At 42.6% G+C, this 142,729-nt stretch overlaps 7 protein-coding genes and 1 long non-coding RNA gene across 17 annotated transcripts; 2 read left to right on the plus strand and 6 right to left on the minus strand.

The window, feature by feature from the left end:
- Positions 1-6,646: 6,646 nt before the first annotated feature.
- On the minus strand, positions 6,647-18,887 carry zfand4 (zinc finger, AN1-type domain 4). Its single transcript, XM_015944366.3, has 10 exons — positions 18,680-18,887; positions 17,060-17,365; positions 13,982-14,057; positions 13,367-13,434; positions 13,101-13,287; positions 12,838-12,979; positions 11,471-12,670; positions 11,232-11,286; positions 8,383-8,500; positions 6,647-6,932 (listed from the first exon to the last, which is right to left on the minus strand). The coding sequence occupies exons 2-10, from the start codon at positions 17,241-17,243 to the stop codon at positions 6,797-6,799; spliced, it is 2,166 nt and encodes a 721-aa protein (XP_015799852.3). The 5' UTR covers positions 17,244-17,365; positions 18,680-18,887; the 3' UTR covers positions 6,647-6,796.
- Positions 18,888-19,925: 1,038 nt separating this feature from the next.
- washc2c (WASH complex subunit 2C) lies at positions 19,926-34,127 on the minus strand. 9 transcript variants are annotated; one of them, XM_015944358.3, is made up of 31 exons: positions 33,962-34,127; positions 32,944-33,087; positions 32,673-32,837; positions 32,513-32,581; positions 32,256-32,432; positions 32,074-32,167; positions 31,925-31,986; positions 31,788-31,844; positions 31,607-31,711; positions 31,449-31,533; positions 29,455-29,514; positions 29,202-29,326; positions 29,035-29,122; positions 28,908-28,961; positions 27,610-27,702; positions 27,385-27,542; positions 27,199-27,309; positions 26,097-26,192; positions 25,731-25,832; positions 25,553-25,648; positions 25,297-25,463; positions 25,097-25,208; positions 24,558-24,980; positions 24,350-24,478; positions 24,128-24,229; positions 23,963-24,037; positions 23,757-23,816; positions 21,673-21,876; positions 20,905-21,588; positions 20,655-20,820; positions 19,926-20,550 (listed from the first exon to the last, which is right to left on the minus strand). In XM_015944358.3, exons 2-31 carry the CDS (start codon positions 33,085-33,087, stop codon positions 20,405-20,407), a joined length of 4,209 nt encoding a protein of 1,402 aa, XP_015799844.3. In that variant the 5' UTR covers positions 33,962-34,127; the 3' UTR covers positions 19,926-20,404. The 9 variants fall into 9 exon arrangements, with proteins under 9 accessions (XP_015799844.3, XP_054606085.2, XP_015799843.3 ...); XM_054750110.2 differs by having other exon boundaries at positions 25,297-25,460; positions 29,202-29,323; positions 32,256-32,435; XM_015944357.3 differs by having other exon boundaries at positions 29,202-29,323; positions 32,256-32,435.
- A 184-nt stretch (positions 34,128-34,311) lies between these two features.
- Positions 34,312-70,773, minus strand: slf2 (SMC5-SMC6 complex localization factor 2). 2 transcript variants are annotated; one of them, XM_015944364.3, is made up of 20 exons: positions 70,618-70,773; positions 69,880-69,911; positions 65,901-66,496; positions 64,533-64,578; positions 50,577-51,943; positions 50,414-50,493; positions 50,228-50,335; positions 49,962-50,129; positions 49,754-49,859; positions 42,941-43,028; positions 42,710-42,851; positions 42,518-42,605; positions 40,167-40,343; positions 39,984-40,078; positions 37,207-37,294; positions 36,998-37,102; positions 36,834-36,911; positions 36,670-36,756; positions 35,046-35,114; positions 34,312-34,947 (listed from the first exon to the last, which is right to left on the minus strand). In XM_015944364.3, the coding sequence occupies exons 1-20, from the start codon at positions 70,650-70,652 to the stop codon at positions 34,648-34,650; spliced, it is 3,855 nt and encodes a 1,284-aa protein (XP_015799850.3). In that variant the 5' UTR covers positions 70,653-70,773; the 3' UTR covers positions 34,312-34,647. The 2 variants fall into 2 exon arrangements, with proteins under 2 accessions (XP_015799850.3, XP_070398501.1); XM_070542400.1 differs by lacking the exons at positions 34,312-34,947; positions 35,046-35,114; positions 36,670-36,756; positions 36,834-36,911; positions 36,998-37,102 and having other exon boundaries at positions 39,988-40,078.
- Positions 45,648-46,605, minus strand: LOC139062087 (piggyBac transposable element-derived protein 4-like). Its single transcript, XM_070542401.1, has 2 exons — positions 46,271-46,605; positions 45,648-46,184 (listed from the first exon to the last, which is right to left on the minus strand). Exons 1-2 carry the CDS (start codon positions 46,472-46,474, stop codon positions 45,774-45,776), a joined length of 615 nt encoding a protein of 204 aa, XP_070398502.1. The 5' UTR covers positions 46,475-46,605; the 3' UTR covers positions 45,648-45,773.
- A 26,346-nt stretch (positions 70,774-97,119) lies between the features above and the next one.
- Positions 97,120-98,351, plus strand: LOC107379117 (uncharacterized). Its single transcript, XR_011515581.1, has 2 exons — positions 97,120-97,952; positions 98,028-98,351. It is a non-coding gene; the product is annotated as an uncharacterized lncRNA (long non-coding RNA).
- A 23,557-nt stretch (positions 98,352-121,908) lies between these two features.
- On the minus strand, positions 121,909-127,531 carry LOC107375692 (phosphoglycerate mutase 1). The gene is made up of 4 exons (XM_015944355.3): positions 127,236-127,531; positions 126,333-126,607; positions 122,781-122,961; positions 121,909-122,119 (listed from the first exon to the last, which is right to left on the minus strand). Exons 1-4 carry the CDS (start codon positions 127,372-127,374, stop codon positions 121,950-121,952), a joined length of 765 nt encoding a protein of 254 aa, XP_015799841.1. The 5' UTR covers positions 127,375-127,531; the 3' UTR covers positions 121,909-121,949.
- A 6,449-nt stretch (positions 127,532-133,980) lies between these two features.
- Positions 133,981-135,189, minus strand: marveld1 (MARVEL domain containing 1). Its single transcript, XM_015944354.3, has one exon. The coding sequence runs from the start codon at positions 134,956-134,958 to the stop codon at positions 134,458-134,460; it is 501 nt and encodes a 166-aa protein (XP_015799840.1). The 5' UTR covers positions 134,959-135,189; the 3' UTR covers positions 133,981-134,457.
- A 432-nt stretch (positions 135,190-135,621) lies between these two features.
- Positions 135,622-139,850, plus strand: LOC107375690 (arginine vasopressin-induced protein 1). The gene is made up of 3 exons (XM_015944353.3): positions 135,622-135,787; positions 138,935-139,295; positions 139,368-139,850. The coding sequence occupies exons 2-3, from the start codon at positions 138,973-138,975 to the stop codon at positions 139,621-139,623; spliced, it is 579 nt and encodes a 192-aa protein (XP_015799839.3). The 5' UTR covers positions 135,622-135,787; positions 138,935-138,972; the 3' UTR covers positions 139,624-139,850.
- Positions 139,851-142,729: the final 2,879 nt, after the last annotated feature.

Raw genomic sequence — 142,729 nt, forward strand, 5'->3', positions numbered from 1 at the left:
TTAACCTAACCGTCATGTTTTTGGACTGTGGGAGGAAGCCGGAGTACCCGGAGAGAACCCACGCATGCACAGGGAGAACATGCCAACTCCATGCAGAAAGATCCCAGGCCGGGAAGCGAACCCAGGACCTTCTTGCTGCAAGGCAACAGCTCTAACCACTGCGCAGCCCCAGATCTACAGCACAGAACATATTCATGCTTGTGTTATTCTAGACGATAATACATCAATGTTTCATTTTTTACCCAAGAATAGAGAGCGAATGAAGGCAGCAGAAGAGTGGAGTTGCTGTCAGCTAATCAAAGGAAGCTTGCATATCATGAATATTAATGAGTGAAGCCTTGTTCATCGAGAGGAGCCAGTTAAGGTGGCTCGGGCATCTGATTAGGATGCCTCCTGGATGCCTCTCTGGTGAGGTTTTCTGGACACGTCCAACCAGGAGAAGATCAATGGGAAGGCCCAGGACATGCTGGAGAGATTATGTTACTCTACTGGCCAGGGAATGCCTTGGGATTTTCCCAGAAGAGCTGGCCCAAGTGGCTGGGGAGAGGGAAATTTAGGCCTCTCTGCTTAAGCAACTGCTCCCGGGACCTGACTCCGGATAAGCGGACGAAAATGCATGGATGGGTGGCCTGGTTCATGTACCGCTTTCATCCCTGGACATTCCCCTATCAGACGGGAAATCTCTCAAGATACAATTAGACTTTGAAGGGAACCAACATAGCAGAGAAGGAGTGTGCTGCATGCTTTTGAAACCTCACTTTCTGATTGGTTAGACGTCACATTCAATAGGCAGGGTGTTTGTTTGTCCTCGAAAATTAGACCAAGACAATCCAACATGTTGGAAAGCCTGAATTTCTGATAAAAGTGTGTTATGGAAATTTTATATTTCATTACTTTAATTCTAGTAACTGAATGTCCTGAAAGCATTCTCTCTCTCTCTCTCTCTCTCTCTCTCTCTCTCTCTCTCTCTCTCTCTCTCTCTCTCTCTCTCTCTCTCTCTCTCTCTCTCTCTCTCTCTCTCTCTCTCTCTCTCTCTCTCTCTCTCTCTCTCTCTCTCTCTCTCTCTCTCTCTCTCTCTCTCTCTCTCTCTCTCTCTCTCTCTCTCTCTCTCTCTCTCTCTCTCTCTCTCTCTCTCTCTCTCTCTCTCTCTCTCTCTCTCTCTCTCACACACACATTCTTGTTACCTTGTAACTTCCCATACACACACACTCTCTCACACATGGACATCACTCCCATTCCTTTCTTATCTTTTGTAATAAATAAACTCTGTGAGCAGAATTCGGGGCATTTGCCTCGTGCTCTTGCCATAGATTGCAATTTGGTACTTGTCTGCTTAATTTGTCTCCTGTCTCTCTAGCTGCAGGAAATGGGTTTATTGATAACATATATTAATAAAATCCCTAACAGAGTGGTTCCGACATCTTTCCGAGCAAACCAGAATGTTCATAACACACCACAAAAGGTAAGATTATCTGATCAGATTATCTTTAGAGCCTTTACGGTCAGTAATTCTACACAGTTTTAAGATTGTCAGAAAGGGAGAAGCTTTCCAAATATCTGCATGATTATTCTGGCGTGGGAACTGAACCTTAGACTCATAATCCTGTCGTTTTCCATCCCTCCTCTCTTTTAACTTCTACCTCCTGAAATAGACATGCATTTCTACTAGAAACCATAGCAAATGTATTAAAAATGAGTCAGTGGGGTATTTTAAGAAGATCTGACACCTCCTTGGTGATATACTATAATTTGTTTGTATCTTCATGTTTTTATGACTCCATGAATCCTAACCAAACCCCCAGCCGACAACAAGCCTCCACCATATTTCACTGCTGGATGCAGACACTCATTATGTTACATCCGTTCTGGTGCAGAAAAATATCTTAAACATTGACTCATCGATTGAGAGCAGCAGCTATTTTTTGCTGTGCATCTCTTATCGTGTTTTTAGACATAGCTGAGTCATTTGGCCTAGTTTCCATGTCAAATGTTTGGTATGTGGATTAAAAATAAAGTAGCCTACGTTAATGGGCAAATTTCTGTGGGGAGTAGACGTAGCTGCATCACGGTCCTAATAGTTCCTGCCATCTTTCTGCTTGTAAGGGAAGTGATGATAACGGTGATTCTTCTTTCTCCAAAGGCCAATCACAGCACTCTATCGGTTTGGTGGACGGGATGATGTGACGGAGCGAAACAACTAAGATGGCAAGGGCTCATTTGAAACGGCTTTGGCTTCAACTTTAGACTATTTAGACATGGACTTTTCTTTGAGTCAAGAGCAGATAGAGGTACTTAAGTCCTCTTTTTAGAAAAAAGATGTATTTGCATCTCCTTGGATAGTCTATGGTGGACTGCCCCATTGACTGACACCCGTAGCGGTGAGTATGTCACATTGTTCATTGTCCAATAGCATGCAGAGACAGTTTGAAACACAACCATAGATTCCACCCCTCGACTGAACTTTTTCTATGGGTCGTGGCCAGACTATATATTCACATAAATAAGCTTGCTAGAGACTAATTGCTCTTTGAAGGGTGCCGTTCATTCGAGAGCCGATTCCCTCAAAGAGATGTTCAAAACACTGGGTCTTTGGAACGAAGCGGGGTGATCTTCGTGGGAACGAAGCATTCTCTAGAAAGACAGCTCTCATTGTTCACTTTGAAGAGCTGTTCAAAAGATTTGATTTGATCGCGCGTCCGGGTACTGGACCTCCAGGGCCACTATCTTAATTATTTTGGAGGTGTCTCTGCTTAAACACAGCAAATTTTAATAAGTGATGACAATCTGACTTCTGCATGCTGAACAGGTAATTTAACCATTAAATCAGGTGTGCTGGAGCACTAAAACATGCACTAGAGGACCAGGACTGAGCATCACTGACCTACACAAACAGCTGTTCCTATTGAATAGGAAATTATGGTGATTATCACCTATTTGGTGTAATTGGTTGATGATACACCTGACTGTAATCTCTGACTATGCACGTGCATGTATAAGAACAGATTATTGTTTTTAATATTTAGAAACAAATCTGTAAATCTAAGAAGTCAGTCATGTAAAATGGCCTGTATTTGTATAGCACCTTCTTAGGGTTCTACAACCCCCCCAAGGCACTTCACAACACAATCAGTCATCCACTCATTCACACACACATTTGCACACTGGTGATGAGCTACAATGTAGCCACAGCTGCCCTGGGACACACAAAGGTGAGGCCTGCCGAACACAGGCGCCACCGGTCCGTCAGACCACCAAGAGCAGGCAAGGCGGGTTAAGCGTCTTGCCCAAGAACACAACAGCAGCATTCACTGGTCAGAGCTGGCATTAAACACGCAACCTTCCAATTGCAGCACAACCTGCTCTACCTCCTGAGCTACTGCTGTTCCATGTGGCATATGGCTTCAAAGTTAAATTCCAGTGTAAGGAGATAACTTATTTTCTTTGCTCTGAAACAAAAATACTGAATTTTGGGATAAGTAAATGAGATACAGTCCTCAGTTCTTTTGGCCTAAGAGGTAATATCTGACAGATAATTACTGATCTTCAATTTTCTCTTAATAGAACAACCCTCCCTGAGCTTATACATCTACGTTCCCCAAACAACAACAACAAATTCACTGTACAAAATATAGACTTGCAGAAATTGGCAGAGCCGCAAAGTACAGGCTGAGCAACTCTGAGAGTAGACAGGCGTTTGACTGGTGTATTTCTGTGATACACAAACACTGGAAAACAAATCAAATGCTCAGACAAAGCTCATACATATCCTGACGGCTACACGGGGCCATGGGAATATAAAGAATCCACTCTCAAAAAAGGATGATCTACAGTGGTGCTTTAGCATTGGTGCAAAAAAATTTGCTAAAGTAAACTAGCACACAAACATTTAGATTTGTCACATATGATTAATGTTCTTTAAGATTCAATATGTAAGAAAAAAGTAAGAATGACATCTTGTGGTCAAATTTGGTTACTGCAGCTAATTTTTCTAAGCATAAAGTTACTTTCTCACTACCGCTCCGTGAGTTTCATGGTTGTTGCCAGTTACGGATCAGCGCCAGAAGATTCTAGATTACAAGCGAAGACGACCCATACATGGCAAGTGGATAAATATGCTGTCATATCTAGTTTCAGCACTCTTGGGTGCTTTAAGGTAGGGAGCATTTTCTACACTTATTACAGTGGTATGCCTCTGTCATTAGAGAAGTTTGCCATCTTGCTGTTATAATGCTGAACGAGTCATTAAAGGAAGTAAAACGCAAGATTGACTCATTATTCACTTCACACATACATTTCACAGTAATATTGAGTTGTTGGTAATTGATAACATAGTCTGAGATATTTTTAGAGCCAACTGTTTGCTAACTAGAGCAAAACTGCCCTCCTGGTTGGAGGGTAACTCTGAAGTGCCCATTTTTCCCTCCACCTGAACCAATCCTCATATAACCCCTCTTCACTCTCTATTAAGGAAATGCGACTCAGGGTTGCGAATGACCACAGTCACCAATTCTTGTCATGTGTCTTGCCCATGTATGTCTGATCTCTGAATTGTGTGTGCTGAAACTAATTTCTCTCTGGGATTAATAAAGTATCTTTGATTTGAACTGCAAATTAGAGGCATCGTTAGCTCAACGAAAGCCTCTAGCCTTCTTTACCCAATGTGGAAGTGAAACAAAGATGTCATGGCTTCTTAGGGGTTCAAGAAATAACTTCTGGGCCGCCACTGTTTACTGGCTTTGGTTATTTTAACAACTCTGATACTTTTTGGCTTGGTTTCAAATTACAAATGCCAGACTCGACAACCTCACCGGCTCACACATCGTAAACAGTGACTATGTCCCTTTCTAGCAACCACCCACATGGCTTAGAAGAACATCTGTTTCAATGTAACCTTCCTTCCAACGTGATTGAGACATTTGACAGTTTTGTGATAATTTCACTGTAGAATTCTGACATACGCTCCTTTAGTGTATTGCCATGCTAAATGCTAATTAGCATTCAGCACAGACTCTAAAGAGATGGCTTGAGTTTTGTAGGTACAAACTTCTGGGTAAACTCAAACTTTCATAGACTTCATTTGACAGAGTCTGACATCAAATCAGCCCGTTTTACTTTTAAAAACATTCATCTGATTGTGCCAAGGACTATTCTGAAATAAAAGTACCCTTCACCAAGTTGAGGTGCATTCATCAGCTAGGGAGAAAATAAGCAGTGTTTCAGTAGTCTCTGCTGCACAGCCCAATTACAGTAGATCAAAGACAGACAGCACTAAGGATACAAACGCAGAGGCGTCTCCGGTCAAAGGTTTGTCTAACGCACGGGAGCAGCATTCCAACTGAAGAGAGGGAATAATAAGTGACCGCATGGGATTTACTTCAAATCTAAATAACTATATTCAAAGTATTATTCCTTCTCACTCACTAGTGTTTTTATTTAAATGTTTGATTAAATGCATATAAAATTATTGTTTAATCTCAGTATTATAAGTATAGCTATAAATACAAGCGCCTAATTTGGGGATTCTATCATTTCAAACATTTTAACGACACTTTACATGAAACTTAATCTCTCTTAACAAGTAATTTTAGTTAACAGTCTGGAGGGAAGACCTTAAAGTTTCCCATCATAACACTGTGACCTAGTGTTAATGAAAGGAGGCGCCTGACAAGATGTTCTCTGGCAAGACTTAGAAGAGGGAGTTCCACTGTTTAACAGGTTTAATGGTATGCTCATCTTGTTGCTAAGAAACCACCAAAGGTCTGAGTCAGGGAAGGCTACAGAGCAGAAACCATTTCCCATCACAGCAGTTCGAGGAAGACTTGCAAAGAGAGAGAAGTGACAAAATCAAATATTCAAAGTGCTCATAATGAGGAAATGGCGAGCCTCGAGGACAAAATTCAAGTACTTTCTGTAAAAAAAAGGTGACATCAGCATTTCTTTTAAGTTTAATTCAAAAGGTTCCAGTTAGATTTAATTTTAGACAAGAACCCCCCCACCCCCACCCACACACCGGTAACACACAATGTGTATGGAAAGGAAGTTTATTTAATGAAACTCCTGTAGATACTCATTATTTAAAGTTTTTGCAACAGCTGAGCAATAATAAAAAAATTATTGGCAACCACCTTACTGAAAAATAAATATACCCCCCCCCCCCCAATACAGTTGAATCAATAAGGACAGATTACCGACACTCACACATACACATGTCGCATACTTACAGTTTCAAAACCAAACTTTAATTTAAATAAGTTGTGTTATTAATAAATATTATTTCATCGATAAGAGGGAGCACAGTTCTTCCTACAGAACTCATGGTCATTAGTGATGTTGAGTGTGCCCAAGTAAGAAAAGCCATTAGTGGAACGGAATATAAAAATCTGAATATTAATATCAACACTTTCATAGACGAGCACAGAAACGTATGCAGCCTTTACCATAGAGAAGAAACGTTAGCTGTATAAATATAATTCTAAAGTGCATCTGTTAAAAGACTTGTCAAGTGACGTCAACGGCGGTCCTATAAAACAAAATAACGTGCAGCAAATGGATTTAGTAAAAACTACCTAAATACATGCATTTCTTTTTTTTTCCCTGACAAAAGAAAAACAGGACTAAGTAACAAACACAAGGAACTTGTTCACACTCTAATTTACAGCATATTTATTAAAAGTCTGAGCAAACTTGGCTGATTTGTTTTCTTTAAAAGCACACAGCGGTGTAGGACACAAGTCCAAGTCCTCATTAAAATACCTATGCAGAATTGTGTTTTCCCATCCCGTAAATGGAGACAGGTCTAGATCTTAGGCAGCTTGGGAGCACTGATGAGAGGGTTGGTCTCCTGCAGAAACCGACGCCCGGCACTTTTGTAGTCGTAAGAGCAGTCGTGGGTTTCCGGGTAACGATGGGTGGCGCAAAAGTTGTGACTGCACCTACAAGATAGCATAAAAATGTAAACAGTCAGGTACAAAAATGATCTAATGCTTTAAACACTTGAGGAGCAATGTTAGCAGAAGTCATTAAAGGGGACATATTAAACAAATCTCACTTTAGTGCTGCTGTGTGTCTCTACTGCCTCTATAGACACTCCAAACGTGAATAAAAACCATCCATCTGCTGTCTGTCTGTGTTTAGTTTCAGGATTCATGTGCTTCTGACGAGCAGTTTCAAAAAGTCCTCTTATTGTGGCATCCCAATAAGGAAAATTAGCATAGAACCCCTGTTGTAATCTGGTGCGGTGAAGAGGGAGCGAAGCCAGAAAGTAAAGCTCTCAATTTACCAGGCCATCTTTGTCCCGATCCTCACCTACGGTCACGAGCTTTGGGTCATGACCAAAAGAACAAGATTATGACAAAGTGGACAAAATTATTTTCCTCCATCGGGTGGTCGAGCTCAGCCTTAGAGACAGGTAGAAGAGCTCAGACATTCAGGAGAAGCCGAGTAGAGCCACTGTTCCTCCATGTTGACAGGAACCAGCTGAGGTGGTGAGAATGTCCCCTAGATGCTCTCGAGGGCAGGCGTTTCAGACATGCCCTGCCAGCAGGAGGCCCGAGGTCGAACCAGGGCACCTTGGCCAGGAAACATCTGGGGATGTCATTGGACAAAAGAAGGTTTGGGAGGAAGGTTCTCTGCCGAAGCTGTTACCACCGGAACCCAGACAGAACAGACGGACGGAGCACAGAACCCCTCTCACCAGTTGACTCCAGAAGTGCAGCAGCTCTACTCTGAGTCCCTCCTGGATATCTGAACTCCTCACCTAATAGCAGCCAATTAGAGGGTGAGTGGCGTGGCCAGCGACAGCTCGTTTTGTTAAAGTAACAGAGTCCTGAAACGACTGGAATAAAGCCGCTAAAGAACCTTCTAAACACCTATACACCTATTAGAGGTCCCCTTTAAGGAACAACTATGGGAATAACTGTGACCTCCTCAGTCTCGTCTTGGTTTTCTACATCTAAACAGTTCAAATAAGGCAGCTGGTAACTGCAGCAACACTTGCTCAAATCTGCAACATAATCGAGACTGATGTTCAGTTAATCACAGTACTCAGTCTACTGAACACAGCAGGGAGGGCAGTAACTTTAAGAGGTCGACTCGACGTTAAAAGATTAGAGTTACGTTCTGTTGCATCGGATTCAGTCTGCGCACCCAAAGTGAAGTCCAGGGCGGAGAAGACGTTTATAGATGTTGGAAGCTTTGATGAAGCGAATAACTTGTTAGAGAACAAGTTGGGAACATCCGTTTCCCTTTGAGATGTGACAGGAGCAAAGTGAACAAAGCAGGAACCACTTTGTATTAAACGGCTGGTTTCAAGGGCAAGCGAGAGAGATTTAAAGTTTAAAGTGAGTCAGCTGGAGAACACAAAGGGAACCGACACATTTGTACCTGCATTCGTAGCTGGTGGCCAGCCCAGTCTTCTTGCCACAAAGGAAGCAGTGCTTTGAGCTCTTCTTCTTGGTGCCAACGGGGGCCTTAACTGGAGGTAGGTGGTACATTGGAGTGCCTGACAATAAAATTTTTTTAAATTATTTCAACCATTTAAATGATTCCAGGTGTCATCAGGAAAAAAAAACAATTGTTGATTTACAAACTGGAGAGGTCAGAATTGCATTATACTTGTTGTTCTATGCAGCTCAATTTCTAAAACATTTGGATGCTTGAAACATCTGTTAATTTTACAACCTGCTTCCTGTCAGGGAACTTGTACTCAGAGAATTAATGACAAGAAAAGAACCTTCCCTGAATGCAGTCTTCATATAGTTCCATATGTGTATTTCTGTGGCTTCCACTGTCATCTCAGGTGTTTCAAACCTGGTGTAAAGCTACATCTGCACAATGATGTGCAAGTTTAATCAGTTAAACTAGGTGCAGGTGTGTGCGATGTGTTTTTATTTTAAAGGTCTCATTCACTGAGAAACCGTTGTTCTTTTGGAATTACGATAAGTCACTCCGAGTTGGGTGTGCATGCTGAACATGAGAACCTTCTCCGACCCCCATTGCCAGCAATGGCCACAGAAAGAAAATAGAAAGCCACTCTCTTATCAAACATAGTGAAAATTAGCATTCATGGCTTTGACCACCTTGGCTTGCAACCAAGGAAGGCTGCTTATGATTTAGCATCCAGGAGGGAGTAGCGCTAGTGGAAGCTAACCGTTAGCATTAGCAACTCCAACACACAGCAGAACTCCTTCACGCTCGACTTATTTGCGGAGTTAAAACATCAACATTGCATTTTTAACCCAGGAAAGAAGAGCAAATGGAGGCAGTGGAAGAGTCGCGTTGCTGTTAGCCAATCAGAGATGAGATATTTGCAAATCATAAATACTAGTAAGTAAGACTCCAAATGCTGCAGTTTTCCACGCCCACTCCTATGGCTAACTCCTACACCTTGCGACAGGAGAACCTGAGTGTTTTTCTACATAAGATTTATTTATTCTCATTTAGAGACCACTGCAGGTTTGCTGAACACCGGATGAATTCAAGTTTTAAAGTACATCAATGACTAGTTTGAAACTGAATAACTGGGTTAAAAATGATGTAACTTAAGGAAACATCGCTTATCTAAAACGTTTTCCGTTAACGTCACCTTTTTTGTTATCTTCTCACTAATATCTGTGGAAGCATGCAGCTCAGCTAGTGCTGCAGGCCACAGAGACTCAGCAGCATAACGAAACTGGCAGTACCGTGAAGAAAAGTGCTGCAAGCTCTCTGTCGAGCAGGTAGGAATGTGACCGGCTGTCTGCATTTAAAAAAAATGTTTTTTTCTTTGTCTATGCCGTTTGTCTGGATAGACACGCCTGGAGTTAAGAATTTGTGTTCAACCACTGACGACAGAACACGGCTAGTATCGTTTTTAATTTCAAAGTTTGTTTATTTCTGCAATAGCGTACTTTACGGTAGTGACAAACAGATCGTGATGTAATGTCACAATGCATTCTGGGAGGTAGCTCAGAACAAACAAGCGTGCATTTTGCGTTGTACCAGCCTGTCACCATGAAGAGAGAGCTGAGAACCTAAGGTCACGAGCTTCAGGTAGTGACCGAAAGAATGAGACTGCGGATAAACAGTACAAGCGGCCAAAATGAGTTTTTTCCACAGGGAGTCTGGGCTCTCTCTTAGAGATGGGGTGAGAAGCTCGGTCATCCGGGAGGGGCTCGGAGTAAAGGAGTAAACCCAAGCCGAGAGGAACCAGTTGAGGTGGCTCGGGCATCTAGTTAAGATGCCTCCTGGACGTCTCCCTGGTGAGGTTTGCTGAGCACGTCCAACTGGCAGATGACCTAAAGGAAGACCCAGGACACGATGGAGGGACCATGTCTCTTGGCTGACCAAGGAAAGCTTTGGGATTCCCCCGGAGGAGCTGGCCCAAGTAAATGGGGAGAGGGAAGTCTGGGCCTCTCTGCTTAGGCATCTGCCCCCGTGACCCAACCCTGGATAAGTGGAGAACAATGAATGAATGGATGGATGGATGGATGGACGGATGCTTGGAAAGAAAGGTCCTACATCTGAGAAAGACGAACCAGTACCATCAACGCTCTCAGATGTGGAGTTACCCAGGAGGCAGCAGTATAAACAAAGGAGTCCAGCTGAACGTTTTGGCCAAACAACATCCAAACGTGGACAAAAAGAGCTTTTGACCAGAAGTGTGTAGTGACACAAATACTAAACTAAGAGTAAAAAAAGTAAGAAAATGTTACTGGAGCACTGTGAGTAATGAGTAACTATTAAAGCAGAAAAGTTAGAATTTTGTTTCTGTTGATTTGTTCTTAATCTACGTGAACACGCTGTTTTATTAAACTGGCAACTACGTTTTGTTCGTCTAGCATTAGCACTCAGCATGGTGAGTACGCTATTCAACTCAGACCGAGAGACCACCTAAAGGCTCAGGAATCGTTTGCAGGTGTTTTGGATGAATCAGCTGATTAGAGTGGGACACTTTTGAGTCTAGAATATTGAACTTTTTCACAATTTTCTAATTGTCTGAGGTTTTGAATGTGGGGTTTTCATCAGCTGTAAGCCACAATCATCACAGTAACAAAGCAAGGCTTGAAATATCTCACTTAGCATAGAATGAGCCTATCATATATCATTTTCTCATGTTAAGTTCAATTACTGAAATAAATGAACCTTTTCACCATATTCTATTTTTTCAAGTTTCATCTGACCCAAAAATCATAAGTTCTGTACTCTTGTGCTGTTTAGTTGCATCGTTAAAACAAGAAGGTTGCTTTGCTTACCTATCGTCCCAAATGAAGCCTCGACTGCCCCGGTGTATGTAAAACAGTTGCTGGTCTGAGAACAAAATGGTGTTTCAATCATTAAACCGCTTCAGAGTTCAACCCTTACAAGTCTGACTAAAGAGACTACATCTGTCGTGTTACTGATCTAAAACTGTACTGATGCTAATCTAAAGAGAAACAGCACAACAAAAACACATTCACCAATCCAGACATAGCTACTGACCGTCTGTCCTCACCTTATAAGAAGATGCTGCTCGACGCATCGGTGACATTTGTCTAATGGGATCATCCTGAAGAAGCTCGTCGGTAGGAATAGATGGCAGCCTGGAGCCGAGGCTGCCCTGTCCTGAGGTCGTGGCAGCAGGAGGCAGCGTCAGTGCAAATCCCAGACTCTCTCTGAGGCCGTCCCTGCTGCTGTCTGGAGTTCTTGTGGAGAGAGAAGCCAACAACTCAGAGGTGTTCACAGACCCTAGTGGCTCCTTACAGGCTTGGTTTGCCATCTTCGTTATGCTTCTTGCTTCTCTCTTAGAGATGTGTTCTGGTCGTTTGCCGGGTGACTCTACTTTAACACCGCGGCGGCGCAGAGGATGCGTTGATACGGAGGCTGGGGGGTGAGGGGATGTGCCGCCTGGCTTCACTGAGGACTGTGCTTGTAGGTTAGACAGTAAAAGTGTGGAGTCGAAAGGCTGAGGCAGCAGTCTGGTGGGGGATGGCTCGGGGGCGGGGCTCATTAGGGGGGAGGGCGGAGTGAGATGCACCGAAGTGTTGTCAGCTCTGCTGGTGAGTGCATCACTTGTGCCCAGTGACCATGGACTGATCGGGGAGGGGGGGTGTGGCAGCTGGTGCTGAGCCCCGATGTCAAGAGGCTGACGACCTCCCTCATGCTGAATGGATACATCAAGTCTTAGAGGGTCTGAAAAGTCCCCGAACGGTGCACCTGACTGTGTCGACGCCACGAGTCCTACTGGCTCCTCTAACAAACTCAGGCCCACCATCTCCGCTGAAGGCTCAGCTGGGTCGAAGGGGGCTTCTGGTGGACCTCTGCTGCACAGTGGTGAAAGCTGAGGATAAACACAGTCCCTCATCAGCTTGCTGCCTACCTCCATTCGGGACACTTTGGGAGGAGGGAGGATCTTTGTAAAAGATGGGTACGTCTCCCAGGGTTCCTCCTCCTGAAGCATGTAACAAGATGGTGACAAGAACGAAGGAGGAGACCGCCTGGGGATTGTGAAATGGGCCGGGGTTGCAGCAGGCGGTGGAGAGGGGTCTATAGATTCACTGTCTACAATCGGAGGTAGCGGGGCATTCGTCTTCCAAGGCTGGTTGATCTGTGAGAGAGAGCGAAAGAGACTGTGATGGTGTCGTACGCTGGAAGATCCAAGATGGCTGCTGGGATGAGGGCCAACAGGGGTGCAGGGTTTTACTTTAGTAGATTTCTGAAAAATAAAAAAGGCTTCAGTTATTGAACAAAATGACATTGTTTATATTTGCTGAAATTTCCCTCATCCTGTTGTGTGCATTAAAATCACATTTTAACTACTAAACAAACGATTAGTCAAAGCAGTGAGCGATCACTAACGGGGTTCCAGGAGGATTTCTGTACCTTTTTGTTAAGGTTCATACTCTCCATCTTGGCTTTGAGCAGCTTCATTTTAGTCATGGTGATGGAGTTCTCGAGGTTCTGCTGTGCAGCTGCAGGACTCGCTCCATCCTCCTCCGCATATGCATTATGCACAGAGCCACCACTGAAAAACACATTTCTCCTCAGCGATCAAACTCAAATAACAGTTTGCTATATTCACTAGTAGATGTGGTTTTATTAGATTAAAAAAACAAACAAAACAAAAGGAAACATAATTTACTAACCTCAGAGACTCTGAGAGAGGTGTTAAAGCACCATCTCCTCTGTCGAGCACTTGGAAGAAATTCAGCTGCTCTCCATCTCGATAGACCACAAACGTGACCTGCTTGTTAGTCAGACTTCTCTCCCATCCCTCGTCTTTTGAGCTCTCCATGAGGTCAGCCACTTCTTTGATGGGGTCCTCCAAGGTTACTAAGGATACGAAAGAATAGACACGTGACTCATATTTAGATAAAAAGTTAAATGTGCACATTTCTGACATGTTTCTTACCTCTCCGGGTGTTGATCGGGCCCCCCCTCATGGCTAGAACGAGTTTCAACGTGCAGCCCTCTGAAATGCTGCAAACACAAACAAAATTAACAGCTACAAACATGAATGCTTTAATAGCAGAGTGGTGTAAGTGTGAAGTAGATGCTCTGGTTTTAGGTAAACATTTCAGGGGATCAGATCCAGATGAATCAGAGTACAGGACTGGCAATTGCTTTGGAACAGCAGTTACACACGAGCAGATGCTTCCCTGTTCTCTCTTTCGATCTCCTTCTGCTCCCCAGAATCTGCAAAAGCACCATGCAGTGTGATAGAAGAGCTTCTCACAAGAGGCTGTTCATGGGACGGATTAAGTGACAATCACTCCGAACAAAATCACCATCTGCAGCTAGCCGGAGCATCGGAGCGGTGAATTCTGCAAGTCAGAAAATGACGAGAGCGGAGGAGCAACTTCTCCAAATACGACTAGGATGCCGCATGTCTCGCTGAGCCCTGTGTCCGTGCTTTATTTACAACACTTCCTCTAGGACAGCGAGGGACCTGCAAATGATTTTCAGTGTGATTCGGCCAAGGTGTTGGTGCTCTGAAGGACGAGATGTGTTGGGGAAGAATATTTACCCGTAATCATGAAGGCAATGGTCATCATCCAGCTCTACACCATTCCAGATGAGATGCTGCTGGGCCACGGGGATGCCTTTACACCGTCGGAGAGAGCGAAAACAAACAAAGCAACCTGAGTTCACGAGGACAGGGTCATACGCCATTCACCAAAGTCACTAATCTGACTCACACCATAATAAGTGAATCACGTCTGCCCCCTAAAGACTGAATTTAGCACTGGGTCAAAACGAGCCAATCTCACAGCAACAAAAAACTGTTTAAGTAAGAAGATTAACATCCTTAAAGTGGGAGAAGTTCACCAATGTTTGAAGACTTGCAGACAGAAACTAGAATCATTATGGTTGTAGGAATGTTGTGTTTAAAAGGCATAAAAAAAGAATGAATCAAAACAGAAACTGAAGAAGTAGAGAGTCTACAAAATACAGATACTCGAAATCTTCTGGTTGGACTGAGACGAGGTGTGTGTGTGTGTGTGTGTGTGTGTGTGTGTGTGTGTGTGTGTGTGTGTGTGTGTGCGTGTGCGTGCGTGCGTGTGTGTGTGAGTCAGTAAGCCCACTGACTCTGCTGGAGAGCCATGACATCATTGTGTGAGCAGCATTCCCTTCACTGCAGAGCTCTCTACCTCATCTAAATCATCTCCAACTAAACTCGTCTCACATGGAGCAAAGAGGACACGCTGACAGAAACCAGCAGAGAGACACGTAGGCACCAGGTCACCTCGGTCTACAAAAACAAAATAACCTAGAATGCTGAGACCAACAGGAAGACGAGAGGAAAATGTGCGCTGCACCATTAACCATCACATCTTGCTCGGATCTCCTTTAAGGAAAAATGTGAATTTTCATTCATTTGTTCCAGTTAATTCTAAAGGTACAATTTAAAATGTTTATCTGTCCTGCAGAATACAGCTTGTTTAAACCCACAACATCAACTTAAGAATAAACTACATCATTCTAAACAGTTTCTTGCTCAGAGCTGTCTCAGTTGTGCCCACATTTATATAAAAAGGGGTAAGGTTGTCCAGTTAGAGGCAAATAAACATTAAGCTGAACGTTAATGTCTTAGAAATTATGTTAAAAATAAAAACCAGACTTTGGTTTTTAAAGAATAAATAACCAACAATAACATTTTTAAGGTAGTGGGAATTTTGAAATAAGAAGTCTTTATAATTCTGCTTGAATCTTTGTTATAAGAACTGATGTATGATACTACATAGAGATAGATCAATAAATACATCAGTCGGCCAATAATTATCATTTCTTATTTTTCACCATCAGCAAACATCAGCAGCCCGCTGTTGCTGTCTAATTTTATTTGAATGTTTATTTACGTTCCTGCTAAATAAATGCTCTCAAACATTATTGCCAACTTACATTCCATTATTTACCCGTTTCCTAAACTTTGGTTAAGTATTTGATTTTAATACCGAGCCTTGCACAGAGTTAAGACCAAACGGTCGGTTAACTTCAGGGTCAGAATGTTGTGCGTCTACTGTTGTTAGTGTTACAATTCAGCATGCAGACACGGTGGAGTGTTTGAGGAATTGGTCTAAAAAAAAAAAAAAAAAAAACAGCAGCACATATCAGGCCATGACCTCTACATATCAGTATCAGCTAGAGGTCAACCAATATCAGATTTTCTGTTGCTGATACTGACACGGTCAGCCGATGGACGATACGTACTGTCAATTTTTAAAGGCTGATTTTAATGACCGAAATCTAGACCATTTCCACCTTATTTTCATACTAAAATGTCACCAATGACATCAGTTGTTGCACAAAATTTCAGAAGCTGAATCAATTTTCAAACTCTGATTTTAAACAGCTGTTAAATCTTCTTTATTTGTGCTCTTCTCAGTGTCAAAGTCAGCCACTTAAAGTTAATTTAGAACTTTTATCATGCAAACGTTATTAGTGAATTTAAAAATACATTCAGCAGCAGCAGCACCAGGTTGCCCGAGGATGTGCCTGACTCAGCTGTCATAACGACAAACATTGTCTGATGCAGATGTATAAAAAAGACAAACAAATATTGGCGTGACATATCAGTATCGGCAACAGAAAAACTGATATCGGCCAATCTCTAATACACCGTTATACTTTGAGGTCGTAAGATGTTTTGAATCCCAATAGATGTACAAACATATCTTCCCCCGGTACAACAAGGGCGGTTTTGGAGAAAAATGGTCCAAGAATGGACCAATCTAAAAAATATATAGCCTGACAGTAAAAATTATCCTCAGTTTGGTAAAAAGTTGAATAATTCATAATCTAATTCTGGTAGTGAAATGATGGGAGCCATCGTGTTTGTATTATTACTGTCATTCTGTTGTGGAAACTCCATGCAAGTAGTCCTAAAATGCTAAAATGACCCTTTTTCTATTGAAAACGTAAATATAAACATTATTTAGATTCTCATTAGTTTTGATAAAACCTACGAAGAGAATTGAAAATCCACATGTGGCATCAGAGCCACAGCATACAGACTGGGATTGGGTAAAGTTGGGGCTAAAGTTCCCCCCCCCCCAAGCTGTGAAAGTAGAACACTACTTGCTTTGAAAAAAAATGGCTATTTTTCTGTGTACGGCGTATGATCTGTGGGTTCTCTTCTGTTAGTAAACCACCGTTTTATAAAAAAAAAAATGAAACAGTTTATGTGATTCGTTAGAGCTGGGCGATATAGCCTCAAATCTATATTGCAATATAATCTGAAGCATGTGCGGTAACGATATATATTGCGATTTATTTTTTCCTCTGTTTATATACGTCAAAATTACATGCTTTTAAATATCCTCATGTGGCAAATATATGACACTTGAGGCATATTAGCCGCCTCCTCCACCCACTCCATGCTTGCAGTCACTGCCATTCTGTTGCCCCAATGACAGCAGGGTGCACATAGTGATGTCACGTGTTATCGCGGTATTGCGATATAGCCAAAAACTATTTTATTTCGTTTCTACCTTATATCGTTTATATTTCCCACCCCATGATACGTCACAACAAATCTGTTAATTTCACCATCTGTGCACTAACGTGACTACTAAAATAAATAAATAAATACAGAAATCTGTACCTTCCAGCCTCTGGATCTTCACTTTTACTGAAATGACAGCTTCAAGAGGCAACACACGCAGCTCAAAACAAGTCCCTGTCAGGGTCTCTATGAAAAGTTCCATAGTATCAAAAAAGGGAAGCTTATACTGAAAAGCTCCCACACTATCGTCGTTGAAGAAGGGCGGCTCCTTCCTGTTGGTCATCTTGGCCGGTTGGGAGAGAGACTTTAGGATGTCAGTGAAACGGGGAGGCTGGCCCGAGACGATGGAGAGGGGGAACGTTCACTCGCCTTATTACTGCCACACATCGTGTAGGATGGCTCCAGCTGACGGTAAATACAAAAATAAACAAACACAGATGGTATTACTGGAAATGTAATCAAACAGTGTTTTTAAAACTTGAATCATTTATAAATTACGCTTTTTGTAAATCCAAGGCCCATCTCCAGTGGTGGCAGAAAAATGCTAATTTCAAATAAAATATTCAGACTACCATTAAAGGTCCTCCTTAAAAAGTCAAGCAGCTCCAATGTGTTCAGAAGACAATCCAAGGATTAGGTGTCTGACTACAGCCTTTGACATCATCTTGAGTGTCACTTGATTAAAAGAATGTGTTACACAGCAAGGAGGACAGCTCGGGTCACACCTACATTTAATAAGAGTACAACTGGCTCAAACTATTAGGAATATATGGTGCTGCATTTTAGATGAGCAAAACGCTGATGTTTTCAAACTAATTTTGATTAATAACTGATGCATGCATGTGCGTGTGTGGGTTTGGGGGGGGGGGGGGGAGACAAGCACTAAGACATTTCTCAAATTCAGATGGCAAATGTAGCTAAACTGATGAATAACGCAAACCAGATACAGCCATTCTGTTATTGGACATATGTTTTGGACAACAGCTGATTCTTAAAATCCCATCAATTCTTAATTTTGCTAAAATAATTACAATAAATTTTCTTGGAAACTCATTATTTTTTTAATGTAAAGGTTGGAAGCAATAATAGACCATGCCATCACGTGACTAAAATGATTATGATGAGTCTTGAGAAAAAACAAATTATATTATTTTTACAATAGGGCTGTAATCACTTGTCTGTAATTTGATTTGCATAAGGAAGTCCTGCAAAAGCGACTGACCAAAACAGAATTATTCATTTTATACACAGCCTAAATAATTTAGTTTACGCGCTGTAAATACATAAGTGTTTATTTACTGATTTGATGCTCTGAAATTAGACCAATCCAATATACTAATGATGAACTTTCCGGTTGACTGGTGTCCATGATGGGATGGGACGGCCTTTCTGGATTGCAGAGATTAAAGGGTTGGGGCAGTAGGGTATCTTTTAAAATAAGCGATTTGGCTACTAAAGTTCTAAAAACCGTTTTGGACCAGCTGTTAAGTGCATTTAACCCTCTGTGGCACGGAGGTGATCCGCTGCACAGCAGCACACTAACGGAGGCTAACGTGAAGCTATCTGCCAAACAACGGAGATGAATGGAGTTCAGGTCGTGTCATCATTGAGCTTTGAAAAGCTCAATGATAGAACAATTTGGCACAAATTTAATTTTAGAAAAATAAATTATTCACTCTCCAGTTATACGCGCTTATTTATCTATTTAAACCCACTCACCGTTACGCCAGTTTAGCCGACGCTTGCGTTGCCATGATGATAGCCAGCAACTCAAACAATGGCTTCCTTTTACAGCGAAGGGCTAGCAGGATGCTAGGCTACATCCAAAGGCTTCAGTTTCCTTCGTCTCGTGCGCCCGTCGAGGGCAACGGCTCAGTGGTAAGCTACAGCACATTTAACCGTTAAAACTATACGAAAGAACTAAAAGAACCTGTGACCGTGGCGAGTCTCCGTTGTCCCTTAGTCGGGGACATCGTCCTACCTGTCAGAAACATCCGAACAACACCTTCATGACTACGATTTGATGGATAAACAAAGGAACCAATTGAGAATGCTGATGTAGGCGGGACATCAAGAAAAGTGTCACCCACGTGATTCTGCACGTGACAGCACAATTTTTTTCACGTACTTGCTCGAATATTAATATTTTTATCATCAGATTTTAACCAGTAAAAATGTACATGTCACCGGAATACGTGAAGCAGTTTATTTTTTGTGTTTAATAATACACAGTAAAAAATGATTTACTTGTTAAGAAGAAAAAAACGTTTTTTTATATAGCGCCTCTCAAGACAAAAATCACAAGGTGCTTCACTAAGAACAAAATAAAAAAAATTAATGGAACAAAATAAAATGAAAAAAAAACAAACGGATAAGAAGAATGAATCCAGTGACAGTGGATTAAGAGTCATGGTGCCCAAATCTGTAATGCATTTGGGGGTAATGATTATCATGGACCTAGTTTTGACTTTAGAGAGAGAGAGAGAGGGGGGGGGGGGGGGGTCTTTACAGTGAGTATAGAAATTATGCATAAAACTACAGCCTAGATGCTCTTTTATGCAATGTCAGGAATGAAGAGTGAAGTTCAGAGGTGGCAGTAAAACAAAATGTAATTAATACTTTCAATTCAACTTTGTTTTTTACCTCATTTGTCATTTTCATTCCCACTCGTTTTAATATAGCGTAACATTGTTTTTGGATGGTAAAAAGTGCAGAGGACAAAAATTGGCTTTGGAAAAAGTGTGTGTGTGTGGAGAGGGGGTCATGTCCCCCTGTCCCCGCCCGCCAAAATTACGCTCATGATTATAATAGAACAGGAAAATACTCAGCTAAAAAAATAAAATATTAAATTAAAAAAACACAACTCCAATAAACAGTGTTCAAAAACAGATCTGTTACGGTAGACTATAACTAAATGTTTCAGATTGTTTTTAACAGTCAATAACAAACCTGAAACGATTACACATTTGTCAGATAAAATATTCTTTTTTATTTTCTTTTTAGTTATTAAAATTGAACTTTTGCTTTCATACAGGCAAAGTTAAGAAAATGAATGAATTTCTGAATAAAAAACAGTCAAAAATGACTAAGACAAGAAGTACATTATGGCACAAAAACACGAAATCCCACAAGGCAAAGTCAAGGAACTGAAAGAGAAAAAAATATTACTGCTGAATTTCTGCAGGCCTCCAGGCTAAAGTGCTGTTATGTATATTAATGAATAATACATTTTATTAACTATGAAGCAAAGATGATTAGGAAGGCTGTTTGACCATGAAACGAATCATAAACATTTGTGTTATCAGCCAAAAATAAGCCACAGTATTGATTTGAATTTATAGCAATAAATACTCTTATCCACAGTGTATCCAATATCGCTCAGGTGAATCTCTCAATTATAAACAAATATATCCACAATTTTACATATTTGGACATTTCAAAACATCAGTTACCACCTAAAGCATTTAGTGGGTCATCAAAAATGTTGCTGGAATCGGCCGATGTACTGATTTCCTGGGATGGTGGCCTTTTCTTTGATTCATTGGGAGCCTTTGTCCCGGGTTTTACTGTGCTTGTTGAGAAAATGTCATCTTTAAAGAACAAAAGGAGTTTAAAACATTTTAGTTAGATATGGAAGATTCAAAAAGGTACAACTTAGGACATAATAATGCATCACTCTTCCATAGATACTTACCCATGGCATCGTCGAATATCGACTTTGCCTCTCCCTTCATCTTGGACTTTTGTTTTGGTTTTACAGTGTCCATCAGGTCGGCAAAAATGTCTATGTTGTCATCAAACAAGTCGACATCAGTGGATTTCTCTTTCTTCTGAACTTTAGGTATGGTGGCTGCTTCATCCTGCAACAGAAACCCAGTCAGAAGGAGACCAACTTAAGCCCAGTAGAAGAAAGCAGACAGACTGAGACCAAAAGTAAAAGCTACCTGAAAAATGTCCTGTTTGGAAAAACTGCTGCTGGTCTTGACTTCTTTGTGACTTTTGGATGTTGGTGTGGAGCTGCTGTTAAGTCCAAAAAGGTCATCGTCTTCATCTTCAAAAAAGGACGAGACCTGAGCAGGCTTCTTTGAGGCTGCTTGTGGCTTAACGGTGTGGAAAAGGTCGTCGTCGTTGTCATCAAAAATAGATGGAAGTGTGCTTAGATCTCTGTCCTCTGCTACCCCGCTACTGGCCTGGGGTGGACTGGGCTTGGTAGATTCTCTAGTAGGCTTGTTAGTGACCGATTTTACCCCAAAGAGTCCATCGGGACCAAAGAGGTCGTCGTCATTATCATCATCCGAGAGTGGCGGTGCCTTTGTAAAGCTGCCGTCCTTCCTGGACTCTTTTTTGACATTCGTTGTTGCTGGCAGTGTGAGTTCAGAGGGTCTGGGGGAGTTTTGGGAGGACTGTGCAGGTGAGGGCGTTGGCAAGGCTGAAGGCGCAGCAGAGTTAGACGACGGAATAGTTTGGCGAGACTTTTCAGGAGGAGGTAGGACTAAACTATTGAGGCTAGATGTTGGCCCAGAACCATCTTCTAGAGTCTCCCCTATATAGTCCACAGACTTTTGAGCTGCTTGCTGCCTTGCTGCTCTGGACTGGGGTCTCCGAAGTGCAGAACCTTTTACGCGGCCCTGCATTGGGTGGGATAATTGTTAACATCATGTGCTAACATTGCAATAGAATGTTGTGTCAGCCTCTGGGGATGTAAAACCCACCTTGTGCGTGCTCACCAGGGTTGTGACCTGGACTGGTGTGTCGAAGCTCACCGCTCTTTCGTTCTCCGCCGGAGTCTCGATGGGGGTGGAAACAGGGCTGGGACTCATACTGGAGCTGGACACCCCAGAGGAAGAACTCAGAGCCCCCGACATACTGGGACCGGCACCAGGGAGCAAAGCAGCTGGGTCGATCATCAGACTGGCCTGAACGTAAAAAGAGGCTCACTTTTCAGGGTAGAAGGCGCTACTCTCCGAGATCCATCAGAGCATCAAAAACATCATCTAGTTCTCACCAGGCCTTTAAATCTAGTAAGCACAACCTCCCACTCCATCACATTAAAATGATGCACTCTAGTGTTTGTAAATAGAGAAATCCTTCTCAGATTATTGTGCAGCAACAATCGCTTCTCTACGATCACTTCTGAGTGCTGCAGATCAGAAAACTGAGCTGCACAGATCGCTTATCAGCATTTTTTCAAATAAAACACCCTGCATAGTTGTTCATCTGAAGCAGTGTTTTCTTAATTTGTGACCCCAGTGAGAACCATGTTTGTTTTCTTAAAGGGACTATATCATGCAAAAAGTACTTTTTGGAGCTTTTGATCATGTTTTATTGTAATTTCCTCAGTCATTCACTGCCATTGATGACACGTCGTCATTTGCGTGTTTTTACTGTGTAGGCGTCAGAACGAGCCCCCGCACCGTGAGAACAAACACCCCAGCTCTAAAGCTGATCTTCATCTGCGCATGTCACGTGACCAGGAAGCCGAAAATCCACGTGTTAGGAGATCGTTTTGGGCCGCTGCTGTAAAAAAAGTGTGGTGCGAACCAGAAAAGTTTCTGCCGATCACAATTCAACAACGGATAATGAAAGAACGGATAACTCTCCAAATATGCGGATTCTTCCTGATGTAAGAGGTGAGTCTACTCTTTGTTTTGGTAGTTTTGGCATTGACATCATCCTAGCGCGCAACGTTCTGTGACTCTTAAAAAAAACAGTGAAAATGCTGAAAAACGCTGGCAGCGAAGGGCTTTACTGATCAGGAAACGGCTGGCAGTGAATGAGTTAATCTCCACAGTCGTGAAGAAGTGATCTAGTCTGCACTTTAAATAATACATAGAACACAAAAATGCATTTTTGTCTGCGAGCAATACTGGATCCCTCTCCGGTCTTCCTGCAGAAGAGTTTAATCAACGGAAATGGTTGCATTACATCTTCAGGAGCTCTCCAAACCCAAGGTAGAATGTGACCGTGATTTTGCAGACTGCTTGTTAAATTCCACCACTACTGGAGTGGACTTTCAGCCATTTTACTTCTTCAAACCAGCACCATTCCAACAATAAAACCACCCAACAGAGGCCTGGGCAGGGAGTGCAACCAAAACGTCAACCACCAGCTAAATAGTTATAAAGTTTAGCGAGTGAGCATCAGGAACGGACTGGGTCAATAATTCATCCCAGCCACCTTTTTCCTGTCTGATTTGTGTGTGCATCTCTGCTACAAGTGTGAATTTCCAGTCTCTGGGTCTGCAGCTGTGCACTGGGGGACTTCATGTGGGTGGAGGCAAGGTTTCATCAATCGAAGCATTTTATTTCCATTTTTAAGTAATGAGTCACAAAATAAAAAACTGACATCTCATCAGTGCCAATGGTAATATCTGATGATATGTTGTGCCTATCGTTGCTCTGGAAGATGTAAAACAGCACGGTACAGGTCTTTTAAAACTACACATTTGCACCAACTCTCTGCTCGTGAAGTTCTTCAAACACGATTCCAGAACGCTAAATGTTCAGAGAAACCAGGATGGAAGATGGAAATCGTGCAAAGGCAAAAAGAAAGTGAGTAAAAACTCCTGAAACGGCAAAAGGGAGTGAGAAATTTCTTCGAGGAGTAAAAACAAGTTGTTTTTACACAAAGTTAATCTACTAAATAGCAGCCAAAGTTTATAAAAATGGAACAAAAAAAAAAAAAAGACAGAAGGATGAAACATTTGAGAGACAATAAAACAGATTTCTTTAAAAGAAATCAGAGACATGTTAGTATTAAAGATTTGAGTCAGTAAAAAAAAAAAGATCAAAATTACTTGAAGTTTGCCAATCCTTGATGAGGAATCTTTAGGTTTTACAGGACTTGGTGCAGGCTTCTGTGTGGTCAAATTACAGCAGGATCAGAATTTCTGGTGTTAAACTGGCAAACGACAAAATCTACTGCAACATAAATAAAAACGATGCAACAAAAGCAAACAAATATTCTTCAGCCGTATGGGTTTGGGTGTGTGTGGAAACCAACCTGGATCTCTGACACCGGTTCTGGGCTTGCAAGAGGCGCTTTGTCCTGAGGTCTGCTTGGTTTCTCTGCCACTTTCTGGAAATTCAAATCAAAACCTTGTTAGGTTGTTTTCTGCAGTTGGTCAGCAGAAATCCAGCCTCCTCAAATCGTTTTCCTAACGGCTACCGGAGGTGGAGGCTTTGACTTGACGGAGCTGAAAAGGTCGTCTTCATCGTCGTCTGAAAACAGACTCTGAGCTGCTGGCTTCACCGAGCTGGCTGCGGAACTCTACAAAAGAAATGTTTTATGTGGTTCATTTTAAAAAGCATTTCGATTGCTGATAAAAAACTTAATCAATTAAAAGAGAAAACAGAAATGAAGACAAATGAAAATAGCTCTTCTACTGACTGCAGCCGTTTCTGAGGTTGCAAAGAGGTCAACGTCTGGGTCGTTGTCCTTCTGCTGCGTCTGACTGAACAGCAGCTCTTCGTCCTGGAACACTCCGGTGCTTTTCAGCTGCGGCCGCTCTTCTGCAGACTGCAGGAAAGTTTTCATCAGAAGTGAAAAAGCCGCAAAATAAAGGAATAAATAAATAAAGTTTTTCTACAAAACAAACCTTTTGCGTCTTCTTCGTCGTGGCCTGACTGGGAACGAACAGCGAGTCGCTCCAATCCACCTCTTCATCATCTTCTTCATCACCATCATCGTCAAACAGACTAACAGCATTAGCTTTTCCCTTCACTTCCTTATTTTCCTCCTCAGTTGGCGGTGGTCTTTCCTTTGAGAGGAAGACGTCATCGTGATCATCTCCATCCAGCGGAGTCTTTGTCAGCGCGTCAAGAACGTCGATGCCGCCGAAGAGGCTGACTGCTCCTGCGGGCTTCTTTCTACTTGTGGCACCCTCCTGCGATGGCGAAGTAGGAGGAGGCTCAGGGGTTTCTGCAGGCTTCTGCTGCTCATGTCGTTTATCATTTCCCAACGTCTTAGGAACAAAACCTTCTTTATGCGAGGGGGATGGCTCAGAGGTGGCATGAGGCGTCTGGGAAACACAGGTAATGAAATGACTCGTTGTCTGCCGACGTTCTCAACGTCACAGAACATTTTCTTTAATCACCAGAAGTAAGAAATATACTAGAAACATGTTCAAAAACCCACTTTGGATGGAGCTTCAGTATTAAACGCAGGTTTGATGCCAAAGAGAGAGCCTCCCTCTTCATCGTCACCTTCATCTTCAAACAGAAGAGCCACCCTCTGAGGTTTCTTCTGACTATGAGGAACAGAAAAGGGCAAATGATGATTAAAACAGTTAAGTTGTGCAAAAATATTCAGATTATTATTTCTTCATCTGTAAATACTTTGAGTCTTTTGCTGAAGCAAACAGATCCTCCTCCTCCTCTTCATCAAACAGGCTGCTCTTTTTAGGTGTTTTGGTGCTTGGGAGCCCAGATGGCACGCTGGTGCTTGTTTTTATCCCCTCTGACTTGGTGTCTGGTTTCTTTTTTGAACTCATCCACTGGTCCTGCTGACCCAAATAATAATGCACCAAAGTAAATATCCAAGTAAACAAAAACAGCGTGCAGGAAAACGTTACTTTTTTATCTACTTTTGTACCTCATCATCACTGAAAAGTGAGCTGCTGGGTTGTGGTTTGGAAGATTTCACTAAATTAGGCTTTTCTTTCGATTTAGCAGCAAATGCAAACAGATCCTGCAGATGAAGAACAAGGTTACGATTATGCACCGTCATCAAGAGCACAACGTTGTTTATTTAACTGTATAAATTCAGTCACCTCGTCTTCCTCATCGTCGAATATCGACAAGGAAGCCTTGCTGGTTTTGCCGAGGCTCGTAGGTTCAGGTTTTAACCGGCTTTTCGGGGTGGTTGGAAATAACTACGGAAGGCAAAAACATACATGATGTAATCCCAGTGGGAGCCCAGCAGGAGCATGCTCGAAAACAGTTCCACTACGCCGACAGTCCATAAACGTCATGTAATGTAGGTTGCAACTGGATCTTTTTTTCAGGCTTCCCCTGGGTGTGTCAGTTGAGGGCTTTGGGAGGAGCTCACCACCCTTTCAGGGGAGCTGAGCTCCCCCTTGTAGCCCGAGTACGCTAATATAATGATTAGATTTAGCATCAGTGTTTGCTAGCGTTACCTGCGGCTCTTCGTCGTCAGAGAAAAGGCTGCTGGTTTGATGTTTGTCAGTTTGCTCAGCAGAAGCTTTTCCAACAGCAGCAGTAACAGGAGCATTCTGCAATCCACATTATACAAACCAAAAGATCAGAAGCTTTCTCTGCTTATAATTACTAACAGAATAAGGATTTATCAAACAAAAACAGAATAATTACCAAAAAAAAAGTGTTAAAAGGACAGAATCATATTTTTAAGTAAGCTAAAGATCATTGTAACGACGTAAGACCAGTAACGTGTTACTGAAATATGTGACTGGAGCAGAATAGACAAGGACTGGACTCTTAAAGTGACTCTGTGTATTTTCCCTGGCAATAGGGACAATCATTGCAAAAAAGCATTATTTTTGTTTCAAATAAGACCTTACCAACGGATAGCCATTAGGGTCAAAAATCCCCAGGAGTGCAACCTCCAGCAAAATAACAAGCACATCAGACTCCCTCTTATCACTGGCAACGAGCGAAGAGGTAAATGTGTAAAGCGTTTATTAATGGTGAAAGTTTTGTAACCATTGGTTACAAATCAGTAAATGCATTTTGTCCTCACGAGCTCCCGTAGAAGCATCCAGCCGCTCAGACTTGGACCAACTCCCATTTTTATGGTTATATGTTATGAGACCTGCATCTTTTAATTCATTTATAACCACAGTTTGACAGCTATTTCCAGAGATTAACGGTAAAAAATACACATTGTCACTTTAATGCAGAAATGAATTTTGGAATGTTTGCATAATTGCTAATTAAGTATCATTAGATTTCTTAACGTTTCTTAATTTGTGTTCTAAAATGGAGAAAAACAAAACATTTTACTAAGCTTGTCCTTTATTTTGTTTTCCTGGTGCAAAAATAAATAAATAAATAAAAGTGTTCCTGCCATTAAATTCTAAACGAGAATAGTGGAATCACGTTCTATTATCATACCTATCTGAAGACTGTCACTCCAAAATGGCTGTTACTACTAACGCTGAAAGGAGCCTAGTTAGGTTGAAAACCAGCCCCTCTGTGTGTGAAAATACACCAAATTTGATTTAGTTGGGAGTAAATTAGTAAACTGTGGCATATTAAGACCTCGTCAGATTTGTTGGACTCCTCGCTGGTGGACAGCTGCCGTTTTTTCAGGCCCTCGCTGAGCAGGCTTTTAGTGGCGGGACCAAACATGGAGATGGCTCCAGGAGGCATCTAAAAGCAGCGATGGATGGTTTAACGAAGGAGCGCCTGGTTCAAAAGCAGCAGAACACCTAGAGTTTTATTCACCTTTCTCTCAGGAGGTTTCTCCTTCTCCTCAACGACCTCTCTCTGGGTCTGAGCGGGAGTCTGTATGCTGTGCTTGCTACTGAAGATGTCCCCATCTTCATCATCTTCATCATCAAACAGGTCAATGGGTCTTTTGGGTTTGGATTTCTCTTGTACAACTAAAGGAAACAAACGATCAAAGAAAGAAATAACCCAATAAAAATATTATTAATTTGATTCACTTACTAGAATCTGGCTTTTTCAGGCTTTTCTCACTGAAGAAGTCATCATCTTCCTCATCGTCATCAAACAGCCCACCTCCTCCAGCACCGCCAGCTCCTGTGGAAACATGTTTGGGGACAGCGATGGTCTTAAATGCTGATGTGCCATTCTCTTTCCTCTCCTCTGAATCAGACTCTTTACCCAAACTGAAGAGGTTGTTATCTGTCAGAGTATGATGAAACGGAAAAAATAAGAGAGAGACTGAGAGATCGAGAGACAGAGAGAGAGAGACAGAGAGAGAGAGAGAGAGAGAGACAGAAAGACAGAGAGAGAGAGACAGAGAAAGAGATAGAGACAGAGAGAGAAATCGAGAGACAGAGAGATCCAGAGACAGACAGAGAGACAGAGAGAGAAAGAGAATGAGAGACAGAGACAGACAGAGATCAAGAGACAGAGACACAGAGAGAGATAGAGACAGAGAGAGAGATAGAAAGAGACCGAGAGAGAGAGAGAGAGAGAGACCAAGAGACAGAGAGAGACAGAGAGAGAGATAGAGACAGAGAGAGATAGAGAGAGATCGAGAGAGAGAGAGAGAGAGAGAGACCAAGAGACAGAGAGAGACAGAGAGAGAGATAGAGAGAGATCGAGAGAGAGAGAGAGAGAGAGAGACCAAGAGACAGAGAGAGACAGAGAGAGAGATAGAGAGAGATCGAGAGAGAGAGAGAGAGAGAGAGACCAAGAGACAGAGAGAGACAGAGAGAGAGATAGAGAGAGATCGAGAGAGAGAGAGAGAGAGATAGAAAGAGACCGAGAGAGAGAGAGAGATAGAGACAGAGAGAGATAGAGAGAGATCGAGAGAGAGAGAGAGAGAGAGAGAGACCAAGAGACAGAGAGAGACAGAGAGAGAGATAGAGAGAGATCGAGAGAGAGAGAGAGAGAGAGAGACCAAGAGACAGAGAGAGACAGAGAGAGAGATAGAGAGAGATCGAGAGAGAGAGAGAGAGAGAGAGACCAAGAGACAGAGAGAGACAGAGAGAGAGATAGAGACAGAGAGAGAGATTGAGAGAGATTGAGAGATAGAGACCAAGAGACAGAGAGAGAGATAGAGAGAGATCGAGAGACAGAGAGAGAGAGAGAGACAGAAAGACAGAGAGAGAGATACAGAGAGCGAGACAGAGAAAGAGATAGAGAGACAGAGATTGAGAGACAGAGAGAGAAAGAGAGAGAGAGACACAGAGAGAGAGAGAGAGAGAGAGAGAGAGACAGAGAGAGAGAGAGAGAGAGAGAGAGAGAGAGAGAGATTCCTGTTGCTGTTTTACTACCTGGGAATATTGACACGGCACCAGCTGGAATCTTCTTAATGGTTTTGTTAGATTCTGGACATAAAAGCAAAGCTCTCAGTCCGCTGCTTAGCTCTCCAAGAGCAAATGTATTTATCTTTTATCCTACCTTGGGTTTGAGCCGCACTTTTTATGCTTTCGTTCGTGTCTTTTTTCTCCTCCAATGCGGGTTTTGGCGCCTCAGAGAAGAGGTCTCCCTGTGTGGTGGATCATAAAACAACACAAATCAAAAACCAAAGTTTCTCTGGTGTAGAGATAAACAAATGATTCTGGCACCTCGTCATCATCGTCAAAGAGTCCTTTCCCTCTGCTGAAGAGGCCGCTTGTTCCTCCAAATAGAGAGAAATCCTCGTCGTCCAGCTTGGGAGGCTTAAACATGTCATCGCTATCCTCTTCAGCTGCTGCCACATAATATTAGACACAATTCTAACTAAACGAACCACTGTTAAATAACTATTGCAGCCTTTGAAAAAGATTTTAAAAAACAATGAAGAAAAAAAAACAGAAGGATGAGAAATGAGTTCCCTACCCTGTGGATTTGTTGGCTTTGGTTCTTTTCTGCCTTTACTCTTCTTTTTAGATGCCAGTGCTTCCAGAAAAATGCATGACAATTCAGATACAACTCACTTTTACTACAATTAAAATGTGCAATAAGTAAAAATGACATCTTGTGGTCAAATTTTGGTACTGCAGTCCATGTTTTAAAACAAACAAGGGACTCTCTTCCTCCCCTTTGTGACTTTCATGGTTGTTGCCATCTACGGCTCAGCTCCAGAAGATTCAGCTTGCCTCCAGCCTTCTTTAACCGATATTAGAGGTAAATAAAAAGACGCTAAAGCTTCTTAGGGGTACAATAAATAACTTCTGGGTCGCTCCTTTTACTGGTTTCCATTCTGTCCACAACAATGCAGCTCTTTTCCGGCCGGTGTCGGATTACAAATGCCGGCACACACACGGCAACTCTGCATGCTCAAATATGATTGGCTCTGGAACCAAGAAGTATGGAGGCAGGACAAATTGTAAACATAGGTCCAATCCCAACACTTGCACCGCGCCCTGCAGCTTTCTGAGAAGTGCACTTGGAGGAAGTGGGAGGAAGACTTTGAGTGTGTGGTACAGAAGTGTAAAAATAATTACAGAATTGGGACAAGGAGCATTGAGTCATCAGCAGCAATGCATGACGTGATGCTGGTCACTGTTTTGTATTGTTTTGGCCACCTAAAAAAATAACTGACAAGATGGCGCCGGTGTGTAAAGCGGATGTCTGTCGCTGATAGTTTTAAGTGGTTTTGTGCTTTTATTTGTCCTTTTACACCAAAAAGTGGACTCTACTGGTGTACGATCGACAAACATTGTTGGATCTTCGATTTTCTGTTCCGACGAGGAATTTGCTTGCTCATAAAGAGTGGAAAACGTTTCTGCCGCCATTGCTGGAGCTTCCTATGGACCTGCATCGTGTTTCTGTGGTCCCTCTGCGAAAGAAACAACATAGTCGCCGCGGAAGACGCGGTGGGAAATTAGTTAAGTTAAAGGCCTATCTAAAGCTACGGAGTGAGAATTTGCCAAAGTCTGCATCAATGGTGCAAAAGGGGCGTGGCCAATATCGCACCAATCACTCCGCTACCATTTCTCGTCAGTTATGTCAGCGGAGAAGGTAGGGATGGGGGAGGGGGTGATGACAACACTTAGCCTAGCGGGTGATCAAACAGCTTTATAAGCCTGGTGGCCCACCAGACATGCGAAGCATCTGTCCAACAGAGAAACATTTGATTGCAATCACACATGTACATAATGATTAAATATTTAATATTATGATATTTAAACTTAAAAATGCACATTTTTGTAGAAGGCACTTTCGCTGCTTTTTTGTTAAAATTCCCAAACAGCAATGGACTGTGGGTGATACAGTTCTCTAAAGCCCACACTAAGGCTTCGGCAAAGTGCGGATCAAGGATGCAAAAGGGGCGGGGCCAAGGTCCACACTTGAGCAATCGGGACACCCTGCACACTTGCACCACTGGATGGAAACACGTGATCTGCCTGTTTTCAGACTTTTGGAAAGGAGAAAAACTGAGAACCCACCAGCTGGCTGAGACTGAAAACCGCTTCAGTATAACCTTCCTTCCATTAAATAAATAAATAATGCATTTAATTTATAGGCGCCTTTCAAAACCCAATGTCACCTCACAAAAACATGATAAACCTTACATGAAAATAAGAATAAGATCATTTAAATTATATAGGTACAAAGAATATACTATAAATTACAGAGTGGAGAGTTTGTGGACTAGAGAGTTTAAGCCAGTTTGGACAGGTGAGTTTTGAGTTTGGGTTTGAATGAGAGGAGTGAGTTTCAGAGTTGCCGAGGAGCAGAACGACTGAAAGCTCCGTTTCCAGTGGTGGTGAGACATGACTGAGACAGTTTTGGGATGTAAAATTCTCACTTATTGCACCTTTAAATTCGATGAGGTGTAGAAATGAAAAATTAAATTAGGAATGAAACACTTTTAAATGACGACTCACATGCGCGATCTCCCTCGGGTCTATTAAACGTTTCTCCTTTGATTCGAGCGGCAAGCTCATCAGCAAAGGATGAAGGCCCCGTGTTCTGTGATACGAAAAATACGTCAGGCTTATTCTGAAAAAAGACATTATTTTAACTCAAGCTACTGATTTCCTACATTTGAGTCATCGTTTTCATCCTCCTTGTCTGATCCAAATAAGTCAGAATCCTCCTCTTCCTCGTCATCCTCGTCTTCCTCATCATAACTGATCACAGATGACTTCTAGATGGAAAATGACATGTTTGCATAGAAAGTTATGCTAAATTAAGATTCTGAACCAACATGAAGACAAGATTACCTTCTTAATGTTATTGTGACCTTCCTGCTCCTCCTGGTAAGAGTCCTCGTCTGAATGCTGTTCACAAAATGCAGAAAGACATTTCTTTGGTTTTCTCAACAACAAAAAAGTGAACGAAGAGGGAAAAACACTCTTACAGCTTCTTCCTTGTCATCTTCGCTGTCGATCACACTGTCTCTGTCACTGTCAACCGACACTTCTAAAACAGAAATAAAATAAGGATGATAAACTCCACTTTGTGAATATCGTGTTCCAGGAAATGAACAAGCTTCTGTTGGATAATTACCATCACTTAACAGGTCACCAAGTCCTACATCGTCCTGTTCCATGAAGGACTGGGAACCAATCAGAGATGGAAGTGGTCTGTCCACGTAAAGATCCTAAATAAAAGACCAAAAATCACACAAAGAAATTTAACTTACAGCCTTGGGGACAATCTTATTTCATTTTTTTTCCTTTTCAGCACACCTTGGGCTCCAGGATGAGCTCCATTTCTTCTGAGATGTCCTCATCCTCTGAGTCAGAGTTTCCTGCTTTGATGTCCAGATGCTCAAAGGCGGACTCCAGAACTTTCAGACCGTAGTTCACAGCTTCCTGCATCTTAGGGATCAGCTCTGCTTCTTTTTGCTCTCGAGTCTTCTCCTTCTGCTAAAAAAAAGTAAATAACTGTTGTAATATTTATGAAAATGAGGAGTTCGAACAGACTTTTTTCAGTGTTAATGTACCGGCTCAGGCTGCTTTTCTAATGCGTCAGCTTTAGAAATCGTCTCCTCCACTTCTTCGTCATACACTCTCTGTAACGAAACGCAACGGCAGAAAAAAGGTTTCTGTTACTGGAGTCCATGGTTAATGTGGAACATGAATATTTTTGAAAACATGCATTACGTTTTCTATGAACTGTGTGTTAGACAGCATCAGGAAGTCGTTGAAGACGGTGTGCAAGCGGCTGTCGGTGGCCTTAGTGTCACAGATGAGACTGTCCAGCTGCTTCTCAATCTCATGCGTTTTTGACAACATCCTCTGGGAGAAGTCTTGCAGGAAGTGAAAGAGCTGAGGAAAAAATAAAGTCAGTTGCTACAAAGCACGTTTTGCAATCTTTCTGCAGCATTTCATCAATCCTCTGTTTGAAAGGCGTCAAGTATTAGTTCAGACTTACTCCGGAGTCAGCAGCTAAAGACCAGTTGGTGCTGTGCTGCCGGATCTCTTCAAGACTCCACGGCCTCTCCCAAATCTGAGGATATTCAGCAGAGTGTTTGCTCCTACTTGGGCCGTTTGCCACTCCATCCGGCAAAGCACTCATCTGCAATCGGATCAGTTGTTAGAAATAGAATTAATAATTCATACGGGCTTTGTAATTTGGTCAAAAACAGCAGATAGGAGCATCTCATTAGAGGAAAACTGGTCACGGCCTCCCCTTTGTAAATGATGCTGCCTAAATGATGCATGCAAAGTATTATAATTATGCTGCAATGCTTTTGTGACGTCATTATGTACAAAGGATGAATCAGAGCTGCCTTATATTTATGTCACCACACTGCAAATGCATCGATTATAAAACACAATTACTGATGCTTGTGAAAATATTGTGCACTGCTGCTCTGTTATGATTAAGTGTGGTGACTAAATAGTGGGTAGCATAAATCACGCATGCATCCTCCCCAGTTTAACGGCTAGTAAGAGCTTTAGCTCTAAGGTCAAAGGTAAAACAAACCAGAAAGAAAATCAAACCCTAAAGCTTACTCTTCCTGTGTGGTTTGCCCATGCTTTACAGAGGATTGTCGATTAGAATAAATTACAAAATAAAATGTCCTGAGAAAATCAAGAACGCGAACTTTACTCAAAGGCGCTCATAAATGAGTTGATCCTATGATCTCCTGGTGACTAGCTCCCAGGAGGGTCAATGAAATTCTCCCTGACTTAAATGTCCTTAAACGCCGCACCGCTGTTTAACTGGGTACAAGCTAGGCTTGGCGTTGCCTCTGCCTCGTTTAGAGAAACTTGCTACGTCTCTGTAAAGTTGTATAAATCACATTTTCTCAAATTCGTCGGGGATGACGATGAAAAAAAAAAAAGAAAAAGCGGGGACTGTTTGGCTAGCAGCTAGCGCTTAGCACCACCACAGTCTGCCGCGGCTCCGAGACACTGACCGTTGCAACGAGCGCTCCCACGCTTACCTTGGATGGTTCTGGATAAACGCTGCCCGCGACGGTCAACTTTAGTCTCAAAGGACGGAAAAAAATAAGATCGATTATGCAAAATTTGGCCTTTCCCTCATTGGTCTTCTGACAGGTCGGCCATATTCTGTCTGCACAGTCACCTGACTGACGTTGCCTAGCAACTGGGTGAAAGTGGGGCGGGGTAAAACAGTCAAGGGGGCGGATCCAAACTGCTGATGTGAAGTTTTGGTTCGTCTGTTGTGTCAACATGGTTTCCAAAAAGTCAAAGAAAGTTTCTTCATATTTACTGAATTCGTAATTTAATGACTACTCACTTTTCTCACTGTAGTTTTGAAATAATAAAGAAGTTGGCATTTGTAAACAGTTTATTTTTTGTACTTGGCAGATGCCTTGAAAAAACTAATTAAAACATAACTTCCCTAGAGGGAGAATTAAAAGGCAAGTCAGCAAACACACATTTTTTTTTACACAATTACAAAAGACAGAGCTGTGCAAAAACTGCGGTAAAACAAAAAAGTTGTCATTAATCAAAAGCGTACTTTTAAATTAACAAAAATATCACTCTGTGGCCTTTGGGTTACAAATAGCCAGGGCCAGTTAATAAAAGTGCAATCTTTATTAATAAGGCAGTGGGTGTGAGAACCCAGAAACAGAAATATGTGGGACACAGTTGCCATCAGAGTTCAGTACTCTCCAGCGCAGATGTCCATTGGCTCGTCCACCGCATGAGGTTGGCTCCCCGGCATCGATTGGTTGGAGTCACTATCCTCTCCCTCTGATCTGCTCATGTCCTCCTCAGTGCCCTGTCCTTCAGTCTCCATCTTCTCCATCACCCTGTCCTCTTCCTTCTCATCAACCATCAGTCCATCTCTCTCACTGGTTAGAGTGGTTTCATCCTCTTCATCTTCTATTAAAGTGCATTCTTCATCCTCTTGGGTGCTCCTTAACATATCTGCAGGCTGCCAATAATCATACAGCTTACCCTACATGAAAAAATAAAATAACACAGGTTTAAACATTACTTTCTGCTGCTGATCAGTCTTAAGAGAAGTTTTGTGTAAAAACATTTTAACTGCTGTACATCAAGAGGTCTGATTTTCTGAAGAAGCATTTGCCACTTGGTGTAGATCCGGGCTAACAGGTCCTTCACCTGAAAGAGGAAGAGAAGAAACTTCACCAGATCTACAAACGTAAACAAACTGGTCATAACAGTAGTCAGTGCATTTACAGCACCTGGTCTATTTTTAGTCAGCTAGGGCCAGAGGTGACAGAAAAACTGCTTTGCTGTTGACTTTTATCATAAAAAGCTGATATTTCAATTTAATGTTTCATCAATCTGTTCATCTGGAAGAAACATTTATTGTTAGTATTGTGATCCGTTTTAAAGTTTTATAAATGAAGCGATGTCCTCTGAGTCGATAGCTAATATCATAGTTATGGTTTTTATTTTAAATGACTGTTCAGCTGTAGTGACGGGGATCTGTAGCTAGATTCAGTTCTCTACCAATCTCTCCTTTCCCGGGTTCCACTGATTACCTCTTTATTTATTTTCTCTTTCCCCAATTTTTTTTTTAATTTTCTCATTTTTATGATTTTTAACCATTAAAAGAAAAATATTTTTCATTTTTGTGAAGTGCCTTGTGATTTTATCTGGAGAGGCGCTATATAAAAGATTGTTTCTTCATCTCGGTTACTCTCAGCAGGCACGTGCCAGTCATCTTAAAACTAACGTACCGCGTGGGCAGCGATGATGCCATGGCGCAAACTAAAATGTTCAAATAAGTCCCTGATTTTTATGAAAACAAAAACAAATAAAAGATCCAACTTTACAAACTGTTAAATTATGTTAATTTGAATCTCTGGCTAAGAGGTTTTAGTTTCTCTACAAACTGGTTAAACTGGAACAGACGTAAAATGATCAGAAAACTCACTTTTAGTCTTTTGCTGAGCAGGCAAACACAACAAGGATGTTATAGAAAAACACATCTGCTTATTTGACTATCTGGTGGCATTCTAGAACCCATTAGGTTGCTTATTATGAGCTAATAGTTAAAGCTGCTTTAGCGAATTTACAAAAAATATAGGTTTTGAACGCAAACATGGTCATGGAGCACTCACGCCTCCCCTTGGGCATCTCCCTGACCAGAAACCCACGTTTCAAGAAGAAACAAGGACCTGCTAAACACCAGTTGCCGTTTTCTAGGTCCAGCCGTCTTTTGTTGTCCAGGACTTCAAATGGCGTTTTTCTTTTTGGTACTCTGGTAGTTTGTCTTAAAGTTGAAGTGGTAGCAGCCGGCTGTTTCTCCTCTGATATTATTGAGCGGAAAACCTCTCACACCAGTGGTGTTCTGTTGCTGCGTGAGAGTGTAATGAGTGGAGAACCTCGGGAAATGTGGCGGTTTGGTAAGACAAGTAACTTTCCATCATCCCTAACCCTAGCTCTCAGTTTATTTCAGGGACTTTCTCTCAGTTGTTTTATTTAACACAGCACAGCTTCATATACATCACTGAGGTAAAACGACAACAAACCAGGTCTGGAAAGACTCAAAACTTCAGTGTTTTGATGAAACCTCTCATTAGACAGCAGCGCCCTCTTTTCTGTAACTCCGGTTTTGTTCTGAGGTGACTCCATGTTTTGCACAACCAAATGGAAGGTGTGTTTAAATGTATTTGAACGTTCTAAAGCTAATCCTTCAAAGGCTCACCTTGCTGCGGTAAAGACACTTCGCACTCTCTCTGATGTAACATTTAACGTGAGTTTCCAGCTCATTCGATAAAGCAAGCAGCTGTGCCTAAAGACAGAAAACAGTTAAAACCACCCTGGCTGGATTCTGTTCCCCAACGAGGACGGAAGAGGTTTTTTTTTTACCTTCTGATTCTGTGGGAAGATGTGAAAATTAGAAGCTTCATTCATCAGCGTCAGGAGGCTATAGCAAAGGTAGTACGCCTGGAACACATGATGGACAGAAACTCGCATCAGAAAAAACAACACAGTTTTATTGGATTTCTGTGGCTCCGTGACCTGATCCTCACCTGTTGGTCTAGAGTGACGGTGTCTCCCTCTTTGTCTTTTTGATTCATGACACAGAAAAGAACGGAGGGCCGCATTCTGGGAAGGTACGGCCTCAAGTCAGCAAGCTGAGCAACACAAAAGGGCCCAAAGACATTAGCAAAAGATTTGTTGAGACCAAATGAATGATTTCAGATTAACAGAAGACAGGACTTGAAGTAAAACAGGTCACCTGGAAGCCCTCTGAAGGAGGTCGGTAAATGCTCGTTCCATCCAGCAATTTGGAGATGAAGGACATGCTCAGATGTTGCCTTAAGTTTCTATAAGAAATTAAAAAAGGAATAATAAGGTGCAGCTGGGAAAATATAACATTAATAAATCTAAACATATCTGCCAGAACGCTTTCAGTAAATTAAAACAAGTATTTTTCTTAGAGTTAGGTTGAAAACATCCGTTTACTCTTAGGCTTTATAACACATTATGATGTCATGAATCACCCAGCCACTTTAACTCTACGGTCAGTACTCCATGCATAATACACCAGATAAATGTAGATTTGTACATGTGTGCACACATGTTCATGCCTCTACTTAAAGAGCAAGCCACCCCAAATCAACTTTTTTTCTGATAAACTAAATGATGCGTATCTAATCGTGCTGCAGACACGTGTAGTCAATAGTGTTGCACTTTAGTGCATTTTAGTTAAAATGTTCAGTGTTTCCCCTAGGAATTTTTCCAGCTGTGGTGGTGGTGGGTGGGGGGGGGGGATTATGACACGTCTCACCTTTATGTTAATATTATTTTATCTGATGCACTCCACTCTGAACTGCACCAATCCAGCAACTGCTGCATTTTAATAACTAGTATTAAAGGTGAATACACCAATATTTGCACAAGAATAATTTCTGTTTTAAACTCTCAGTGGCACACTTTGCAGGAGGATTTGGCATTTAATTTTTCTTGGTGTCTGGAAAAACATCTCCTTCTGCCCCCCTTTATTTGACTTTCTGCCCCCTTTATTTTGGTCCAACGAAGTATTTTTAAGCCAGTATAAAAATGACTGAAACACAAATTTACATAATTGGCATTATTGACCAATATCTTTGATTTATTTGTTAAGAACATCAAGATGCATTACAGTGAACATTATAATAAAGTAAATTTTTCTAGTGCAGAGAGGAGACGACCCATAGAAGCACTGATTTGATCTCATTTCAGAGAAGAATAGAACAGGTCAGATGCACCTAATAAATAAAATTACTAACAAACTCAGGAATCTGTTTCTGTGCTTCATTGTTCTGGTGCTGAAAATATCACTAATGCAGATCAAAGGACGTACACAGATGAATGCACCTCTTATTTATTATTTGGAAATTAGTGGGCGTGGTTTACATCAATACATTATTTTAAATCTGAAATTGATATGAATTGATCAGAAGTGCTATGTGCATTGTTTATTAGAAAACTATTTACAGAGCAGCCTCAGAATTGAGATTAAATATTTTTGATCACAATAGTAAAGGAACTGTTACAGAACAAGTTTTTCAATAAAATCAGAATCTGACTCATCTGAACTCATGCAGCAGGAACTAGGAAATATGAAATACTAGAACCAGACACAACTTTGAAATTTTTTTTAATTTTAATTTGATTAAACTGATTTTTTCCTACCGTTGTTGGCATTTTCCCACACACAGTTAAACAAAACAATGTTGATTAAGGTGTGTGTGAGAGAGAGATAGAGAGGGAGTTAAAATAACTTAAAAAAAAACCCGGCCAGAGCAGAGGCAGTGACCGACGCATGCACGAGCCCTTTTCAGCTCTGTCTTGTCAAATGCACCACATACCTTACGAAAAAAGTTACTTTAAATAGTGAACTGAAAAAGAGGCGAGGTGAAGAAAACGTAGGGAGTACTGAAGAAACGTGAGAGACCGTGAAGAGATCCGTTACTGTCTGTGTACGCGCGTGGATGCCTGGGCCGAGCGGACTGAGCTCCTGTCCCGGCTGCAGTTTTGTGTGGAGGGAGGGGCGGATGCTCTATGTGACTGGCCAATCACAGAGCGTGAAGACAGTCAGTTACCCAATGAAGATTTTCCTTCAGCACGACTACAGATATTTACGAGTTTTGCTCGTTTCATGCTCGTATTCGTCAAAAATGCTTTATCCGCCCTAGCTGTAACCACCCTGCCCTGCCTCCTCCTTGCTGCCTGCCGGCTGTGATCACAAGCAACAACACAGTAGTTCCCGCTGCTTCTTCGGGAAATGGCGCAAAAATAAATAAATAAATTTTAAAAAATCAATAAAACTTGGGATCTTGTAGGCGTGGCGGTGGCCGCCACGGCTACGCCTATGTAAGGGAAACACTGATGTTAATTTTCTGCCTAAAACTGTCAGTGTTGTGCCGTTGTCAGGTAAAAACTCTGCACGGCATTTGAATTTAAATATGCCATCGCTATTGGCTAAGAGGTACCCAAGAACGTTGGCTGGTACGATATGATGTCACAATGTCATTGTGAGCCTGTGTGTGTGTGTGTGTGTGTGTGTGTGTATTTGTTAGAGGCTCCACCCTCTCGGTCTGCTAGGCAACAGCATTTGTTGCATTTTTCAAACAGGAAGTGGGAGTTGAGTAAGAATCCGGTAGGGGTGACTTGCTCTTTAAAGATATGTACCACTTGGACAGTAATAAGTAGTTGTAGCATAACAGTTGACACTTTTTATGTATTATTACTTCCACAATGTTTCACAACCCTCTACCCATAATGCTTCCTGTGTATGCATGTACATAGGAACTACTGTTGTGCATATTATATATTGTGCATTGACTTTATTTTTGCAGTCTTGGTCACTTTTGCACTCCTTTGCTCTCCGTCTGAGCTGTGGTAACGCAAAACTTTTCCCACTGTGGGATCAATAGTCTTATCTCATCTCTTATCTTAGTTGTTTCTTGTACTTAGTTGTTTTTTTTTCTGTTGCAAGCAAAAACCAGAATAAACCAAAAATGTTTTTACTTTCCACGTGTGTTGTCAGGCAGCAGCTGAACCAGCAGACACATGTTGTGGTGATCATCTGTCAAATTAGTGAGGGCCTGACAGATTCTGGGCAGCTAGAGGTAAACAGAAAACACACTTCTTTACACTGAAGTTTAGGCCGTCTACAAACAATCAGTGGACTGATAGATAGACAACACTGACCATAGCGCTCCAGTCCCTGATGTTGTTGAAGATTTTATACTGAAGGCAGCTCACTTCCACTCTGGACTGGAGAATGCATCGTGTTTCTAGACTGATCCTTCCCACAATAGTTAGCAGCAGCAGCAGTTCGTCATCGCTGTACGCACGAGGGCACAGGCCCATGCAGTACGACAGGTACTACTCACCAGAGAAACGACAGCAAAGAAGCAGTTATGTACGTTTGGTGGCACGGCACAACGGCACACAGTTACATTCAATTAAAGTCAGCTGACAAAACATTCCCACATTAAATGGTGAAATTAAAAAGCAACACAACAAAAATACTGATTTACTCCTACAGACAATAAACTCATTGTACATTAAGTTTATAATCATGACAAATGCTGCAGCGTGTTTACAGTAATATCCTCTTCCTTAAACCACTTTATTTTGTGTTAAAGCAGGTCCAGATAAAAACAAAAACAACAACAGAGGCATATTTTAGGATAAGAATTCATAGAAATATTATTGTTACAACAATTGCATCTGATGTCTCAACCTTTTGGTTCTAAGAAAAGTAATCCAGTAATCAGAGCAGGAAAAGGCCGTCGGTTGTTATCTATTCCACTTGATTCTTTACAAAAATGCCTTTTAGTTCTTGTAAAAATTATTTCCAAAAGGTAACAGGTAATTTCTTATAACTTAAATGTAAACAAAATTCAATTACTTCCACAAGTCTGAAAATATTGATTTCATGACCTCCCTTTCATTCCCAGACATTGTTCAACCAGAGCCCTCTCCACTTGTCGTGTATTTAAAAGGGATGTTCCATCTCCAAGTAAAATTCCACCTGTTGCCATATTCTAGCATTAGATAAGTGGGGAAAAAGCATTTTGTAAACAGGCCAGTCTTTCTCCTAATCTGGTAATGCTCATTTAGCTTTAGCTTAGCATAAACAACGCATGTGGATGGTAACAGCTAGCATTTCATCTGTAAAAGTAAAGACAATAGCTAAATAATGATCCTAATTTTTCTTGGTGACCTTAATAATCCTATCGACTGCAAATTAAAATAACAGAAATTACAGGAGACAAGTTTTTACTTGGGATTGCATTAAGACAAAGCATCACGGTAAGTCGTCCCTGCAAGGGACAAGGACACAACGCAGCGGCCCCAGAACGTGTTGTTTACGATCATTAGGGTGAAATGCTACACAGTGGACTCTGTAGTGACAAAGTCTGCCAGATGTCATGCTGCTGCATCATGCCCTTGTGCTTAGCAGCGGTGGCTTACATCAGTGCTAGCTGTGACCATTCACTTACATTGTCTATGCTAAGCTAAAGCTAAAGGAATACTGCCCGATCAGGAAAATGACTGGGCGGGCTACACAATGCTTTTACCCACTTATCTAACTCTGGGGAATATGATTTAACTTTTGGGTGGAACATCCCTTTAGGCTTGTAATTAATGGGAGGGTCTAATGCCACTAACACACTAGTATCAGCTCCACTCTACTCCACTCCGCTCCGCCTGCCCCAGCCTGGCCGTATTCATTCTACACTGCCCTAGGAATGCAAACGTGATTGAGCACATAGGCGGTCTCCAAAATTGGAAAAATAAATATCAGTGATGTCATGAACACATTTCTGAGCACGTGGGCGGGGCAAAGAGCACGAAAAAGTCCACAGTGTCTCCATTATTAAACAAAAACGGCCTGAGCAGTCTTGCTTTGGGAGACTCTGATTCAGCATACGGCTTTGCTGCATCTGGCAGCACTGTGTGTGTGTGCGTGTGTGTGTGTGTGTGTGTGTGTGTGTGTGTGTGTGTGTGTGTGTGTGTGTGTGTGTGTGTGTGTGTGTGTGTGTGTGTGTGTGTGTGTGTGTGTGCGCGTGTGTGGTGTGCGTGCTCCTCACAGCAGTGATAAACGGAGTAAAATGGTTTCGGTCAGAGACTCGTTAACTCCACAGCATCCAGAACAATAATGAATCACGTGTGCGGGAGGCCCCCGCGGGCTGATTCTATCTGCAAATCGGAGGCTCCCTCTAATGGTAGGTGTAATTTTGAGCCGGCCAATCAGTCAGCAGTGTGTGTGTTGGACCAGTTCGTCTCCAGGCAGACCACCTCGGGAAGAGGGCTGAAAAGACATCCAGTTGTGTGTGGGAAAATCCATGGGTACCTAAATGAGAACACTCCAAAACGGGTCCAGGCGGACTGGAGCCGACGTTCATGTGTAAGTGCCATAAAGTTACCAAATTAATCAAAACTTTCCCAAAAATGAAATTATTTAGTGATTAAACACCAGAAGGAATAATAAATGAACAGAAATCAAGATTTACAATAGCAAAAAATGACCACAGCACCTGATGGCTCACCTTAAAGATATTGCTGAGGTTGTGTTCAGGGAAAATCATCTCTTCCTTGTTGTTGGAAGGACTCTCACTTTTTATATAAATGTCCCCCCTGAATAAAAACAAATATTCAAGTTCTGTAAATAAAAACACAATAAAATAAAATCCAGCAGTTACTTTATGTATAAAACAAGCAAATGGAGTAAAGCTACTTACAGCACATCTCCTTCGGTGAAGGACGGCTGCAGATGCTCAAAAGGAAAGAGCGTAACAAACGCAACACCCATGTTGATGAGAACCAGCGTCAGGTCAGCCAAACTAGGGACCCACACTTCAAACTTCTTATCGTCCATTTTGACTAAAACCACACATATAGAAAAAAAGTCATTTCACGTGATTCTTTCTTCGGCTGCTAAATCTAAGACACTGGTGAGAGGAGATGCGGACCTATCTGATAGGCAGCAGTGCAGGCGATGTCACAGAGGGCTTGCAGGATCTTCTCTGATAACATCCTTTCCTTATGGACTGACATCATCTGACAAGATCAACCAAACAAGCCCAAAAAGCTCACAACACAACATCAGACAAGTCAGGAAAAATTCCTAGAACAGTAAAGGAAACCTACAAAGACATTCTGCAACACTCTCCCATACATTTAACAAATCAGAATTCTTCTTATTCGGGCTAAATCCCAGTTTGTGCTCTCAGAAACCAAATCTTGGTTCAGCGGATACAATTAAAACTTGTGCCGAGCCGCTGAGATCCTTCAGTCTTTAATATTGCTTATAGCCAACTTAGCATGCTAGATTTCCCTGCAGCTCCAGGCCAGCTCAGTACTGTAAGCTGAGTGAAGTTGGTTTCACACTGCAAGTATCAGCGGAACGGAACAGCAGCGGAGCAGCTCACTCGCAAACTTCAAAGCGGTCCTTTTCACACCGGAAGAGTCTTGGCCGCGGCACGGCTTCCTCGCTACGCCTCGCTGTACCCACGAGATTAGGGCTGGGCGATATGACGATTTTAGACCGTTTCACGATCTACACATCTGACGGTCTGTCATTTTTGAAAGACCTTTTTATCACGATTCACAGCTCTGCTGTTGAAATTCTGCCTCTGAATGAAAAGGGAACTTACCTTCGGCGAATGACACGCCTTTGTTTGACCCTTAACCAATCAGAGTAAGTCATAGTAATATATTAGTGCCCCGCTTGTTTTCACCTGTGTGTGAACAAACATGGCTTCGGCCGTGGCTGAGAGCGACAACGAGGTTTTCGTTCCGAAGAGGAACGCCTCGTCCATTATATGGAACTGGTTTGGTTTTTCACCAGATGACAAAGAGCAGCGAAACGTCATTTACAAGGAGAGCGTCAAGGCAAGTGATGGCAACACCACAAACTTGTTTAATCACTTGAAAAGAAGGCATCCCAAACAATACAACGAGAGCCAGCTGGCAGCTAAAGCTAAAAAGCCTGCGGCTGCAGCGGCTAGTGCTTCTTCCAGGCAGCAAACGCTAACAGAAACACTCACAAAACTCACTCCTTACGACAGAGACAGCAGACGATGGAACAGCGTGACAGATGCAGTGACGTACCACTTGGTTAAAGATTTGTGTCCCGTGCGAACAGTAGGAGCGGGATTTAAGAAAATGATAAAAACATTGGATCCGCGCTACAAGTTTTCCAGCTGCAAGTATTTTTCGAACACTGCCATTCCACGCATGTACGCTGAATGCAAAGTGAGCGTTGCAGAAAATATTCAGAATGCGCAGTTTTCTGCTACCACAAGCGATCTCTGGTCCAGCCGCACATCAGAGCCGTATTTGAGCTTAACTATCCACTACATGAGCAACTGGGAGCTACATAGTATTTTGAACAAGTGAATGTTTGCACAATACGTTTGCAATTGACATGTTTGCACTTTAACCCTTACCCAACGTTTAAATTTTCTAACGTTAAAGTCATTAGAGCACAAAAAAATGCACTTAGAAAGCTTCCTTTAGAAATATTATATAATATTTCATAAGTCCCAATTTTTTTACATGAATTTCATCCTTGGCTTCAGCCCTAACAAAATATAATAAAATATGTGTGTGTTTCTCAGATTTAACCCCTTCATTGCCAGGTTTATTAGCAAAACCCAAAGTTTGAAAACTGTACAAAAAATGAAAAAATCAAATCATTTTTTGTGTGTTATGTCCAGATTACCTTTTTTGTGGGTAAGTTGTCACAGCCTTGGAGTGTCATAAATAGGCATAAAAATATTTTTTGCTCACTTTGTAGTTTTTGTGTAATGTCATATTTTCTAAAATACTCACGTTAAAGTCATTAGAGCACAAAAAAATGCACTTAGAAAGCTTCCCATAGAAATATTATATAATATTTCATAAGTCCCAATTTTTTTACATGAATTTCATCCTTGGCTTCAGCCCTAACAAAATATAATAAAATATGTGTGTGTTTCTCAGATTTAACCCCTTCATTGCTAGGTTTATTAGCAAAACCCAAAGTTTGAAAACTGTACAAAAAATGAAAAAATCAAATCATTTTTTGTGTGTTATGTCCAGATTACCTTTTTTGTGGGTAAGTTGTCACAGCCTTGGAGTGTCATAAATAGGCATAAAAATATTTTTTGCTCACTTTGTAGTTTTTGTGTAATGTCATATTTTCTAAAATACTCACGTTAAAGTCATTAGAGCACAAAAAAATGCACTTAGAAAGCTTCCCATAGAAATATTATATAATATTTCATAAGTCCCAATTTTTTTACATGAATTTCATCCTTGGCTTCAGCCCTAACAAAATATAATAAAATATGTGTGTGTTTCTCAGATTTAACCCCTTCATTGCTAGGTTTATTAGCAAAACCCAAAGTTTGAAAACTGTACAAAAAATGAAAAAATCAAATCATTTTTTGTGTGTTATGTCCAGATTACCTTTTTTGTGGGTAAGTTGTCACAGCCTTGGAGTGTCACAAATAGGCATAAAAATATTTTTTGCTCACTTTGTAGTTTTTGTGTAATGTCACATTTTCTAAAATACTCACGTTAAAGTCATTAGAGCACAAAAAAATGCACTTACAAAGATGACCAGTTGAACACTTTATTAAAGCACACGAACAAAGAAAAAGTGTGTGTGTGTGTGTGTGTGTGTGTGTGTGTGTGTGTGTGTGTGTGTGTGTGTGTGTGTGTGTGTGTGTGTGTGTGTGTGTGTGTGTGTGAGAGAGAGAGAGAGAGAGAGAGAGAGAGAGAGAGAGAGAAAGAGAGAGAAACACAGAGGGGAGTGAGCTAACAGCTGCAGGCTGAGCACACAACTGTTGAGTGCTCCTTGCACACAGCCTGTCCACATGCATGGCAAAAGCGTGCATGCACGCTCCTCTTCCCTCTGCAAAGGTGGCATCTTTTCTTTGTCTGCTCCTGGGCTGGACCTGGCTCCACTTGCTGCTGCACCTCCAACAGAGCTGCAGCGCTGCTGGACCGCGGCAAGCGAGTGCGCCTTGCCTGGGCTGGTCTCACCATGGAGGTCCCAAGCTCCTGCAAGAACAGCCTTCGACGGATGCTCCTCTTCTGTTGGTTCCAGGCCGGTTCCACAGACAGCCACAGGACCAGGGCATTGTAGGCGCTCACATCTAACATGTTGCAGAAGAGCGACATGGGCCAACGTCTGGTCTTGCGGCGGCAGCTGTATGTTGCAACGAGCTGGAATAAAAATAAATGAATAAATAAATTACATATGCAATTAGGTTGGTGAATTATAATAAAACAAAATAAAATAAATAAATTACCTTGTCCAAGTTGTCAACTGCCCCTTTGCAGCGGTTGTAATCGATGATTACGGTCGGCTTCTGCTGCGGTCCCTCCTGGATCTGAACCTGATGGTGTTTGGTGCTGAGGAGCAGAACGTTCCGCCGGCGCTTTGGAATGTAGCTCACCGCGGTGGCGGTGGAGGTGAAGCCGAACAGGGAGGACAGAACCGCTCTGCTTTTCATCTGGAGCAGCTGTGGGGGCAACTCTGGCTTGTTGCGCCTAACTGTTCCCACAAGACAGATTTTTTTTTAGCAGCTCCTCTCCAAGAACCAGCGAGGTGAAAAAATTGTCCGTGGTGACAGTGCGGCCGCTCAGACCCTCCGTGAGTTCCAGCACCACCCGCTTCCCTTGCCCCCTTTCTGCCGGGGCGTCTCGAGTCGTCTTGCCCAGATAGGGAATAATCCCCCAGGCATAAGAAGTGGCCACATCGCACACCACCTACAGCTTGATGCCATATTTTGCCGGTTTTGAGGGCATGTACTGCTTGAAGTTGCAGCGACCTCTGAATCCGACGAGCTGTTCATCAACGCAGACATCTTCACCGGGGTTGTAGGCGAGAGGGAGCCGGGCCGCCCAGAGGTCCCACACTTCCCGCAGGGGAGCGAGCTTGTCCTGCTGCACCAACCGGCGGGCTGCCCTGGTCAAGCGGTCATCAAAGCGCAATGTTGCAGTCAGCATGTGGAACCTTCCCAAACTCATCGTGGCTCTGAATATCGGCCTCCCCGTTTCCTCCCCCCAGAGGCTGGCAGATGATTCCCCACGGGAACGGTGCACACCAGCGAGGATGAGCAACCCAAACAATGCCCGGAGTTCCACGCGGTCAACGTCTGTCCAATCGTCATATTTTCTTCTTCCCTCTATATTGGTGTATTTTATTATTACATCTAGGATTGTTGTAGTCAAAAAAAAATCGAAGCTGTCCTCAATAGTTTGGATGTAGCTGACAGCGAGGCGGGTGATCCCACAATGGCGGACGTCTGGAGCCCGAAAGGGGATCCTGGTGTCGGGTGTCGGGGACCAGGCGATCCCGCTCTTTGATTGCCACAAAGGATGGTCCCATCTCTCCTCTGCAGCAACCACCTCCTCATCTGAACCTTCTTCCATTTCTTCCCCTGAATCAGGCCCTGGGGTAAAGGCCTGATCTTCAGCCTCTTCATCCGAACAAGAGCTGTCATCCGTGGATGAGGATGAGGCTGACTCTCCCTCTTCCTCAATCTGCTGAAACACCTCCAGGGCTTCATTCACATTGAATCTTCTTCTCATGGTTGCGGTTCAAAGAAATGAATCCTGATCTGAGTCTCATATATGTACTTTTAGTCAATTGGTGCACCTGTGTAAGCTGCCCCTACTGAATGTAAACAAAATTCGATTCTGCAGGAATTTGTTTTGAAAAACAAATGTATGCCTTTGAAGTTTTTCAGCCTTCATCTTAGCTTTCATCCATGCAAATGCTTTGTACTTATTGAAATAACATTTTGCAAAAGTAAAATTGTGAATGAGTATCTGAAATTTAGCAGAAAATCCTTTGATTTTTGATATATAGCATGCCTTTGATGAATATTCATGAAGTCAACAGAGTGTGAGAACCTGTGCCCCCCCCCCCCCCCCCCTACACTCCCATGGCCCACACCTGCTCAACCACTCCAGATAATGATCACAGATCTGTCCTTTGAAGATCTGTAAAGTGCTTTGATACCTACATACACGCATGCCTGAACAATCACACACAAAGGAACACATGTCAAAATGCTATTTTGCAGAATAAGCTAATTTTGTACATTCAGTCAGGCTTATTTTTTGAAAGAACACTGAAAAAGCACAATTACCAAAAATTCAGAACACACACATGCAAACTATTGTATGGCATCTCTAAATAACACACAAACCATTTTTTTGCAAAATATGTATTATAATGGGCGGTCAGAGGTAAAGAAATACAGCTAAATCATTCAGTTTAAATGCTGGGTCAGCCATTGCCCTGCTATATATGGAGAAAGTATGCCATGTAGTGAAAAACAGTAAAAACTGCTTCTTACATTTGTGATGAGACTGTAAACACGGGCACAATCATAATTTTTTAAAATTATGCCAATATTTATGCTAATTAAAAATATATGATTTACATGAAAGTCAATGGCACAAAAAAATGCTTCAATGTGCTTAACTGTACAAAATGATTTCCACGTTTTAATAAAGTAGGTTGAATATTTTTTCAAACTTTTTTTTGTAATTCCTTCCAAAATACACATCCTCCATAAAAATTAGATAAATTGCATTAACATAGCCAAAGTTATTCACAAAAATACACGTGTCAGCACAAAAAAATGCTCTAATGTGAGGTAAGGGTTAAATATGTTTACGATTTTCATTTATGTTAAGTTACTTGAAAAACGAGAAAAACTGATTTTTGTAATTGTTTCTCTCAGGGCTTTTATCATCTCTGGTGTGAGTTTAAAATATAAGTGTGTTAGCACTGTGTTGATTATCCCTAATATGAATAAATGTTTAATTATTCAATGTTTCTCTTTTTTAACACGCAATTGAAGTTATGCTCTTCATGGATAAATCGTGATAAAATCGAAATCGTGATAAAATATTGGAAAAATCGTGATATTCTATTTTTGCCATATCGCCCAGCCCTACACGAGATTCTTAAATCCCCCGAGATGTTCCGACACCTTCCTCATCGAGAGATCACAACCACCATGAGGAATCACACCGTTGCACTTCTCGAAAGAAACTGGTGGTAAACAAAGCTGTTCGGTCACATGAACTGATGTAAATCCTATATAACATGGCAACGTTGAATTTTATTTTGAAAATAACCGGGGATTTTACACTGAAACTGTGTGGTTTCCTGTCTCGCACTATGTGAACTGCGGAAATTGACGTGTCCCAGAAGCGGCTCGCGGAAAAAAATAGAACTTGGTCTTATCTTTAGCGGCGCTGCGCGGCATGCCGCGTCACGGCTGGTATGAAACTCTCCATAGACTATAATGGGATTCTATTTGAAGCGGTGCCACTTCGCTGCCGTTCCGTTGATGCTTGCAGCGTGAAAGTGGCTTTAGACTGGTAGTGACAGGAGGAGCTGAGCAGCTGCAGTGATGCTGTGTGGGAAGTTCTGCATCAACTAGAGCCAAAAACAATGTGACTCTTGCTACAGCAGGGTTTCCCCCAGTGCTTTATAAGCCTGGCCACCCGCCAGGCTAAGCGTCATACCCCGACCCCCTCCCCGACCCCACCGTGTCTGCTGACACGAACGGTGCAACGAAACTAGAGCCCTCCATCAGCTGATACTGGTGAGAAACAGCAGGGGAACGTGTGCAGCCTCCCACTCCCACTCCCATTTTCTGGGGGAAACCCTGTACAGAGTATATTTTGATACTGACTAATGTCTGAATCTCTACTTTTACTTTTAAAAACCCAGCGAACAACATAATACAACAGTGTGCTGAGCCTACCTTGAAAAGGAAACAGGAAACCTGAGTGGGACAGGGTGAGTTACAGTTGTACGATTCCTGAAACAGCCCAATGTTTAAATGAAGTCTCAGCTGAGCAGGGCTGGACCTGGCAGGAAGTGGAAAAACAAAAGTCAACACATAACGGCACCTTTTGGTTAGCTAGTTCAGCAGTCAGCTGTGATATTTCCTGTGTGTAATCGTAGCTTACCAAAGAAGTGTCTTCTGTGCCGTGCCCTGAGGATTCACCATGCACTGCCTCAACTGCAGTGTTTGCTCATTGAAGATTTGGCCAAATTTCTCCAAGTTGAACACCATTTCTCCTGGAGGGACTTCTCTGATTGCAGCGGACATCAGTGAGTAGCGCTGAAGGAACTCCCTGAGAAACAAACCAAATAAATTAACAAAGCAGGCACAAAAAACTTCTAATGTTTAGGTAGCAGTGTTAAGTGTAAACATGATCTTAGCTTTCCTTACTGTTGCTCACTGGAGACATCCTGGTTCTCTTCAGACTCCTCAAATTCAGCCAATTTCAACAGACCTCCGTTGCAGGCAGTTAGAAGCTCCGCCTCGATCTCTTTGGCTCTGATGAATTTAGATCAAAAACCAATTTAGTAGCAAGGGCTACAGTTTAGAACCACTGTTCAGTTTCCTCAAATGTACCTTTTGTTGTCATCAAATTCCTTCAACATCTGGTCAAGACTGTTCTTGTAGACCACTGCTTTAGTGGAGGATGGCTGCACCTGCCAAGATAACAATAAAGGTAACAACTACGAATCCAGAACAGCTCTGACTTTTTAACAAAGAGGATTCACGTGGAACGTACGGTTTTTGACTGGGAGCTGCGAAGCCCGGGTGTGCTCGGCTCGGAGAAGGCTTCTTTCTCCGGTGTATCTGGAACCTTGGTAACGCGCTCCATAATCTCCTGGAAGGAAACCAGCTCTTCCTCTTCGCTGCCATCTGAGCTCTGGGTTTCTTTGATATCATATGTAATGCTTAAGTCCAGGTCTAGCTCTACATCAGCGGGATCCTCTTCATTCACCTCCTTTTTACTCCTTTCGCTCGCCTGTCTCTCCAGTGACAGAGACCTTCTGCGAGGAGGTGACGGTGTTAGTTTAGTGGCTGGTGTGTCCAAAGCACGCAAACTCGGACTGGCCGAGGCTGATGGTGATTGTTTGTGATGAATTTTAACACTCTCCCTTACAGCCTCAACTGTAAGTTGTCTTTCTGAACACGGGCCAGGGCTGTTTTTAGGACACATGAAAGGTTTAAATTTTTCTAGTTTAATGCGCTTTAAACTCACAGTTGGCAACGAGAACAGCAGGTTATGCTCTGAGGAGGACACTGCCTGTGGAAGTCCTGTTACTTTGGAATGGGAAGTCATGTGACCAGAGGATGTAGTTACTGGAGGCACACAGCCAGCAGGAGGGCTGGAACATGTTCCTAAGGTTTGTGAGTTAATGTTTTTCTCAACCATCTTGGTCTTTGCAGTCTTACACAAGGAGTTGACCACGTAAACCATAGGATCAGGTGTGAAAAGCTCATTTATGTCACCAGGGACAGCAGGTCCCCGTACACGACTTGGTTTACTACGCTCTTCTGATGACGATCTGGGAGTGCTACCGTGAGATTTTCTGATTTCTCCAGTGTGATGACCCTTGGTAGAACTAGAGTAGTGGCTGGCTGGCCCAACTTGACGTGATCCACCACTATCCTCCTGAGGACATTTGGAAGAACTCGACTTTCCACTTTTATGTTTTTTCTCGTTTTCCTTTTTGGCCATTTCTTGACTGGGCCTTGAAGATGCACACAGCTTGGGTAGTTTCCCCTGAGCGGTGGTCGAATCCTCTTGCCCAGCTGATGGAGATTTCTTTGGACAATGTTTAGGTGACGGTGTGAGGTGTGCCTGACTGGGTTTCAGTTTGGATAATAACTTTGAGCTTGTTGACTGTCCACAAGTCGGCTTAGAAACCAGAAGACCACCCATCTTTCTGGGTGATGATAATTCCAGGACCGACGGATTATTTAATGACAGCTTAAAAAACTTTGACGAGATTGGTGGTTTGCCAAGAGTTAGCTTGACTGTTGGATTTCTGCCCGAGTTTGCATCCTGAAGACATGGTTTCTTAGCATCCTCAGAACAGGGCTCAAACTCTTTGTGTCTCTTCTGAGAAGACCGGTTCAGATCCATGGCTGAAGACAGAAAAAGGTAGAAAATATTCAGTTTTCACAAACAGTCCAGCAAAGAACTTATAACCACAACTTAATTCTGACAACTAATTTAAAATCACATTGCTAAATATTTTTAGCCCATATATGTGAATATATAGTCTGGCCTTGGTCCATTGATGGCTCAGATAATTTAACATTCATTAAATATTTCAGATACAAGCCACTTACAGGCCAAAAGTAAGTCAATCAAGGTGGACTTATCAGGATTCTTAAAATTAGGTCTTGTGGGTTGGTTGACCAGATTTATGGAGTCACAGAAGCTTTTGAATTAATATGAAACTGTATTTTGCCAGTCCCAGTTGACATCACCAGCCAATACGAGTAGGGTTAGGCATCGAGCATCGACTGGAACCGGTTCCAAATGTTAGTTTATCCCGGAATGGTTCAAAGTTTTTTCTTTTGACTCCTAGTTTTGATTCCTAGAATGCCGATGGAAGAGGAATCCGCGGCAATTCTCCGTGAAAAATAAACGTGATCCGCAAATTGTGATCAACCCATTTCAGAGCTGATCACACCAGGTTTCTGTGTGCAGCACCGAGTCCCCCCTACCCCCACCCTTCGCGCAGCAGCCAAATATAAACAAACGCGTCTGCCGAACTTTTACTACGTAATGTAAACTTCACTCCTGCAGCGTAGAGGACACGTGTTAAAGTACGTCAACACGGTGGATTTAACAGAAGCTTTAAATAAACTTTGGACGGTGTGAGGTGAGTTTGTCTCACTGCAGAAATAAAAACACACACGGAGCGTCAGCATTCAGACGCAGCCGCTCACCAACACTCGTGTGTGTGTGTGTGTGTGTTTGAGAGCGTCAGAAGGCTGAACAATAACCTGTAGGATAAAAGTCATCATGCTAGAGCAGCTTTCTCTGTGGTGGACCACACCAGCTGCTGCCACAATAAATAATAATAATAATAATAATATTAATAATAATCAAACACAAAGTTGTGAACATTTTAATTTCCTTTCTGAACTATTTCTGTTGAGTTTTAATGTTTAAAATCTGTTAGATCGTTACTGACAGCAGCTACATTTAAGTTTCACTTTCTGTTCTGACTGAATGCTGCTGCAGCATGGAGGTGTACAGGGAGTGCAGAAATATTAGGCAAGTTGTATTTTTGAGGAATCATTTTATTATTGAACAACAACCATGTTCTCAATGAACCCAAAAAACTCATTAATATCAAAGCTGAATGTTTTGGAAGTAGTTTTTAGTTTGTTTTTAGTTTTAGCTATTTTAGGGGGATATCTGTGTGTGCAGGTGACTATTACTGTGCATAATTATTAGGCAACTTAACAAAAAACAAATGTATACCCATTTCAATTATTTATTTTTACCAATGAAACCATTATAACATCTCCACATTCCCAAATATACATTTCTGACATTCAAAAACAAATCAGCGACCAATAATGCCACCTTTCTTTGCAAGGACACTCAAAAGCCTGCCATCCATGGATTCTGTCAGTGTTTTGATCTGTTCACCATCAACATTGGTGCAGCAGCAACCACAGCCTCCCAGACACTGTTCAGAGAGGTGTACTGGTTTCCCTCCTTGTAAATCGCACATTTGATGATGGACCACAGGTTCTCAATAGCAGGCGCACAGATAGGGTGGGGGACGGGGGGGGGGATCTGTCCCCCCCCAGATTCAGATCGACCCCGATCCGTCCCCCCCAACTAAGGCCAGAAAGAAAACAAAATCGGAGGTTTAGCGCTTGAAGCTCCTTTTTCCAATTACATTGAATGCAGCATGACGTAAACAAACACCGACTCTAGGGATGCACCGATACCGATACTGGTATCGGTACAGATACAGATACGATACTGGTATCGGTAAAAGTTAACCCATACTAGGAACCAATACCAATGCAGGTACTCGAAAATGGCTTCACTGTAACCTGTCATTTCTGTTCACCTAATATTTTAGTTTTGTGATGATTTCCATTTATATATTTTACTTTTTATCTACCTCACAGTCCTTTCCTGTTAAAAGCAGAGAAGAAAATAAAATCTGTATTCCAAATCATTGCATTTTTTTGTGTGGTAGAAGTATAGGTATCGGTAATCGGTATCGGCGATTATCCAGATTCAAGTATCGGCATCGTATCGGTTTGGAAAAAAGTGGTATCGTTGCATCTCTAACCGACTCCAGAGGCGCCAAAGTGGTTGCTGCTAGGATGCAGGATGAAGCGAAAAAGGCAATCAACGATTACTGCGTATTTAAAAAGGACCAACAGTGTAAGTAGGCGGGACCAATCTGTCTGTTTATGCATGTTGGTTCTAGTTTCAGTACATTGTTGTCAGTGTTGGGACTTACTCGTTATAAGCGCCAGTCTCATTGCTGACTTTAACAAGTCTCATCTACAAATATGATCCCTCATGAAGTTACTACTTTACATCAGAAGATGAGTTTGAAAAATGCCTCCCGCCTAGAGGCTCCCAGTCGGGGAGAAGAGGAGATGCGTGCAGCATGAAGAGAGCAAATATTAGATAAAACGTATAATTGCCGGCAGGTCCGGTCTTTGTTGACTGATCACTTTGTCTGGTGATGACTGACTTCGATTATGAAGCAGAATATTGACTCTGATGAAGAAATTCACTCATCCTGCCGGGAAGACTGACGCCGCTGAAGCATCGGACAGCGAGAGGCGTGTGGAGCTTACAAGCTCCAAACGTTGGGTTTAATGTTTGTTTAACCTTCATTCGGACGTGATGGATGTAGAAACTATGGTAAAACACAGCAAACGTGACAGACATAGCGACAATGTAGCACTTGGACGCGTGTGATGGAGCATTGTCCTGCATGAAAATCATGTTTTTCTTGAAGGATGCAGACTTCTTCCTGTACCACTGCTTGAAGAAGGTGTCTTCCAGAAACTGGCAGTAGGACTGGGAGTTGAGCTTGACTCCATCCTCAACCCGAAAAGGCCCCACAAGCTCATCTTTGATGATACCAGCCCAAACCAGTACTCCACCTCCACCTTGCTGGCGTCTGAGTCGGACTGGAGCTCTCTGCCCTTTACCAATCCAGCCATGGGCCCATCCATCTGGCCCATCAAGACTCACTCTCATTTCATCAGTCCATAAAACCTTAGAAAAATCAGTCTTGAGATATTTCTTGGCCCAGTCTTGACGTTTCAGCTTGTGTGTCTTGTTCAGTGGTGGTCGTCTTTCAGCCTTTCTTACCTTGGCCATGTCTCTGAGTATTGTACACCTTGTGCTTTTGGGCACTCCAGTGATGTTGCAGCTCTGAAATACGGCCAAACTGGTGGCAAGTGGCATCTTGGCAGCTGCACGCTTGACTTTTCTCAGTTCATGGGCAGTTAGAGCCCTGCACTGAAGCCCTAGGCCCTCGGGTCGGCTTCGGGCCAACGACTGTGTAATTACCTCGGACATGGGCCGGGCGCCTTTATTTTTAATCGAATTCATTAAAAAAAATTGAAACACTTAAACCAGGGGTGGGCAACCTGTTCCCATCAAACAGCCATTATTACCTGTTTCCCACAGTAAACACTGGGAGCCACAGCAGCCGCGGTGTTGTGGGCGGGGCCTACCCTCAGACCGCAGAGAGCTGCTCACAACAGGTGACAGCAGCCAGTACCGGTCACTCGTGTACGTCAAAGTTATCTTTCGTAAAAAGATAATCAATAAAATGATTTATATAAAATGGATCCAGAAGTTGTAGCCCGTCTCTGCCTACAATATTTTGATATTATTCACCCTGTTGGTGGTTTTACTGAGCAGGTGCCACTTTTGTCATACGTTTCTTTTTAAAACATGTTTAGACTGTTCAGAATACAAATCCAGGCTCTGTCACGTTTGATTGTTGTAATTAAACTTTGTAGGTGGGGAAGGTCAGAAAAGGATCCGATCACTTTGTTTTCCCCTCATTTACAGCGACGGAGATAACGGCGCAGTGCGCCTGGTTCTGGTGTTAATCAAGTTAAATTATATCTATTTTCACAAGAAAACAGAACAGTTAAAAGCAGGGCTTGTGTTGACCGGCCAGTTCCCATATTTGAACGTTTATTTTGACGGAGAAAGAATAGAAAGAATTACCCAGACGCATGCAGACAAACTGACATTTTATTCTACGCACATCGCAGATGTACTAAATCACTCAAGAAAAGATTCCCATCTGAACATCTGAGCTGGACACTGCTCAGCGCAGCTCGCTGGCAGCGTGTACGTAAGGTCCACAACGAGCTGAAGATGTAGAGAAGGGCATGGAGAGCGTCGCAGAACCAGAGCACATGCAGGAAGATTCCTCCGACTGAATTCAGTCGGAGGAATCTTCCCGCGTATCTGAATCTGATGCGGCTCTCTGTGCTTGTAAAATAATTAATGGATATTTAAATAAAATGCTTTATATTTTACTGAATTAATTTTATATCTGTAAGTCAATTCTATGTAAAGATTGTCTGCGTAAACCTGAACAGGTCCAACCCAGTCTTACTGTGAGACCAGGGTGACGGGTCACGCTTGTGCGTAATCATATGCGCATTCTGAGCTGAAGAGGATGTGAGATTCTGGGCTTCTCCTCAGACGGCTCCTGGAAGCGTCGCCACATTGGAGACAGGAACAAGCACTATTCAGCCAAAGTTTCATAATCAGGGAACATTTTCTAAGTGACAAGTCTCTCTGAGAAACAGGGTTTGGAAAACACTCGCTTCAGTGGGAGGAATCTTCCCGCATGCGCTCTGGTTCTGCGATGCGCTCCAAGCCCCTCTCCACATCTTCAGCTCGCTGTGCACCTTATGTACACGCTGACAGTGAGCTGCGCTGAGCAGTGCCCAGCTCAGATGTTCAGATGGGAATCTTTTCTTGGGTGATTTAGCTACATCTGCGAGGTGCGTAACAAATAAAATGTCAGTTCGTCTGCATGCATCGGGGTAATTCTTTCTATTCTTTCTCCGTCAAAATAAACGGTCAAATACGGGAACTGTCCGGTCAGCACAAGCCCTGCTTTTAACTGTTCTGTTTCCTTGTGAAAATTGTTGGAAAGAGATATAATTTAACTTGATTACCACCAGAGCCAGTGCGCCGTCATCTCCGTGTCGGTAAATGAGGGAAAAACAAATTGATCAGATCCTGCACGTCTTTTAACACATTGGTCAGGATTGACACACTTTGTTTTCATTTAGTTGGTCAAAAAAAGTCGGGCTCGGGCCAGAGAATCCAGAAAACCTTTTCGGACCGGGTCGGGCTGGGGCTCCACCCACTCGGGCCGGGCACGGGCTCAGATTTTAGGCCCGTGCAGGGCTCTATGGGCAGTTATTTTGCACCTTGGTTTGTCCACACGCTTCTTGTGACCCTGTTGACTATTTTGAATGAAACGCTTGATTGTTCGATGATCACGCTTCAGAAGCTTTGCAATTTTAAGTCTGCTGCATCCCTCTGCAAGATATCTCACTATTTTTGACTTTTCTGAGCCTGTCAAGTCCTTCTTTTGACCCATTTTGCCAAAGGAAAGGAAGTTGCCTAATAATTATGCACACCTGATATAGGGTGTTGATGTCATTAGACCACACCCCTTCTCATTACAGAGATGCACATCACCTGATACGCTTAATTGGTAGTAGGCTTTCAAGCCTATACAGCTTGGTGTAAGACAACATGCGTGAAGAGGATGATGTGGACAAAATACTCATTTGCCTAATAATTCGGCACTCCCTGTAGTTCTCAGTCATCCTGGACATGATCATCCTGAGAGTTTTAGCTGAAAACAGCTGGGCGTTTCTGGATATGTTGGAGACATTTAGCCTCTCATCCCAGAGGCTTCTTCCAGACTTTGGTTGTGGTCAGAAACAAACACACTGGTTGTTCTGCAAGTCTTTTTCTTTTTTTCTCCAAAACATGTTTTTGTCTAAATGAAGGTGATGCTGTTGCTGTTGTTCATAGAATTAAAATTCATGTTGAAGTTAAGATTATTTCATCAAGTAGGACCTGTGGTTAGCTGGCTCATGTAAAAAATGTCATGTCTCGAAAGAATCGGAATCGGGAATCGATAAGAACCGGAATCTAAACGAGGAATTGGAATCCGAATTGTTCAAAATCAAACGATACCCAACCTAGGGCTGGGCGATATGGCAAAAATAGAATATCACGATTTTTCCAATATTTTATCACAATTTCGATTTTATCACGATTTTTATCCACGAATAGCATAACTTCAATTGCGTTTTTTCTCGTTTTTCAAGTAACTTAACATAAATGAAAATCGTAAACATATTTAAAGTGCAAACATGTCAATTGCAAACGTATTGTGCAAACATTCACTTGTTCAAAATACTATGTAGCTCCCAGTTGCTCATGTAGTGGATAGTTAAGCTCAAATACGGCACTGATGTGCGGCTGGACCAGAGATCGCTTGTGGTAGCAAAAAACTGTGCATTCTGAATATTTTCTGCAACTCTCACTTTGCATTCAGCGTACATGCGTGGAATGGCGGTGTTCGAAAAATACTTGCGGCTGGAAAACTCGTAGCGCGAATCCAATGTTTTATCATGTTCTTAAATCCCACTCCTACTGTTCGCACGGGACACAAATCTTTAACCAAGTGGTACGTCACTGCATCTGTCACGCTGTTCCATCGTCTGCTGTCTCTGTCGTAGGGAGTGAGTTTGTGAGTGTTTCTGTTAGCGTTTGCTGCCTGGAAGAAGCACTAGCCGCTGCCGCTGCAGCCGCAGGCTTTTTAGCTTTAGCTGCCAGCTGGCTCTCATTGTATTGTTTGGGATGCCTTCTTTTCAAGTGATTAAACAAGTTTGTGGTGTTGCCATCACTTGCCTTGACGCTCTCCTTGCAAACTTTGCAAATGACGTGTCGCTGCTCTTTGTCATCTGGTGAAAAACCAAACCAGTTCCATATAATGGACGAGGCGTTCCTCTTCGGACTAAAACCTCGTTGTCGCTCTCAGCCGCGGCCGAAGCCATGTTTGTTCACACACAGGTGAAAACAAGCGGGGCACTAATATATTACTATGACTCACTCTGATTGGTTAAGGGTCAAACAAAGGCATGTCATTCGCCTGGGGTAAGTTCCCTTTTCATTCAGAGGCAGAATTTCAACAGCAGAGCTGTGAATCGTGATAAAAAGGTCTTTCAAAAATGACAGACCGTCAGATGTGTAGATCGTGAAACGGTCTAAAATCGTCATATCGCCCAGCCCTAGCCCAACCCTAAATACGAGTTCATAATAATTTAATTTGGATAAGAGATGCTTTCAGGATGATAACGCCTCCTTGGAAGCCGATGGGAGGTCTGTAGCACCCAGCAACAGTTATACAAGGTGGTTTGGTAATTTCCACATTTAAAGCCACAAACTCCATTTGTTTGCATATTGACTGAGACAAGACTATTGATGCATTCAATCTTGATCTGATAAAAATAGCTACACCTCCGCCTTTGTTTGCCTGGCCTGTGCGATAAACATTGTATCCAACTATGTTTATATCATCATTAGTTATGGATTTAGTCAGCGAAGTATCAGAAATGATTACAAGGTCTGCAGCCGTCGATTTAATCCAGATTCTGACCATGTCTATCTTTGGTATGCACATGTTCAGATGAATAATTCTGAGACCAGACAATTATTGGAAATTGGCAGGAGTCCGTGTACATTGCAGCTCAGGTCCAGGGTTTGGTTGCACATTTCTAGATATTAGTAAGAGTAAGACAATCATCGATCTGCTTCACTTTACATTTTGGGGTAGTCATAACATAAGATGAATCCACGCGGTGAGCTTTGCTTAGTCAGAGATTAAGATTGTGTAAAGCAAGAAAATGTTTGAGGTTGGATACTTGTCCAAGCAGGTTTAACCACAAGAGAAAGATCTGAGTAAAGTGAGTTGGTATAGTTTCAGTATCCCTAGCTAAGTGAAAATTAGTGCCGCAATAATAAGTATCCCTCATTCTAAGCATATTAATATTCACCAAGAGGACACAACATGATCCCAAGTCCAAAATAACCAGAAAAAGACAATGGGGCTAAGAAAAACATTATAATCTTCATCTTACAAAGCACAGTCAGCAAAATAATGTTTTTGAGAAATAAATGCACAGGAATTAGGTTCCAGGAAGGTGATGAAGGCTCTGTCAGATTCTGAGGGGAGCGCCGGGGCCACGCTAGGTTTAGGAGTACAATACAGTAAGGGTAATTTTTGTGATGAAATCCGATTCAGGCTGTAAATCCTCTCGAGCCAAACAATCTTCAATCTCCTAGCTTATAAAACATCAACTCAGCAGAATAATGCTCGAGAGCGGTTCAGCAATTAATCCAGGCCACAGGAAGGTGTTGAAGGCTCTTTCCGCAGGAGATGTTGCATTTAGCACCTACTTTACAAAAAGATAAGGCACTCAGCCCGAACCCCAGGTGGCTGAAATCAGACCCGGCCGGAAAGTCAAAGCAGAACCAGGCTTTTGGTGCTTACACATTAGCGTCGGCACGGCCCCAAAAGGTATCGAATGGCACCAGAATTTGGTTTCACACACAGGTCAGATTTGTGTTTTCGGTGCCAAGGCGACTCTTTTTCTCAGACCTTCTCCCCAGCGGTCAGACTGGGACTGAGGCGACACTATGGACTGATTGGCCGGCTGAAATTACGCCGACCGCCTCCGATCTGCGAGAAGAATGAGCCAGCAGGGGGTTTCCCGCATGCCGACTCATTTTCATGCTGGATGCTGTTGAGTAAACTTCTGTCTGTAGCACAGAGCTGCCGTTAAGTGTGGGAATGGGAGAAGAGAATAGCTCTGTGTGTGTGTGTGTGTGTGTGTGTGTGCACGCGCCTGCTCTTCGCATCGGAGCTCTTGCCTGGATGAGCCGACAGCTGGTCAGGGGAGAAATCAGTGTGTGTGGCACAAGATTATGAGGACACACACAGCAAATTAATAAAATAATGTGTTGCAGAGTCTCCAAAAGCAACGCAGCTCACATGTCTGCCTTTATTTATCTTATGAAGTGGACTTTCCAGCGCGTATTAAACGCCGCCAACAGGCCCGGGATTTTCGCATTCCTGAGAAGTCCCTCGGATTTATATGTGAACACTACACCGCCTGTTTGAGACCAAACTCACGCCATCCAGCCCGACCAAACCCTGACTGTGCCGACGCTAATCTGTAAGCACCATTTGTGACCATGAGGGCCAATGAAATGGAAGCCTGAGAAGAGCCAGGATCCAAGCAGGCTCAGCAGACACAAGCCAACTTGACTTGATGTATACCTGCCTGATCCTGTCCAAAGTTACCAAAAATACTCAATATTTAAATAGTTTGATTAGAAAATGTGCTGATACTATAACCGGTGCTTGATTTGCAAATCAAATGTTCTCGAACGCAAATAGTGACGTCAAACCAAAGCTCACTAAAGGAAAACAGATGCCGGAACATGCGCGGGGGAATGGGGGTGACAAGTAATGACAAGTAATTAAAATTGCGCAGTAGTTTCTGCATCTTTACTGTTCCCCTGCTTCAGCCCTCTCCCCCTCCCCCTGCGCACCGGCCGCAAACTCACTGAGATGCCTGCAGCCTCTCAGAGTTTCTGCTGCTCTAAACATTGAAAGAATCATTTCATTTTCTGTTCCTCACTTCTGATTACCTTCAGTGGTTGTTGCAACCACCAGGTACAAAAAGGAACTTATTTTTTATTTGACTATTTTTCTGTCCTGTCTCTGAATTATCTTCCTGCATCTCCTCTCAATCCTAAAGAAAAACTGCTACCTGGCTTCATATATATTCACCTTATGAATTAACTTTGAACTGCAGTTCTAAAAGATCTACCGACAGCAAAAACCAGCTGCACCGATGAAGTCACCGGAGGACGAAACAGCACCGCAGCAGCGAAACGCATCAGGCACAAATAAAAGACAGAAATCATAAGAGGAAATGAGCCGACATGAACGATCGCGTGTTAACTTTGTTTTTGAGGTGGAGACACTTTGAGAATGTTACTGTGGCCGTGCTCAGGACGCATCATCTTTCAGAGCTCTGCGCCCCTCAGCTCCAAATAATCCCAGAGAGTCCACATAGATAATGCAATATAAGTAGAATCAGGATTGTTCTCCGGCTCCCCCTGGGTGTGTTGAGGGCATCCAGGACCTCCATAGCTCACCCGTAATTCGAATCCTGCATGTAGCACAAGTTTGTCACGCGAGTTGCCGGATCCAGTTGCCGGAACGGTCTTTTCAAAATAAGATAGTTCCCGGATCTTGTTCCGGCAAGATCCGGCTCAAATTAAGCCCCGACCTTTTAAATTAACTAAAACAACAACAGGGATAAAGTATCAAGTAGGGCTGAAACGATTCCTCGAGTACAAAAAAGCCTCGAGTCAAATTCTCTGCCTCAAGGATTCGTTTAATTCATGTTTAATTAATTAATGGCTTTGCAATCGCCCGGGGTTCATGTTTCACCCGGACCGAAATAAGTGACACACATACACACTGCACTGAATGCACACGCGAGTAGTGAATGTAACTTAACTTTCTCTTAAGCATGGCGGACAACGTGGACCCCGGTGGAGTGTGAAAAAGACAGAAAATGTCAAAGGTGTGGGACCGTTTTTCATGCCGTAAGGCGGAAAACGTACTCCAGTGTAAATACTGTAAAATGGATTTAGCCTACCACAACACCACATCCTCCAAGCTGCAGCACCTGTAAATGTCACTTCTGCAAGTGGACTCAGAGCCTCTACGAGATAATGCATTTTAGCCTGTATTTCTATATATTCTGCGGACACTAACATTTTCATTTGTAGCACTCAGTTTCAGCTCACACTGTACGTCTGGTAGCAACACGTCGGACCTAAAAATGTGCTAAAAATAGCAGTTTTTACTGGAGGTGAGAAAAAATGATCGATTCTAAGATGCATCACAATTCGGCCGTGCATGATTCTGCATCGATGCAGCAACGTGACATAATGAGATTTTCTCCCCATGTCTATGTCGATGTTCTGGACGAGCCAGGACAATACAGTTTTGAGGTTTTACGACTACTTCCGGGGGCAGAGTTGCAATGACATGCGCACTGCGTTGCCCTAGTGTCAGTTTAAAACAGAAATGGCGGACAGGGATACAGGGCGAACATTACCAGTAATCAAAGATGCACCCGTTACATTTAAATGGGATGTCTGGGCTAATTCCGGCTTTTATGAGCTAGACGGAAAGCATGACAAAACGCACACTGTGTGCAAGGTGTGCCACACAAAACTAAAGTACTTTGGGAACACAACTAATATGACCAAACATTTTGAACGTTCCCACCCTGCGAGGACTTCTTCAGCAACAGCCACAAAAACAGCGAGCACATCCCAGCCAACGATTGAAGAAGCGCTGACAATTTTACCGTCTGCTTCGGAGAGAGGGAAGAAGATCACCCGTTCTGTTGCATGCTTTATTGCTAAGGATCTACAACCATATTCTGTGGTAGAGAATGCCAGGTTTTGCTACCTCCTGAGACGCTCGAGTCTCGGTATAACCTACTGACAAGAAGACACTTGACAAACTGCTGTGCCTGCATTGTACAACGAAACCAAAGCCCAGGTAGTGGAATCAATGAGTAAAGCCAGCCGCGTAGCCATTACATGTGATTCATGGACATCAACTGCAACAGAGTCGTACGTAGCAATAACAGCACATTATAAGCAACTGCTTTTATTAAGTAATGAAACATTTTGTGTGAAGAATCGTGATGCATTTCAGACTCGTATCGAATCTTTAGGCAGGTAATCGGAATCGGATCGAATCGTGAGGCACGTAGAGATGCGCACCACTAGCTTTTACACAACACGCCAGACTTTTGTTGTTATTGATGTCTGTTGTCCCTCGGGATTGCTGCAGGAGGACACAGGTATTTATGAGTGGCGGAGGAAAATGAAAGATGGTAAATAAATGTTTTGTGATCAGTATAATTTGACACGGCAAACATGCTTTCTTGACAATCCTTGTTACTGTGTGTGAAAAAAAGTGTAGAAATTAAAATGGACGTGTGTTAATAGGGAAATAGCTGGTGAGCCATGTTTGCGCATGCGCCGTGAGCGGTTCTGGTGCTGTTTGGGCCGCAGCCGCTCGCAGCGCTACTTAAACAGTTATCATTCTAGTTTTTGTCTGGCTTGCAGGCTAGTAGATTCTCGCACAAGGGGAAAATCGGCTCAGGTTGTTTACTTATTTTTTGCACAGGCATTTGTTTACTGTGAAGTAAAGTTGAAGTGCTGAAGTTTTGAAAACTAATTTTGAATAAAACTTGAAGAATAACTGGCAATTGCTTGCTTGCTCACTTTAAGAGGTCTTTCATATTTTATATCATGCTATTTGATATAATGGTTTACAAACAAAAGGGTAATTTATTAAGAGTACTCGATTAATCGATAAAAGATTCGATAGAGTACTCGATTACAAAAATATTCGATAGCTGCAGCCCTAGTATCAAGCCAATAAGACCTAAAGTAGCTTCTTTTTGCTACCAGTGAAGTAATCTTTCCTGTGGTTGAAAATGTGAACTGAAGGGGAAATTTGTCCCCACCATATTATAAATGTTCAATTTGCTTCGACAGAATTACCTGGGACAAAGTTATCTCCTGAAGGTATCTGCTCATATTGATGGCTCTGCAAGTGAAGAGAGAGTGAGATTAAAATAACCTTTACACAGAAAACAGGTAAACTATGTTAAAACACCAGTAAAATGGCAGGGAAGCATTATTATCATAACAAATTATCTAATTTCATTAGAGTATTAAGCATACAGAATTAAATCAGAGTAATTAAGTCTACAATCTCATGGGTGATAAGGCCATGTCTGATGGTCCCAGCTCTTTGATTTTAGCTCGAGACTGAACAAGCCAAATCTAAAGGTGTGGTTCACTGAAAACCCATTTTTAAATCATTATTTCTAATTATAAATCAGTCACTTTGAGTTTTTCATGCAGGCCGAACATCAGAATAGTCTCCTACACCGATCACCTGCATTAGCTTCTGACAGAAAATAGACGGTGAAACTCTGGGATTGTAAAAGCCTGAAAGATCTACGTCACACTGTCACAAAACATTCATGGACTCAACCCTCTTGATAGCCTAGTGAACTAGACCAAATTCTTGCTTTGCAATGTTTGGTCTAGGAACGCTCCACTGGAACCTCTGCAGCCCCTAACAGCATTCTGGCTGGCCAATCACAGCTCTCTAGAGGGGTTTCAAACACATAAAGAGCTGTGATTGGTCAATAATGGTGGGCCAATCATAGTGCTCTATCTGCTTAGTGAACAAATCACAGAGCTTTATCCAGTTTGTGGGCCAATCAGGGCACTCTATATGCCTGGTGGGTGGGATGATGCAACTGAGTGAAACAAGATGGCGACAGCTCGTTTGAAATGGCTTTTACATCAATTTTGGACTATTAGAACTTGGGCTTCATTAGAATCAGGAGCAGATAGATGAATTTAAGTGCTTTTTTTTTTTTTAAGAAAAAATGATGTGTTTTCTCCTTCATCTGCGGACCGCCTCATTTACCGATGGCTGTTGCGGTGAGTATGTCACATTTGTCCAATAGCATGCGGAGATCATTTGAAAGACAACGGTAGAACCCACCCCACAACCGAGAGCCGTCAATGGAGCGTTGCCAGACTAAATAATACATTTATTTAGTCTGGCTTGCCAGGCTACCCTCTTGACTCACGACAATGGAGAACTAGTGAACTGGGCATGATCTGTAAACAACAATGCTTTAATAGAAGGAGTTTGCTGACCCCCCAGAGGGCCACTGGATGACACCAGGCTGTTGGGTCAGCAGGAAGCTGCCAGGAAACAACCTGGCTTGTTCTGAAGTTTAGTAAAAGCTTCATAAAACTTAAAGAGAAGTCGTTCCAGCTCGAAGATGAGCATGGAACTTCTAATTTGAGGGCCGAGCAGAGCAACAATTCAGCTGTGCGTTTTACCTTTTCACTGTTGCTTCCTGAGACGATGGAAGTGACTTTGGATTCAGTCTCTCGATCGCTACTGGAGCAGGGCAGGGTGTGGCTTTTGAAATGCGCTACAGACTGAGCGGATGGGGAATTAAGAAAAATGGGAAATGAGGGTCTGTCAGATGAAATGTTATTGCTGGATGGGGAGAGTGGAACAAGCGGAGATGAACAGAAATGTCCTGGCTCTGACTGTCCGATGTGCCGCTGTGGACCCTGTCTTTCTCTTGGCTGGGACATCTGTACAGAGGTACCAGTGTTGCCTGGACTACTAGGGACACGTCCAGGAGGCTGAGCAAAATGCTTTGGAGGACCCACTCTGTCCTTTGGATTCAACAGTAACCGACTGCTGGTGGGGCTGTTTGGTAGAAATCGAGAACGTTCTGGACCTGCTGGATGATGACGGTTCCACTCAGAGTTAAATTTGTCTTTGGCGTGCTGCTCAGGCGTCTCAAAAGGCAAAACTCTCCTGAGTGGAGGAGGAGAAAGCATGTTAGGGACTTGAGATGGCTTCATTGGAGTCTCTTGGGGAAAAGTGAAAGGTGACTGTTGCTTAAGTACGGGGCTCATGCCTACAAAACAAACAAAAACAACAACAGTAAACACCTTTATTACTATGGTAGCATATACACTCAAAATCTTTCTGAATTGCCTTTTTAAATCGTTCGATTCTTAACCAAAGCCATTTCGAACTATTAACTAGAAGGAGATCCAAAACACAGTTAAGTAGACAAATCAGCCTCGGACTAATTAATGCGTCCATTAATACTGTGGTGAATAAAACACATTGATTCAAGGCCTGAGATAGTTATGTGAAAGTTTCCCGGTGTACTACCTCATTCTCCCCTTCCCCTCAGCAGCAGATAAGACAGATGGGAGACACTGGTAACTTGAGATTAGAAACCTCTGGATGGGAATAGGGTATAGTAGAGCCTGAAGATCTTCTTTCTACAGGACACACTGTCCAGGAAGCCAGCCATACTATATATGCAAATATTTAGCTACTATTCTTTTATTTCTAGGCCAAAACTCAGCCCATTATGGGTGGAAATTTATCTAAACACAGGCAGATGCAAAGGCATCAAGAAAGCTCATTCACACAGAGGTGCCAAGAGACTGTTAGATTTACATTCATCACTATTAAAAAGTCTGACAGGTGTGAGAGTGACTTCCTAGTGGACCGCCACTGGCCTTACTTCACTGGCCTCCAGATTGCTTTAGGGGTTACCTGAAGCCGAGCATACACTGTGCGACTTTTTCACTCGTAGCCCTCAGCTTCAGTTCAAACTGTACGACTTCCTCGCAGAGCAGATCTCACGAGTCATGTGCTCACACTGTACGACCCAGTTCTCGCATGCGACCTGACTGCTCACACTGTACGTCTGGTAGCAACACGTCGGCCCTAAAAATATGCTAAAAATAGCAGTTTTTACTCAACACGTCAGACTTTTTTGTCTTGTTTTGCCTGTTGTCCTTCGGGAGTGCTGCAGGAGGACACACAGGGATTTATGGGGGTTGGATGAGGAAAACGAAATAAAGAAAGTAAATCTGTGTTTAGTAGTCAGTTTAATTTGACAAGAACACAACAAACACGCTTTCTTGACAATCTTTGTGAGTAAAAAAACGTGTAGAAACAAAAACGAACAACGTGTGTTATTAGGGAAATAGCGAGCGGTGTTGATGCAGGATTGCGCATGCGCCGTGAGCGGTTCTGATACTTTTTGGGTCGCAGCTGCTTGCAGCGCCGCTTCAACAGTGCGATACCCTCACGGGGGCCGAGCGAAATATTAAACACGCCAGAAGTCCGTGCGACCTCACGACTGCTGATCGGCAGCTGGTCATGTGGTGTTAATCGCCCCTCGTAACCCCCTGTACAATACACGACCGCTCGGCGCAAAACTCGCCCCGATGTCGTGGATTCTCACACGACTGGAAAATCGGCTCAAAAAAGTGAAAAAGTCGCACAGTGTACGCCCGGCTTTAAATCTCTGTTGGCACGCCATTACAGTGGAGACTTGCTGAAGTTATTATCTCCAGCAAGGACACTTACGCCCCTTTTCCAACAATGCTACTCAGTCTAACATGGGTCGAGTGTAGTTGGTTTTCCTTGCCAACTCTGACAAAAAAAAAAAAAAAAAAACTCTAGTGGGTGTGCTCGTCATAGCGCATAGGGTGGGGGGACCTTGGGCACTTGCGCTAACATTGGCTGGTTCTGTGTGCTAAGCACTGAAAAGTTTGGGGAAAATACTGAAACCCTGCTGTTGGAAACAGCTGTCCAACAGAACAGAACCCATCCAAGTCACAATGGGTGGTGCTGTTGGTAGTGCTGATTTTTATTGGTAACACATTTCTCCCCTTTTTTTTTAATTAGGTTTATTTTGCAAAGTGCCATTCACTTTATATTCATTCAGTACTTTGATCAACATTGTTGTTTTAAATGTGTTCTGTAAAAAAAATGTTTGGAGCAGTAAGAATAAAATGGTATAAAAATTCTATGTCTCCAAAAGGTTGAGTACATATCAGTTACTGAGATGCAAAATGCCCACAAAGTTACTGAAAGCCAAATGTAGCAGGGTGATCGTTTGCAGCTGGGGGATGCTGCTTAACCATTCACCTGTTGAGGGCGCCCTGTTATAAGGACAGGTTTGTTCCCTTGGGTGATCACCTCTCACTAAACTTGGCGTTTACAACCGGGATGTCGAGCCGGTCGAGTATGTGGCAGTGCTTGGAACTCAGCGCAAACTATAAGTAAAATTATCCCTTCGGTGTTAGCGACTTGGGAGTCTGTGTTAATCATATTAATGCTCTAGTGGTGGCTGGTATCTGATCAGTCAGCTCTGGGACGTACCCGTGTTTCGCCGGCTCAGTTGGGCAAACCAACGTCTAAGGTATGTACCCTGCTTTTTTCATCATTCAGCTGCTCATTTTAATTAGCTTTTGGCTCATTTTAGAGTATGCACCTCCGCAGACTTTGCTGTTTTGCTTCTCCGGATTTTTATGATTAGTTCCCAGCTCCCACAAGTAGAGGACAGGAGCTCCCGGCATCGCCTGGCGTGCGGGTGCTTGGATGTGACAGCGGCCGGTCCCGCTTGACCTATACCAGATCGGATCCACGGCGGCCAACGACATCACCTCCTAGACTAGACTGTAGTGGGACTCCACTCAGGTCCAAGGAGGACCACCTCTCCGGTGTCTCCAGCAGTAAGAACTTTCGAGCTGTTTAGCTCTTTGTGCGTGGTGCACGTCTGGCACACATCTGAGCAAGACTGATTGCTCTTTTAAATAAATAATTGAAATTTTTTTTAACTTATTTCAGACAGCCTGCAACTCCTGGCTGGTGAGCTAGCAGGCTGTCCATCTTTTTATAATTTGTTTAGCCAACTGCTTGTTGGTTTTGTTTTTAACAGTTTCTTTCTTTTTTTGCAGGCTGTTTGATCCCAGTGGGGTACCATTGGCCTTGGTGGCGGGAGTTTTCCACGTGTGTGTGTGTTCCTTCACCGTGCACCTCCTGGATGCATGGCACTGGGTGTGTATTTTTTTGGTAGGCTGAATTAGACCCTGGTAAGCTTCAGCCTATTCAGGTTAATTTAGTCTCTTTTATATTTTAATAAAAAGCATGTTATTGGTCAGACCACGTCTCCTGCCTGATCTGTAGAGTGGACCTGTGTGTCTTTATTTCCTGGGGTGTAACTCCCCAGGTGGCCATGTGTGCTACTGGCAACTACTGCAATCCCTGATGCCACACAAACAAAATCTGAAATGTTTTGTTAAACTGTACAAAGTGAGTTAGAAGCTTTTGACACCAGTAACCTCAAGATCTCCTATTTATTATGTAATAACAGAGTATGTAATAACGTTTTTGACAATTATGAACAATAACCGACAGCAACAGCGTCACATGTGTTTTGCCTAACAGAACACAGTAATGGCGTGACTCGACGATGTTTCGACTCACCCTTCCTCGAAGAATGCTTCTCTGCAAGAGTTCTGCAGGAAAATCACAGAATCAGTTTCATTACGAAGAAAAACTCGACTAACACATCATATGTTAGTACTACTGCTATTATTGTCTCTTGTTTTTATTTTCATGATTATTTTGTCTCTTGTGCTTTAGCGTCATATGTACTTATTTCATTTAATCTTATCTATACTAGGTGTTTTTTTCTACTTCTGTGAATTTGACCAAGTCTGGAATAAAGAATACTTGACCTGACTTGTTAGCTTCAGCTAACAAATGTGAAACAACTCGGCATTTTGTTAAAAAAAAACTATAAATCACGGAATGATACGCGAGCTGATAACAGCAGCTGACATTTTAAGAGTTTAATGTGTTTACACTGACACATGGTGTTGTTACTTTGACGAAAATAAGACACAAAACTGCAGAAAAATCGAAAGCCATGTTTTGCTAGCGGTTGGATGGAATTGATTAGCTAGCTAACGTTAGCAAGCAGGAAAAGATGAGAAACGATTGAGTGCACGATGGTAATATTTAGCAATAAAACACACAATTGCACCACAACATTTGTCTTAAAACATTAATTGCAAGACTCCTTGACACAAACTTTAAAATACACATATGTCTCAACGGCAGGACAAATACATTAAAAACAAACGATTGCTAGGTAGGAGCAAGTCTGTTTCAGGAAGTTCTTTAGCTAGGTGGCTGGCAACGTGGTCTTTGTTATCTTACCTCGCAAAGTCGTGATTTTCCGTTGTTTTTTTCATGTTCTGAATAGTGACCTTTGTTCACGAACTGCATTTGAAATAACAAAGCCGAAAATCTCGCCGTTGCTGATGCAAATCCGTCTCCCGCCTGCCTCATTTAGAATTCTAGGATGTCCAAGGAAGGTCCCACCTTTCTCGCCTCTGATTGGCTGGAAGGGCTCTACTACGATTGGCTATTTCGTGTAAACAGTTTCCCCTCTCTGCAGGTTTTTGTGTTTACAGCCAGATCTCGAGGAGTTATTTGAAGAAAATGTGAACTCATCGCTATAATAAACATCCTTTCCTGTTTAGCAACAAACCAGGTTCAGTTTCTTTCATAAAAGAGCCTGAACAACATCAAATGTGAACTTGTAATAATTCTTGTAGCATTTTATCACACTGTAGACTGACTTTATATCTGTTGGCTCTATTGGGGTTATCTTAGTACTTCATTATTAGGCTATTCTGCTTTAATAGGTTAAGGCTGTTTACAAGTTAGAGCACATCTCTCATCATCAGATTAAATGTACTGTATATCATTTAATCAAAAATGAAGCTAAAGCTGATTATGATTTAGACCTATTTTTCACCAATTTTCATTATTCTAGAGAAAGAACAGACCTGATGCACACAGCTGGGCAGAATAGGGCAGATTTATTAAATTTCATACCCAGGTAAGGCACATATGCTTCAGAGCCAAGAGTCCAACAGTTAGATAAATGCAACAAGGTTTAAAATTCACATTTTACGTATTTCAGTTTTTTAATGCAACATAAAACATTAAATATTTTGCAAACCAGGACAGAATATTTATTCTAGCGCTAAGTTCACATTTTATTTACTAAACTCCACAAAACAGCTTTCTGCTGGAGGCAGGTCACAGTCAGCACTTAGCGAGGACAGCCAGTTTGCTGCTAAATGAAATAACCAATCGTAGTAGGGCATTTCTAGCCAATCAGAGACGAGAAAGGCGGGATCTTCCTTGGACATCGTAGAATTCCAAATGACGTCTCCCGCCTGCATGCGCGTCACTCACGAATTGCATTATGGTACTTGAAGACAAAATTCAAGCATCTAGCTCAAGCCCCCACAAGTGAGGCCAATTGGCGTGGCATTACTTTATTTAACAACGATTACAAAATTCTAGCATCAGTAATAGTCAGACGACTAAAATATGGAATTAGTGATATAATCCATGAATCCCAAAATGGCTTATACCTTGAAGCATGCTTTGTGAATCCCTTGTAATTTTCCAGTGCTGTTTTCCAATTATTAAATCCTTGTTTTGTGAAAACCAAACCCCTATCATTGTTCTTCCCCCCAAACTTACGACATGGGAAACAAAAGCACGCATTCAGCTTTACTGAGTATTCCAGCCAAGGTCTCTCACGATACCAGGCAGGGTAAAATGAGCGCATGTTCTCCCCAAAATGGCACTTGGGGAAAACAAGAGCGGTGGGTTGGGACGGTGCCCTACTGCTCAGGCCTGTGGGTGACACATTCCGACAAGATGGCGCCGAGTATGGCTGCCTCGTCGCGAGCTCCACCAAGCAACAGCTGTTTTTTGTGTTTACTACTTTTTCTTTTTCTTTATTTTTTCACGAGTAGCACATGTATCCTTGTGTACGACCGACAAACCTTACTGGACATAAAAGACGGATTTTCTCATTACTTTCCGGAGTCCAGGGTTTTCATCACGGACCCGCCGTTTGCAGATCCCACATTCATCTCACCTGAGACGCCTTTGTTATGGGCCTGTGGAGGCCGCAAGCGCCGACGCAGAGGGAGAAGATCTGGCGTTCTGGTTCGACTGAGACGGCGCACTAACAGACCACCATTACCCAGTTTACTACTGGCTAATGTGCAGTCCCTGGAAAACAAGCTGTGCGAGCTTCGGGCTCGGATCTCATTCCAGCGAGAGATGCGGGACTGCTGTGCGATCTGCCTCATAGAAACCTGGCTATCGGACAAAGTACCGGACACCGCAGTACAACTACCGGGGTTCTCCGTGCACTGCGCGGATAGGTCACAGGAGCTTACTGGGAAAAGCAGAGGTGGCGGTGTGTGTTTCATGATCAACAACAGCTGGTGTGATTATGCAAACGTGCACCCGGTCAAATCCTTCTGCTCTCCGGACCTGGAGTACCTGATGATTAAGTGCCGGCCATTCTGGCTACCGAGAGAATTCACAGCGGTTATTATTACGGCTGTTTTCATTCCCCCACAAGCCGACACTGACCGAGCGCTCAGGGAACTGTACAGCGCAATCAGCAATGAGGAAACCGTACACCCAGAGGCGGCGTTTATTACGACCGAGGACTTTAATAAGGGTAACCTGAAGAAAGTCTCACCAAAACTACACCAACACATCCATTTCAATACACGTGGAGACCGGCTACTCGACCACTGCTACACCTCTTTCTGAGATGCGTACAAAGCCCTCCCCCGCGCCCCATTCGGCCAATCAGATCACCGCTCCATCCTGCTTATACCTGCCTACAGGCAGAAGCTGAAACGGTAAGCTCCAACCCTGAGGGCGGTGCATCGTTGGTCGGACCAATCGGAGTCTGCGCTGCAGGATTGTTTTGATAACGCGGACTGGGAAATGTTTCACGCGGCTGCTAGAGACATTGATGAGTACACAGACTCAGTCTGCGGATTTATCAGAAAATGCGTGGAAGATGTTGTCCCATCCAGAACAGTTAAATCCTTCCCAAATCAAAAACCCTGGATTAATGGAGGTGTGCGAACGGCGCTGGCGGCGCTGGCAACGCGGAGCACCGCCTTTGCCTCCGTGAACACATCAGACTACAAACACGCACATTACCAACTCCGGAAGACGATCAAAGCAGCCAAACGTGAGTACAGAGACGGGTGGAGCAACAGTTTGACAACCCCCGGAGTATGTGGCAGGGACTAAACACAATCACAGACTTTAGAGGTAAAACCGGAATACTGCAGACCACAGCCTCTCTGTGTGAGGCATTCTATGCCAGATTCGACACAGCGAACACCATGAGACCGGACAGTGAGCGCACCGCGGATGACGTCAGTGCGCACACTGTGTCTGAGGAGGATGTTCGGAGGTGCTTCACGAGGGTGAACGCATGCAAAGCTACTGGTCCGGACGGGATTCCCGGCCGCGTCCTCAGGTCTTGCGCGGCTCAGCTGGCTGGAGTGTTTACACACATCTTCAACCTTTCCCTTTCTCTGTCTGTAGTCCCAGCCTGCTTCAAAATGGCCACCATTGTCCCTGTACCCAAATCCTCCACCATCTCCTCATTGAATGACTGGTGTAAGGTTATGAAGTTCATTGTTTTCAACTACATACAGCTGCCCCCTGGGCACAATAACACAGTGTAGAAAAACCAAGGTCGGGTGTTCCTCAGACTGTTTACATTCCAGGAGAAGAGTCCGAAGGAGAAGAAGAAGCTTTACTTAATCAAAGTACTTTATTTGTGATTAAAATTATTAAGCAAAACAGATGTTGATCAACAATAATCAAGTGAATGATCTGTGAAATAAATATGTCATGAATTATGTTTAATGAAACCAGGACTACGGCACAGACATACTGATCCTCATCTCCATAGAAACGCATGACACATTGTTCCAACCAATCAGAGCTTTCGGCTGCCGCAGGAGAATCTGGTGTTGACTTCAAGTGTCCAATCCACTTTACTCCAACTTATCAACAATTCAGAGATATAAAACAAGGCAACGCCATTTTAAGTCAGTTCCATCTTGACTTCAGTTCTATTCACCATCATCCTAAAGAAAAGCGCAGCCTGTCCAGATGTGTTTTCTTCTTTAAACTAAGAACTGTGAAACGGGAGATTTTCGTCGTTTAACAACCAGACGATGTCCTTTCAAAATAAGAGCACCTGCTGACGCCGCTGAACGGTACCGGGGTCGACCCTCCAGACGGGCTTTGAAACGTTGTGATCGCTGCATCGACAGCTCCATCGTACATCCGAGGTTTCCAGACCTGGCATTTCCTGATCTACCTGGGAGACCCTCACTGGGTACGTACACGGCAAAATAGCGGCTCATGTCATCACTTTATAAGCCTCGTGATATCTAGTCATAACAAAGACGACCAGATTCGATTACGTCATCCTAGAGAATCTGAACCAGACACACACACGCGCACCAACACAACATCCAAATCCATTCTCATCCATCACAGAGTTAGTCCTGGTAGATTGTTTAGAATTTATAATTCAGAAATTAAAGATTCTCAAACGATCCCATCTCTCTCTCTTTTCTTGTCTCAAAGTCAATACAGAGTGTTTAATTAAACTCCCTGATGATAAAAACAGCCTATTCTTCTGTTTATAAAAGTGAACTACTAACAGTGTATTAAAATACAACTTTAGATAGTTACATCACTTTGTTTCCGTTACACTGGCGACCTGTAGCCCTGACCCCCATCGTGAGCAAATGCTTCGAGAAGTTGGTCAGGAACTTCATCTGCTCTGCACTACCCGATTCACTGGACCCTATACAGTTTGCATACCGCCACAACAGGTCCACTGATGATGCCATAGCCCTGACACTCCATGCTGCCCTGTCACACCTGGAGAAGAGGGACACGTATGTGAGAATGCTGTTTGTAGATTACAGCTCAGCATTCAACACCATCGTTCCATCGAAGCTGGACAGGAAACTGCAGGATCTAGGACTGAGCAGCTCCCTCTGCAGCTGGATCCTTAACTTTCTGTCTGACAGACGCCAGGTGGTCAGACTGGGCAGCACCACCTCATCCCCCGTCACACTGAACACTGGTGCTCCACAGGGGTGTGCGCTGAGCCCTCTCCTGTACTCATGAAGTTTGCTTGTGCCTTGGTCTGCCTGAGTGTTCGTGGCAACCGGGTCTGGGGGTTTAAGATTTTGGCGTCTACCTGATAGATCCCGGTGAATGCCTGGTGGGGTCTGGGTCCCTGGGCTCTGCTGGGTCCCCGGCGGGGGTGGTCGCCCCTGGGTCCCGGGTCGCTGGGTCCCGGGCTCGGCCGGCTAGGGGGTGGGAGGCTGCGGGCGGGCCTGTGGGCTTGCCGCTGATATCTCCAGGGACTCTGCCGGCTGCTGGTTGTGGCCCCCGGGGGCGATCCTCTGTGCCTCTCGAGGGGGGCGGGGGCCTTCCTGGTTGCAGTCTCCTTGGGGTTCCTGCGTTCTGGGGCAGCGCCTGGATCTCTGGGACTTGGAGCTCCCCCTGTCTCCTGCGCATCTTTGGGGGGCGGATCTGTGGTCCCTCACACTCTCTGTTGGACGCTCCTATAGAGAAACCTTACATAAACAAGCGCGTGTACACACACAGGTGCTCACATGGTGCTCTCAAAAGTATGGGCTTGGGCACGTTAAACACAGGTCTTAAGACTATGGTGGGCACTTAATGCATTGTGATTTATTATCGTGATTCTTCAGTTAAGCAATGTTGATTATATATATATATATATATATATATATATATATATATATATATATTTATATATATTTATATATATATATATTTTTTTTTCATCAAGTTGACACAGTGATAGGTAGATCTTGTTGTATTGTTGTTGTGTCCCTTTTTTGTGTCCTTTTGTTTTTTTTTTGTCTTTTTCTGCAGGTCTAGAAGCAGACTCTTGTTCATTATTGTTTATTTTTTTGGAACCCCTCCCCCCCACTCCTCTCCCCACCTTTTCTTTTCCTTTCTCTTTCACCTCTATCTCCGTGTCTGGTCGGGATTACAAAGCATTCAACAACAATAACAATAAAGTTTTAAGTATCAGGCGTGACATTAAAAGCAAATGCTTTGATGCTCCACCTGAGAATAAATCTGTAAGGCTTGTCACCAGCATTCAGACATCAATTCTGCTTGCTTCACAGCCAGACAGGACACGGTAAAAAAAACAAAAAAACAAAACAAAAAAAAAACATGAAGTTTGTGGACGACACCACAGTGGTGGGTCTCATCACCAACGACGATGAGACGGCCTACAGGGAGGAGATCAGCGCCCTGACCCACTGGTGTCAGGACAACTGTGTCACCCTCAACGTCACAAAGACAAAGGAGTTGATAATGGACTTCCGGAGGTGCAGAGGAATACACCCCCCATCACCATCAACGGCGACGCTGTGGAGAGGGTGAGCAGCTTCCGTTTCCTGTTGTTCATCTGGCTGAGGATCTTACGTGGTCAGTGCACACGAACAATACAGTGAAGAAGGCACAGCATCGCCTCTTCTTTCTCAGGAGACTGAAAAGATTTGGCGTGAGCCGCCACATCCTCAGGACCTTCTATCGCTGTGCCATTGAGAGCATCCTCACTGGATGCAGCTCCACCTGGTATGGCAACAGCACCGCTTACAACCGCAAAGCTCTCCAGAGAGTAGTGCGGTGTGCAGAAAGGATTATTGGAGGTGAGCTTCCCTCCCTCCAAGACATTTACAGGAAGCGGTGCCTGAGGAAAGTGGGGAGGATCATCAAGGACTCAAATCACCCCAGCCATAAACTGTTCAGACTACTTCCATCAGGAAGGAGGTTCTGCAGCATCCGGTCCAGAACCAGCAGACTGAGAGACAGCTTTTTCCATCAGGCCATCAGACTGCTGAACACTTCGCAGACACCTCACCCTCACTACTGAAACTCCAACATTACACGCTCCATACTGTACATTAATGCCACTGTTTTGCACATACCAACCACTGTATATTTATATCTCTTATCTTATTGTTTACTTTATTCATTGGTTAAATATGTATATACACACTATACACACACTCACATGCACACACGTAGAAAAATAAAAAATAAAATACTTAGCACACACATTTAGGAATGTATATACCTTACATACTATTTATATTATTACTTAGATTAGCCATTTTTATATTTTGCTTGTTTTTACGTTATTGTATTTTGCACAACTGTTGCTGTGAAGCTCGCACACAAGAATTTCACTCGCATGTACTGTACCAGTGTACCTGCACATGTGACGTGACAATAAAAGCGAATTGATTTGATTTGATTTGGGTTGGGTTGGTAGTGATGGGTACAGCAGGAGGGACTGCGGTGCTTGTGCAACTGGTTGTTCCAGTACTGCCGTAAACACGGGGGGTTGTGGCGAGTTGAGAAGCACCGTCCACATCTGTTCCTCATTTTGTACATGTATTTTTATTTTGTAAAATCAATCTTTTATTTTGTACATTTACTACTCATTTTGTAACATCAAACATTCATTCAGAAACACGAAACTTTCGGTTTTTACCTAGCAGACTTCCAAAATAAAAAAATCAATGTACAAGTAACAATAACATAACTATCAATAAATAAATGTCAAAGAGTTACTAAAACAAAAATCTTATGTAACCATTAAAGGTTAAACTGTGTTGTGTGTCCATCTTCTTGTTTTCATAGTGGCTGAGTGGAGAGCTGACCAGGAACAACGGTGGTGGCAAATCCCAGTTGGGTCTGTGATGGAGTGATGCACGCCTGGAGTGATTGCCATCTCATCCACAGTAAGCAAACACTCTCTTTCCATCTCTGTCAGATTTTTAACCTTCAAACTGAGTATGTCAGAAACCTCTCCTAACACACCTGGTTCCAGCTTAATGGCCTGCATTTGTCTGTGCAGGGTTCTAACATCAGGCAGAGGGATACTCATGTCCTGAAGAAACCTGTAGCCTGTTGAACCCACTGAAAAACAGAGCTGTACGGCCTTTTTGATTGTCTGTTTACTCCATTTAATGCCTCTTGTGTTTTTCATGCCTTTTTGACTTTCTGTTTCCTCCCTCAGGTTTTCCAGCTGAGTTCCCTGGTTGCATAGCCTGTTCCTTTCTCCTCCTGGCCCTGACGCCGGCTCCTCATGGTTTCCTGGGATGTCCCTCTCTCCTGATACCATCTCATGTCCCCTCTCACTTTCCCTCATCTCATTTGCCTCACTGCTGCTGCTGCTTTCCTCATTCTCTGAATTTATAATGGCACTGTAAGAATAAAGAATAATTTAAAAATAAAATAAATACAAATGTCTAATATTTCTAAAGATTCATACCACAGTTTACTTGAGTACAACATGTGTGGTCACTGGTCAGTGGATCAACATGCAGTGGTTCTGTTGTACTTCACTGTGGGATCCTCCCTCCTCCTTGGTTCACGGCCTTGCCTAAGCTTAGTAAACTGTCCCTCCTCAAAATGAGCATGTAGAGTGGTGTATTAGTTTATTTCCTGCCACATTTAACATTTTTATTGCAGCCTTGTGCAGTGAGAGCAGAACATGTAGAGCCTTGATAGAAAACATTTGAGAGTGCACATTAACCTCACTGCACACAGCTTTTTGTTGTGATCTCTGGTCATGGTGAGGTTGCTCCTGCTGACTTGAGCCAACCATTTTCTTCTTCTCTCTGCGTCTTTGGGTAAGCCGTAATTCTGATTCCTCCCTCAGACCGATGGCTACATCTATATGCAGCGCAGCCAACCATGGTAAGATAATCAACCTATAAAGGTATTATTAAAATACTATTTCTGTACATATAGAAATATTGAACTAAACCAAAAATATAGAGATGTAAAATTACATTTTAAAATTTTATCCAACCCTAAAATTTGTGACTTCAAATTTCAACCCACGGACACATTTTATTTTAATAATCATAAAAATAAAGTTATTCAAAAGAGTTTCATTAGGTCTTGAGTACATTGCTCATAATTAATGAATCAGCTTATTTGTGCATATATAATGACTAAACATAATGTTGGTAAAATGCTTTATTAAAAATGCTATTATACATGTTGTACAAGTTTGGTGTTCATTTTTTCACAAATAACACTTTTTTTATCTACTGTGATGAACCATACAGTTTTACTGAAGTTTTCTTTGTAATTAGTTGCTATAGAAGCCAGATAAACTGGGTTATAGATGCATGTACTGTCTTCAGATAAAAATATAAAGTAATGATTGTAAAATGTATTCTACTGAACATAATAGATCATCATTCAAAGCATAAACAACCTCATATTTTCTTCAAGGTAAGCCGGAGCAGAATTCTAGCTTTCAATAAACACTTTAAAATGGATATTACAACTCGAGTTTAGGGCTTGTAGGACTTAAAGTTATTAAATATGCTTATATTAGAGCAGTGTGTTGCATTACTACATCAAATTTATTGCTATAGTATATTATAGTAATGTATGTGGTCTAAATGTGTTCTACAGTGTGTTAGGACTGTCATGTTCCTGTAATGTAGAACAGTCACGGGTGTTTGTCTTCCTACAAATGCTCGGAAAAATATAAATAGGCTACTTTGTAAAGGAGTTAGGACATAATATATAATATTATTCAATAATTACCACAAATCGCCAGGGGAAATATGATTATATTAAATTTTTGTGATTTGTCCCACCATACGCCGTTCAAACTGACTTACGGCGCTGGGATGCTTGGAACTGAGAGCTCCATGAACCACGTGACCGCGAGTCGGTGAGTTCAAAGACGGTCGTAACTCCCTCTTTCTACAGCTCTGACAGAACCCTCCTCTCGGAGAGAGCGGCAAGATGGCTGTCCGGGCAGGCAACCCTTTTTCAGCCGTCGTACACTAATCCCGGTGAACTTGTTTGGACCTCTACTTTTGAATACCAAATAGGTTGCTGTTTTTGCCTATAAATTTTAAGGACTAGATTCACCTCTTAAAACCTTTTGAACGGACCCAATCTGCCATTTAAAGGAGAAGAAGATGACGCGGGAAAAAGCAGAAACTTCAGCTAAATCAGCGGTAGCCTCCAAGAGCTCCGCATCCTCTGACCACGAATATGCAATGGAGACTTCAACACCGTCAGTCAAAAAAAAAAAAACTCCACCTACGCCCACCAAAGCACCCCCACCACCTAGCAAAGGTACTGTATCCCAAAGCGTGGAAACCGGCAGCTCCATAATAGAAGCCAGTAACAAGCTAACAAACAAGATCGATTACTTCGGTGTGCAGCTAAATAACAACATGATAATGGTGGCTAACATTGCCAAGCTAGCTGAAATGAACGCAGCCGATATAAAAGACTGTAAGGCTAAACTGTCTGGGTTGGAAAAAGACATTCCTGCTCTTAAAGAAAACGCAGAGCTGAAAGAGAGAATGTTGGAGCTGGAACGATATATGCGTCGCTGGAACTTGAAAATCCAACGCTGGAAAGAAAAAAATGACGAAGATACCAGCAAAGAAGTTTTTGGCATCTTGGCTAAGATCGCGCCACATTGGGACTCCTCTCTGGGCAACGCAGTGGATACTGTCCATCGTCTAGGGAAAAAAGAAGCGGGTGGACACCGACAAATAATAGTTCCGTTCACCATGAGGCACTACAGAGACGCTTTCTGGAAACTGACCAAGGATTCCCAGGTGTGCAAGGAGCTGGGCGTCTACTTCAAGCAAGATTTCTGCAAAATAGACCGGGAGGCAAGAGCTGCAGTTTGGTCCAAAATGGAACGAGCCAGAGCTGAAGGGAAGAACGTCTACTACCAAGGGCACACCGGTTACATCAACGGAGTTCGGGTATTCCCTGGGTGACTGTCGAACTATTGAAAATAACCAGTCAGTATATCACTCTATGAGTACATTATGTTTTGCTAACAATAACATTTAGGCCATGTTCTTTAACCAAATTATAAGATTGCCAAAAGTTTTTAAATAGGCAGGTTCAATACTTACTGTTTATTTTACCTATTTGGTACGTTACTATAATGATTTTTCATAGAGGTCGTTTGCACTTTGTGAATTCAGTTTTAAGGGATTAAGTGCTCCCAATTTTACAGAGTTCTACTTTTATCTGGGTACTTGAAGTACAGCCAACCTTTCTATTTTGCTTTCTCACTTCCCTTTTATGTCATTCCTTAGTTCAGATTTTAACTGTGTGTCTTTAAATACCAGGGGCTTAAGAGACAGTGTTAAAAGAAAATCAATATTTTTGTTCTGTAAAAATGTAAATGCGAGCTGTATACTGCTACAAGAAACACACTCTGTGGAGCCAGATGAAAATTTTTGGTCTAGTCAGTGGGGGGAAAGAATATTTCTTTGTCATGGTACTAACAAATCAGCTGGGGTAGGTAGCCTTACTATTTAAAAACGTTCGTAAAAAAATTGAATCTCATAGGAAAGACAGTCTGGGCCATTGGCTAGTTTGTGCTCTAAAAGTGGATAATAGCTTTTTGATTTTATGTAATGTTTATGGTTACAACAATGTAGCTCAGAACAAACTTTTATTTACTGAAATTACCAGTCACCTAAAAGAACTATCACACAAATACTCCACAAACAATCTTATATTAGGTGGAGATTTCAATATGGTTTATGACGAATGGCTTGATAGATCACCCTCTAAATTCCATTCCCATCATATAAATTCATTTTTACACAACTTCTGCCTAAATCTCAACCTAATAGATCCTTGGAGATTAGCAAACCCACTTGTTCAGTCCTTTTCGTGGTTCAAGCCTGATGGTTCGGCTAAATCGCGCATCGACTTCTGGCTAATCTCAGACAGCTTAATGCAGAATAGTGTAGAATGTGGGTGTCTCAGCTGCGCCTTTAACCGACCACTGTGTGATTCATTTCAGTGTCACTCCTCAACTTAAAAACTCTTATAATAAAGGTTACTGGAACTTTAACTCATCTCTGCTTACCAATGAAAATTTTAGTAACAAAATACTGTGACAACTAGAACTTATTTCAACTAATGAAAACATAAGTTCTTACACAGAAAAATGGGAATTCTTTAAGTTTAAAGTACGTCAAATCTCAATTAAACACAGTAAATTGATAGCTCATCAGAACAAGCAAAAAGAAACTGAAATTATCAGAGAACTTAATCACATCTGCTCAAAACCCTTTTTTAATGATAATGTAACCAGGTGAAAAATGGGTACCGTTATATGCATTGTGAATCCTGTTTATTTCAGTTTTCTGGTTGCAATACTTGTTTTGGTCAGAGTGGCACTAGTCCCATGTTATTTTTGTGGTTCATTAAAACCCGGCTTCAATAATGACAAACAACGTCGAAGTATTCTACAGTCTTCTTTAGACGATATTTATACTAAAAAGGCCAAAGGAGCATACCGGTATCTGAGATCCCGAGCCAAATGGATGGAGGATGGCGAAAAAAGTACAGCATATTTTTGTAGATTAGAAAAGATAAGACGAGAGAAATGCTATAAATAGTCTACAAATTGATAGTCGGCTGTGCACTGACCCTCAATTAATATCTAAAGAAATCTTTACCTTTTACAGTAATTTGTACTCCTCTTCATACTCTAGACCATTGGCTGAGACATTCTTTCAATCTATCAAACACCTGATTCCTAAAATTGATGAAAATTTTAAAAAGACCTGTGAGGGCAAAATTACCATTGAAGAGTTAGATAGAGCATTAAATGCTTTACCCAAAGATAATGCACCAGGTTGTGATGGTTTGACCAACAACTTTTACAAACATTTTTGGGTTCATATTAGAACCCTTGTGTTTGGAATGCTCACAGAAATTTTAGAAAATGGGTCTCACACACACTATGAAACAAGGGGTAATTACACTCATACCAAAACCTGGGAAAGATCCGACTCTTCTTGATAATTTAAGACCAATTACTCTATTAAATAATGATTATAAACTTCTAACACATATTTTTGCAAACAGGTTAAAATCGGGCATAACTCATTATTTCTGACACTCAGTCTGGATTTATAAAAGGCCGCTCAATCCATAATAATATCCGCCTTATTTTGGACTTGATTGACTACAACTACCTAAGTGAAAACCAGGGTTATGTCCTTTTTTTAGATTTTTACAAAGCCTTCGACATGATAGAACATGAATTTATGTTTCAGGCCCTTGATTTGTTCGGTTTTGGAGGTAACTTCATTAATTTAATCAAATTACTGTATAGAGATATTAACAGTTCAGTGTGTCTTCCACGTGGCACCTCACAAAGATTTAGGATTTGCAGAGGAATAAAACAAGGATGTCCAATCTCGCCATTGTTGTTTATCGCAGCAACAGGAATGCTTTCCATACTGATTAAAAATGCTGGGTTTGGTAAGATATCTATACTGGGTAAAAAGCTCTCTATCAGCCAGTTAGCCGATGATACAACTATTTTCCTAAATAACCTGAATGAAATCCCCAAAATCCTGCAGATTATTGAAACTTTCTCGAAAGCTTCAGGGTTAAAGCTGAATTTAAACAAATGTGAGATCTTACCCTTAAATGATTGTACTATTTCTAACACTTTTAATATTCCTGTTAAATCCAATGTCAAATATTTGGGTGTGTATATAACCAAGAATAAGAATGATTTAGATAACCTTAAAATTTGGGAGAAAATTCAAACCTGTAGAACTCTTTTAAATAACTGGGCTCAGAGAGACTTATCAATTCTAGGTAGAATTTTTCTTACCAAAATGGAAAGTATCTCCAGGCTAGTATACCCTGCATATGCGATAGAAGTGCCTAAATCAGCGATCAAAGCTATCAACCAGCTAAACTTTGATTTTATATGGAAACGCGAAACCCATTATATTAGGCAGGGTAATTTAGTCAAACGTTTTGAAGATGGAGGTTTGCAAGCTATTGAATTTGACAGCTTAAACGGCACCCTAAAAATAAATTGGTTTAGGTCATTTTTAAGAAGTCAAATTAGCCGATGGTTTCACATTCCAAGCAAAATATTCTCAGATCTAGGCGGATTTAATCTCTTACTTAGATGTGACTTTGACATAAAAAACTCCCCATAAAGCTCTCTTCCTTTCACCAGCAAGTTTTATTATACTTGAGATTAATATACAAACATAACTATAGCCCACACAACACTCCCCTATGGAACTGTCGTTACATAACAGTTGGAAACAAATCAATCTTTATGGAAAAATAGTACGATAAGGGCATCTGGTCAGTGATGCACTTGTTAAATGATAGAGGTAAAATTTTATTAGAAGATTTTACCGCCAATTATGATCTGCAAATAAATAACAAAGAATTTCAAAAAATTACTAAGGCTATGCCTCAAAACATTCTATGTACAGCATATAATCTTTTTCAAAACCCTGACTATAGAGCCCCTGATCTCCCTGAACTGTTGGTAAATGGGCATAACACAACAGCTAACAGTCTAAAAAACTCCCAAATTCGGGAACTATTTACTAATGTTTTTTTCCCTTATATATTCAATCCAAATTCCATCTCACATCTGTTCTCCGGTGATCAAAAGAAATCAGAAAAAATTACCTAAAACTTAAGGAGGTCCACTACAAAATCCTCTCTGGTTTTTGTCATGTTCTGTGTCCCTTTGTTCCCCAGCTCCTCCAGTTCCCACTCCAGGTTCTCCTTTTGTGTTCTCTTAACGCCCTCATGTGTCCTTGGTCTGCATCTCTGTTGTGTGTCTCAAGTTGTAGCCCCAGCCTCTTGTTCCCCAGTTTTTTGTATGTGTATATGAGTTTGTGTGTGTCAGTATGTGTTTGTGTGAGTCCTTCCCTTAGTCTTTAGGTTTAGTTTTGTGTTTTATATAGTGTTAGGTTTATCTGCCCTCCTCTGGTTCTCTTCCCCATCCAGATAATTGTTGTCACCTGCCTTCCCTCCAGCCTCACTCCACACACCTGCTTCCTGTTTACCTAATTGCTCCTCCCTGTCTTTATAAGCCCTTGTCTCATTGTTCTTGTCGGTCCATTGTTGTTTGTCAGCGTTGTTCTTTGGTGCTCTGAGTGAGCTTCCTGTCTAGTCCCCAGTTTGTGCTCTAATTGAGCTTTGTTCTCCTGCGTTTGGATTTCTGGATTTTGGGCTCCATGCCTCTGGATTTATTTTTGTTCACCCTCCTTAATGAAAGGATTTTACTTTTAAACGTTCCTGCCTCGTGTCATCTGGGGTATCTGCATCTTGGGTCCTAACCTCCTCCTAACATGCAATGTGGCAGTGTTTACCCTTCCAAAGAATTTCTCAGACGTCGCTTCGCTATTGATGATAATTGTTGCTCTTTTTGTAATGGGGATATTGAATCAACAGAACATTTATTTTATGACTGTATATTCTTTAAAGCCCTGTGGAACGATGTGCACTACTGGCTCTTCCCTAAGATCCCAAACTTACTTGAATCTTCTAAAAATGATATTATGTTTGGTTCTCTAAGAAAAGAAAAGAAGCTTGAAAATATTTTAAATGTAATAATTATTATGGGCAAATTCTTCATTCACAAATGTCATTTTCTGAAAACAAAGCCATCTTTTTTTCACTTTTCACAAAGAACTCTGCCTTTTTTTCCTCATCTGTTTTTGTGGACAAAAAACAAGCTCTGGATTTGAATCATATGATTGTTGAACTAGATCTGTTAGAAAGCCCCAAGGTATAACTTTTTTTAATGTATTTTTAATTATCTGTCTTTTTGTTCATTTGTTTGCTTATTTGTTTACTTTGATTCTGCTTGGGGTTTGTTTATATTTTATTTATTTGTTGTTTGTACTTCCTGTTCAAAAACTAGTTTTCTTGTCCGGGGATTGGACCGCCAAGGCTCCCGCCTTGGTCTGCCACCCGATTCACATTGCACCGGACCCTTCATGTTCCTCCTGCGGGTGGTGGGTCCACAGTTGGACGAGCCCATGTATCCGGTTCGGGCTGGGCCCGGCCGGGCCCCATGGGCGAAAGCCCGGCCACCAGGCGCTCGCTCACGGGCCCCAACCCCAGGCCTGGCTCCAGGGTGGGACCCCGGTAACCCTCCGGGCCGGGTACTCCGACTCTTCGTTTTAACCACCATGAAAGATCCTTCGAACCGTTCTTTGTCTCACCCTTCACCTAAGACCAATTTGTCATGGGAGACCCTACCAGGGGCACTAAGTGCCCCAGACAACATAGCTCCTAGGATCATTAGGGCACTCAAACTCCTCCACCACAATAAGGTGACGGTTCAAGGAGGAGCGGTGTTTTGTTATTGGACTTCTGTGCAAGCCGCAGTTTGGCCATAACGAACACCATGTTCGAACATAAGGATGCCCACCGGTACACTTGGTACCAGGGCAGCCTAGGTCACAGGTCGATGATAGATTTTGTAGTCGTATCATCTGACCTGCGGCCGTATGTTTTGGACACCCGAGTGAAGAGAGGGGCGGAGCTGTCAACTGATCACCACCTGGTGGTGAGTTGGATCAGATGGCAAGGGAACATGCCGCGTAGACCTGGCAGACCCAAACGCATAGTGAGGGTCTGCTGGGAACGCCTGGCAGAAGAACCTGTCAAGACGGTCTTCAACTCCCACCTCCGGCAGAGCTTTGACCACGTCCCGAGAGCAGTGGGGGACATTGAGTCCGAGTGGGCCTTGTTCCACTCTGCGATTGTCGAGGCGGCTGTTGCTAGCTGTGGTCGTAAGGTGGCCGGTGCCAGTCGTGGTGGCAACCCCCGTACCCGCTGTTGGACACCAGAGGTTCGGGGAGCCGTCAGGCTGAAGAAGGAGGCCTACAGGGCGTGGCTGGTCTGTGGGTCTCCGGAGGCAGCCGACAGGTACCGGATAGCCAAGCGGGGTGCAGCAGTGGCAGTTGCCGAGGCAAAATCTCGGGCGTGGGAGGAGTTTGGTGAGGCCATGGAGAAAGACTATCGATCGGCTCCAAAGAGGTTCTGGCAAACTGTCCGGCGCCTCAGGAGAGGAAGGCAGCAACTCGCTCACACTGTTTACAGTGGGGATGGGGAGCTGCTGACGTCAACTGAGGCTATAGTCGGACGGTGGAAGGAATACTTTGAGGAGCTCCTCAATCCCACCAATGCGCATTCCGAGGAGGAACCAGAGCTGGGAGGCCTGGGGATGGACTGTCCGATCTCGGGGGCAGAAGTTGCTGAGGTAGTCAAACAACTACACAGCGGCGGAGCCCCGGGGGCGGATGAGGTTCGTCCTGGGTATCTCAAGGCTATGGATGTTGTAGGGCTGTCATGGTTGACACGTCTCTACAACATTGCGTGGTCATCGGGGGCAGTTCCTAGGGAGTGGCAGACCGGGGTGGTGGTCCCCATCTTTAAGAAGGGTGACCTGAGGGTGTGTTCCAACTATAGGGGGATCACACTCCTCAGCCTCCCTGGAAAGGTCTACTCCAAGGTACTGGAGAGGAGGGTCCGATCGATAGTTGAATCTCAGATAGAGGAGGAGCAATGTGGTTTTCGTCCTGGCCGTGGAACTGTGGACCAGCTCTATACCCTTGCAAGGGTGATGGAGGGGGCATGGGAGTTTGCCCAACCAATCCACATGTGCTTTGTGGATTTGGAGAAGGCTTATGACCGTGTCCCCAGGGGCACCCTGTGGGGGACGCTCCAGGAGTATGGGGTGGGTGGCTTTCTGTTAAGGGCCATTCAGTCCCTTTACCAGAGGAGCGTGAGTTTGGTCCGCATAGCCGGTAGTAAGTCGGACCTTTTCCCAGTGAGGGTTGGACTCCGCCAGGGCTGCCCTTTGTCACCGGTTCTGTTCATCACTTTTATGGACAGAATTTCTAGACGCAGCCGTGGTGTGGAGTGTGTCGAGTTTGGTGGCAGGAGAATCTCGTCTCTGCTTTTTGCGGATGATGTGGTCCTCCTAGCTTCATCCAGCTCTGACCTTCAGCTCTTGCTGGGTAGGTTCGCGGCCGAATGTGAAGCGGCTGGGATGAGGATCAGCACCTCCAAATCTGAGACCATGGTTCTCGACCGGAAAAGGGTGGCTTGCCACCTCCGGGTCGGGGGAGAGGTCCTACCTCAAGTGGAGGAGTTTAAGTATCTCGGGGTCTTGTTCACGAGTGAGGGTAGGAGGGATCGGGAGATCGACAGGCGGATTGGTTCGGCGTCTGCAGTGATGCGGACGCTGAGCCGATCTGTCGTGGGGAAGAGGGAGCTGAGCCAGAAAGCCAGGCTCTCGATTTACCGGTCGATCTACGTCCCAATCCTCACCTATGGTCATGAGCTTTGGGTAATGACCGAAAGAACGAGATCGCGGATACAAGCGGCCGAAATGAGTTTCCTCCGTAGGGTGGCCGGGCTCAGCCTTAGAGATAGGGTGAGGAGCTCGGACATTCGGGAGGGACTCGGAGTAGAACCGCTGCTCCTCCGGATCGAAAGGAGCCAGTTGAGGTGGTTTGGGCATCTGGTCAGGATGCCTCCTGGACGCCTCCCCGGGGAGGTGTTTCGGGCATGTCCTGCCGGCAGAAGGCCCCCGGGTCGACCCAAGACACGTTGGAGAGGTTACATCTCCAATCTGGTCCAGGAACGCCTTGGGGTCCTGCCGGAGGAGCTGGTGGACAAGGCCGGGGAGAGGACGGCCTGGAGCTCCCTAGTTGGGATGCTGCCCCCGGGACCCGGACCCGGATAAGCGGAGGAAGACGAGACGAGACGAGACGAGACGAGACTTCCTGTTCATTATCCTTCTTCTATATGTTGGAATTCAGCCTGTTCTGATACTATCTCATGTTGGTAAAACTGAGTCTTTGTAGAGATTGCCATAATTGTTGTACATTATATTTTGTGCAAAAAAAAAGAACCTTCCTCTCACAATGATTGGACAGGAATTCGAGAAACGTGATTGGTAGCTAAGACTCGTGCTCTCATTGGTTCCACCCAAGTTCCTCCCACTGACGCTAGAATGAGACAAAAAGATTTGTAACACTGTAGATTTGAGGTTTGTACCTGTAGAATGAAATGTGTGTTTTGAGAGTTTTGATTTCAAACTTGTACCTTGATTTTTTTATTTTGGAAGTCTGCTACAGGGAGTGCAGAATTATTAGGCAAATGAGTATTTTGTCCACATCATCCTCTTCATGCATGTTGTCTTACTCCAGGCTGTATAGGCACGAAAGCCTACTACTAATTAAGCATATTAGGTGATGTGCATCTCTGTAATGAGAAGGGATGTGGTCTAATGACATCAACACCCTATATCAGGTGTGCATAATTATTAGGCAACTTCCATTCCTTTGGTAAAATGGGTCAAAAGAAGGACTTGACAGGCTCAGAAAAGTCAAAAATAGCGAGATATCTTGCAGAGGGATGCAGCAGTCTTAAAATTGCAAAGCTTCTGAAGTGTGATCATCGAACAATCAAGCGTTTCATTCAAAGTAGTCAACAGGGTTGCAAGAAGCGTGTGGACAAACCAAGGCGCAAAATAACTGCCCATGAACTGAGAAAAGTCAAGCGTGCAGCTGCCAAGATGCCACTTGCCACCAGTTTGGCCGTATTTCAGAGCTGCAACATCACTGGAGTGCCCAAAAGCACCAGGTGTGCAATACTCAAGAGACATGGCCAAGGTAAGAAAGGCTGAAAGATGACCACCACTGAACAAGACACACAAGCTGAAACGTCAGTGGGCCAAGAAATATCTCAAGACTGATTTTTCTAAGGTTTTATGGACTGATGAAATGAGAGTGAGTCTTGATGGGCCAGATGGATGGGCCCGTGGCTGGATTGGTAAAGGGCAGAGAGCTCCAGTCCGACTCAGACGCCAGCAAGGTGGAGGTGACACACAGCAGATGACATAGCACAACTGATAGGACTGGTAGCTAACTCCACTTACTTCACATACGATAACACAATATACAAACAACTGGAAGGCTTCGCCATGGGTAACCCGTTATCAGCCACCCTGTGCGAGTTTTTCATGGAAGACCTGGAACAAAAAGCCATAGCCACCGCCCCCCCAAACTGCAAAATAAAACTATGGAAACGCTACGTAGACGACATACTGGAAATCATACCAAAAGATCAAACAGAAACACTAACACAACACTTAAACAATATTGACGACACGGGCAACATAAAATTCACTTATGAGTTAGAAACAGAAGGCAGCATAGCATTTATGGACATGAAAATCACCAGGCAGACCGACGGGACCCTAAACATAAACACATACAGGAAACAAACACACACAGACCAATATTTATTATGGACATCAGAACACCCCACCATACACAAAATGTCAGTAATTAGAACATTATATCACCGAGCAAACATAATAACAGAAGAGAGAGACCGTAAACAAGAGGACAAACACATACAACACGCTTTAAAGACCTGCAGATACCCGACATGGGCAATAAACAAAGGAAAACAACAAACAAAAACAGAAAGCAAAGAACAACCCAAAAAAAGAACCAGAAACCCAGAAAGACAAGAACCAAAACCAGTGATAACCCTACCATACATCAGAGGCATAACGGAAAAAATAAGAGCAACAATGAAAAAACACAACATAAACACACCAACAAAGCCATACACAACAGTTAGAAACAGATTAGTACACCCAAAAGACAAAATATCAGCTGAACAAAAATGTGGAGTCATCTACGAAATCCCATGCAAAATATGCAATAAAACATACATAGGAGAAACCGGACGCCAACTCAATACACGGACAATAGAACACAGAAAGGAGTGCGAGAAAGAGGCAAATCGTAAACACACAAGAGCAGCAAAAGAAGAAGCAGAAAGTACAATAAAAAAGTCAGCCGTAACAGATCATTGCTTAAGAGAAAACCATATAATGGACTGGGACAGCACACGGATCATAACCACTGAACAACAAAAATACAAAAGATGGATCAAGGAAGCAATAGAGATAAGGAGACGTGGATGTGGGACCATGAACAGGGACGACGGAGTTTACACGCTGGACCACGCATGGGACTGCATCGTCGGAGAGGGGAGAGCGGGCAGTAGAGGGCGACAACGTCCTCTGCTGCCCGCAGATAAACGGAGAAGGAAGTGACGCGCCACCATCAGCGTCAGCCTGAAGAAGCCGGCAGCTGTCGGCGAAACCGTAGCTACAAACAGGTAAACAAAACTGTTTCTGTGTTTAAAAAAGAACGAAAGCATGGGTGGAGGTGGAGTACTGGTTTGGGCTGGTATCATCAAAGATGAGCTTGTGGGGCCTTTTCGGGTTGAGGATGGAGTCAAGCTCAACTCCCAGTCCTACTGCCAGTTTCTGGAAGACACCTTCTTCAAGCAGTGGTACAGGAAGAAGTCTGCATCCTTCAAGAAAAACATGATTTTCATGCAGGACAATGCTCCATCACACGCGTCCAAGTACTCCACAGTGTGGCTGGCAAGAAAGGGTATAAAAGAAGAAAAACTAATGACATGGCCTCCTTGTTCACCTGATCTGAACCCTATTGAGAACCTGTGGTCCATCATCAAATGTGAGATTTACAAGGAGGGAAAACAGTACACCTCTCTAGCGTCTGGGAGGCGTGGTTGCTGCTGCACCAATGTTGATGGTGAACAGATCAAAACACTGACAGAATCCATGGATGGCAGGCTTTTGAGTGTCCTTGCAAAGAAAGGTGGCTATATTGGTCGCTGATTTGTTTTTGTATTGTTTTGGAATGTCAGAAATTTATATTTGGGAATGTGGAGATGTTATATTGGTTTCACTGGTAAAAATAAATAATTGAAATTGGTACATATTTGTTTTTTTGTTAAGTTCCCTAATAATTATGCACAGTAATAGTCACCTGCACACACAGATATCCCCCTAAAATAGCTAAAACTAAAAACAAACTACTTCCAAAAACATTCAGCTTTGATATTAATGAGTTTTTTGGGTTAATTGAGGACATGGTTGTTGTTCGATAATAAAATTATTCCTCAAAAATACAACTTGCCTAATATTTCTGCACTCCCTGTAGGTAAAAACCGAAAGTTTCATGTTTCTGAATGAATGCTTGATGTTACAAAATGAGTAGTAAATGTACAAAATAAAAGTTTGATTTTACAAAATAAAAATACATGTACAAAATGAAAATTTCCTGTTACAAAACAAGAAATACAAGTATGAATTACAAGTTAGAAAACTAAATTTACAAGTTACGAATCCAAAGTTACGTGTCATGAAACATGTTCCAAGTTACAAAACTTGGTACAAGTTACATTGAATATTGTCCCAATCCTAACTCCATAAGATACTGTGCAGCATGTTCAAGCTCCCTGGACTCTGGTAGAGGACCCAAGCTTGTAAAGGATAAGACCACTCATGGAGGGCGAGGTGGGAATCTTTTAGGTATGTATTTATTATTAAGAAAAAAATAAATAACTTATATATATATTTTTTTTAAAACAATATATATCTAAATGTCAAAAATGTTTTTAATTTAAAAAATTATATATATAATATGTATACCGTAAATCCTCTAATACAGGCCCGGGCCTGTATTAGAGGATTTACGGTATATAAAAATGTAAATATACATGTATGTAAATAATTATACATGTCAAATAGATGTATATAAAATATATATGTGTTATATGTATATATAAAAATTTTTATTTAAAAAATATATATATATTTCACCGACTATTTTCTTCTTTTTTTAAACATATGTTTATTCAGTTTTTTTCCCCCTTTTTTCCCATCAACAGTATCCAACACAAAAATATAATGTACATATGGCAGGTATTAAAATACTAATAATAATGATGATAATAATAATAATAAAAATGTTAATCCTAACAGATTCAAGGTAAGTGAATAATAATTTAAGATAACAAACGATGCAAGCAAATAAGAAAAAAAAACATTAATTAAAAAAAAAAGAATTAGGTTACACAGTATATTCCCAACAACACATCAGACATTATTCATCATTGTCTAGTTATCTTATTCACCCCTCGCCCCCCTCCAAATCCCCACTCCTCAGTAGATCCAGAAATATCTTCCAAATGTTATAAAATTCAGAGGCCTTCTCTTTAACAATATAAGTCAGTTTCTCCAGAGCTAAACTCGATGTTACGTTGTTTAACCAGTGGTTAAAGGAGGGGCAACCAACATTCTTCCAACATAATGCAATACAGCGTTTGGCCTGTAACAAACAAAGATCGATCATTTTTCTTTCCACACGCAACAGAGTGCAGTCATCTGGGCACAAGCCTAAAATACATAACTTAGGACAAAGTGGTACAGGGGAAGTTGTGATCTGAGAAATATATTGTAACACTGAAATCCAAAATTTTTGAATCTCTTCACATTTCCACAGGCAATGGTATAATGTACCCTGATGTCTATTACACTTATAGCATAGATCAATTATATTAGGATCAAATTTATTCAATTGTACAGGGGATATGTATGTTCGCATTATCCAATTAAATTGTAACATTCTCAAATGAGTGTTAATTGTTTGAGTGTGTGCTTTTAAACATATTTTACTCCATTCAATAGATGAAATATCTTCTTGTAAGTCACTAATCCATTCCCGTCTTCTACTATCAGAGTTGTCCTTATGGTTTTCGACTAACATGCTATAAAACTGGGACACCAATCTTTTATCAAAATAGTTTTTTGTAACATTAATTTCTGGGATTGACAGTGGAGGTTGATGTACTGAGTTATTTAAGTGTACCAGAATAAAACTTCTAAGTTGTAAGTACTTAAAAAAGTGTTTCTGCGGAATATTAAACTTTGCCCTTAATTCCCTGAATGACATTAAAGAATGTTCCTCGTATAGGTCTTGCAAATTCGCAACGCCCTTGTTAAGCCATTCTTTAAAGCCCAAGTCATTTTTAGCAGGAGCAAAAAGTTCATTACCCAATTGGGGAGAAACAGGACAGCCTTGGAGAGTCATTCAGCATTTTTGTACTTTATGCCAAATAACAACAGTATTTTTTACAAATGGATTAGCAGTAGTTTTCTTTAAAGTTCTAAAGGGTGCTGAGTATAGATAGCTATGTAATGACAAACCTTTTGAGGACATTTTTTCAATTTTAGTAAGAGCACTGCTCCAGGAGCTGCCCGCCATCATTTCTGCGGCAGCAGCCCGCAAGGGGCTAGCTGTGCCAGAACCGGCCCTGCCTGAAGCGGATGATTTGGCGGGAATTTTCGGGACAACTCAGACACGCTGTCCAGACCCTGTCTGGCCGCGCTTCCCCGCTGCTATGAGCTGCTGGTCTGCCGCCTTTTCCGAGCCTGCCAAGCTCAAGGCGCCAGTCTCCACGTATGCGCCCATCACCAAGGTCGAGGGGTTTTCCGATCAAGGCTGGCCGTCCGTTCCTCCACTAGAGCCGGATTTGGCCTCGCTGTTCGGCGCCAAGAACCACCTCGCTGGCCCGCGAGCTGTTCCTGCTTCAAAACATGACCAGCTGCTGACGCGGCTCACCGACCACGCACATCAGTGTGCCTTTCAGACCGGCGCTGCAGGGAATAACATCGCCCTTCTTGCCTTCGGCGTCTCCAAGATGATGGAGGAGCTGGAAGCTCCCGAGGAGTCGAAAGCCGTCATAACTAAGACTGCTGATGCTATCCTCAATCTGTGTGCTGCTGTGCTCACCGGTTCTGCTCGCATCGCTGCCTGGCAGACCCTCATCCAGCGAGCGATCTGGCTGAAGGCCCTGCCCTCCATTCCGGAACATCTGCAAAGGGAGATACTGGATGGCCCCATCACCACCGATGTTCTGTTTGGTCCCCATCTTAGGGGCATCATTGAGAGGGCTCAGAAGACGGCCGAACTATCGGCTACGGTGCGAGACCTGGTCCACCCTCGGTCAGCCTCGCACTCCGGCCGTTCAGCCAGAGGATGGGACGAACGGCGCAGAAGCTTCAGACGTCCAGCTGCACCGCCCGCTCCACGGAGCCGGCCTCCCGCTTCAGCTCCACATCAGCGGGACCAGCGAGATGGCGGACAACGGTTCCGGCGGGGCCAGCAGACGCCGTCTTGGCAGTCCCAGGTGCAGGAGCCTCGCCGAAAGCAGCCACGGAAGTGACTCTTTGGGGGGAATGTGTGTGTTACTGATTGTTCTGATGTTGTTGGTTTTGAAATAAAACCCAAAAAACGTCACTCAAAGAGCACAATCCTACAGTCCTCCGCAGAATCCTCTGCCGAGTTTTCACACATGTTCCCCACACCAAGCACTGCTGCACGCACACATGTTCCTGCAGGTAGTCATGTACACGGCCAGCCATAAGGGTGCGCTCCATTTGCGCTCTGGCCCCAGCATCCGGCCAGGCCCAACTCTTCCCGCTCTCCCCACGCCGTTGGGTGGGGCGGGATGTCATGTCGCTGTCTCGACCACGTGCGGCGGCACAGTGCGCGGCTCCATCCGCTAGCACTCTGTTGCCCCCGTGCACAGGCTCGGCTCCCACTCGTCCTTCACTTTCGGACTCCACGCTCCGCGGTGCGGACCAGCCTGTTCCAGCTGTTTCGCACTCGCCCTTTCGAGCGCAGCCCTCCATGGGTAGCCCCCAGTTCTCTGGTACGGGCGACGGCGGTAAGGGCGCATGCACAACCCTCAGACGTTGTTCACGTGACCGCGCACACGTGTCCACTGTCGGAACGCGCGCACGAGTGGCGCCGCCTTTGCATCATGAGCAAATGGATTTCGGAGACCATTCATTGCGGTCACACACTTCATTTTCAGGCCACTCCACCTCCCTTCAACGGGATCGTGGAGACGACGTTCACATCGCAAGTACAGTCTCAGGCGCTAGAGCTGGAGCTGCGGGAACTTCTGTCCAAAGACGCTATTTCCCGAGTCCCTCGCGGACAAGAACTCTCGGGTTTCTACTCCCGCTACTTCGTAGTACCGAAGAAGTCGGGAGGAATGAGGCCGATTCTCGACCTGTCCCTGTTCAACTGCTCCATAGCAGTAATGCATTTCCGCATGTTAACGATGAGACAAGTCCTGGAATATGTGCGCCCCGGGGATTGGTTCACGTCAATCGACCTGAAAGACGCATACTTCCACATACCAGTAGTTCCAAACCACCGGAAGTTTCTGCGTTTTTCGTTCAAGGGAGTTCAATATCAGTTCAATCGCCTCCCTTTCGGCTACTCGCTAGCCCCGCGCACCTTCTCCAAATGTCTGGAGACCGCGCTGCAGCCACTGCGCACGGAGGGAATGAGGGTCTTAGTTTACCTGGACGATCTTCTCCTGTGCCCTCGGTCCAAGGACGAGGCGTCACAGCAAACCAGGAGGTTGACAGGGCATCTGTCAACCCTAGGGTTTTCTATAAACTGGGAAAAGAGCTCCATCCTTCCATCCCAGTTGATTGTGTATCTCGGGGTGGAGTTGGACGCCTCCCTAATGAGAGCACGTTTGTCGCCTGCAAGGGCGGCAGATCTCTCCATGGTGATCTCCCGTGTTCAACCCCGCAAGATCGTGAGAGCGCTGTTAGTCATGAAACTCCTGGGCATGATGTCCGCAGCCCATTCAGTGGTGCCGCTAGGTTTGCTGCGCACGAGGCGCTTGCAACGCTGGTTCGTCCGCCTCCGGGTACACCCGATACGTCAGAAGAGACGTATGTTGAGGATTCCCCCTTCAGTGGGCGGGGACCTCGCTCACTGGGGGAACCCCTGCATCCTCTCACACGGGGTTCCCATCGGACGTCCTGCGTCACACGTATCTGTGTTTACGGATGCGTCACTGTCGGGGTGGGGGGGCACGTGCTTGTCCCATATGGTGGCAGATCGCTGGCCCTCCCACACGCACGAGCACATAAATGTGTTGGAGCTTATGACAGTGAGGAATGTGATCAGACACTTCGCCGCCCTTCTCGAGGGCCGTCATGTCGAAGTTCACACAGACAACCGGGTAGCGGCAGCCTACATAAATTGCCAAGGGGGAGTTCGATCCCTCCCACTGTTGCGTGTCGCCACAGATTTACTGTGTTGGACACATGTCCACCTGCTGTCCATCAGAGCCATCTACATTCCGGGGGTACTGAATGTAGCGGCAGACATCCTGTCGAGAGGGGGACCCCGCGGCTCCGACTGGCGTCTACATCCTGCACTGATATCACAGATCTGGATCAGGTTCGGGGAACCGTCTGTGGATCTGTTCGCAGCTCGCGAAAATGCTCAGTGTCGCCTGTGGTTTTCCCTGAGTCCCCGGGACGGACCCCCGCTCGGGGTGGACGCCTTCTCACACCAGCCCTGGCCTCGAACGCTCCTTTATGCGTTTCCACCAGTCCCTCTGATTCCCCGTCTCCTGGACCGAATTCGGTCAGAACAGCTCTCGGTGATTCTGGTGGCTCCCAGACGCGTGTCCGCGTCATGGTTTCCGGACCTGCAAGTGTCATACGGGCAAAGTCTGTTTTATTGTGGTTTTCCTTCTAGTGTGGTGTGTATTCTTTTTTATTTAGTTTAGTGCATGGAATGCTTTTATTTTGGGGAACCCAGGAAACTGGGAGGGTGTGTGATTTTACTTTGATGAGCTTGGACAGATGACATCCGGACCGGAGCAATTATCTGCACCGGTGGCAGATTAGGAGCGTCTGTTTTTTGGTGGAGACGGTGGCAGAAAGCAGAGAATCGCCGGGTGAAAGGACACCGATCGTCTGTGACGAGGCTTCATGGAGATGTGGGCAGGGTATTCCTCTGCCCTGGCGTGTGAGTAGCGGCCCTGTGACAAGGTGTGACCCGCGTTGTGTGATCGAGCAGTGACTGCCGTTAAATTCACTGAAGGTGGACCCGCGACAGAGGAGGACGACAGCGTGGCGCGGTGACGCGGCCGAGCCAGTGACTGATCTGCAGGAGGAAGCGGCCGATCGAGGGAAACGGCGGTGCGGCAGACGCGCGTCTTGAAGGAGGAGGCGAGCTATCAGGGAAGAGGAAACCAGCGTGGCAGACAAGCGTCCCCAAGGAGGAGGAATCTGCCCCGCAGCGTCCAGATAAGGCTGCAGACTCTCCGGCCCAGTTCTGACAACCGTTTATAGTGACTGTCCTAACCTGTTTTTTTTAAATGATGTTTTAATTAGAATTTTCAATAAACCCCGGTGCGGTGGTTAATGGCTGATTCCTTTGATCTCTGGCAGACGCTCTCAATTTACCTGGTGTAATCCTTGGGTGGGATTTTGTATTTGGTAGATTTATAATATAGCCCACCCACCCGGTAGGAAGGTGCCACACAAGCGCTAGTGTCCGGCTCCCCGTGGAGGCTCCCGTGGAGGGCAGACGCCCTTCTCCAGGCGGATGGGATAATCAAACATCCTCCGGAAATAGGCCAACGGCTGTGGGTCTGGCCGCTGAGCGGTCACGCTTAGAGGCTTCTGGGCTGCCGCATGATGTGGTCGCCACGATTCAGAGTGCGCGGGCGCCCTCTACCATTGCGTCTTACGCTGCTAAATGGGCAGCTTTCCAGAACTGGTGCGCAGAACGGAATGTTCAAGCGCTCTCCTGCCAGCTGGCGGATGTCCTATCGTTTCTGCAGATACTGATGGACAGGGGCCTCGCATTCAGCACTGTTAAGACATATGCTGCAGCTATCTCATCATGTCATCAGGGTTTTGGAGATAGATCTGTTTTCAATCATCCCCTCACAAAACGTTTTCTAAAAGGTGTCAGGAGGAACAGACCTGTGTCCCGCCCGCTTTTTCCCCAATGGGATCTAACGGTGGTTCTGCGTGGCTTATCTAAAGCTCCATTTGAACCCTTGGACCAGGTCTCACTCAAGTTCCTGTCGCTTAAAACTGCATTGCTGCTGGCGCTAGCATCAGTTAAGAGAGTGAGTGACCTAACCGCCCTCTCAGTGGCTCCCGCATGCCTCAGGATCCGGGAGGATGGCGGGTCTGCTGTTTTATGCCCCAACCCAGCCTTTGTGCCCAAAAGCATTAATGCTTCCTTCAAATCCAGGTCAATTTCATTGGCTGGACTTTTTCCTCCTCCCCATAATTCTGAGGAGGAGGCGGCTTCTCACCTTCTCTGCCCGGTGCGCGCGCTTGCACGATATGTGTCACGCACTTCAGGGATTCGTCGCTCACAAAACCTGTTTGTGCACTACAGATAGTCTTCCCTTGGTCAGGCGCTGACGGCCCAGCGCCTTTCACGCTGGCTGTGTGACGCCATTTCCCTCGCTTACACATCATCAGGGCAGGATCCCCCTGAGGCACTCAGGGCTCACTCAGCCAGAGGGATTTCCTCTTCGATGGCGCTCCTCAGTGGTGTGTCAATGGAAGACATTTGTCAGGCTGCTTCATGGGCTTCACCCTGTTCCTTTACTCGTTACTATTTACGAGATGTGTCTTCAGGATCCATCACTCGTTCAGTGCTTGGACCCCAGCAGGCTAAATGAATGCTTATGGCACCTCGTTGGCCTTGCTGAGATGGATTTCATCCTCTTTTGGATGATGTTTTTTAGTGGGGGCCCCTCTCTTATCGTGCCTGCCTCAGTCTTTAAGCCTGGTCTGAGGCTGAACGTCCCCCACTAGAGGAGATTTGATTGGGTGTGTCCATTGGTTGTGTTAACCAGTGGGGCGTAAACCCATCCAGCTGCGCTTTATTCCAATAGCAGCTAGCTTAAGGGCTAAGACTAGACGAAATAGAACGTTGGTTACGTATTGTAACCCCAGATTCTATGAGTCTAGTCGCAGCCCTTAAGCCACTGGCCCCACTGGTTATGATGGGAATAAGAGCCATTGGAGGTGAGCAGTGGGGTCACTGCGGTTATATACCACGAGGGGGCCCACTATTGGTGGGCGTACATTTAAGCTCTTCATGATTGGCTGATGCAGAGATCATCCTTCCAATAGCAGCTAGCTTAAGGGCTGCGACTAGACTCATAGAATCTGGGGTTACAATACGTAACCAACGTTTTTCCACCATAGTTCTCCTCTCGAACGGATACTGGAGGAGACCGAACTGAATTCAGTGGCTGCTGATATCCGGTATCCATGCTGGTTGTAGTCACCGGCGGCGTCCATGTTACATCTGCATCACGACCAAAAACGACTCTGCCGAGTTCTACCGAACACCAACGAATCCTTTGGCGGTAGCTCCATCGCCCTAGCCTAGTGAACTAGACCAAATTCTTGCTTTGCAAATAATACATTTATTTAGTCTGGCTTGCCAGGCTACCATCGCCCATCATGCTTCTGAAATGTTCTGAAACAACATTGACACTGATTGGATACATTCCCATTCCTACCCTTTGATATTCTTGTCAGCAATTGGACAGCTGGTCTCGTCCTGTTTGGGCGATTGAAAAACAGCACACACAGCCTCCACCGCTCGGCAGAGCTCGGCAGAGACCGGCAGAGACCAATATAGATATATATATATGATTTATTTTTGTTACAAAACACACAATTAACTTAGAATATGTGATTATTGTTAATTTTATTTATTTATTTTTTAAGATAAAAATTAAAAACACGGAAAAACTGGGAGGGCGGCGCCCTATCGCCCTCTACTGGCCAGCCGCCACTGCCTCTAAGTAACAAGTGTGTGGTTAAATAGCTAAAGAGAATAGTTATTTTCTACTAGTTGAGACGGTCTTTGCTGTTCAATGCTAAACTGACAACAGCCGTCTGCGAAAGTCAAGATGGGTAAGTCCTTTACCATTAAGCGAACTGTGACGTAGATCCGTCAGGCTTTTCTAATCCTAGAGTTTCACCGTCTATTTTCTATCAAAAGCTAATGCAGGAGATAGGTGTAGGAGACTATTTTCAGTCTCTAACCTGCATGAAATCTTTAGAGTTCCTGATTATATTCAGAAATAAGCAGGTCCCTTAAACATTTTGTCAGTAAGTGAGTGTACCCGTGTGCCTGACAAACCTAGAAGTGTTCTTACGGGGGATTTGTCTACATCGATTTAAAGTCATTGAGATTCTCTTGTAAGTGGTTCTCACCAGTAAACTGAACTTGGCAACTGGATTAGCTTTAATGAGTTTATTTGTTTTCAAATACTCACATAAAGCTGAAGAAATCGCAGTAGCCCCTGGTGTAGTTGCAGATTGTATCATTACTTTAGGTGTGTGGAATTTCTGGCACAAATCTTTCACCATTTTATCAATGTAGACTTTCATGTCTTCATCGTCCAGTATGTTCAAACTCCAGATATGTTGAAGGTAAGGCAAAACCTTCTTTTTCAGGCTGTCCATAACCTCATTTAGCCTTTCTTTGTCCAATGTTTCTACGTATTTGTCTGGAGATTTCAATAAAAGCGTCACAAATAGAGATACGATGAAGGTGTCGGCCATTTTCTCAGGGATCGAGGTTGGTCTATGCAACTTGTTGTCCATTGCTTTATTGTACGTGACTTTGATCGGGTCCTCGGACTGGACTTTGCTCTGGTCACCAGAATCTGCTGGCAATTCTAAAACAATTTCTTCATTGCTTTGCAAATTAATATGTACATTTTCTGGTATGCTGACAGTAGATAAGTTTTCTGTCAGACAACGTTGAGTCAAATCTTCCTCGACAGGATTTTTATTAGAGAATGTGATCTGTACATCCTCAGGTTTAAGAGACAATAACGGTTCATCAAATATTTGTCCGATGTCCGGTTTAGGCAACCTATAATTCGTCGTCACCTCCTTAACTCCATCCACAGCGACGTTCCAATTAAAACATGTGTCCTGTGGTATTTCCCAACAGGGAACAAATGGTTCTTTCATTTTCAGAGCATATTTTCGAAGAACCATATATAGAAGAAGCGCCATGAATCGTAGCGTGCCAGAACAGAGCGTGGAGTCTCTGACATAATCTGATGGCACTGTTGGAACTGTCTTGCTCTTCAAAATAGACAATACAATCTTATTTACATTTTGAGAGACTTCTTTATCCAGAACTCCTTTCAAAGTCGTACCACTGCTGGATTTTTCATACGGCATTCTTAAAACATTTGCTATACACTCACTTAAAACGTCTTCTATCCTAGCAGACACCACGCACTTATAATCTCCTACGATGTGCATATATGCACAAAGTTTAGGCAGTACGATGCATAAAACCTGTGCTGAAGCTACCCGATACATTTCTGTAGCCATTGTTTTAAAGATGCCTTCAAGTTCTGTGCCTGCCACACCAGAAATCAGTATTTGCCACTGATCTGCTTTGATGTCAGATATATATTCTAGCAGTATTGGTGTGAAAACATTCCTCCCGAGGGAAACTGTTTTTTCAAAAACAACTTTCTTCAACGAGTTCATTTTCGGTTTCTAAAACAGCTCCTAGTCCTTAAGGTGTTAACAGCTGTTGCTCTTAAGGCCGCCTCTTTGATTATGACGTCACAAAGGAAGCGTTCCAGATAAAGTACACTAGCAGTGGTCGTGTTGGTATCGTGGTTGTTATCATCTCACGCACGCAGGCACGCTCTCACGCAGCAACGCAGATGCTGGCATCTTACGCACACAGGCACGCTCTCACGTAGAAACGCAGATCTCATGTACGCAGACACTCATCTCAATAAATTCAAGTAAAAGTTTTCCTGTTGTTGCCTCGTGCCCGGTCTACTGTGCACGCGCAGCGCCGATGGCTCAGGTTAAGAGCAGAAAGACGTTTATTTATTTTTTATTTTTCTTCTTCTTCAATACTTCTTTAACTCACACAAACATTTAACAAAAACACTAAAATGCAGCTAAATGCAGGCCATTAGAGCAACATGATTAGTACACTGCTAATTGATTTTTGCAAAATAGTATTAGTAAAAAAACATCGATTTTTTATTTTCATTTTGAGTGTGTGCCACTGTAAAATTGCATGCCATTTGAATAATAATCAATTAAATATGTACAGGTTCTCTAAAGAGTCCCTTTTTTTTTTACATATACATGATCCTTTTATTGTGCCAGGTGCATGGCAGGTCCCAAATTTCTTCAGGAATTTTATAGTTATTATTATTATTATTATTATTGTGATGCGATGTGGGGCGGGGCATGCAGCCCCGGTGTGCAGTTGGACCCAGGTGCAGGCAATGATTGCAGCGATGAGGACACGGTGGAGCAAAATGGGTTGTGAGTCAGTCTTTGGATGACAGAGGGAGTGACTGTCTCGAGCTGCTAGACATGGTACACAGGTGACGGGGGTCGATCGCATCTGGTTAGGGCCGCCGGTGTTGTGCCATAAATCGACTCGCTGCCAAAAACTGATTAGCCACCGCGGGATCGCGCACGGTTAGGGCAATTGCATTTCTAGACGAAATTCCCCAGGATTTCGCCCTAAAACTCAGCATATCTAGCAATATGGACATTCAGAAAGCAGAGGTAACCTCTTCCGGTACTTAAACAGATGTTTATCGCGGATATTAGTTTTTCCAGTTCGGAAGTTGTTTTAAGTGTTGCTATTTGTCTTAAACGTTCACAATGAGGATATATTAATCCTTTTTGCAATATTTGCGATTGAAAAACGGATTGTGGTAAGAACTGGCTATCTTTATGCTACAGCCTTGATACAAAAAAAATAAATAAACAATGTAAGATGGCGCCCTGTATTGAATGTAAACGTTGTATAAATGGAAATAAACATTTCTCCAGCGATTTGATTTATTCCCCCCTTCCTTTCTTTAGTCCACTTGACATGGAGCCACGGTTAACTAGTTTGGGGCACATTTTTACTTGAAAAATAGTATTTAAACTGATCAAGCTTTGGCTTTATTGACACTGTGTAGGTTACTATCTATACATTACTCTATTTAAAAGAAACAAGATAAAAGCACTTCAGCACATAAAAATAAGATTGTCACTTGCCAAATAGAGACTACACCCTCCTGTTTACCTATAAGAAATGCCTAAAAATATCTTTAAATTCTTTTTTGATGATTAATTGCAGACAACTAAAATGGCATTTTACGTGCCAAAAAGTGATTGAATCGCTCAGATTTTCATGGAGGCTAAAATTGACCACATAAGGGTTTTATGTATTATCTGTTGATGTTACTGTACTCATCTACTGTATCATCATAAACACCCCAAAAATGGCAACAAGAAAAAGATAATTTCCCTTGCCAAAAATTGATCACAGTGTCCTGGTCACCTGTAAAGGGTTTAAATTTACCTAAATATTACTTTATTTATTATCTCTTGATGTTATTAGTCCCATCACAGGATGCTGGGTCTCTGCCACATTCATAAACACCTCAAAAATGGCAACAAATGATCATTTCCCTTGCCAAAAATTGATCACAGTGTCCTGGTCACGTTTAAAGGATTAAATTTACCTAAATATTACCTTATTTATTATCTCTTGATGTTATTAGTCCCATCACAGGATGCTGGGTGTTTTTCACATTCATAAACACCCCAAAAATGGCAACAAATGATCATTTCCCTTGCCAAAAATTGATCACAGAGTCCTGGTCACCTGTAAAGGGTTAAATTTACCTAAATATTACCTTATTTATTATCTCTTGATGTTATTAGTGCCATCACAGGATGCTGGGTCTCTTCCACATTCATAAACACCCCAAAAATGGCAACAAATGATCATTTCCCTTGCCAAAATTGATCACAGTGTCCTGGTCACGTTTAAAGGATTAAATTTACCTAAATATTACCTTATTTATTATCTCTTGATGTTATTAGTCCCATCACAGGTTGCTGGGTGTTTTTCACATTCATAAACACCTCAAAAATGGCAACAAATGACCATTTCCCTTGCCAAAAATTGATCACAGAGTCCTGGTCACCTGTAAAGGGTTAAATTTACCTAAATATTACCTTATTTATTATCTCTTGATGTTATTAGTGCCATCACAGGATGCTGGGTCTCTTCCACATTCATAAACACCCCAAAAATGGCAACAAATGATAATTTCCCTTGCCAAAATTGATCACAGTGTCCTGGTCACGTTTAAAGGATTAAATTTACCTAAATATTACCTTATTTATTATCTCTTGATGTTATTAGTCCCATCACAGGATGCTGGGTGTTTTTCACATTCATAAACACCCCAAAAATGGCAACAAATGATCATTTCCCTTGCCAAAAATTGATCACAGAGTCCTGGTCACCTGTAAAGGGTTACATTTACCTAAATATTACCTTATTTATTATCTCTTGATGTTATTAGTGCCATCACATGATCTTGGGTCTCTTTCACATTCATAAACACCCCAAAAATGGCAACAAATGATAATTTCCCTTGCCAAAATTGATCACAGAGTCCTGGTCACCTGTAAAGGGTTAAATTTACCTAAATATTACCTTATTTATTATCTCTTGATGTTATTAGTCCCATCACAGGATGCTGGGTGTCTTTCACATTCATAAACACCTCAAAAATGGCAACAAGTGATCATTTCCCTTGCCAAAAATTGATCACAGAGTCCTGGTCACCTGTAAAGGGTTTAAATTTACCTAAATATTACTTTATTTATTATCTCTTGATGTTATTAGTGCCATCACAGGATGCTGGGTCTCTGCCACATTCATAAACACCTCAAAAATGGCAACAAATGATCATTTCCCTTGCCAAAAATTGATCACAGTGTCCTGGTCACGTTTAAAGGATTAAATTTACCTAAATATTACCTTATTTATTATCTCTTGATGTTATTAGTCCCATCACAGGATGCTGGGTGTTTTTCACATTCATAAACACCTCAAAAATGGCAACAAATGATCATTTCCCTTGCCAAAAATTGATCACAGAGTCCTGGTCACCTGTAAAGGGTTAAATTTACCTAAATATTACCTTATTTATTATCTCTTGATGTTATTAGTGCCATCACAGGATGCTGGGTCTCTTCCACATTCATAAACACCTCAAAAATGGCAACAAATGATAATTTCCCTTGCCAAAATTGATCACAGTGTCCTGGTCACGTTTAAAGGATTAAATTTACCTAAATATTACCTTATTTATTATCTCTTGATGTTATTAGTCCCATCACAGGTTGCTGGGTGTTTTTCACATTCATAAACACCTCAAAAATGGCAACAAATGATCATTTCCCTTGCCAAAAATTGATCACAGAGTCCTGGTCACCTTTAAAGGGTTAAATTTACCTAAATATTACCTTATTTATTATCTCTTGATGTTATTAGTGCCATCACAGGATCTTGGGTCTCTTCCACATTCATAAACACCCCAAAAATGGCAAAAAATGATAATTTCCCTTGCCAAAATTGATCACAGTGTCCTGGTCACGTTTAAAGGATTAAATTTACCTAAATATTACCTTATTTATTATCTCTTGATGTTATTAGTCCCATCACAGGATGCTGGGTGTTTTTCACATTCATAAACACCCCAAAAATGGCAACAAATGATAATTTCCCTTGCCAAAATTGATCACAGAGTCCTGGTCACCTGTAAAGGGTTAAATTTACCTAAATATTACCTTATTTATTATCTCTTGATGTTATTAGTCCCATCACAGGATGCTGGGTGTTTTTCACATTCATAAACACCTCAAAAATGGCAACAAATGATCATTTCCCTTGCCAAAAATTGATCACAGAGTCCTGGTCACGTGTAAAGGGTTAAATATAACTAATATTACTTTCTGTATTTTCTCTTTATGTTATTAGTCCCATCATAGGATGCTGGGTGTCTTTCACATTCATAAACACCTCAAATTCTGCATTTTCGGTTTACTTGTGTTATCTTTGACTAATGGTTAAATGTGTTTGATGATCAGAAACATTTTGTGTGACAAACATGCAAAAGAATAAGAAATCAGGAAGGGGGCAAATAGTTTTTCACACCGCTGTATACAATACATAAAAACAAAACACTCTTTCTACAAAATTGGTCATTAAATAATGTAAACACTGTGAATAATCTATTAAATACTAATTGTGAAATATTATCTCACAAAGACTTCATAGAGAGAGATATAATATTAAGACTTCACAAGAAGAGTATAACATAGTAATTAAATCTATCCCTGTTAGTATCTTTTCTTTAGCGCAGACCATACAATCAAACATGATCTTATCTGCAGCAGTCAGACCTCCAACTATTGCTGGGATCTTAATTACAGATAAGAAATGTAATAATTCTGTTATTAGAAAAGTAATTGACCCTGTATCAACACCGGCATGTAAACACCAATGGACTTTAATGAATGCAAAACTATAGAACAGGATCTTTCTGCTTCCTCACCAATAAGTTATTGTGAATAAGATAAAAGAAGACTTGTTCAAAATTGTACACAGATATTACCCGTCAAAAGCGAACATCTGTTTTTTTTCTTCCAAATTTCTCTGACATCTGTATTTTTGTGGTTGTAAGAGAGAAACGATTGAGCATATGTTTTGTTGATTGTTTTCATGTAACATTATTTTGGTTCCATCTACAAAAATATATTTCCAAAAAGCTACAAAAAGATATTTTTTAAGCAAATTTGAAATACTTCTTATTGTTACTGTGGCGTAGTTTATCTACATAACTAGGATTTAATGCTGTTTGCTATCAGCTTTGCTAAATCCTGAGAAAGATCAAACAATTTGGCTTATGAACTTATATTATGCATAGATATCCACGGATATTTCTATAATCGATAGAAGTTCATACACCAACTGGCTTGGTCTATATTTAATCCAAAGATTAATATTTAATTTAAGAGATTTAAATTAATAGCAAAAGTTTATTTATTAAATCAGAAGATTTAAAGAGATCTTTGCTCATTCACACCACTCTGTGTTTCCTTTCAAAGAAGAGTCGGGTTTAAAAAGTTAAGAATTTATTACTAACAATTTAAAGATGACAATTTAAAAGACAATTTATAACAGCTTTGATATTAAAACTTGGTATTAAAAACAACCTGTGTCTGGATGGAACTGAAATGAAATGTGTGTGTTTGGATGTGTGAATGGGTCTCAGAAGGTTTCTATCAGAGAGAGAAACACATTCTGGGTGAAAGAGTTTGTCTTGCAGCTAACTAAGTTATTTCTTAATAAGAACAGGCATTCCAGACGCAATCTGTGTTCTACCTCACCGTTCAGACGACCCTCTGTGTGGATCCGGAGGTCAAGGGAGGATGTTGTCAGCCTCTGGGTACTCGGTCCGGTAGGGAAGACCCGAGTGGTACCGACTCTCTGGTCCTAAAGTTGCCGCAGGCACACAGGTGTTGAGTTTGCGTCTTAAATACACTCTGAAGGAGTTTGCATCAGCTGGTTGCAGATGGCATTGTTGGAGCAATTCTGTCAGCGTGACAGAACAGCTTAGTGGAGGCTTCAAGCGGCCGACCTGAACTTGAACTGAGGAGTTTAGGTTTTAACAAACCTCAGGACATGCCCTCTCAGAGATAGAAAGCTTTGGTTATGGAGCAAAGACATGTGAGAGCAGTTACCTTTAACCCTGATGTCTGTGTCCTGCATGGTGTGTATAAGTGCACATGACCTTCTTTACACTGTTAAAGATTACTGATTATCATAAATAATAATAATTATAAACCAAAGAATAATAATTCATTTCAGTAATTAAATACATTTATAATGAACCATTATGATTATTTATGAACCTTGTAATAAGACAGTGAAAAGAGTTGATTAAAAATGATTCTTTTAAATCTTGAAGTGTCCTTCATCTTGCGGATGGAACAGAGTCAGATAAAAGGCAGTCAGATTAAAGATGGTTTTTGTGTGTCCTGTGATGGATAATCTGTGAATAGAAGTACAACCAGGACAGCTCGACCTAGCTGGGGAAGTGTGACCTTTGGGTCACAAATGAGGCCATTCATGTCGCTACATTACTAACCCTCATCTATCATTCAATGAAAAATACATAATTAATTTGATCATTATTTTAGCTAAATATTATTTACATAAAATGATTTTTCAGAAAAGCTTTCCCTCCTTTTATAACTTTAAAATTACAGACCTTATGAAATATTGGAACAGCATTGAAAATTCGAAAAAGAAGGACAACAAATTAACCAAGACTATCAGTTTATTTCATCATTTCAATCTAGATGCAGCAGATCCCTAAGTTTTATGTTTGTATGTTTTTATTTTTTTTCTTTTGTTATCTTTCTGTCTGTTTTATTTTCGTAAATTAATTGCCAACTCTTAATGTTATTGCAAATGTAAACAACTGTAAAATGTGTTCTATGAATTAAAAAAAAAAGAATTGTCTGGGCTTGACGGAACCTGTGACACGGTCAAAATGGCGGTAGGTTAACTCTAAAACGTATTATTGATGATGATGATGTGATGTTTATTTGACATGGACACAGCAGTTACACTGGACAAACCAGATGCATTGTTTAGTGTGTTAGCACAAGTGCTAATTTGCAACACTTGTCCATAGAACCTTTCTAAAAAGTAGAGGGCATTTAAATAAAATACAAAGAGATCAACAATAAATCAAACAGAAATCAGATTAAAATTTCAAACAATTTTCAATAAAAACGAAAAAAAAAATGCAATTGAAGGTGTAGCTTTGTGGGTTTATGCTCTTTTATGAAAGAGGAACCATGCTACGTATTAATTCAGAATATTAATTTTTAATAAATCAATAACCAAATTTTATATTGTTAAGAAGACTCAAAGGCTGTTTTCATCGATAAACTGACGATAATATCTGTGTGTCTGTGTTTCAGTTCAATGAGGAAACCAGTTTGACAATTAAAAGTTTTAATTCTTCAAATTAAACTAATGATTTTGAAATTGACAAACAGGAAATAACAATCAACATTGGCAACTTGTGGGACAATCTTTAACAGTTGATATGATCAAATAGACCTTGTGGTGAATTTATGAAGATTGAGAATGTTGTGATATGAATGCGTGTGTGAGTCTGATTTTGCTTCAGGAAGAACAGGTGTCTGAGTGAAGTGATGGTTTGGATAAACTTAGATCTTATCAGAGAACTGCATCAAACGCTAAATACCGTGTTCTGTCTCACCGAACTCTTGTGGACCCTCTTTCGGATCCGGGCCGTGGAGGATGGTGGTGGTTCATCCAGATGACACCAGGCTGACAGGGGAGACGTAGGTGTCGAACGGAACTGGTCCAGAGTTGCCCTCGGTACACGTTGATGGTAAAGCGTTTTGTCGATGCGCTTGTTAAGTTTAGTTCACTCAGAAATCAAAGACTCTGTATGAGTCTGCGTTAGAAGTTGTGATTCAGCTGTCCTATCTGGCTGACAGGAACAGCGTGAGGGGGGGGGGGGGGGGGGGGGGAGCCAACCGGCTCCCCCCTTTTAGCGTTTATTCAGGTCCTCTCTCTTTCGTTGTCAAGCACGAACTGAAATCAAGACTGAAACTTACCAAAAGCCTTTCTCTTCTCAAAGCAAACGTGTGCGTCAGCAAATGTGTTTTGGAGTTTACTGTGAGAATCTGTGTGTGGGTGTGTGTGAGTGTTTGTGTGCTTGAGTGTGTGTGAAGGTCAGTAACAAACATCCTCAAACATTATCTAATTAAGTGTGGATTCATTAATCCATTATAATTACCCAAAGCATAAGAACCATTCATTTGATTAAACACATTTATAATGAGCAAAATGATCATGATTACTTTAACATTAAAATCAAGAAAGGACGTTTTAAGACTTGTTATGACTACTTGTCCATGAGAACTCCTTCTTCTGGTACTGCAGGTGGCAGATGTTATGGTTTCCTCCCAGACTCGCTGGCGTTCAGGTCTTAATCTGTGGGTGAAAGTTCTCAGCGACCCAGCTTTGACCCAGCTGAGTCCAACACCACCTTTGTGACAGAAAACCCATATTTCCTCACGTTACAGAGGCTATGGAAACCCCTTGTCCATATATATGTATGTCGATGATCTAGCTACTAGCTTGTTTTAATCCTCCAGAAGACCCAGTGTGTAATCTGTAGAGTAGTGGCAGCAAGCAACACACCACCAATAATAATAATGAATTAAAGCTGCAAGCAGCGTCGTTCGGCCCTCGCAGCTCCGCGCCGCTCCGGTCTGCCGTCGCACCAGTGCACGTCTGACAGAACAGAAACGTCAACCACCCCGACACCAGAAACCGCGAATGGCCTCCTAGTCTGCACCTCACCCTGACTCAGCATCCCCTCTGAGCTCACCATTAAATTGAATATTAAGATTACGGCGTTACGCCAGAATTCGCCATGGCATCAAAGCCCCTCCCTTTCTGGAAAGCTATCAGATCTGAATGGTCATTACAGCATCATGAAGACAGTGCATGACCTTAGGGTCATGTTGACTAAATTAGAGGGGACAAATATGGGCATTTCAGCATAAAAAATAAATTCCTGTAGTCAGGGGGCGGGGCTTAGGTGATGTCAGCTGTCCACATTGTCATTGTTTACAGATATGGTCAATGATCACACAGACAAAGTTCGAAAAAGATCTGATCATGCACATGGGAGTTATTAAGTCAAGTAAAGTAATGGCGAAAGGTCAACGTTTGAGGCTTAGCCACGCCCACACCTTTCAACTTTTGAAAAATCCGACGGTTGAATTTTTTCCCCTATGTCTTAAGAGTGTATTGCAGAAGTTTGAAGGTGATTGGTGAAAAGGGCGACGGAGCATCACTCTCCAAACAATGTGTGCGAAAACCACTAAATCACGTACTTGCACCAAAATGGCCGACTTCCTGTGCGACTTTACGCTTGGCTCCAAGAGACTTTTTTGTAGGTCCTGAGACCCCACATTAGTGTACCAAATTTCGTAATCCTCAGTCAAAGCATGGCTTGGGGCTGAAAGTTTTAATGGCTCTAGGGGGCGCTATTTAAGAATATAGGCCACGCCCACAAACTTCAGCTGTCTATTTCTCTTGGAGCTCAGACTAGGATCACTCACCAGAAGTTTCGTAGCAATATCACGATAACTGAAGAAATGAGACAAACGTATTTCCATGGCGTGATGGCGATTTTCGCCATGGTCCCAAAGCCCCGCCTTTTTTCAAAACCTGCCAGTACTGGAGACCAAGTAACCTCAACTTGTCTACTGCTGTTTGCCACAGAATCCTGGTGATTGGGTAAAAGGAGTCCAGTAGGGAGCTGTGAAAAAAAGAGTAGCGTGGCGACAGGTCAAAGTTTGAGGCTTAGCCACGCCCACACCTTTCAACTTTTGAAAAATCCGACGGTTAAATTTTTTCCCCTATGTCTTAAGGGTATATAGCAGAAGTTTGAAGGAGATTGGTGAAAAGGGCGACGGAGCATCACTCTCCAAACAACGTGTGCGAAAACCACTAAATCGCGTACTTGATCCAAAATGGCCGACTTCCTGTGCGACTTTGAACTTGACTCCAAGAGACTTTTTTGTAGGTCCTGAGACACCACATTAGTGTACCAAATTTCGTAATCCTCAGTCAAAGCATGGCTTGGGGCTAATAGTTTAAATGGTCCTAGGGGGCGCTATTTCAAAACATAGGCCACGCCCACAAAATTCAGCTGTCTATTTCTCTTGGAGCTCAGACTAGGATCACTCACCAGAAGTTTCGTAGCAATATCACGATAACTGAAGAAATGAGAGACAAACGTATTTCCATGGCGTGATGGCGATTTTCGCCATGGTCCCAAAGCCCCGCCTTTTTTCAAAACCTGCCAGTACTGGAGACCAAGTAACCTCAACTTGTCTACTGCTGTTTGCCACAGAATCCTGGTGATTGGGTAAAAGGAGTCCAGTAGGGAGCTGTGAAAAAAAGAGTAGCGTGGCGACAGGTCAAAGTTTGAGGCTTAGCCACGCCCACACCTTTCAACTTTTGAAAAATCCGACGGTTGAATTTTTTCCCCTATGTCTTAAGGGTATATAGCAGAAGTTTGAAGGAGATTGGTGAAAAGGGCGACGGAGCATCACTCTCCAAACAACGTGTGCGAAAACCACTAAATCGCGTACTTGATCCAAAATGGCCGACTTCCTGTGCGACTTTGAACTTGACTCCAAGAGACTTTTTTGTAGGTCCTGAGACACCACATTAGTGTACCAAATTTCGTAATCCTCAGTCAAAGCATGGCTTGGGGCTAATAGTTTTAATGGTCCTAGGGGGCGCTATTTCAGAAAATAGGCCACGCCCACCAGATGTTCACATCAGATCTTTTGGGGGGCCGGACTAGGATCACTCACAAGAAGTTTCGTGACGATATCTTTGGAAATGACGAAATGGGAGGCAAACGTAAGGCCAAGGCGGTACGCCTGAATTCGCCGCGCCACCACAGCCCCGCCCTCTGCCGAAAACTCCCATAAAGTGACGCCAAGCAACCCCCACTTGTCTTGAGTTACCAGCTACAAATTTGTGGTGATTAAGTGAAATGGGGCAATTTGGGACCTTTCACAGTAAAACTTGATCTTTTTGGTCCTGAGGGGGCGGGGCTTGTGTGATGTCATCATCCGACCTTTCAATTTACTTTGTGGGTGGATGACGAATGACCACAGAAAGTTTGGTAACTCTATTCCATTCAGTTATGAAGTTATAGCAATTTAAATATTTTTGGCGAGTAGTCAAACTTCGAGGCCTGGCTCCGCCCCTTCAACATATACGAAAACTCAGAATCCTTATCTCATTTTGTTCGCCCATCCCTTCTGAGCAATTTTACACAATTTTTGAGACGATCGTGCGAAAAATGATCGAGCAATCCAATCAGAAACGGACCCTAAAAACGGCAAAAACGGCAAAAAATCGCCATTTCAACCCAAAATGGCCGACTTCCTGTTTGATATTGACCATGGTTGCAAGAGACTTTTCTGTGCGGACTGTTGAGTACTACAAGTGTACCAAATTTCATAACTGTACGATAAACTAAGCTTTATGGAGAGGGGTTTTTTTCACTTTGTAGGGGGCGCTGTTCAGCCATTTTCTTTGCGATTTTTTTGGGACCTTTAAAATATCAAATTTTTCACCAGGCCTGACAAGTGTGCAAAATATTGTGAGTTTTGGGGTATGTTAAGGTCCCCAAAAAGCTGTTCAAAGGGGGCACGGAATAACAAAAAATAATTAAAGCTGCAAGCAGCGTCGTTCGGCCCTCGCAGCTCCGCGCCGCTCCGGTCTGGACGGCAGCCCGGGGCACCAGTGCACGTCTGACAGAACAGAAACGTCAACCACCCCGACACCAGAAACCGCGAATGGCCTCCTAGTCTGCACCTCACCCTGACTCAGCATCCCCTCTGAGCTCACCATTAAATTGAATATTAAGATTACGGCGTTACGCCAGAATTCGCCATGGCATCAAAGCCCCTCCCTTTCTGGAAAGCTATCAGATCTGAATGGTCATTACAGCATCATGAAGACAGTGCATGACCTTAGGGTCATGTTGACTAAATTAGAGGGGACAAATATGGGCATTTCAGCATAAAAAATAAATTCCTGTAGTCAGGGGGCGGGGCTTAGGTGATGTCAGCTGTCCACATTGTCATTGTTTACAGATATGGTCAATGATCACACAGACAAAGTTCGAAAAAGATCTGATCATGCACATGGGAGTTATTAAGTCAAGTAAAGTAATGGCGAAAGGTCAACGTTTGAGGCTTAGCCACGCCCACACCTTTCAACTTTTGAAAAATCCGACGGTTGAATTTTTTCCCCTATGTCTTAAGAGTGTATTGCAGAAGTTTGAAGGTGATTGGTGAAAAGGGCGACGGAGCATCACTCTCCAAACAATGTGTGCGAAAACCACTAAATCACGTACTTGCACCAAAATGGCCGACTTCCTGTGCGACTTTACGCTTGGCTCCAAGAGACTTTTTTGTAGGTCCTGAGACCCCACATTAGTGTACCAAATTTCGTAATCCTCAGTCAAAGCATGGCTTGGGGCTGAAAGTTTTAATGGCTCTAGGGGGCGCTATTTAAGAATATAGGCCACGCCCACAAACTTCAGCTGTCTATTTCTCTTGGAGCTCAGACTAGGATCACTCACCAGAAGTTTCGTAGCAATATCACGATAACTGAAGAAATGAGACAAACGTATTTCCATGGCGTGATGGCGATTTTCGCCATGGTCCCAAAGCCCCGCCTTTTTTCAAAACCTGCCAGTACTGGAGACCAAGTAACCTCAACTTGTCTACTGCTGTTTGCCACAGAATCCTGGTGATTGGGTAAAAGGAGTCCAGTAGGGAGCTGTGAAAAAAAGAGTAGCGTGGCGACAGGTCAAAGTTTGAGGCTTAGCCACGCCCACACCTTTCAACTTTTGAAAAATCCGACGGTTAAATTTTTTCCCCTATGTCTTAAGGGTATATAGCAGAAGTTTGAAGGAGATTGGTGAAAAGGGCGACGGAGCATCACTCTCCAAACAACGTGTGCGAAAACCACTAAATCGCGTACTTGATCCAAAATGGCCGACTTCCTGTGCGACTTTGAACTTGACTCCAAGAGACTTTTTTGTAGGTCCTGAGACACCACATTAGTGTACCAAATTTCGTAATCCTCAGTCAAAGCATGGCTTGGGGCTAATAGTTTAAATGGTCCTAGGGGGCGCTATTTCAAAACATAGGCCACGCCCACAAAATTCAGCTGTCTATTTCTCTTGGAGCTCAGACTAGGATCACTCACCAGAAGTTTCGTAGCAATATCACGATAACTGAAGAAATGAGAGACAAACGTATTTCCATGGCGTGATGGCGATTTTCGCCATGGTCCCAAAGCCCCGCCTTTTTTCAAAACCTGCCAGTACTGGAGACCAAGTAACCTCAACTTGTCTACTGCTGTTTGCCACAGAATCCTGGTGATTGGGTAAAAGGAGTCCAGTAGGGAGCTGTGAAAAAAAGAGTAGCGTGGCGACAGGTCAAAGTTTGAGGCTTAGCCACGCCCACACCTTTCAACTTTTGAAAAATCCGACGGTTGAATTTTTTCCCCTATGTCTTAAGGGTATATAGCAGAAGTTTGAAGGAGATTGGTGAAAAGGGCGACGGAGCATCACTCTCCAAACAACGTGTGCGAAAACCACTAAATCGCGTACTTGATCCAAAATGGCCGACTTCCTGTGCGACTTTGAACTTGACTCCAAGAGACTTTTTTGTAGGTCCTGAGACACCACATTAGTGTACCAAATTTCGTAATCCTCAGTCAAAGCATGGCTTGGGGCTAATAGTTTTAATGGTCCTAGGGGGCGCTATTTCAGAAAATAGGCCACGCCCACCAGATGTTCACATCAGATCTTTTGGGGGGCCGGACTAGGATCACTCACAAGAAGTTTCGTGACGATATCTTTGGAAATGACGAAATGGGAGGCAAACGTAAGGCCAAGGCGGTACGCCTGAATTCGCCGCGCCACCACAGCCCCGCCCTCTGCCGAAAACTCCCATAAAGTGACGCCAAGCAACCCCCACTTGTCTTGAGTTACCAGCTACAAATTTGTGGTGATTAAGTGAAATGGGGCAATTTGGGACCTTTCACAGTAAAACTTGATCTTTTTGGTCCTGAGGGGGCGGGGCTTGTGTGATGTCATCATCCGACCTTTCAATTTACTTTGTGGGTGGATGACGAATGACCACAGAAAGTTTGGTAACTCTATTCCATTCAGTTATGAAGTTATAGCAATTTAAATATTTTTGGCGAGTAGTCAAACTTCGAGGCCTGGCTCCGCCCCTTCAACATATACGAAAACTCAGAATCCTTATCTCATTTTGTTCGCCCATCCCTTCTGAGCAATTTTACACAATTTTTGAGACGATCGTGCGAAAAATGATCGAGCAATCCAATCAGAAACGGACCCTAAAAACGGCAAAAACGGCAAAAAATCGCCATTTCAACCCAAAATGGCCGACTTCCTGTTTGATATTGACCATGGTTGCAAGAGACTTTTCTGTGCGGACTGTTGAGTACTACAAGTGTACCAAATTTCATAACTGTACGATAAACTAAGCTTTATGGAGAGGGTTTTTTTTCACTTTGTAGGGGGCGCTGTTCAGCCATTTTCTTTGCGATTTTTTTGGGACCTTTAAAATATCAAATTTTTCACCAGGCCTGACAAGTGTGCAAAATATTGTGAGTTTTGGGGTATGTTAAGGTCCCCAAAAAGCTGTTCAAAGGGGGCACGGAATAACAAAAAATAATAATAATCAGAGCAAAAACAAGAGGCCTTCGCAGCGCTTTCGCTGCTCGGGCCTAATTAAAGCTGCAAGCAGCGTCGTTCGGCCCTCGCAGCTCCGCGCCGCTCCGGTCTGCCGTCGCACCAGTGCACGTCTGACAGAACAGAAACGTCAACCACCCCGACACCAGAAACCGCGAATGGCCTCCTAGTCTGCACCTCACCCTGACTCAGCATCCCCTCTGAGCTCACCATTAAATTGAATATTAAGATTACGGCGTTACGCCAGAATTCGCCATGGCATCAAAGCCCCTCCCTTTCTGGAAAGCTATCAGATCTGAATGGTCATTACAGCATCATGAAGACAGTGCATGACCTTAGGGTCATGTTGACTAAATTAGAGGGGACAAATATGGGCATTTCAGCATAAAAAATAAATTCCTGTAGTCAGGGGGCGGGGCTTAGGTGATGTCAGCTGTCCACATTGTCATTGTTTACAGATATGGTCAATGATCACACAGACAAAGTTCGAAAAAGATCTGATCATGCACATGGGAGTTATTAAGTCAAGTAAAGTAATGGCGAAAGGTCAACGTTTGAGGCTTAGCCACGCCCACACCTTTCAACTTTTGAAAAATCCGACGGTTGAATTTTTTCCCCTATGTCTTAAGAGTGTATTGCAGAAGTTTGAAGGTGATTGGTGAAAAGGGCGACGGAGCATCACTCTCCAAACAATGTGTGCGAAAACCACTAAATCACGTACTTGCACCAAAATGGCCGACTTCCTGTGCGACTTTACGCTTGGCTCCAAGAGACTTTTTTGTAGGTCCTGAGACCCCACATTAGTGTACCAAATTTCGTAATCCTCAGTCAAAGCATGGCTTGGGGCTGAAAGTTTTAATGGCTCTAGGGGGCGCTATTTAAGAATATAGGCCACGCCCACAAACTTCAGCTGTCTATTTCTCTTGGAGCTCAGACTAGGATCACTCACCAGAAGTTTCGTAGCAATATCACGATAACTGAAGAAATGAGACAAACGTATTTCCATGGCGTGATGGCGATTTTCGCCATGGTCCCAAAGCCCCGCCTTTTTTCAAAACCTGCCAGTACTGGAGACCAAGTAACCTCAACTTGTCTACTGCTGTTTGCCACAGAATCCTGGTGATTGGGTAAAAGGAGTCCAGTAGGGAGCTGTGAAAAAAAGAGTAGCGTGGCGACAGGTCAAAGTTTGAGGCTTAGCCACGCCCACACCTTTCAACTTTTGAAAAATCCGACGGTTAAATTTTTTCCCCTATGTCTTAAGGGTATATAGCAGAAGTTTGAAGGAGATTGGTGAAAAGGGCGACGGAGCATCACTCTCCAAACAACGTGTGCGAAAACCACTAAATCGCGTACTTGATCCAAAATGGCCGACTTCCTGTGCGACTTTGAACTTGACTCCAAGAGACTTTTTTGTAGGTCCTGAGACACCACATTAGTGTACCAAATTTCGTAATCCTCAGTCAAAGCATGGCTTGGGGCTAATAGTTTAAATGGTCCTAGGGGGCGCTATTTCAAAACATAGGCCACGCCCACAAAATTCAGCTGTCTATTTCTCTTGGAGCTCAGACTAGGATCACTCACCAGAAGTTTCGTAGCAATATCACGATAACTGAAGAAATGAGAGACAAACGTATTTCCATGGCGTGATGGCGATTTTCGCCATGGTCCCAAAGCCCCGCCTTTTTTCAAAACCTGCCAGTACTGGAGACCAAGTAACCTCAACTTGTCTACTGCTGTTTGCCACAGAATCCTGGTGATTGGGTAAAAGGAGTCCAGTAGGGAGCTGTGAAAAAAAGAGTAGCGTGGCGACAGGTCAAAGTTTGAGGCTTAGCCACGCCCACACCTTTCAACTTTTGAAAAATCCGACGGTTGAATTTTTTCCCCTATGTCTTAAGGGTATATAGCAGAAGTTTGAAGGAGATTGGTGAAAAGGGCGACGGAGCATCACTCTCCAAACAACGTGTGCGAAAACCACTAAATCGCGTACTTGATCCAAAATGGCCGACTTCCTGTGCGACTTTGAACTTGACTCCAAGAGACTTTTTTGTAGGTCCTGAGACACCACATTAGTGTACCAAATTTCGTAATCCTCAGTCAAAGCATGGCTTGGGGCTAATAGTTTTAATGGTCCTAGGGGGCGCTATTTCAGAAAATAGGCCACGCCCACCAGATGTTCACATCAGATCTTTTGGGGGGCCGGACTAGGATCACTCACAAGAAGTTTCGTGACGATATCTTTGGAAATGACGAAATGGGAGGCAAACGTAAGGCCAAGGCGGTACGCCTGAATTCGCCGCGCCACCACAGCCCCGCCCTCTGCCGAAAACTCCCATAAAGTTACGCCAAGCAACCCCCACTTGTCTTGAGTTACCAGCTACAAATTTGTGGTGATTAAGTGAAATGGGGCAATTTGGGACCTTTCACAGTAAAACTTGATCTTTTTGGTCCTGAGGGGGCGGGGCTTGTGTGATGTCATCATCCGACCTTTCAATTTACTTTGTGGGTGGATGACGAATGACCACAGAAAGTTTGGTAACTCTATTCCATTCAGTTATGAAGTTATAGCAATTTAAATATTTTTGGCGAGTAGTCAAACTTCGAGGCCTGGCTCCGCCCCTTCAACATATACGAAAACTCAGAATCCTTATCTCATTTTGTTCGCCCATCCCTTCTGAGCAATTTTACACAATGTTTGAGACGATCGTGCGAAAAATGATCGAGCAATCCAATCAGAAACGGACCCTAAAAAGGGCAAAAACGGCAAAAAATCGCCATTTCAACCCAAAATGGCCGACTTCCTGTTTGATATTGACCATGGTTGCAAGAGACTTTTCTGTGCGGACTGTTGAGTACTACAAGTGTACCAAATTTCATAACTGTACGATAAACTAAGCTTTATGGAGAGGGGTTTTTTTCACTTTGTAGGGGGCGCTGTTCAGCCATTTTCTTTGCGATTTTTTCGGGACCTTTAAAATATCAAATTTTTCACCAGGCCTGACAAGTGTGCAAAATATTGTGAGTTTTGGGGTATGTTAAGGTCCCCAAAAAGCTGTTCAAAGGGGGCACGGAATAACAAAAAATAATAATAATCAGAGCAAAAACAAGAGGCCTTCGCAGCGCTTTCGCTGCTCGGGCCTAATAATAATCAGAGCAAAAACAAGAGGCCTTCGCAGCGCTTTCGCTGCTCGGGCCTAATAAATATCTGTTTTTTGAAAGGTAACACTTTACAATAGTCCCTTTATTAACGTTCCTTAGTGCATTAATAGGCATTAATAACAAAGGGTCCCTCTCTTTAATAACATTCCCAATATAGATAACTATTAAGCATTTTCAAAGTTGGGACAAAGGACCAGGGAGGGTGTCTGCTTAGCAATTTATCACTTTTCATTTAAATTAATTTCAATTTCAGATATATCCATCAGATTTCACTGTCATCATCATTGATTTACATTCCTTTGAAAGGGATTAGGCTGAAGTATAAGCTTATATCCCTACCCCTTCTTACATGAAATATGTTACTTGTGCGTTACATTGTAATATCACACTAAAGAAAAAATATATGGTTAAGCAATTAATACTTTGATTTTTAATGCTTAATAATACACTAAGTGATGATAATCAAAGGACCCTTATTGTAAAATGTTAGCCCAGAATTTATATTTGTGTCTATCCCTCAAATAAAATATTGTATTGCATTACTATAGACATTTGACACAAAACTAGTATTTTTTTCATTAATTATTTACTTATGAATCTTGCTTTTAATAGTTAAAGACACAAAATTTTAATTCAAGGCAAGCAAACACATGAGATATTCCCCTAATTGTACATTTATTAGATCAGAGCTGTTTAAAGTACAGGGAAAAAATAAGACAACACACCAACACTATAAGACATGTTAGAATATTCAGCAGGCACATGAGACACATCAAAGATGGTCAAAACACACAAAAGAACTGTCTTGAGAACTTTCCTCTAGAGAATAACACTGAAACTCTTTGAACTGGATCAAAATAAGAAAAATTTCACTTGTGTAAGTATAGGGAGCAAAAGTCAGCAATGTAGATTTAGACAAGGTTCAAATTCACATAGCATCAGACACAACATAGACAGCAACAACACACAGCTAGATGATACACATTAATTTTAAATGAGAACAAACAAAAACTTTACCATCTCTCAAGAAATTGCAAAATACAAATATTTACCTGGGGGTAAAAATGAACACTTGTTCACTAAATAAATACTTTGGAGACAGAGGTAGTACGTCCTAAAAAACTAGTGCATGGAACATAGTTTCTTTCAGAGCACACCGTAAACACATTGAAAACTGTAGTTAATTTTTCTAATTTAGTTATGCTGAAATGATCACAGGCAAAGCTCTGCCTTTTTTAAATGTACCAGCTTTCAAATTCAGGAATCATCAACACCAACGACTGGCTGTTTGATGTCATGTTAATTATTTCTTCTTAAATAATGAATATATAAATTTCTTTCACAATTTCTTGAGAGTTGTGGCCCCCCTTGCTCTGATATACACCAGCCCATCATTATCTATCATTCTTCTCAGCTAAGCAAGAAGATAAACTCGCTTTAGACAATCTACAGGATATTGACAATTAGGATTTGAAAAATACACTAATCCTAGACCAGCTTATAGGGAGAAGTTATGACATTGCACAAAAGGGAGGCTTTTCTGTTTGATTTTTAATTTCCCTGCATTTCTTTTTTTACTTCTTGACTTTCCCTTGAGCAGCAACTGCCTCCATGGCTTTGCGTACAGTCTCCTCATCTCCTAGGAACTGCATCGGCTTCACTGGTTTCAGGTTCTTGTCGAGCTCATATAGGATCGGGATGCCCGTTGGCAGGTTCAGTTCCATGATTGCTTCATCTGACATTCCTACAGGTGGCAGCACACAGAAAACAACATTACCCAAACTGCTCTTTTTAATATTTAATATTACCTAGATTTTTTAGTCACTATGGGAGTGTAATTGAAAGAATATGGCGACACAATATATAGGTCATCTCCCCTGAATTGTGATATCACAGTTTAGGAGAGACAATAGGATATATTGTGATACGATATATAGCAAAACAAAATATTGTGATACGATATTTGCTACACGATATATTGCAACACGAGATGTTGCAACATGATATATCGCAATTCGATATATTGCGATACTCAAAGCAAGATGAAATTTATAATTCTTTAGACTGAATTTAATTAGAAAACTCAAGCCAGATGCTTCCAAAACACATTCAGTGTAATCGCAAGATCTTATTGCATCAGAATGAAGGCAGTAAAATCTGCTGCCACGTTGCAGCCGAAATTTAAATGGCGCCACATAAAAAAATTGTTTGCATGTATCATAATGAGCAACTTATAACTAAACAATGTTATGTTTGTGTTTGCACAGACTCACTGTTGCACAAACTCTTCCTGCTTGGAACAACATTGTGAGTGATAGTGTGAAAACAGTGTGGCCCAATAGTTCAGAAATACTTGCTAAAGCTTTCTGAATAAAATGTATCATTTATGCATCATCACCACCCACCCTCCAAGTGTTTGACAATCCCCCTTAGGCTGTTTCCATGGGCAGCGATGAGCACCCGCTTTCCCTGTTTAATCTGAGGGGCGATTTCGTCATTCCAGAATGGTAGAGCCCGAGCAATAGTGTCCTTGAGGCTCTCGCAGGACGGCAGCTGGTCTTCAGTCAAGTCTCCATAACGGCGGTCCTGCCAAGACGAAAATGACACCATGAAATTTAACAAAGAAATGGGAAAGAGGTGATATTTTAAGTTCTGTTAATGGCCACAAATGAAAAATATACACAAATCTAATGAACACAGAATATTTATATACTGAAGACATTGAGTGCTGGATCTAATATTGCCTCTATATCAGCAGTGTCCAAGCCAAATTTCCAACCCACTTGATTCTATTAATTTACCATTTTAGCGTGTCCTTAGATTCTTCAGAAGCCTGTTCCTCCACCAGTGTTTCAAATCAGGCGTGTTAGAGCCGAGGAACTCCTAAAACATGCAGCATTGTAGCCCTTGAGGATCAGGGTTAGACATCACTGCTCTATAGGTTCAAGTTTTTAACGCTTGTAAAAGTTCGTAATTAACATGACTACAAATTAGACATCGGCACGTCACATAATGTCCTCTCCCCTAGCGTAGCTGCTACTTACCAAATGGCCAGATTTATGGTGGTTCTTTCCTCCTGAAGGAAGGATTTTAAGTTTGCTGAACTTACAGTCACTTTCCCTCTTTTTTTTCAGTCTGGTTCGATGACGTCACTTTCGTGATGCGTATTTGTAGTCCTAGACTTATTTTCACACAAAACCTAAAATAACGTTTCCCCCATTCAAAAATAAGCATTTTGATAGCAAGAAAGTGCTTATTTAAAATTCACAGACATCATATGTTAAATCCATGGCACAAAACAAAAATGGTAAAATGGTAAATGGCCTGTATTTGATATAGCGCCTTCTAGAGGCCTGGAACCCCCAAGGCGCTTTACAACACAATCAGTGATACAAGCAGAGATAGAAAATAGCGTTTTTAGCCCCATTGGCTTGCATTCATTTTTTGGTTCTTCCAGGCACTTGTGGTCCGGAAGTACATAGACATGACTTAAGGTTCCCTATTGGCAGCACCAGTCCACGGGGCGTCTGTGGCTTAGCACACCAACCTAGCTTGAATGCTAACTCAACCTGCATTGAATTAATGTCAGCCTGTAAACTTCAAGCTAACTGTGGAAGAGGATGGAGGGGAACAAAAGGGGATGTATCTTTCGTGTTTTGGAGTGAAGTCATTAGCGTAGCATATCAGACTATTAGCTTGTTTTAGCATTATCAGCAGTGTGCTACGATCAAGAGAGCCAGATTCCTTAGATATTTCCCTGCTTGAACACTACAGATTTGATTAAAAGAAGTGATTATCAGCTCCTGTTGAACCTGACAAAAGTTTAGGAGATAATTCAGTAGTGTATTTTAGCAGGAACATATCAAAAACATGCAGCCACAGCAGCCCTCTGTTAGCGCTACAGCGCTATTTGTGTGTGTGTTGTTGATGATGTCTAGAGCTGAAACAACTAATCGATTTAATCGATTATAATCGATTATTAAAATAGTTAACAACTTTTTTAGTCATCGATTAGTTGTTTAATAATCATATTTTACCGCATAAAGTCTATTTTTTACCACAATCTGACATCGGTTACAATCTGTTAAATTTGCCGCCAGTGTGTGGCAGTAATGAGCCACTGATCTACCAGTGGGGCCGTAGAAGAAGAAATTAGCCAATAAGTGCCCTCGGTTTTCATGACGTATCACGTTACTGACGCGCATCTTGCTGTGAGAGATGGCGGATCAACAACAAATACGGAAGAAAAATAGAAGCGACAAAACAAGAGAAACCCCGGACAAAAACCTCACGAGTATGGGAGCACTTCACTAGATGCCTTGAAAAGACCGGTGACCTACAAAATATGCAAAAACCATGGCACGACGGAAGCACGACGTCCCTAAGTGAACATTTGAGACGAAAACGTGGGGGCTGATGCAGCAGAGGAATGTCCGGTAAGTAACAGAAAATAAACAAGCTAACGCAGATCACATTTGGGACTTAGTGTTAGCTGAGTTCGTTATAGTGGATGTTAAACATGTTTTTTTTTTTTGCCGCGTCAGTTTACGGTGTTCTACTTCTGATTGACTAGATGCAATCGTGAATCTCCTCCGTGTTGTGAATCATGCGCTTGCCAAATTTAGCACGTCTGTTTATAAGAATGTTCTCGTTAAGAGAAAAACGGCACAAACCCATAACTATGTTCCTCATTCAAAAAAGGACAACTCAGCGGAGAAAAATATACAGACGAGCTGTGTCCAGGTGAATATAATGCGGCATAGTTGTACGCTTTCAATTTTTAAATACAGGAGAAATTCAGAAAGTCCTTTTTTTAACTATTAAAAGGCTGTTTTACTATCTAACGCTGTAAAACGCCTCACAACACATTTTTGTCAAAATAAATGATCACTGTATATTGTTAATTAATTCAAATAATGTAATATTGATTTAGTGTTGTAGTGTGTGTGCTGCTTTATTTTATATGTGTACTTAATTCAGGTTATTTGTGTTTCTTATGCAGAAAAAAACAAAAAAACGATGGACAACTACATGGGGAACAAGACACTCACCCCCCAGCAATGCATAGCACTTACAAACTCTATTCCACATTCTACATTATTTTTTATGGAATTTACCTCTTATATTTTGATGCCAAAAAATTATTCTGGACTGATATTTTGCACTGTTTAGCTCATTTTACACTGCTGACTGTGGTCATGTGCAATAAAATAGATTGCAGTCAACTGCACAATTCTCTTATGTTTTTCTTTTTCTTAACTGAAATGTATTCATCTCTTGTATAGGTTAAATAGCTAAACAATAACAAACCGATTAATCGATTAATCGAAAAAATAATCGACAGATTAATCGATTATGAGAATAATCGTTAGTTGCAGCCCTAATGATGTCATACTGTGGACCAGCTTTAAGGTCTTGTTTTATTAAATTTGTCAATAGGTTTTAATTATAGAAGTCATGCTTGTTGTAACAAAACAGGAAAATAAGTTTTATTTTAGGAAGAAACAGCTAAATGTGACCATAAAGATAAATCAACATCTGCCCAACGCAGCTGAAAGGACTGCAGGAGGAATACTTGCTTCAACTTTAACTGAACTTTGAACTTGAACCCAAAAATCCTGTCACACATTAACTGTCGTTGCGCCAGACATGAGGTAATAACATTGTCGACACTGCCAACAAATGAGATACTACATCTCAATGGTTTCTCTCCATCTAAATGTGGTAACATTGTTGACATTTAAGCTGATTATTTGGAGTAAAGACTGTAGCCCTTGGCCCTAAATCCACTCTTGTCAATTTCGAGTATCTTTTCCAGACGCCACTCGAGTCTGAATGCAGAATAACCTTAATTTCGTCCTTCTCTTTAGGGAGTTAGTTGCCCAACATGTGCAAAACCTTTTCCCCGTCTCACACACAAACAAAGCTCCATTTGCTCTGCAGATATCATATCTCACCTTGCTGATAATATTGTAGTAGCTATGGTCTGGGCCCATAGGAGGAGGAGGAATGTCAAATGAGCGCCTCCAGATCTTAACCTGAGCTTCCCCGTGCTTGGCAGCCGTCTCAGCCTTGTTGAGCCCCGTTAGGCCCCCGTAGTGGCGCTCGTTGAGCCTCCAGGTCCGATGCACCGGTACCCACATCTGGTCAATGCTGTCCAAGACGAACCACAGAGTCCTGATGGCCCGCTTCAGCACGGAGGTGTAGCAAATATCAAACTCAAAACCAGAATCTGTGAGAAGCAAAGAGAAAATCATACATGGGGAATCTCCACTTAATTTTACATGCATTAAAAAACTGTCTTACTGACCATAAAACCATCTAGATTTCCAGCACTTTATGAAAATATAACCATTAAATGCAATAGAGTTTGTAATTTAAACCTTAACTGACCTAATACGTTTATTTTTTTTTTTACAAAAACCGAAACAGAAAAAATACATTTATTTGAAATTAACTTAATGTATCAATCATTACAATTTCTCCAGATTAGAAAATGAGAAAAGTATAAAAGAAAGGACTGAAAATAAATAACTCATTAGAGCTGTAGAGGACTGGTCTCATCATTGATCATGATCAGGTTTTCTTGGTGCATTTTTCTTATAATTAACCATTTTTATGTCTCTGTGATTATCTAAGCAAACAACAAAAAGATAAATGTGCGATGGCACCAAATAATCACCCATTTATTATAACTTTTTTTTACCGTTAATACTAATAAAAGGTACTATTTTTGGTTTTATGACCATTTCACTGCAGCCATACATTTGAACCGATGATGCAGTCAGCTGTAGCTTCCAGCACAGAACATTACGGAAAACAAAAGAACAAATAACTGAAACAACGAGGATGTCTCCCACCTTTTAGGGCCTGTCCTCCCCTCTTCGCCTCATTCTCCCCCGTTTCGCTCAGGTCTGCATCGAACCATCCGCAGAAGCGATTCTCCTGGTTCCAGTTGCTCTCTCCGTGGCGAATCAGCACCAGCTTGTACACCGCCATGACTGCTATCCCTCTGTATCACCCGAGAGCTTCGGCTGATGTAAATAAAATTATTTGACAATTTTTAAGCCTAAGGGAGAGGATGCTGGACAGGTAGCTTGCAGTGCCAAGAAGGAGACAGGTCAAATTTTTAGCAGTCAAACTCTTTTATGCTGTGGATTCGTTAACTTCTGTACTTCCGGGTTTTATTATCCAATCAAATTCTGCCTGTTCATTTTCGGACCAATGGTAGACGTGGGCGTCTTCAGATGAATGACCTTCATCTTGTACATTGTACTGTATTGAATTTCTATCACAGTTAATTACCTTTAAAAATATATCATATTTATTTAAATAAAAAATAACGTTGTAAATACCATTTTGTTTTAAGAGCTCATACATGTAACCACACTACCACAAATACACATCTCAAAGCCATGATCATGAAAAAACTAACACCAGTGCATAATATTAGAGAAACAACTGAGTTAGTTTGGGTTATAATTATATGTTTAAATTCAGAGTACAGGGAGTGCAGAATTATTAGGCAAGTTGTATTTGAGGAATAATTTTATTATCGAACAACAACCATGTTCTCAATGAACCCAAAAACTCATCAATATCAAAGCTGAATGTTTTTGGAAGTAGTTTGTAGTTTGTTTTTAGTTTTAGCTATTTTAGGGGGATATCTGTGTGTGCAGGTGACTATTACTGTGCATAATTATTAGGCAACTTAACAAAAAACAAATATATACCCATTTCAATTATTTATTTTTACCAGTGAAACCAATATAACATCTCCACATTCCCAAATATACATTTCTGACATTCAAAAACAAATCAGCGACCAATATAGCCACCTTTCTTTGCAAGGACACTCAAAAGCCTGCCATCCATGGATTCTGTCAGTGTTTTGGTCTGTTCACCATCAACATTGGTGCAGCAGCAACCACAGCTTCCCAGACACTGTTCAGAGAGGTGTACTGTTTTCCCTCCTTGTAAATCTCACATTTGATGATGGACCACAGGTTCTCAATGGGGTTCAGATCAGGTGAACAAGGAGGCCATGTCATTAGTTTTTCTTCTTTTATACCCTTTCTTGCCAGCCACGCTGTGGAGTACTTGGATGCGTGTGATGGAGCATTGTCCTGCATGAAAATCATGTTTTTCTTGAAGGATGCTGACTTCTTCCTGTACCACTGCTTGAAGAAGGTGTCTTCCAGAAACTGGCAGTAGGACTGGGAGTTGAGCTCGACTCCATCCTCAACCCGAAAAGGCCCCACAAGCTCATCTTTGATGATACCAGCCCAAACCAGTACTCCAACTCCACCTTGCTGGCGTCTGAGTCGGACTGGAGCTCTCTGCCCTTTACCAATCCAGCCACGGGCCCATCCATCTGGCCCATCAAGACTCACTCTCATTTCATCAGTCCATAAAACCTTAGAAAAATCAGTCTTGAGATATTTCTTGGCCCAGTCTTGACGTTTCAGCTTGTGTGTCTTGTTCAGTGGTGGTCATCTTTCAGCCTTTCTTACCTTGGCCATGTCTCTTGAGTATTGCACACCTTGTGCTTTTGGGCACTCCAGTGATGTTGCAGCTCTGAAATACGGCCAAACTGGTGGCAAGTGGCATCTTGGCAGCTGCACGCTTGACTTTTCTCAGTTCATGGGCAGTTATTTTGCGCCTTGGTTTGTCCACACGCTTCTTGCGACCCTGTTGACTATTTTGAATTGATTGTTCGATGATCACGCTTCAGAAGCTTTGCAGTTTTAAGACTGCTGCATCCCTCTGCAAGATATCTCACTATTTTTGACCTTTCTGAGCCTGTCAAGTCCTTCTTTTGACCCATTTTGCCAAAGGAAATGAAGTTGCCTAATAATTATGCACACCTGATATAGGGTGTTGATGTCATTAGACCACATCCCTTCTCATTACAGAGATGCACATCACCTGATATGCTTAATTAGTAGTAGGCTTTCGTGCCTATACAGCCTGGAGTAAGACAACATGCATGAAGAGGATGATGTGGACAAAATACTCATTTGCCTAATAATTCTGCACTCCCTGTATTTCATTCTTTTGAAGAGGTTTCACCTTTTTATTTATCATGTGTCCTGGATCTTCCACGCATTCGACCTTTTGTTGGGGGTCATTTGTAGTCCAGGAGACGTTGTGGTCACACACAGCCTTGTACCACAGCAATGTCCTAATGTTGTGATTCTAGCACAAATGGCAATAAAACCCTTCTGATTCTGATTGAACCATCTGAGCACCATGTGGATATTTCTGCTGTCCCTGGTGGTTAACTGACCTTTATTTAGGATTTAGAGGTAAAACAAACTGAGGTATGCACAAACAGAAAGGACAGTTGTTCTGCCTCATGGGCCTTCAGTAAACAACTGAGCCTTTTCATCCAAAATGCTTCAGAGTCCCACGAGCTGCTGCCTGGAAACATTCCCTAGAGACTGGATGGTGAGGGGCCTTCCTGTTAGTTCTTGTTCACATTTTGGTTATAGCATCAATTATTCATTAAATTGCTCAGAAAACATTAAATTCATCCATGTTTTAGAAAAATGTAATTTAGCTGAGTCATTCTTCACTTGCAGCATTTTAAATACAATTTGTTTATAATCACGAACATTAACATTTGTTTAAGTTTGATCATTTGCTAAATAAATAGTTACGCTTTTCCCTTTCTTTATTATTTTCTCAAATGTTTGCTGAATTTTTACAATGAACCCTAGAGCACCACCTTGTGCATGAATGAATCATTGCAGGCTGAGCAGAGGCTTGGCACCCTCTGACCCCAAACTTCCCCCCCCCCCTTCCTCTTTCTATTCTCACTTGGATTTATAATGGAAGTGTAAAATGGAGATTGTGCCTTAAAAATTTTAACACTCTAGGATGAAAGGGTTTTCATTAAAGATCAATTATTTAAAGAAAACATCTCGTTAAAATATGATTATCGTCTCTTGTCATTCAAGTTAAACCTCAGGAGACCTTTCATTCACCCACCCGTCGTCTCTGATCCACTTTTCCTGTAACACATCCTTCAACAACTTGGACTGGCAGAATAAAGGAAGTGGTGGTATTTTCAGAGACCTATAAATAGCCGCCATCAATACCCACTGACTGCTATTACCCTTTAAAAGAAAAACGAGCATTGAGCCTGTTCAGAATTATAACCCTCCCAGATGCTTCCATTACCACAAAACTTGTTTATTTTTAACATTTTCCTCATTGTTGATTTGTCTTCTGTTTTGTTGCCCAGCCCCTCTTCCTCTTCAAGGGGCTGTGGAATGTGCATCTCAGCAGTGGTAGCAGTGTGGTTAACAGGGCACCACTGTGTGTGGGTGGCTGTGTTTTCATGTCTCGTGTGGGAACATGCAGACTCACAGGCCAGACGGGAGCTGGCTGCAGACAAACCGAGCACTTTGGTAGAACCTGCGTGTGTGCAGGGTGTGTCGATGCTCCCACAGAGCAGGACATCTGCTGCTGAGAGAGCTTTCGCCCCTCCACCTCATTCTGAAACAATGAGAAATGTTTTCTAGAGGTGTGCTGAGCATGCAGAAACTCAGACCGTGTTTAATGAATGCATGCACAATCACAGCGTTGCAACGTCAAAACGTTTCAAAATCATTTCCAGCTGTACTAAAACAGAACTAAATCTTAAAGTTCTGGAAAAGATTCACCTCATTTAATCAGATTATTGTAAATCACATGTTTTTTTAAATTAAAACAATAAATCTTTTATTATAGGAAAACCTGATTGATTAACTCTACCTGGAATAACTAAACATGTGGCTAGAGCACCCAAAAATGTCCTTTAATTCTTTCATCAGCCTTCTCATCTTTTGGATTCTCTGATTTATTTAATGACACTTTCTGCTGTTCGTTTACTCAGCCTTATATGGGCACGAGGAAACTGCTTTGTACAATTTTTATTCAGACATTTTTCTCTTAGGTGTTTTAAACAGAATGCCAAAGCTTATCTCTTTGTTGCGGTCAATCCAACAAGTCACTTCCTAGAATAGAATAGAACAGAATGGAACAAAGTAGAATAGAATAGAACAGAATAGAATAGAACAAAATAGAATAGAATAGAATAGAATAGAATAGAATAGAATAGAATAGAATAGAATAGAATAGAATAGAATAAACAATTCCTGTATTGTCCCTCATTGGGAACATTTTGGTGTCACAGCAGCAATTATATTCACAACAGGAGCAAAAATAAGAGTAAAAATGAAGAATAAAGAGTAAACAATAATTAAATGTTAAGCAGAAATGCTCAAAAATTCCAAAATTAAAATGTTGGATTTTCACACATTTTAAGAAATAAAATATAAAATGCTGTGTGGAAAAAAAAGATTGCAGAGTATTTACAAGGAATGGGAACATGAAATGAAAAAGTGTGCAAATGCAATAAGGAATCTGTCACACCCTGTCATGTCTCACCATTTGGTTCAGCCTGAGTCTCTGTTAATTGCTCCCACCTGCCTCTCGTTTACCAATCACCCAAGCTCCCAGCCCTCTTGTATTTAAACCCCTTCAGTTCTGTGTCTCTTTGTGGATCATTGTTTCATTGTCTAGCGTGTGTTCACTATTAAAGACTCCAAACTCATTCTGGTTTGTCTGCCTGCCTGCCTGCCTGCCTGCCTGCCTGCCTGCCTGCCTGCCTGCCTGCCTGCCTGCCTGCTTCCCTCACCCGCGTGTGGATCATTTTATCTGCCTCACTCACTGGCACGCGCTGACAGAATTGGTGCAGGTGAAATGGTAGAAACCGTGCAAATTACAAAAGCAGCAGGGATGAAAGAACACTGGTTTTGGGAGTGGTGAATATTATTGCTCATTATCACAAATCATTGATGTTGTTGTGAAACGCACAACTGTTCTGTCCTTGATGGTGTTGTCAAAACCTTGTTGGTTCCCAACATGGGTCAAGTAGAACACAATTGGCAAGCTAAACACAAGCATTTTTATGATTTGCACATATTAGATCACACTATACCTTTTTTATCTGATCTGCCTGTTTTGGCTTTTTGCTGCTTTATTTATGTCATTTTTTTATAATGCTCAGATTTTTCTTTCCCCCTATTTCCCATGCCAGTGGTATGACGTGACTGTGATTCTGAAGCCAAAACCCTTCATTTTCTAATGATCTTGGTCAATAAATGTAATTCTGATTGAGGTGGTGTTAGATCTGAAGCAGGAGTGTGGTGGGAAATGTGGAATTTAACCAAAGAAATATTAGTTAGATAAATAATTCCCATAAAAAATTCCCAAGGGTATCTGGATGTCTTTTTCATTGTAATCTGGGTCAAGTCATAGGAAAACATTTAGACTTTATAACCCCATTTTCTTCTGTCTGCGTGAGAATTGAAACTTGAATTTCCATTAAGCGCAAACAGGATATAAAGCTGCAGGGTGGAGTAGAAAAACAGTTTTGGTGACTTTTTGGATGGTTGCTTTCTTGCAGAAGGGTGGGAGAGCATACAGAAAGCAACTGTTTGAGTGACCAACCAAAGGGAATATCACAAAGCTGGAGCTGTAGGAGCTGAGTCTGGCTCCAGTTCTTTAAAATAAATGTATTATTTACTTATCCCACTTTTGATGAATCTAGGAACAAATAAATAAATCCTTTTACTCTTGTGGACATCCACACCCTTCAGTCTCACCTGGGATGGAGATGCTCCAGCTTCATCATGGCGCAACTGAGACTGAAAAAGGCCCAAAGCACGTTTGTGTGGTGAGTTCAAAGTTAAACATGGAGAATTTCCCTCAGCACATGGAGCTGTGATGCTAGCCTCAGACTTAGTCGCCTTGGTTACGCCAAGCTCTTTGAACCCTGGATTTGGTGCTTTGTTTATGCTGCTGTTCCAGATCTGTGGCTGTGTGTGCGACACATGGACAGGACAGGGTGGGAGTGTGTTTTCCTTCTCCAGAAGTCCCACTTCTCCTGCACCCCAGGTCAACACACTAACTTTCATTTCAATTCCTATCTGTGCACATGTCATTGTGAGTGTGAATACATGATCAGAAGTCAGCTTTATAAGAAACAAGCATCTTCTTTTGGGAAATGTGTGGATTTAGATTTTTGGGGAGCTAAATAAAGATGATCGAATTGAATCAGAGCGTGGAGAACCGTGTGCAGAGCATGTTTCTGATTCAAGCTCAGCCCTCTCCCAGACCCCAGCAGACAGTTCCAGTAAGCCTCCGCCCAGATTGCACGCACGCACGCACGCACGCACGCACGCACGCACGCACGCACGCACGCACGCACGCACGCACGCACGCACACACACACACACACACACACACACACACACACACACACACACACACACACACACACACACACTTTGTCATCCTGTGTTACATATGCCTGCTTGGAGCATGTGTGTGTCTGACACAGAGATTGCAGCTCTTTCATGTGGCGAATTACGATCTCTGCTGACTGACCGTGGCACTCTATCTCCCAAAACAGGAAGTTCGTGAAGGCTTAGGTCACCAAGCTTCCCAAATGTGTGTCTCATTTGGAAAAATACCAGCTCACTCTCATGGGGAAAAAAATGCTAAAGCAACAGTTTAACCTAAACAACTTCTGCACTAAGGACCACACATCTCTCCTTCTCCACATTTATTCTTGAAAGTATTAAAGAAGTGTTTCTGATTTGGCATACATGTTGCAGCACCAGTCACATCCCTGTTGTGGAGTTGTTACAGCATTCTGACAGAGGATGACGTATTTAAAAAAAACCAAGAAAATGTGTCAAGATAAGTCAAAGATTTAGAAAAAATGTAAAAAACATCTGGAAAATAAATTCAGAATTACAGAGGTCATAAACTGAAAACATGTACCAAAATAATCTATAAAACTGATCAATTTTACTAACATTTCTTTGCTGTATTAAGGCGCTTATGGTTCTCTGAGAGGGAAAGTGTATTAAATAACTAATTAAAATCGTGCAGAAAACCATTTTCCTCCCAATCTCATGCAAGGCTGCTGAATCTGCCACAGCAGAAAACTTTCTTAATTACAGTGAAGTAAACTATTCTTCATCTTGAGGGATACCCAGTCTCCATCACCTGCTCGGGTGTCTTTTAGAAGACACTTTTCTCTCCTCGGTGCCTCCTGCGCGCGCCATAAACGACCGCCAGGAGATAGGTGAGGCAACAGAGGCAGGCGAACACGGAGGCAGTCAGGTAGACCTTGTACAGACAAAAGTGCTTGTAGTGATGCACGATGCAGTACGAGTTGCTCTTGGTCTTGTCGATCATCACACCTATGGCCGCCAGGTAGAGCGCGGCTGCAGCCACGTCGTGCGTCAGGTTGGCGCACAGCCAGTGCTCGCCCCCCAGCAACGGGACGAGGTCCTGTTTGTTCAGCAGGGTGAGGAAGAAGAGGGCGAGGGTGAGTAGCCAGAAGAGGACGGCGACGAACAACACGAAGTGGATGGATCCCTCGTATTTGTTGGCAGCAATGGTGACCCACAGCCCGGTGCCGAACACAAGCTGCAGGATCCGGGTGATTCCCAGGAAGCTCCTGAGGAACCGCAGGATGTTCTGCTTCACCTGTGGCTGAGGAGGAGGCTGGGGAGGCATCTCTTTCTCTCTCTTTCTTTGTGTCTCAGTTCCTCTCTTCCTCTCCGGTCAATCGCAGAGCCTGTTTTTACCCGAACAAGGCGGGTGGATTGTGCCAGCTGCAAACAGCTGGAGAAAAAGATGCGCAGAAAGTGGAGAGATTTGGAGAACGGGACTGGGCTGTATTTTTTAAAAAGCAACGTAAAAGAATGAACTCTGTGTTCTTTCCACAGCCTGGAGGGTTTGAATCCTTGTATGTTTCGTCTTTTCCGTTTCCTCTGGTGGATGCAGGGTCTGTTAGGGATGGGTGGGGGGTGATGGAGAAGGGGGTGGCCTGTAATTTAAACCCTGCTCCTCCTCTGGACTGATGAACGCTTCCGTGCACTTCTTATTTTTTATTTAAGGTATAACCAGATTCATATAGAGTTTATTTTCCTCCCTCTCTCCCTCCAATTTGTTTCTGTGTCACATAATTTGACTTGGTCATGGATCCTGCGTCATTCCGGCGCAGGATCCTCACATGTCGCGCATGACAGACGGCAGCAGCTCCAGCCTGGTCCATTGACGTCAATGTGTTTACAGCGCTCACATCCTACGTGGCCGGAAGGCGGGGCCTAACACCACCCTACTTCTTCCTCCCCTGACTCCTGATTGGTGGGAACAAGTACGTTAGCAGCTCGGCCAGGCGGGCGCACAAAGGTTGAGTCTCAGAGAGGACCCCGATTTATGACCGACGCGCAAATAGAGGACACATCGATTGTGGGTGAAACTCCACAAACAGCCTTCCATCAGTGCGGCCTGTGGTTGAGAGAAGACATACGGAGGTGCGGAGGGCTCGGATCCTTCTTCGGTAAGAAAACCCTGTTTCATTTATTCACATGACTCTCATATGATTGCTCTTGCCCCCTTCTCACCAGTCACCAGTGAGTCACATTGTGGATTTTACAGTTTATTGGGACTATTTTTTTTTTAGTTTTTGCAAAAAGCAAAAAAAAAAAAAAACAAAACAAAAAAAAACAAAAAAACAAACGAAACAAACAAACAAACAAAAACAACATGTTTGTAATCTCTGCGGAGATTACAGTCTCCCATTGTTTGATCGTTTAGTATTCTGATTAGTATTTTAGAAACATTAAGCTGAATTGAATAATTGACCCAATTGTGAAACCTGTGAACTAGTTAATAAATAATGAGGGTTGTATTGATTTGAGCTCATGCGTTGCAGCTGCAGCCTGTAAGGATGTGAAACCATCAGCTTATTTTTTTATCATAAAGACAAGGTTCAGACATGCTAATTCCTGAGGTGGCATGCACATGTTTCATTTGAGATTGATGACACGTTACAGTGATTTTTTTTATTTTTGTATTTTTTCTTTGCAAAACCACGCAATGCTATGGTGATTGAATGAGAAAAGGTAAAGGATAAAAAAAGTAAAAATTTAATATTGTTTGATTTAAGATTATCATGATTAAGCCTTTAAGACAGATTTTAAAATAAACAGTTTATTGGCTAGTTTTAATAAGACTGTTATGTATTTATATCAAAACAAGAACAATTAAAGGTACAATAGGTACGAATTTTATAGTGAAATAAACACAAACCAGTAGTCTCATGTTGGAAGGAGGGTTACACTGAAGCAGATTTCCTTCTCAACCCCCTGGAAGGTTGTCAGATTTTAACCTTTTATAAAAGCCGAACAGGAACATAGACTTCATTTACAATCTGTCCCGCCTCCATAGTTCCAGAGCCAATCATATTTGAGCCCACAGGTTGATTAAAAAAAATCTTTTTTAGGTCTGTGCCTGTATCAATCAAAGCTTTATTTATAAAACACCTTCCCTGTCAGAAAGCCCAAGGCGCTGAACACAGTACAGAAATGTGAAACGCAATGAATAAATAGATAATAAAAGCAATTCAAATAGTGCAAAAAAAGGGTAAAACATTAAAGTAGAAACACATCGATAAAACAAGGGATAAAGAGACCAATGAAAACAGGGAAATAAAATCAAAACAAAATAGGGCCAACCTCAAACACATCCAGGAAACGCCAAGTGGAAGATGTAGGTTTTTAGGCAACTCTTAAAGACCGGTTGTATTTAAAATTGGAAAAGAGAAGCCAAGAAAAGCAGCGTTGTTGACAGAATGGAAGCCACTAAGGCCTAGTCCACACGTAGCCGTTTAAAAAAAAAAAGAATATCCGCCCCTCCAAAAGCTTGCATCCACACCACCTCGTTTAAAAACAAAACTCTGTCCACACGTACCCAGATAAATACGTTGTTAAGGACATGCCAGACCAGTAGGCGGCAGTATTTCCCCCGTTCTTAACCTCGTCCTTCGTCTGTGGTCTTCCGCAAGGAGCAGTAATTCCGCTTGCAAAAACAAACGAGCAAAAAGCGCTTGGACAATTGATAAAGCGAGCGCAGCTCTGAGGGCTTCCATGCTGTCGGCTAGTGTAAACACAGGTCGCACACATGATGTCAGCATTTTTTTGTCGCAGAAAGTGACGTTGCGGACCTTAAAACTCCGGTTTTGGCTGTCCACACGCAGACTCCTAAAACGGAGAACGCAGATCTTCACTTTTGCCGGAGTTTTTAAAAAGATCCATTTTCGTGTGAAAAATCTCAGTTTTCGTGTGGATGACCGGCCAAAACGTAGAAAAATATCTACGTTTTGGCAGATCCCTGGCTACGTGTGGACAGGGCCTAAAAGGAGCGACCCAGAAGTAGTAACCCTATAGCCACAGCATCCTTTTTATTTGACTCAGTAGGGAGCCTAACTCACTTCTGCATCATGGGTCCCCGAAAGAACCAAAAAATGAATGCAATTCAATGGAGCTAAAAACCCTATTTTCTAAACCTGTTTGTTATGTGCCATGGATTTCACATATGTTGTCTGTGAATTTTAAAGACACATTTTAATGCCAAAAACATGCTTATTTTTGAGGGGGGAGGGGGTTATTTGTGTGAAAACACATCCAGGACTGTTAACAAATTGACCTAATCAAACCAGACATGGAGAAAATCGGAAGAAAAATGGTTGTAAGTTGAGTGGACTACAAATCCTTCCTTCAGGAGGAAAGAACCACCATAAATCTGGAAATTTGGTAAGTAGCAGCTACGCTAGGGGAGAGGAGATTCTGTGGTGATGTCACATATGCGACGGATCGATGTCTGATTTGTAGTCATGCTAATTACAAACTTTTACAAGCTGATAAATCTCAAAGTACGTGGTCAAAACACACATCAGTACTTTTTATTTAAATAAAAGTACAACATGTGTGATTCATGGCGTAAGGCAAAGCGGATTAGAAAAGAGTTCTTTTAGCCCCGTTGACGTACATTTAATTGTTTTTTCGAGGATCCATGACCCGACCGAAAAAAGGAGGAAATTTAGGAACCCTTTCGGGTAAAGAAGGCTAGAGGCTAACAATGAGCTAACAATGCTAACGGTGAATTAGAGAAACGGTGTGCTCAAAGATACTTTATTAATCCCAGAGGGAAATTAGAGTGGAGCCATATTTTGCAATATTTCATTATTATAGAGGAACAGTCAGAAGAAAGTGTCTCATTTTTGAGGCTCTATACGTTAGTAAGATTATAGAAAACCTTTAAGTGATCATTTACACTTGAAATTAAATCAAACATCATTACTAAAAAACACATGAAAGATGATTCATCAGGGAAGATTTAAGGATGATTATTTATGTTGAACAAAACCATATATGTAGACTTTTTTTCATGTTATTGTGAATTACTTTAATGTGATACTGAACAGAAGGCGTCTTACTCCTGTGATGTTGCTCATTCATCTACTGTCCCATTTACAAAAGAAACACGTTTCCATCTGCTGCATGTCTAATTGGCTTTAAAGTGGTTGATCGTCACTCGCCTTGTAGGATTAGATAATCAGAGCAGAGCAGCAGGTTTACAGCTTTTTTAAATTTATATTTTGGACTGTAAACACTATATCTATCATCTAACACCTCCATCTCCACAGAGTGAACCCCGTGCACTACTTTTCCCGTGTCTCTCTGGATGGAAAGTGGAACCGCCCCCTCCTCTTCCTCCCTGCTGGTGGGTCCTTCCCCACGATGGCACCTGGCTGAGAGGAGAAACAGAAAGGCCGGAGCATGGAACATTTTCAGTGACGTGAACCTGTGGCAGCTCCAAAGGCTGTTCAGGGAGGCGGGGGATGAGGATGCTGAACAGAGGGCCCAGCTGATTTGGGGACAGAGCGATGAGGCTGAACTGGCCAAGGCTCTAATAGGACTGAGAGCTCGAAGTCGTCGGAGAGGGCTGAAGACCAACGGGAGGGAGGTGTTGGGCTCTCACTGGCTCAGAGCCTTCAATCACCTCAGGTACAACCTTAATGCTCACATTTATTGGGAGGGAGTTGCTTTTCCTTAATAGATGACATCTTTATTGGACAGGATTGAGGAGAACTTATCGAGCAGCCAAGCCGAAGATCCTGCTGATGAGAGTGACTTCAAAGCAGAAGCACAGAGAAGTCCAGATCCTCACACACATGTCTCAGTAGGAGCATCGGCACGAGAAACGGGAGCCAAATTAGCACTAAAAGGGAGCCAAAGCCCCGCAGGGTCCTTTGAGAGACCAAATAAAAACAGCTCAGGACTGAGGAGAGGAGAGAGAAACCCAGACAGATACCTCCACAGAATACTCCACTGAGAGAACCAGCAATGCTAATTAAAACCTCCAGCAGATAGCACGGTCACATATGGTTGTCTAGGTTCTGCTAAACCTAGAAATCGGTATTTTCTTCTTATTTTCTTTAATCACAAACTGGTTCAAGGTTTCTTTAAGCTTTAAATAATGGTTTCTTACACTAAAAATGACATTTTGTCTTTATTTAAATTATAGATGATTTATACACAGTTACATCAAGCATTATTCTTTCTATATGTGAAATATTTCCCTTCTTAGTCCATAATAACAATTAAAATGAACAGTTGAAAAATGACCACAATTCCAAAACAACCATTAATTTCTGTCCTCCAAATAAGCAGTTTTACAGAAAGTTAATAATCAAATTTACAGATAAAGTTAACTATAATTGTAAAGCTAAAATAAATACACAAACCTGTGTGAGCCTAACTGTAGTGAATAATCCTGTTTCTATCGGCTGCTTAACGCGCAATACTAATCTTGGCCAGTAGGTGGCAGTAACACGACATACAAATTGAATTAGAAATGCTGTTTTAAACAACATAACCCCCTAAATTGAGAACAAATAAACACAATTTATAGCAACAGTTATGATTTCAGCTCTCTTTTAAACCAAGAGTGAGCGTGTGTGAAAGAGAAAGTGACAGGGAGTGAAAATGAGCTCCAGTACCTTTTAGCATCACGCCCATCTACTTCCGGACCATGGGTCCCTGGAAGAACGAAAAAAATGAATGCAAGTCAATGGGGCTAAAAAACCATAGATATGTATATCTGTATATATAAACACTGGATGCCTCGTCTCTGCTGTTCGCTAATGGGATGCAAATTTTTTTGTATTTTCACTATTTCTTAACTTTTGTTTTCTTATTTATTGAATTTCATTTATTAATTATAATCTCTTTGGAAATGCTTTCTGAAAAAGTTAGGAAATAATCAAAAGATAGATTAGGTTATAAATAAGATGGATTACAGTAATAAATAAGATAGATGGATAATGGATTGATCTTGCGAAGGAGATTTTCAACATTCATAAAACCAGATAAACAATGATTAGAAGGTAGCAGCAGCAGCAATGGAACCGCTGGTTCATATTATTTTATTTACATAAAAACCATTAACTACTGAAAAATGTATAAGTATAGGTTTTCTTTGCAACAGTTACAGATGAAAGGTGATCCCACGTTGTCTCAGTTTGTCACAGCGGCGATTCGAGCATCCGTAGGCTGCACGAAAGTCAGGCATGTTGACCCTCAAGCTTCCCAATTAATAAAGGTGTATTTCTGCACATAAAATGTCCTGTAGTGTTTAATATATCCCAATATAAGTTTAGTGTCCGGCGTTGTCCCCCCGAGGGATTCTCTCGGTTCTCCGTCCGGCTCTCCCTCGTGACGGAGGCATATGAGCGCCGTCTGGGGTACTCTGGGTCATCCGCCCACCTACCTCGGCCGACTGCCTCTGGTGTCCGTTTTCAGCGCTCTCCCTGTTCTGCTGGTCCTCTGCAGCGGTTTCTCTGGCGGCGGCCATAATGGATCGTGGTCCAACCTCCCTCGTCCTCATCCTCATCGTAAACATGTGGAGGCATGTTGTGCCTCTGAAAAACGTTTAAACCACTTGGTTCCGTGTAAAACACTTTTTTTAAAAAAAAGGAAAAATTGTTTTGTCACTTGGGCATAAGTGGCCCCTTTAATAAACGGCAATTCAGCATTAATTTATTTTAAAGTAAAACGAGCAACTCCCACTGAGGTAAATGGTCAACTTTGTTTTGCCAAGCAGTGCACCCACCGTAGCCTCGTCAGCTCTAAGCTAAGCTAGACGGCTAATAAACAGAGAAACATCCACAAACAGCCATTTACACAACGATTGGGCTGTCGTAAAATCTTTATTGGTTTCGTAGAACCGCATAAAATATCGATTGTGGTCTCAACCTGAATAACATGCAGATAGCCTAGGTGGGACACATGGTTCACAATTAAGCCACTTTCAAAAGCAAAAGCGTTACTTTCAACATGTGCAAGTATGCTGTCTCAAGCCCGTTTGTAACGAGGCAAACCGCTTGTAAATCCGTTAATATTTCATCGAGTTAAGGGTGTTTTTGTTTAAGCTGATCACTCAACCTTTCAGCTGCTACCATTGAGAGTGGAGGGGTCTGTTGTCTGAGGTAAGATGGACGCCGTTTAGCTACGCCCTCGACTCCTGCTTTTGTCATCTAGTGTTTATATACATATCTATGCTAAAAACGCTATTTTCTAATCCCGCTTGTTATGTGCCATGGATTTCACATGTGATGTCCGTGAATTTTAAAGAAGCTTTTTGATACCAAGAAAGCGCTCTTTTCGAACGGGGGGAAACGCTATTTTGGGTTTTGTGTGAAAATAAGTCCAGGGTTACAAATGCACATCACGAAAGTGATGTAACCGAACCAGACACGGAGAAAACTGAGGGAAAAGGGCTGTAAATTCAGCAAACTTCCCACAGGAGGAGCGAACCACCGTCAATCTGGCCATGTGGTAAGTAGCAGCTACTTTGGGGAGAAGAGATTATGTGGTGACGTCACTTGACATGATTTCTGATTTGTAGTCATGTTAATTACGAACATTTACAAGCTGATAAATCTCAAAGTATGTGACAGGCGTAGTTAAAAGTAAACACCCATCATTACTTTTCATTTAAATTGCAGTACAACGTATGTGTGGTCCAGGCCGTAAGGCAAAGCAGATTAGAAAATAACGTTTTAGCCCCGTTGGCTTGCATTCGTTTTTTCATTCTTCCGGGAACCCATGAGCCGACCGGAAAGGGAGGCTAAAGCCGGTTTCACACTGCAAGCATCAGCAGAACAGAACGACAGGGAAGCGGCACCGCTTCAAATAGAATCCCATTATATTCTATGGAGTTTTTCAAACTAGCCACGACGTGGCAATTTCCAGGCACGTCCCCGAAGCGGCATGCGGTGTAGCGCCGCTAAAGATAGGATCGAGTTCTATTTTTTCCGTGAGCCGCTTCTGGGACACGTCAATTTCTGCAGTTCCCATAGTGCGAGACAGAAAACCACAAGGTTTCAGTGTAAAATCCCCAGTTATATTCAAAATAAAATGCAACGTTGCGATGTTAT

This window comes from Nothobranchius furzeri, chromosome 12 (genome assembly GCF_043380555.1).
Source record: "Nothobranchius furzeri strain GRZ-AD chromosome 12, NfurGRZ-RIMD1, whole genome shotgun sequence".
Lineage (NCBI taxonomy): Eukaryota > Metazoa > Chordata > Actinopteri > Cyprinodontiformes > Nothobranchiidae > Nothobranchius > Nothobranchius furzeri.

Excerpts from the sequence above, each read along its gene's own strand:
- LOC107375692 (XM_015944355.3), bottom strand. The coding sequence starts at position 127,374 with ATGGCGGTGTACAAGCTGGTGCTGATTCGCCACGGAGAGAGCAACTGG. Across the intron at positions 126,608-127,235 it reads GGGAGGACAGGCCCTAAAAG|ATTCTGGTTTTGAGTTTGAT; the intron begins GTGGGAGACATC and ends TGCTTCTCACAG. Across the intron at positions 122,962-126,332 it reads ACTACAATATTATCAGCAAG|GACCGCCGTTATGGAGACTT; the intron begins GTGAGATATGAT and ends TCGTCTTGGCAG.
- slf2 (XM_015944364.3), bottom strand. The coding sequence starts at position 70,652 with ATGAAAAAAACAACGGAAAATCACGACTTTGCGAG. Across the intron at positions 51,944-64,532 it reads AGGAGATAACTTTGTCCCAG|CCATGGATCTGAACCGGTCT; the intron begins GTAATTCTGTCG and ends TTCTGTCTTCAG. Across the intron at positions 42,852-42,940 it reads CACTGCTGCCTATCAGATAG|TCAAAATGGACGATAAGAAG; the intron begins GTCCGCATCTCC and ends GTGTGGTTTTAG.
- LOC107375690 (XM_015944353.3), top strand. The coding sequence starts at position 138,973 with ATGGAAAGTGGAACCGCCCCCTCCTCTTCCTCCCTGCTGGTGGGTCCT. Across the intron at positions 139,296-139,367 it reads AGAGCCTTCAATCACCTCAG|GATTGAGGAGAACTTATCGA; the intron begins GTACAACCTTAA and ends TTTATTGGACAG.
- zfand4 (XM_015944366.3), bottom strand. The coding sequence starts at position 17,243 with ATGACCAACAGGAAGGAGCCGCCCTTCTTCAACGACGATAGTGTGGGA. Across the intron at positions 13,435-13,981 it reads CATTGCCTTCATGATTACGG|CATTTCAGAGGGCTGCACGT; the intron begins GTAAATATTCTT and ends TTGTGTTTGCAG. Across the intron at positions 13,288-13,366 it reads CCCGATCAACACCCGGAGAG|TAACCTTGGAGGACCCCATC; the intron begins GTAAGAAACATG and ends TCGTATCCTTAG.
- LOC139062087 (XM_070542401.1), bottom strand. The coding sequence starts at position 46,474 with ATGAAAAGCAGAGCGGTTCTGTCCTCCCTGTTCGGCTTCACCTCCACC. Across the intron at positions 46,185-46,270 it reads CAGTTGACAACTTGGACAAG|CTCGTTGCAACATACAGCTG; the intron begins GTAATTTATTTA and ends TTTTTATTCCAG.
- marveld1 (XM_015944354.3), bottom strand. The coding sequence starts at position 134,958 with ATGCCTCCCCAGCCTCCTCCTCAGCCACAGGTGAAGCAGAACATCCTG.
- washc2c (XM_015944356.3), bottom strand. The coding sequence starts at position 33,087 with ATGAGTGCTTTGCCGGATGGAGTGGCAAACGGCCCAAGTAGGAGCAAA. Across the intron at positions 32,168-32,255 it reads AGCTCATCCTGGAGCCCAAG|GATCTTTACGTGGACAGACC; the intron begins GTGTGCTGAAAA and ends TCTTTTATTTAG. Across the intron at positions 20,821-20,904 it reads CCAAACAGGACATTTTTCAG|GATGAAGCAGCCACCATACC; the intron begins GTAGCTTTTACT and ends TTTCTGTTGCAG.